The following is a 138449-nucleotide window of genomic DNA, read 5'->3' as shown; positions in this document are numbered from 1 at the left end:
TGTGTCTGAGTGTTGCATGTGTGTCTGTGCATGCCTGGACCTGTGGAAGCCAGAAGAGGGCATTGGATCTCTTGAAATAGCAATTGCTGATGGCTGTGAGCTGCCGTACGGGTTCTGGGAATCAAACCCTGGTCTACTGCAAGAGTATCGAGTGCTCGTAACTCCTGAGCTATCTTGGCAGCATGTATGTATGTATGTATGTATGTATGTATGTATGTATGTATGTATATGTATATGTATATGTATATGTATATATATGTTTTTATTTCTAATCTATCCTTCCTGTACTCCAGCTGGTCTCTTTTCTCCCTTTAATAGTCCCCACAACACATCTGCTTTTGTAACACAGATTCCATTGGAGAAACATCTTAAGTATTCTAGGTCAAACAATGCTCAACGGAGTTATTGTAACAAACATATTTGCCTCTGAGGCGAGTCCCACAGTTATTCCCATTTTACAAATAACCTCACACAAGTTCAATGCCAGAATTTGCATGAAGTTTAACTACAGCGAGCTCATTTAATATGACCAAACCACAACACTTCAGTACATCTATACTTACATGTAGATATCGCGTAGCCTTGTTAATATTAGTTCTTAACCTTTACCCTGACGTTTGCAAAGCTGTCAGACCATGGGTGCAAAATGAAAAGAATAAGGGGGTTTTTCTGAACACTTTTTAGAGGTCATGCACTTTACACATGCTAATGCATTTTATTAGAGTAAACTAGACACAAAGAGTCACAAGTGTTGCTTACAAAGAAACCCAGTTACTGCAGTTCAATGTTGGATTAAAATAAGAGCGGCGAGCTAGCATAGGACCTCGCCGGCGGTCGGCTTTGAGCAGGACTGGTCTCTGCTCTTGCTCGGTTGCTTTGGTTGGCTGAGTTCTTCCTGATCTTTAGGGAATCCAATGGTAGTGTCTTTTTGCTTGTTTGTTTTTTCTATTTATACAACTGTAAAACGAACTTGGATGGGAGAATTCCGTACCTCAAAAGTCAGAAGCCAGCCTCACCTGCAGAGTGTACACCTCACTCAGACCCACAGAGAGCTGTAGTGGGCCCCATGACTGACACTATGGTCCCAGCTGTGTCCGGAGAGGAGTAACCTTTCCGTGGATTTTTTTTTTCTTCCCAGGTTCAACTTCTGCAGTTCGGACACCGTGAGGGAGGACGTCCTGCTCACCCTGTCATCATGTTAATTAAGAACTCGTGACAAGGGACCGCGTGGCCGCATCTAGCTGCTAATAAAATCCAGCGTGAAGCAATCCTGTAGTTGGAAGTTTTTTCTAAGTCTCGCTTTTTCTGACTGAACTGGTTTTTCTCACACCCACAGCTCCCCACAGCGCTTATGGAATAATCACACCAAATTAAATTATTATTGTTGGTCAGTAGCTCTGGCTTTTTAATGGCTAGCTCTACCCATAAATTAACTCATTTCTAATATTCTGTATTTCACTAGGAGGCTCGTGGCTTGTTACCTTCTCACACCTTGCTTCCCGGGTGCCTACATGGCATCCCCCTGACTCCACCTTCCTTCTCTCTGAACCTCTGTTTGGATTTCCCACCTAGCTATATTCTGCCTGGCCATTGGCTGAATCAGCTTTATTTGTCAACCAATACAAGCAAGGCATATTCGCAGCATACAGAAGGGCATCCCTCACCATAATCCATTATGTCTCTTGTCAGTTCCCATACGTACAGGGAAACTTTTTAATGTGGTAGTTAAAAATCCCAAGTCCTCAGCCCGGGCGACTACAGGGTATGGTTACATTCTGGATACATATTGTGTGGTAGTCACACTTTGGAACATGACACACATGATCTATCACAGCATCCACTTGATATTATTGATATCATTCTGATCACTGGGGCAGACTTCCAGGATCAAGGGATCCGCTCTTGGTAGGCTCACAGGGAAGTACTAAATCTAGACTTTGTACCCATCATCTTCCTGGTCAGACACCCCATGCGTGATGGCAGGGTAGACAGTGTGGATGAGGCATAGGATGCCTCCTAACGGTCACCAGACACCTCCCGTGCCCAGAGAATTTCCCTAGTGCCCTGCCTCTCTTCTCTGTGGGCCACACGATCTTCCTAAAGGGTAGTGATTTGTACCGTCTGAAGAGAAGCATGGGTTACCTTCTTCATCTTCCTAAAACACAAACCACCCATCCATCCCTCAGTGTGAAAGTCCAGTCTGTACGCACCTGATCCTTCACGTGCAATTTTCAAAAGCGTTCTGTCTAAGTACTCTGTACGCTGGTTACTCATTTAACTCGGATACTATTATGTAAGCTAACTCCATTTATTCTGCCCACTTCCAGATGAAGCAAATGTTGATGGAGCTTTTCTTGTCCTGCCTAGGTCCTGCCCGCCCTCCTCAGCCCCAAATAAACACATAGATGCTATATTAGTTATGAAACTGTCGATCAGTGGCTAGGGCTTCTTATTGGCTAGCTCTGTCTTAATTATTAACCCATTTCTATTAATCTAAGTATTTCCATGTGGTCTTATTTTACCGGAGAAGGGTCTGGACCTGTTACTCCTTTCTCAACTACATGGTGTCTCTGTGATGGGCTCCATCTGCCTATCTTTCCCAGAATTCTCCTCGTCTCTAAGTCCCGCCTATACTCCTGCCTTATTGGCCAACAGTGTTTTATTAGTCAACCAATAAGAGAAACACATATACGGAAGGACTTCCCCCATCAAGCAAAAGAAGCAGAACCCAATTGTTTAACTCAGGTATGACCCCTGGACATTCAGTGGTGGATCTACTTTTCCCAAACTCAGTTTGGAGGCCTATTTGTTTTCATGAAGCAGAGTTGGGGTTTAATGAAGAGATTTTATAGGTTTAAACATGAGAGTTAAAAGAATGAGGTCAGAAGAAAAGATAAGACACATCCATGAAATAATCCAAGTGTGGTCAACCTCCTTAACTGAGAGTCACGGGCCATTGTTTCTTAGGGTGGCTATATAGGAGTGTGCTTCGCAGACTTGCTAAAGAATTGAAGGGCAATCATGGGTAGAGTGGCTGTCGGGGTGTGTCTCACAAGATCGTAGCTAACAAGGTAAGTTTGAATAACAGGGCTGCTAGAACGCAGGTTATCTTTACTGTGAACAGTGTTACATGTTTTTAAAATATTTATTACTTATATAATAAATATATCTATTATGTATAAATGTACAGATAGATGTATTATAAATATAATTATATAACATATAAATAAATGCATACATTAAGTTATGTACATATGGTAGGTGCTTAAGTGCATGGATGTGCACCACTGCACGCAGTTCCCATAGAAGCCAGAAGAGGGCATCGGATCCCTTGGAACTGGAGTTAACAGGTCATTATAAGAGGCCCAACTTGGGCACTGGGAACTGAAACCCAGTTCTCCTCCAGGAGAGTAGTTCTCCGGGAGAGCAGCAAGTGTGTTTTTAAAATCTTTAAAAGTATTAAGAATAAAAGTCCTGTGTGAGACACTCAGTTGAAGTCTGGGGAGAGGTCAAATGCTTCCAGGCCTGAATGCAAATGCACTGTTATTTTAACATAAATGTCTAAGTATGAGAGGAATGTGACCTCTTGGCAGGCAGCCTTTACAGTAAAGTTAACTGTGCTGGAATTCCTGCCTCCATGCAGGCCAGGACCTTCTGCCAGACTCCAGGTGAGGGGCTCCTTTCTTCCTGTGTGCTACAGTTTCCCAGTCTCTCTATGCTGTTTTAATGTCCGCACTTTAGGACTTGTTACAGAAGGCTTAACAGCTGCCTTTTGTAATTCCCTACTTATCAAAGGCAAACACATCAGAGTAACATCAAATCTTCCATCAGCAACTCTAGAGCAAGGGAGGTGTGGAATAATACACCTTAAACACTAAATAGGAAACAGAATATCTTTAAAAACCGATGGTAAAAGCCAAACCCCCAAAGCAGTGATGTAAAAACCAGCCCTTGGTCTTCCCAGAGCTGCCAGGCTTCTCACTGAGAGAGATAAACTAGACAGATTTCACTGGAGAAACCAACTCAGGCGACCTAAGATTGCTTTCTGCTATTCCTTTATTGAATAAGAACTTGCCTTTCGGTGAATGCTCAATAACCAAGCACCACTGCCTCACAGTAAATAATTAAGTATTTTCAGGAAAGAAAGGTAAAAGTTTACAGCTGATGTCATTTGTGAAGGTCTAAGAATATGATTTAAGGCATGTGAAAATGAGATTTGGAAATGATAAAACTTCCAAGTTCACTCACTGGAGTTCTGATGAGTTACTGTTTTACCTGGTCTTGGTAACAGAAACAGTGGGTACTAAAGCTCTTAAATAAATAAATAAAACTACTATCCACACAGGCTCAAAAATTTTAACCTTCCTTTGGTTGTTTGATAAACACAAACTTAAAAGTCCTTGTCATTGTACTGAAACATCTCTGTCCAAACTAGATCTATGCAGTCCTCTATCCAAGGGGAGGATGTTGGCTTCTTCTCCCCCAGAACGGCCTTCTGGGTCCTCAGGCTCCTCTTCCCATGTTCTCTCTCCTGCCAGGAAGTTTATTTCTTCTTACTGATGAATGTTCATGCTTCTTCCTGTTAGTAGCTTTTCAGGCTTTGTTTTTGTTACAACTCAAAGGTGTGAGTCTACTCAAAGTGCTTACAGACACTCATTAACTGCTTTTCCTACTGTGATTTCTGATGGGAGATGTCGTTCTGTAAATATGTTTCTCATACTGGTTAATGAATAAAGCCCTGTTGGCCAATAGGAAAGCAAGATAGGTGGGACTAGGAGACAAGGAGGAAAGAGGAAGTAGGAAGGAGGAGTCAGCATGTAGAGAGAGGAGGGAACAGAGGTCCTGCCCCAATCTCTGGTAAGATGAGACCACGTGGAAATACTTAGATTAATAGAAATGGGTTAGTAATTAAGACAGAGCTAGCCAATAAGAAACTGGCCAACAGCATTATATCAAATACAGAGTCTCTGTGTGTTAATTGGGGCTGGCGTGGCGGTGGGACCAGCGGCCGGAAAAACCTTACTCCTAACAGACTTCAGCGCAGATTACAGACAGTGCTCATGCTAACATGTCTAAAGCTTTTATCTCTTTTGTCAGCTTTGAAGGATTTGAGCCTTTGATCCATCTGTCACAGGTCAAAGACGCCTTCCTCCGCCCTATTGAGTGCGTTCTTTGTCTTCCCAACCTCCTAGACAGGCCTGAAAGTTGCAAGTGAAGACTCCCCACCCCAAAGCTTAACTGTTTTTTTTACCTTCTGTCCATAGTCTGTTTTGTCCCAACAGATTTTTTACTCAGTTGACAGACACCATCCACAAATCAACTTTAGCCCTGCAACTGCTCCAAAATGGGCTCATCTCACTAACTCCTGAAAAACCAGCCAGATCTGGATTTGCTGAAAGTCAGTGTGGGCCAGTCCAGCCAAGAGAAAGAGAACTGGCCCGCAAACTGCGGCCTCCGGGGGCCACCTCCGGGGTCCCTTGGTCTCCCTTGGACTCGGTGGCTCGTACCTCTCTCGGCCTACTGATCTCTATCCTCCCCATGATACATGCTTGTTCTGTCTCTTCAGGTACTTTCGGGAGAAACTACCTACGGCGAGTAAAACACCCACTTCTAAGAGAACTTTGTCAAGTCTACCATAGCCTGCCTGACTCTTCCCACCTTTGACTCACATTCTGGCCTTCCTGGGCTCTGTGGCCATGTCCCTTTCCATGAGGTAGCCAGAAGAGCATGCCTTCCCTATCAGCAATGAATGGCTGGACTGCTAGGTCCAAAGGGGAATCTACAATTGCTCCAGAGCAGACAAGGCCACGGACTTGGTCCAGACTCGTGGTCTTTGCTCGACTCAAGCAGAACTATGGGATTGCTGGTGGAGACACAAAAGCTCTCTCACCACTCCTGAGGAACCTACTCCTGCTCTTCTCACTGTTCTGGGAGAGATGGCCCCAGCCCTTGACAGTCTGCCCCCCCCCCTTCCACAGAGAGGCAGCCATGGTGGCTTTGGACTTCTCCAAAGGGTTCTGAGTATTCTGCCTCTCATGTCTATGATAAAACCCTTTCTTCCCATGCACAGATCTGTTAGGGGCTCTCTGAGCCCTTGCTGTGTGGAATAAAAAAAGAGCAAGGTGGTAATTATGAAACAAAGACTTATAGAACAACACTTTTAACTGAAGACAGGCTTTGAGTGACAGGAGTTTTCATGGCACAGCTGTTCTTGAGTGGAGGACATAGGATGTCAGACACTCACAGGACCTGGCCCTAGGACCAATGGAAATTAATTCTGTGGGCAATCGCAGAAGCAGGCTATATTAATATACATACATACATACATACATACATACATACATACATATATCAGAAAAGTGAAAATCTGAGGCAAGGTGAGAAACTGAAGAAATGTAAACCCCTCCTCCAGGGGGTGGTGGGTGGGGCTTTCAAGAGAGGAATGGAAATGTTGAACACTGTTTTCTAGGGGTTTGTTTCTACATGGCCATGGCAGAGACTAGATGAAAGCTGAGGTGATTATGTGATCGGTCTTTTTCTTAGACTATCATTGGCCAAGCCAATGGGGGTCCCACATGTCCTATGTATGTTCCTCTGGCCAACCTAGTCAGGGATGGTTGAAGACCCCTGCTCTGTCTACCTCTGACTTCTGTTTTGTTACTGGACTCTGGGTTAGCTGTTGTTGGTCATGTGCCAGATGGATGTTCTACCCTCCAACCTCACAGGTGCCCATGCTAAGACCTGTTCCTTCACACGTTTTTTTATTGTCAGTATCTTTAAGAAACAGGTGCATTTGTACATTCCCAGTTAATACCTTGTCTATGGCATGGTCTGGGTCTTCGTCCTAAAATGGGGAGGCTTTCTTAGAAGTCCCTGTTACAATGATCTGAATTAGAAGCAAGGCTATTCAAGAGCAAGAGAGCATGGCATGTGCTTGCTTTCCAGGAGGGGGCTCATAGAAACTTGCCAGCTCTCCTGCTGACCCTGGCCTTGCTTCTTGGAGTTTCTGTTTGTCTCTTATCAGGTCTGCCTGACTATCTCAGACCCACCTGCAAGCTCTTGCTCTCTCATCCTTAGTGTTCCCAGCCCCGCTGTTTCCCCTAACATTCCCTGCTACACTAACACCTGTTCTTGCTACAATATATGCAAACAGCTCCCAGTTTTCACCAAGGGCCCCTTCCCCTACCACCTGCAGAGAGATAGTGTCTGCCTTAGAATACACTTGACTTTTAGAAAATGTAAGTAAGGCTGACGAATTCCTGGCCAAACTAATAAAAAGGAAAGGAAGACCCAAATTATTAAGATTATAGTTGAAAAATGGGAAGTTGCTACAAAGTCAAATGAAATCTTGAGCATCATTAAGGAATTATGTACAAAATTACATTCCCCCAAACCTGAAATTTTAGAAGAAATAGAAATTCCTAGATACATATTATCTACTAAAATTAAGTGGAAGAGATTTAAATAGCTTAGGCAGACTAGGAATGAGCAACAACAGAGAAGGAGTAATATTGTCTCCCCACGAAGAAAATTAAGACAGACTCACTGCTGAATTGGACAAACCAACCACACACCACACCACACACACACACACACACACACCACACACACACACACACACACACACACACACACACACACACACACACACACACACACACACACACACACACACACTAAACCACTACCATTTATTTGAGAATTTCACACACTGTAATTTGATCATACCCACGCTCCTCCTCCGACTCCTCCCAGATCCACCCCCACTTCCGAACCCACCTAGGTTTTTGTACTCATCTAATCCAACTAAACCTGTCTATAAACTCTTGGGTGTGTTGCCATCTGCTGAAGTATGTTTGACCTACCAAGAGCCACACCCTTACAGAAAACCAACTCTTCCTCTTCCCTCAGCTATCAGTTACCAATAGCTCCTTGGCCAGGAGTGGGACTTCATGACCACTAACACCAATACTCCTCAAACTGTTCCATAAAATAGAAGGAGACAGAAAAATATGAAGCTTGCTTATGAAGCCACTATGACCCTGACACCAAACCCAGATAGACACAACAGAAATAGAAAACTATAGGTTAATATCCCCAATGAATACATATGCAAAGATCCTCAATAAACTCTTGAAAATCCTATGCAAGAGTTTATTAGTGCCTGGCATGTGGCACAGGCCTATAATTCTAGCATGCTAAGGTAGGAGGATCACCATGAGTTCAAGGCCAGTCTGAACACTAATGAAATCCTGTCCCGTAAATATAAATAAATCAATAACATATTAAAAGATATACTTCATAACCAAGTTGGCTTTGTCTTTAGGTAAGCAATGTTGTTTCAATATATTCATATAAATAAATGTTATACAACACATAGAGTTAAGGACATAAATCACATGATCATCTCAATAGATACAGGAATTTGACAAAGTTCAATATCTGATAAAAGCCCACAAGAAACTAGAAGCAGAAAGACCATGCTTTGCCTCATAAAGGCTGCATGTAACACTGTAGTCAACTTTCTGCTAGTGGGGAAAACTTGTATTACCTTTCACCGTCTCTGCCTACTTACATCACTGTTATTCATATAGTGCTCACAATCTCGGCTAGAGCAATATGACAAGGGACAAATGAACAATGTACAAGAGAAAGAAGACATCAAAGAACCACTGTTTGTGGACAACATAGTCCTGTGATCAAGAGACCCTGGAAATTCCACCGAAAGTTCTTAAACCTGACATGTATTTCATCAAAGTAACAGGACGAAAATCCAGCATATGGAAAATCAGCAGCTTTTTAACACAGCAATAATGAACGTGCCAAGGAAGAAATCAGGGGGCAAATCCCACTCACAACCATTTCAAGAGAGCTGAAATACTTCAGAATAAGCCAAAGTGAGAAGATGAAAGCAATGAAGGCCTTTAGATCTTGAAAAGGACAGGCACGGTGGCTCAGTGGGTAGAGGAGCTGCCAAGCCTGACCATTTGAGTTTGAGCTCAGCAGCCTGCATGGTAGGAGAGCACAAATTTGTGCAAGTTATCCTCTGAACTCCATGAGCATGCTGTGGCGGGGGCACGCTTAGGCACGCGCACGCACACACACACACACACCACACACACCACACACACACCACATACACCACACACACCACACACACACACCACACATACACAATTTTTAAAAGAGTACCCTGAAGGAAGATATTGAGAGGGACACTAGAAGATAGAAAGACCTCCCCTGCTCATGGATTTATAGAATCAATCAAAAAAAAAAAAAAAAAAAAAAAAAGGCAAAAAGGCTATCTTGTTGAAAGCAATCCCAAGTCAACACAATTCCCAAGTCAAAATTCCAATGACATTAGTCACAAAACAGAAAATCAATCCTAACATTCACATGGAAGCAAAAGCATTTCCAAAGCAATCCTGAACAGAAAGCAATGCTCAAAGAATCATAGTTGATGGTCTTGAACTATACTCCAGAACCATAGTAACAAAAACAGCATGGTACTGGCACAAAAATAAACATAAGCATGTAATCCAATGATGTGGAATGCAGGGGTAGAGGGCCCTCGCAGAGATAGACATGTGGTGAGCATACATGCATACAGGCAAATACCCATACATAAAAAGATCGTTTCAACATAGTTTAATTGTTAAAAAAAAAAAATAGATTCTAACTTGCCTCAATCAGAATGATCATCACCAAGAAAGCAAAAGACAAAATTCTGGGAAGCATGTGAGGAAGAGAAACCCTTGCTCACTCCTGGCAGGACTGTAAACTGTGCAGCCACTATGTAAATGCTAAATGAGAGTAGAGTTTGCTCAAAAATCTGAAGGTAGAAATGCATATGGTCCAGCTATACTCCTCCTGCTAAGTACACGATGGACTCTTAGTGCACACACCACAGAGATAACCTGCATATTCATGTTCATTGTGACACATTTTACAAGAGCTAAGAGAAGGGGACAAGCTGTTGTCCATCAACCATGAATAAAGAAAACATGGTACCTATATACAATCAGACATGAAGGAAAATTTCCTACAACCAAAGATGATTGTGTTACATGAAATATTGGAGTCAGAAAGACAAATCTCTCATATGCAGACTCTAAATTTGGGGAGACCAGCAGAGCGGAGTAAGAACTATTAGGGAGGGTATGTACGTGAGGCAGAGGCAGCCATGATAGATGCATGGGTGTATATCGTGAGTTGACGCCAGTAAGAATTCAGATGCAATATTTCAATGCAAATTTCAATTCAATAATAGATTCCAACCTGATGAGTTTGCATCAGATGATGCAGGTTGGCTTGGTCATTTCAGGGTTATTCCCTTTGTGCTATTAAAAGGGAGGGAACTTCCCTATTGTGGTTATTTGGGTCGTGTGGAATTTCCTATTTCACTGAAAAGATAACTGACCCATTTCACTGTTCAGTTTATGTGACATGTAGCAGCACACATAACTCCATTCTGTTTGGTTCTAACAGTGGGTGTTTATAACTACTGCTAAATAAATTTTGCAGGAGGGCACGGTTCTGTAACAGCCTCCTGTTCTAGACCCCCACAGTCTGTAACCAAACCCATTACTTCAATGTAATGTTCCTGCCAGCACCGTGTGAGGGTTCGCTTAAACAGCAACAAGCTATGACAATGTTGAACCTCACAGGTCCATGGTCTGGCACCTCTGGGCTGGCTTAACCATCCCTCTGAAGCTCACATTAGCCTTTGTGGAAATATTTGCTCCCCCCCCCCTCCCCGTTTCTAGGACTCATCTTCACTCGGGTGGTGGTAGATTTCAGATTTAAAGAGAAGGGGAACAGTTAGTTGAAGCAGCATTAAGTACCATAGAACCACCACACTGCTGGCCTAAGTCAGGCACCTGAACCAGTGTAGCAGAATAGAGGATTCATGAGAATTTCTTGGATCTGCAGCCTGCTAGTTTTTGGCAAAGAAACCAAAAGCATGTACTGGGAAGAGGAAATTCTCTTTAATAAATTGTCCTGGATAGTTTCGGGGGGGGGGGGGTGGGAAATATGTCCACACAGGAGAATGTAATTCAAAGATTACATTCTAGAATACATAACAACGAACACAAAATGATACTGACTCCAATTTAAGAGCTAAAAACCCATAAAAATTCTAGTAGAAAATGTATGGGAAGTACTTCATGGCATTTGTCTAGACAAGGATTTCTTATATTTGATCCCAAAATTACAGGAAAACACAATATGAGAAATGGATGATAAATGGGTTTGCATCTTTACAAATTTAGCTCAGTGGTTTGTGTGTGTGTGTCTGTGTGTGTGTGTGTGTGTGTCTGTGTGTGTGTGTGTGTCTGTGTGTGTATGTGTGTGTGTATGTGTGTGTGTATGTGTGTGTATGTGTGTGTGTATGTGTGTGTGTGTGTATGTGTGTGTATGTGTGTGTATGTGTGTGTATGTGTGTGTGAGTGTGTGTGTGAGTGTGTGTGTCTCTGTGTGTGTGTGTCTGTGTGTGTGAGTGTGTGTGAGTGTGTGTGTCTGTGTGTGTGAGTGTGTGAGTGTGTGTGTGTTTGAGTGTGTGTGTGAGTGTGTGTGTGTGAGTGTGTGTGTGTGTTTTTGTGTGTGTGTGTGTCTGTGTCTGTGTGTGTGTGTGAGTGTGTGTGTGTGAGTGTGTCTGTGTGTGTGTGTGTGTGTGTGTGTGTGTGTGTGTGTGTGTCTCGGTTTCCGTACCTGTTAAGGGAAGCCTGGAATGGCTGCTGTCAGGCTTAAATGAAAGCATTTGGCCCACTAGCTATATTTGAACCCGGATGACTAGAGACTGCTGGTTCTGTTTTGTTTTTTTGGCAAGGTCTTGTGCAGCCCAGGCTGACCTTGGTTTTCTGGGTAGTTAAGGAGGGCTTTGAACCCTCAGCCTCCACTCTCTAGTGCTGGGGTTGAGTATGCACTATCTTCATATGTGGTAGGCAATTACTTTACCAAGTAGGCTTCATCCCTAACATGGCTGCTACTCTTTATTACTCCGGGAGGAGGGGTGGGTGTTCTTTCTGTTTTCTTAACTGGAGGGCTCTCTGACCTTTACCCTGGTTCTTAGGCTATTTTGGTGTATGAACGTGACATGGGAACATGTTTAACTTAGGAGCACGTCTGGGACCTCCACACGCTTGCTCTGTGGAAGCTTATCTGGCTCATGGGAACTGGCCAGCTGCTTATGGGTGCACAGACCTAAGGTAAATCAGGGACGGGTCTGTCTTGCAGCTGTACAGGGGACAAACCTGTCATGCTATGGACTGCTGGTGTGGGTTTGGGGGCTCCCAAATCCTGTCTGTTCATCTGTCCACATTACAATGAGATAGTACAACTGTTTGTAGCTGTTTGGAGCACTGGATTTCAGATTGTCTCACTGCTCCACAGGTTAATGGGGCTGGAGACCTGTGGTGGGGTATCAGGAGGAGGCAGTGTGTCTTCCAGGCTCTCGTGCCTGGGTGTCTCTAACCTGCAAGGGGAGGGGAAGTTTAGATGGGGAGATCTCTTTAGTTCCTATCCTTCCAGGGCATTCACATCTGTTGTACATGAGGGACTACCCCTCATCAGTAAGATTTGCCTTCCTTTTGGGGGGAGGTGGTCGTGCTAGACATGCAAACCAAGGTCTTACACAAGCTAAGAAAGCATTCTGTCTTTGAGCTACAACTGGTCCTTTATTTGTGTAATTGTTTCTATTTTGAGTCAGAGCCTCACTAAGTCACCCAGACTGGACTTGGTCCACCAGCCAGGAAGCCCTTGAACTCATACCCTTTCCATCTTGGTGCAGCTGCCTGGGCCTGAACACTCCTTAGTGACTGACGAAACAGAACAGCACACCCTGCTTGGCTCCCGAAGATTCTCACAGACACTAGTGCAAAGCTACAGGCTCTTCTTCCATCGAGTGTGCCTTCCTCCATCTTCCCAGGCCTGTGGGAGTACCTGCCTGCTATCCCAACCCCGTGTGTAAATACACGCAGCACACCGAAGGACAGACTCGGGGTACAGATTAACAGATAGCATTCACGTGGCTCCTGTCCTCATCGCTCAGTGTTTGCTTGCACTAGATGATAAGGCTGGAGTACAAAAAGGTCCTGGTGGGTCCCGGGGAAGCCAGCACCTGCCTCCTTTGACCACACAAGCCACCTTTGGATGTGTCTCTCCAGCAGCTAAAAAGCAGAGGTAAGGCACAGCCTTGTGTTCCCCAGAGACATTGCTTGTGGGTCCAGGCTGGGTATGTTGAGGCCGTTGACCTTGTATGACCTTGTTGTAGATGCTGATGCTCTGGACGATCCCACTTTTCCTCCTGGGAGCAGCCCGAGGTCAGTGACACCATAACCCTGTGTGGATGGTGTGTTCATGTGCTCTCAGCAGAGTTAGAGAAAGCTTTAGCCCAGACAAAGGTTGCTGGAGCCCCAGCCTGTCCTAGGCTTTTCGGAAGTGTGGGGAAACTCAAAGCTTGGGCAAATAAGCTGGGTGGTTGGGGGAGGGGGTGGTAGCTCCCTATACCTGGAGGAACTTATGGCCTGGATTTTTGAGGAAAAGTTCTAGAACATCTATAAGTGACTGGTGGACGTTTGCTCAACTAATGTGGTCTTCTCAGGGGGTCCCCTTATCTACAAATACGTTAAGAGAGTTTGAATGTTTCAGGTTTTTTTTTTCTTTTACTGAAAATTGATTTCTTTTCATACGATATATTCTGATTACAGTTCCCCTCCCCTGTTTCCACACCCTTTACATCTCTTGTTAGAAACCAGGAGCCTAAGGAACAACAGTAAAATAGAATAAGTCAAAATCGAACAAGTAAGAATATTGCAAAACAAGAAGACCCAGATGAAAACCCACATATATGTGCAGAGACACACATGTATGTTCACACACACAGGAAACCCATGAAAACCCAAAACTAGACACCACAATGCATATGCAAAGGATTTGTGCAGCTAAAACAAATTCATTAGGAGACAAAGAACTTCCAAAGAGGCTGCCTAGTTCATTCTGTGTTGGCTACCTGCTGCTGGGCCTGGGGCCTGCCCTAAACAGGGGTTTGTTTCCCAGGGAGACTCCTTTTCCCAGCTTTTCATTTCCAAGTGGCTGTCAGTTTGAAATAGCTCCTGGGTTAGCGTGCCTTGCATGGCCACCATCATAGAAGCTTCCTCCTGCAGCAGATGGGAACCAATACAGAGGCACACAGCTGGACAATATGTGGAGAGTGAGAGACCTTGGAACACTCAGCCCTAAAAGGGATGCCTCCATTAGACCCCTCGCCTCGGGGAACTCTGATGAGAGAGGGTGAATGCTCTGGAGCTTAGACACAAACCCTTCTCCTCGACCCTATCATTCTCTCCCCTCAGGAAAAGAGGTTTGCTATAACAACCTTGGATGCTTTTCTGATACTGAACCCTGGGCTGGGACAGCCACCAGGCCTCTAAAAGTTCTCCCTTGGAGCCCTGAGAAAATAAACACCCGCTTCCTGCTCTACACCAATGAGAATCCAAATGCTTTCCAGGTGAGACTATTCATGAACTCTGTGGGGCATCTCCGTCTCCTGGTACCCTCCTCCCCAAGCCCAGCCCCACCTTCTAGGTGAGTGAATGCTTCACAGCTGCAGGGTCCTCCTGCCAGCTCTGTAGCTCTGTAGCTCTGGTCTGGGCACAGGGCTTATTGTCCAACAAACCCATAGGAACAATAACCCTATGAGTCCCATCCCGGATCCAGAGGAGGCAGGGAATCGGGGGTGGGGGTGGGGGGGGTGGAAAGGTCAGGATGGGCATCCCGAGGAGCTGACTTGGTGCTCAGCCTTGAGAGGCCAACACACTGGGCCAGGCAAGGACAGGAAAGAGGAGGCACAGGCTTAAGGGGCAGTTTGCAAAAAGCTTAACTGCTTTCTGTCTGTCACAGCTTCTCCAGCCTTCTGATCCATCGACCATTGAGGCCTCCAACTTTCAAGTGGCCAGGAAGACCCGGTTCATTATCCACGGCTTCATAGACAAGGGAGAAGAGAACTGGGTGTTAGACATGTGCAAGGTAGGGACACCCCTGATCCATGCAGCCGGGTCCCACTGAGCTATCTCACATTACACAAACACAACACACAAGCTTGGAACCAGAAATCTTCGCAGCAACTCAAAAGCTTCTCTTCAGCAAGTCCCAATTCTCCTCCCTGTTTCTAACCCACGCCTGCAGCCCAAAGCAGGCACTGGCTATGGGAACTCACCTCTCCTCCCCCTCATCATGCTTCCTGTTCAGCCCTGGCCCAGGGACACCTGCTCTTATTTTCAGCAGCAGGGCTTGTATTCTGCAAATGAGGGGCTGTGGAGTTTTGTATATCCAAACCCTCCCTCACATTCTTAAGAGCCAGAGGCGACCATTTATTTAAGACACAAGAAACTAAGATTGACAGGATGACCATTTTATCTTTATTTTATTTTATTTGCTTTTTTGAGGCAGGGTTTCTCTGTGTGGCTTTGGAGCCTGTCCTGGAACTCACTCTGGCATGTCACCTGAAGGGCCACAAGGTCACATAGACAGTAGTCACCACATACTATGCTAAGGTCCTTTAATTATATAATTGATTTGCCTTATCAGATTTGGTTGAAGAAATCAGAAGGGCTGGCTTGTCCTTCACCTTTAGGGTGCACATTTTCCCCGCTCCTGGTATTTGCCCTGGTAGACTGCAGGATTCCCTGGACAGAGTCCAGTCCATCTCAGCACCCCAGCTACAAGAGCAGATGAGTTCTGATCACTGGCTGGATGGGTTTCCCCATTCCCTACGGTAACACTGCGTCTCCCCACCCCCACCCCCGCCCCCAGAACATGTTCAAAGTGGAGGAGGTGAACTGCATCTGTGTGGACTGGAAGCGAGGCTCCCAGACCACCTACACGCAGGCCGCCAACAACGTGCGAGTCGTGGGTGCCCAGCTGGCTCACATGCTTGATGTCCTTGTGGTGAGTGGGCCAGGGGGGCTGGGACACAAAGGTGAATGTAGGAGACGCAAAGAAGCAGACACCACCCCACCGTAGGGACGCGGGAGTAAAAAAAAAAAAAAACCAGCTCACACTTAGTGATAGGATTTCACTATCCTCTCGGGTTTGCAGGTAAAGAAACTGAGTCACAGAGGGGCTAACTAGCTTGCCAAAACATAAGTCAGGCGAGGAGAGGAGTTGGTCTGGGGGCTCGGATCATCTGGCTCCAGGAGCTGCCCACCACACAAGCCGGATGTGTACAAAGCCAAGCCTTGAATCAAAGCCAAACACAGCCGGGGGTCGGGCATGCAAGTGGCAAGCAGGGGTCCCTGTGACTGTCGGTCCCCGGATGCGGGGGGATTTTTCCTGCCCAGATCCTTTCAGTTGTTTCTTCCTGTCCTGGTCTCCGCTCTTAGCTAATCCTTTAGTCTCATTTCCATGTGTTAATTCAGGATTTCTTTATAGCTACTTTCTGTAGCAGGCCCAAGCGCCACTTATGGACAATCGGTCTACAGGGAAATGACTGCTTCTGCACCCCGGCGGACGTCAGAACCCTTGGGATTGCGCACAGAGCAGTGTAGGCGCACACGTTAGTGAGAGGGCCGTTGGGGATATCGCAGAACCTTGCGCGTGTGCGCCTCGGTGATCCCGTGTTTCTAGAGCAGATGCTCCACAGCATGCAAGGAGAAAGAAGGCCAGTGGCGTCTGAGGCCTTCGGGGGCCACAAAGGGAAGAGACCTGCGGTGACCACAGAGTATGGTCTACTAGACCAGCAGTTCTCAACCCGTGGGTCACGACCCCTTTGGAAGTCAAATGACGCTTCCACAGGGGTCACCTGAGACCATCAGAAAACACAGGCTATTTATATTATGATTCATAACAGTAGCAAGATTGTAGTTATGAAGCAGCAATGAAAATGACTTTGGGATCCATCTCTAGATGGTAGCTAGGCAAGAAGACAGGAAGATGGACTACAGTGTAGTGTAAACCAGGCCCAGGGGTGAGGGAGTGTGACACTGTTTGAAGCCACAATGAGTTTTAGCTAGAGATGAGTCTGAGAAGGGCCACTTGGAGCCGGGAAGGTCCCCAGGCCCTTGTGGGCATTGGGGCTCGATTCCGAGGCCCCAGAAAGCAGGGAAGGTTCCCAGCAGGGGAGTCATGGTAACCAGAGCACAAGCCCACCCTGTCATCTCTCCTCTCTAGACAAACTACAGCTACTCACCTTCCAAAGTCCACCTCATTGGCCACAGCCTAGGAGCCCATGTGGCCGGGGAAGCAGGAAGTCGGACTCCAGGCCTAGGCAGGATTACTGGTAAGGCCCCACGTCACATTCCCACAACCCCAGGATGGCCATAAGCCCATAGCCCAGCTTATAGCTGTCTGAACCCCTTGGCTTGGAACAACATGGATGGAGATTGCCTTGCTATTGGCAAGAGAGATGGTGGCTGTGTTTCTCTGTGATGCTTCTGCTGTGGCCCTAGTTGCTCCTCTCCAGGTGCGACATTTCCCTTGATATGGGTCTGGCAGCAGCTTTTGAACACCCAGGAAAATGCAGAGTGTAGCTAGTACAGACAGGAGCAAGTATTCTTGACCAGGGAGGGACTACACTACCCATCGCTTCCTTCTTCTCTTTAGAAATCAGGCCAAGAGTGGAACCTGGAAATAGCTTCCCACTTTTTCTGCTGGAAAAGGGATCCCAGCTGCAGTAACTACCCAAAACGCTCTTTAACTGGTACCGTCAAAGCAGCCTTCAAACACAGCAAAGCAACAGAACATACCTGCATGGGAATATTAATGCCATTACTAAAGGAAGCAAAGACTAAGTGCCTGGTTACCCTAAATACTGCAACAAGCACTTCGTGTGTGTTCCTCACCTAACCCTTAGAACCAAAGAAACTCCATCAGGGAAGCAAATAGCTGGCCATAGAACACACAGACTGTGGGAGTCCATGGTCCCTGCCTGTGCCACACATTGTACATTGAATTATTTAGTCAGCAACAACTGTATCAATTGATGAAGTTGTTATCTTCAATTTATAAAATAGGGAAAGCGAGACACAAAAGTCTTGAACAGCTTTCTCAAAGTCATGCACAACTTGCCCAAAAAGTAGCAACCGGAACAGGCCCAGGACTCTGTTTTCTTTACTAAGATATGAGAAAGAATATTAAATGTGGAAGATACATGGAAGAATCTGATGTAGAAAGAAAGAAATCCTTTATTATTATTATTATTTGGCTACAACAAAATCCGAGTTATTTTCTCGTTTGCTCTCTTCTCCTGCCCCCAAACCCCCTTGAAACCCGTAGCCCCGAGACACCACGCCCCGTGTTCTGTAGACAGACAATGACAGTATGTTACGAGAGTGTGGTACCTGTGCAATTGCATGTTGGCAGCCTTTGCAACCACACACCTTGGTCCTTCACGTTTGGCCCTTCGCTGTTTGACCTGTTGGCCATCTCCTTTAGGACTGGACCCAGTAGAAGCGAGTTTTGAAGGCACTCCCAAAGAGGTCCGACTCGACCCCTCAGACGCTGACTTCGTTGATGTGATTCACACAGATGCAGCCCCCTTGATCCCATTCTTGGGTGAGCCCCGTGGTGTTTTGGTCTCTAGCTGCGGACAGGACTGATGGTGTTTTAATTCCGAGAGTACTATACAACCCAAAGCATCTCATTGTCGTTACAAATATTTTAGGTTTTGGAACAAATCAAATGATGGGCCACGTTGATTTCTTCCCCAACGGGGGACAGAACATGCCTGGGTGCAAGAAGAATGCCCTGTCACAGATTGTGGACCTAGATGGCATCTGGTCAGGTAAAGCCATGGGGTCCAGTCCGGGAGGACAGGGCATCTTCGGGGTACTCAGAACTTGCCATGGCAGATTTCCCCCACTGTGTGTGTGTGTGTGTGTGTGTGTGTGTGTGTGTGTGTGTGTGTGTGTGGGCTAATGGAAAACTTTGTGTGTCACTCTTCAGACACTGTGCAATTTTTTAAATGATGCAAGGTCCCTCATTGGTCTAGAGAAATGTCTCTACCATGCCATCACGAGTAAAAGCATGCATTGCCACAGTTTTTTCCACTTGGGTTTCAGGCATCAAACTCAAGTCCCCATACTTTCAAGGCAAGCATCTTACTGACAGAGTCATCTTACCAGCCCCATAGCAAATCTTAATAATAAGAAATGTACTTCCTTTTTAAAATATATGACTTTCTTTTCTGCATATTGTTTCTGAAAAAATAAAAATAACCACAGTGCTCAGTGTTTCCTTAAAACATTGTCATGGATACACTGGGCCACATAACAAGGAATCACGAAGCTCTGTCTTACAGCTATAATCCCAGCTGTCAGCTAGCAGTCACACATACAGAAGGGAAGGTAATAAAGAGTGGCATGATGGATATCCCAAGAGAATGTCCCTGCAAACGCTCCCCGTGCATCAACATTATGGTTCGGTTCAGTAACTAGAATAAGGGTATGCCAGAGGTATGCATGGCAAAGCCATCTCCACAAGGCAAGTCATTGCTCACTTATGTTGAGAAGGAATGAGGAGCAATCACGAGGGAGGCTAGAATGGTAATCATACCTGGAGATAAAGGGCATCCTTTAGTTAACAGTTCCAATTCTTCCTAGTGAGAACAAGAATTCAACGGTCACTTTTCAGCTGGCAGCATTCGAGTTAAAGCCCATAGTGGTATGGCAGAATCTTACGAGTGTCATTTTTGCTCAGTCCAATCAAAACGGCTTGGGATGTCCTTGATGCACACGTTAATAACACATGTTTGGGCTTAGACGGCTCCATCAGCGGTGGGCGATAAAGTTCAGGGCAGGTCTAGGTGGAACGCTGGGAGATTTGTCAAGTTGCTTGGGCAAGGACATGAAAGAACATGGTAGGAGTGAGCAGATAAGATTGACACTAGGCTGAAGGCACGGGAATCTATGTTCCCTCCGTTTGTGTAAGTGTCTCAGTACTTACTGTGTCACTTACCGAGGGACGGGGCACATCTGGTTCCAACCTCATTCCTGGACAGAGGCTGGAGGGAGAGTATTGAGTACCAGGTGGGCAGTGTTTCGTTTCAGCTCTCCGCTTTAGTATCTGCCATCCGAGAATCGTCTGTGGGGACTCTTACAAACGTGACTCCATGAAACCTGCCTCCTGGGAGAGGGGAGCATCGCCCCTAACACCCAAAGCCTCATTTGTTTATTATCATTGTGTGGATAAATTATGGGCAGGTTCTGTAGATACAGTCCCACTCTGGACCTATCTCACTGGAGACCTATCACACTGCCTCCAATTGCCCGAACTGACCTCCCGCCTTGCGTCCCCAGGAACCCGGGACTTTGTGGCTTGTAACCACCTGAGAAGCTACAAGTACTACTTGGAGAGCATCCTTAACCCTGATGGGTTTGCTGCATACCCCTGTACTTCCTACAAAGACTTTGAGTCTGTAAGTTATTACTCCGTTATGAATGATGGGCACACTCACTGCAGTCCCAACATGTGGGCACCCACAGTTCATCTCCATGCATGTCTGCCATGTCCCTCAGAATGCGCACTCCCGTGGAGTGGGGGCGGGGGGAAGCCGTTTTTGTTTGTGCATCTATACATACATATGTATATGTGTACAGAGAGAGAGAGCTAAAATGGGCCATGTAGGAGAGGAAATACACATCCTGGAAGATCAGAGAACAGATCCACATGAGTTTGGGGAGCATCCTGCAGAAGGGTACACTGGAGTTTGATTTGGAAAAAAAAAATGAGAGAGATTAGGAGTAAAATGAGCACGACTTTCTGTAGAGCATACGAGAATTGTGAGGACAGTGTCACCCTCAGTCAGGAATGGGGGAAAGGCAAGTCCTGGGATTCCATGTGCCAGGCTGGCCACGGGGAGGAGACAAACTTCACGGCACACTGCTGCCTGCCTCATTGACTCGTGGGAGCCAACAGAGCATCCCTCATCAGCTAGGGATGAGGTCGCCACACTAGTGACATCATGCTGGCAGCCTGAAGGTGGCCAGGGCTGGAGCTCAGTTTATAGAACACAAGCCCTGGGTTCAATCCACAGCACCTTAGAAACCAGTATCTAGCCCAAGTCTTCGGCCCCAGCATTCAGGGGGCCATAGTAGGGGATTCAGAAAGAAAGAAAAAGAGCTCTACCGTCGGTGTGGAGAGCTGACACATTCTGGGAAATAGAACTGGTGGAGGCTGCACCCAAGATGGCAGAGCCGTTGGTCGTCCTGACAAGCTGAACATCACGGCCAGGAGCTCTGCTGAGATGGAGGGGGTTTGGAGATAAGGGGCTCCAACTCTCTTCCCATCGCAAATGAGGGGACAGGGCTACAGGAAATGGAGTGACAGCTTTCTCCAGCCACCCTGGCCGCAAGAAGATGGATCTGCTTCTTAGCCTCCTGCTCCCTTTCCTAGGACAAATGCTTCCCCTGTCCAGTTCAAGGCTGCCCACAGATGGGTCACTATGCCGATCAGTTTGCGGGCAGGATAAGCGAGCAACCACAAAAGTTCTTCTTGAACACAGGAGATGCCAAGAACTTTGCACGTAAGTTGACCACTTGCCCAGGTCAAGAATGCACCATGCCTGTTACGAGGGGAAGCTTGCCTCTCGCCCGAAAGAGTTTTGAACACATTTGACGGAGTGCAGGTTTGATTTTATTATTTATCATGGCTTTAACTGTAAGTGGGTCCAGAGGGGCCACCTGGGAGCTCATTTAAGATGCGGATTAGCAAGTGTGATTTGTCATACTCTGCTTCGATGCACAGGCACAGCTGATAATCTGGGCTAACCTCTCCCTCGCTTTTCCCAGGTTGGAGGTACAGGGTTTCCTTGACACTGTCTGGAAGAAGAGTCACTGGGCAGGTCAAAGTGGCTCTGTTTGGAAGTAAAGGCAACACTCAACAGTATGATGTCTTCAGGTAATCCCCCGCACGGTGTGCACAGCACTGAATAATTACATCTTTAGACGTGAGGGGGTTTGAAACTACTCTATGTGCAGAGAATAATTTTATACTTCCAATAACTTCTAATTTAAACATAACCATCTCTTTCCCTCTTGATATATTATACCTTAAAAAATCTATTGTTGTTCCAGATAACATGTTAAGCTAAGACAATTTCTCACAATATAGGTCATTCTTAAAAAAAAAAAAAAAAAAAAAAAACTAAAATAGTTTGAGAGAGTTTTATCATTTTCTGAGAGAGAGAGAGAGAGAGAGAGAGAGAGAGAGAGAGAGAGAGATTAATTTGAGTTTGAAAAGCAAGCCTAAATAATAGATTGGGGTTGGCTGCTTATTGCCAACTTTCCATTACAAGTCAGATAAGAGTGGATGGGCATGGTCCTGTGTCATCGTTATAGTGTGCTTCCGTGAACATGAATGTTTCTCCTTCTTTACTTCAAGGGGCATTATGAAGCCAGGTGCTACACATTCCAATGAGTTTGATGCCAAACTTGATGTGGGAACAATTGAGAAAGTCAAGTTTCTTTGGAATAATCACGTGGTAAACCCGAGCTTCCCCAAAGTGGGTGCAGCCAAGATCACCGTGGAAAAGGGAGAGGGGCAGACGGTGTACGTATCTTCCTTTGCTTTGTTATCCAGGGGTGTTTGCGGAGGATTACAAGGGGGAGTCCCCTCCGTGGGGACGGATAAGAGAAACGAAATAATTTGAAAGAGGACAGAGAAAGCACAGAGGGGCAGGGCTTGAGGGATCCCAGCCCCACCCACAGCTCCCTCCTTCCAACTTCTATAGAAAAGAGGACAGCTGGTGTGGGGAAGAAGGGAGGACCTGGTGATTTGGAGCTCCACTCCAAGTCAGACCACAGGACTTTTGAAGCTTTGTGTGGAGTCTCACCTACTGGCATCCTTGGGGATTGGTATTAAAAAAGGGGGGGGTGGCAAACTCAGCCCCTTGGAAATATCACTTCCTAGGGTGGGGAGGAAAGGTTGACTTGTGGTTGACTCACGGGTCACCAACTTGGGTGGACTTCTGAAGCCGCCCGTTTCCATAAGGTGGGAAAGCAGAGCCGTCAGACTGGCCAGGTGACCAGCAGGACTCAGGTCCTCTCGGTGGGACTACAGCACAGGCCCAGGCTGGCCAGTGGAGAGCCTCCCCTCCAGCCTCCGCTGCAAGCTGCTGCCCCTAGAGTCAGACCCTAAGTTCTGTTAAGTATTCCAAGGCCTGGGTCCTGCCACTGTGTAGCTAAAGGCACATTAGACTGTCACTGGAATCCTGAAGGTTTCTGCAGAGAGATGTGCACGCTCTGGAAATCAAACAGATCTAGCTGAATAGAACTCCCGAGGCCCTGTGGCCCTGAGCCCCGCTATTCCCATGGGCCCTCCAGTGGCTGAGTAGGGCTACTTTGTCTACTGACTCTCTGTGGGGAGAGTCTTTCTTGAAGGTTTTATGCATCTTTTTGGCATGTGCCATGGCCCACACAAACTCAGAAAACAACTTGCTAGAGCCAGTTCTTTACGCTGAGGCTGCGAGAGTTAGGGGGGGTCAAACTCACGTCAGCAGGCTTGGCTGCCAGGGTCTAAGAATCTCTCAAGTGATCTGACACCAAGTGGTTAAATATAAGAAAGTCAAAAACCCACTCCAAATGCCACAAACTAGCTTGGGGGAGTAAGAAATTCAACTAATAAAGTATTCAGACATTCTACTGTTAGGAGAATTTGCCGGGAACACTTGTTACTAAATAGCACTAATAATAATTATAAAGTTAAACAGAAACCAGTAGTGTGACTCAACCTCTCCTGGGCTCCCTCTCCCAAGTAACTAGTCATCTCAAGGGGATTCTAAGCACTACCTAGGACATGCTGGATGAACTTTCTTCCAGTGACATGAGACCAAAAGAAAAACAGAGACCCCATCCCATTCGGTCCCTACTGTAAACGTGACATTGAAAAGGATTCCACGAGCACTTGTCCCAGAAAATAGCACAGCCTGCATGAAGGAAGGTATACATTAGTTGTTGAGGTGCACATGGCAGATCACATGACCCAGGGGCCGGGCGGAAGACCTCCTCATCCATGGATAGAGTGGTTTACACAGGTGAACCCTTCGACGTACTTGCTGGCAACTGAGAATTCAGTCTATCGCAGATACCACAGCATTCAGCTGAGCCTTAAGAGTGTGGAGGGAAGCTCTTGGGCTGCCTCCAAGCCCGCCTGCTGTGACCGCCAGCATCTGTTAAAATGAGAGAAGGAAGGTGCTGCCTTGGGAGGCCGTCGTCCACGTGTGACAGGATCACTTCACAGCAACAGCAGGCCCTGCCCTGGGCTGGTTGGTTTTTTAGCGGAAACTCGGATGGTGGCAGCCATAGCCCTCATGTTCCTCTCCCAGGCTCTGAACTGTAACCCGTTGCTCAACACTCAGATAGCGGTAGCTTTCCTAGGGATGATGGACCACGCCAGTACCAAACACTGTGTCTCCCTGCAGGTACAGCTTCTGTAGCGAAGACACAGTGAAAGAAGACACTCTGCTCACTCTCATGCCTTGTGATAGCCCAGACACGCTGTGACCTCATCGATGCCAATAAAATCCTCTGCCGCACGTGCCCTCGCACGCAGTGTCTATCTCGGGTGTCAGCCACCACCCATGGGGGCATTCAGCAACTGGATATTGAAAACGCTGACTAGCTTTTCTCTGTATGTGGGTCTCTCGCCTGGGCGTCTAACAAAGTTCCACCTTACCTCCTCACTTTTCCCTTTCTCGGAGAGGGTGTAGATTCCAGCATAAGTAAATGAGGAGCGGCCAATGACTCAGCCGAATCTGTGTCCTCTCTCACTGTGAGGAACCGAGGCAGTGAGCAGGGAGGGTCTACACTTACACGTGAATTCCGGCGCCCATCAGGCGCGATAGCTGAGTTCAACTCCACTGTCTCCCGCAACCAGGTACTGACTTTGGAGTCACGGAAATACTTTACGGTGCTCATTTCCTGGCAGATTAGAGGAGGCTCTTGCTGAGAAACTCAGAGACTAGTGTGAGCTCATGTGCACGGTCAGCCCCTCTAGACTACAAGACTACTGCTCAAGGCCCTCCCTGCTTGCCTACCTGCAAGCTCTGAAGGGTCTAGGATGGATTCTAGGAGATCGGAGATGCATGATGCAGACTTCCTGCTAGAATCACAATGCAGACTTACTTCCCACTACAATTGCTAGTGATCCCTCAGTCATCAAGGTAACTCTGACATGATCGCCTTCACACAGACTCAGGTATGGGTGGGCACTTCCAAGGTGACCCAGGGCCATGAGCACTCTCTATCTGAACCAGCAAGATGCACCTGTGACTTTCCAAAGTCACAATTTGTTGAATAACAATAAACTGACAAGTCATACCGGCATTCTTGGGTGAAATTCACCCAGGGCCCCGGCTTCGCTTGTTAGTCACAGCCATGGCCATGGACAATCACGAGTCCTTTCGTCCTGGTCTTAATTACTAGGATCAACTCCCAAATCTTACTGTACACTTTGCATCAGATAAGGGGCCGGGTCAGAGGTTTTATGAACTGCAGTACAGAGCTGTTCAAAGTGCAGACTCGTCAAACGCAGGTCCGGGTGTACCCAGGCTGTTCTGAGTATCACTGTGAAATAGGCTGAGACATGGGCAGGAGATGCCTACACCAGGGCTGGAGCCTGGGCTCACAGGGAGCGGCCCCCATGTGGTCATTTCCCCCAACAAAGGGCCAGACAATGAGCCAGCCCACCTGCCACATCTGCATCTAGGAATGACCCTTGCGTAGTCCTGGGTCTGGAGTGACTGATGGGCTCCTATGTCTAGAGTTTCTGGTGCGACTTGGTATGTTCACAGGTACCATCATTCATTGGCAGAATAATCAGTTTGTGCCTCATGGGGTAAAACAGATGGAGGCTTGTAACGAGAAGAGGCTTTTCCTCCCGCCGCCAGGTCTAGTCCTGCTGCTGCGCCGCCAGCCCGCCATTTGTAATGAGTACGGTTTATCCGCCTGCCGCCGCTGGTCTTGTCCCGCCACCACGCCGCCAGCCCCAAATAATACACAGAGACTCTGTATTTGATACAATACTGTTGGCCCAGTTACTTGTTTCTTATCGGCTAGCCCTGCCTTTAATTATTAACTATGTTTTTCTCTTACCGGGGAGCCGGCGCATACTGCTTTCTCCAGACTCTCCATCTTGGCTCCTCCTTACTACTTCCTATTTCCTCCTTGTCTCCTAGTCCCTCCTATCTTCCTTTCCTATTGGCCAACAGTGCTTTATTATTAACCAGTATGAGAAACATACAGAATGACCTCTCCCATCATCTCCTCTTTTCTGTCTAAATGAAAAGAAGGGTTTTAACCTTAACATAGCAAAATATATCACATAACAGTTATCAAATAAGAATCACAGTTAACACTATTTAGTCCATTAACATTTAGCAAGATTTGAAGAAAATATTCCATCATCTATCATATCTTTGTGTGTCTAAAGTCTAAGTAACTTATCTTTAATACTAAGGAAAACTGTAACCATAACTCTCTGTCTTCAAGTCCCTCAAAGACCACAGAAGGATAGTATAAACTCTAGAAATGACAGAGACAACTCACTGCCTGGTCACCCAAAGTTCTTTTGTAATCTTCCATCTTCAGCCCATAGGCCATAGTGTGTCTAGCAGACTCTTCAGCAACACGGGAAACTTTAAACTGTCTTCTTGTATTGGCAGTTTATCAGTCACTTTACTCTGTGCCCTGCATACTGTCTCGCAGACTCTTCCATGAAGCAGGAACTCTGTTGCAATGTCCATCTTGAATCAGCAGTCACTTTTCTGTGGGTCCTGCATGTCCAGTTTATACAGCATAAAGTCAAACAGTCCAGACAAGAGCAGTATCTTGTCCACATGGCTAGTCTTGCCATTTTGAAAGCAAACTCCATAACGAGTTTCTTCAATGTCCATCTTCCTTTCTGTTTCAGGTGGTATTGCCAAGAGCAATTATGTCTCACTGTCACGAAAACCCTAAACCATTTTAAATGCCATATTCTGTAGGTTTTTGAAATGTTTGAAGAATGCCTATTCATCTCAAATACATCTCTGTATATCTAGAAAACTTAACTAACTTAACTATATCTGACTATCATAGATACTATCTATAATCTGTATTGAATTATACATTACATTTCTAAACAATACTTAAACAAGAGGAGAAATATATATCACAAAATTGACCTTAAATTGTATCAATAAATGAAAATCCATTCCAAAACTATCTATACCATAATTCCCTTTTTACCTTTAAAAAGACATTGGTTGTGATCATTAACCATTTATAACCAAGTCCATTTAAATGAAAACAAACATTTATAAACAATATTTGGGAATTGGGGCGTCGTTCTTTCCAAACTACTTCCTGCTGACAGGGGGCACTGTCATGGGGGATCGTGAGAAGACACAGAAATCCTGGTTGTAGTCTGCGAGGCTGCTTTGTTCAGCTATTTTGAATGTAGGATCACCTGGTCCTCTGTTTCAGGGGGTCTGGCTTGATCAAACCACACAAGTCTGGAAGGAATCCACAGCTTTTTATTTTCTGTGGAAACAAAAATAGAAATCCTTTTCCCCAGTAACTTGTCCTTAAACTTAAATGTTGGAGTCAAAGCATTTTTAAAATATATAAATTTAATTAATCCAGCAGCATTTCCTTTATCAGTTGTTGTTATTTTCTCAGCAGTCAAACAATGTAGAGACAACACAATAGCATACAGTAACCAGATTCTCTCTGAGCTTTTCATCTTTACGTGGCTTTATTATTACTCCATTTCTTTTACTTTTTATTCTTTTATTTTTTGACATAGGGTTTCACTGTGTAACTCTTATCTGTCCTGGAATTTACTCTGCATTCCAGGTTTACTTTGCAAATCACAAGAGATCTGCTTGCCTCTCTCTCCCAATTGCTGGGATTAAAGGTGTGTGCCACCACACCCAGTTCCTCTTTGTCTATTTAAAACCATTTTTTTTTCATGTCTACGTATATTTTAAAACACACTGTAAACCTTTAGAGGATTTTCTTAATATGAATCTGTCTTTACTGTAAATTTTTATCTTTATCTGGCCACAAGTCTTTATCTGTTAAACAACAACATTGTTAAAATGAAAGTCTTTGTTGTTTCTGCAGAGGTTTATAAAAGTTGGCGGCTGCTATTTTACCGCCAGCACTGAAAGCTGCGCTCACTGCCTTGGTCTGCATGCTGCCGGCTTGAAGATGTGGTCACTGCCATTGCCATCTCTCATACACACCAATAAATTGTTAGCAGAGTTTCTTAAAAGATGTGTGGTTTTTTGTTCCTTATGATGAGTCAGGAACCTTCCCTTAAAGGAGTCCTGCGAATATCTGCTTGTCTCTCGCAAAACAGAGTCCAACCGAGAAAAATGCTGTTACCAAGAAACCTTGCTTATCTCTGTTCTTTTGTTTCTAAAACCCTTTTTTAAGCTTTTGTTAAATTTTAAGTGAAAGTTCTTATTAACCACGTGGGCGCCATTTGTAACGTGTACGGGTTTTTCCGCCTGCTGCCCGGTATTGTCCTGCTACCACGCCAATGCTGTTGGCCCTGTTACTTGTTTCTTATCGGCTAGCTCTGTCTTAATTATTAACCCATTTCTGCTGATCTATGTTTTTCTCTTACCGGGGAGCCGGCGCATACTGCTTTCTCCAGACTCTCCATCTTGGCTCCTCCTTACTACTTCCTATTTCCTCCTTGTCTCCTAGTCCCTCCTATCTTCCTTTCCTATTGGCCAACAGTGCTTTATTATTAACCAGTATGAGAAACATACAGAATGACCTCTCCCATCAGAGGCTGTTTATGTGTGTAAATAAGATGTGGATTTCATCTCTCCTGATACCTATACTCAGATGGAATGACTCAAGTCCATACCGTTGTTTTAGAAGACGGAGTAACTCACGACTAAGGCTGTGATTTTATAGAATATAGAGTAGCCCAGAGCAGGCCTACTCTCTTCTCACCCAACCTAGCCATAGGCGATTCAGGCAAGCCACGCCCTTCCCAGAGTGTGGCCCCTTTAGTCACCAGGCCTCAGTACCTGGCTCCTTCTGCCCAACCGAGTCACAACCCAAGACTTCTCAGAGCCTCGGACTTGAATGTGAGCACCTGGGAGTGGTGATGTGGAGGGAGAGGGCTTCCTAGTGCAACCGAGCAAACCTAAGTAAACCTCCACCGTTGACGGCCACGTGCCTTTAAAAGCTATTCATTCTGAGGACCAGAGAGGTGGCTTAGTGGCAGAGTACTTGCTGCTCTCAGAGAGAACACGGGTTCAGTTCCCAGCACCCGCACAGTGGTTCAACGTCCATCTGTCACTTCTGTCTCAGAGGTTCCAGTGCTCTGCTCACCCCCCACGGCCCACACACAGGCATGCATGTGGTACATGGACTCGATGCAGGCAAAGCAGCCACACACATTAAATAAGTAAATAAACAATTAGTACTGACTGGTCGTCACCCAGCTGACAGAATGCAGCATGCCTCTCTCCCTGCTGGCTTGCTTGGATGATGTCTCTGCTGTGCATGTGTGTTCTGATGCACGCCTCTCTCTTCTTGGCTTGCTTGGATGATGTCTCTGCTGTGCATGTGTGTTCTGATGCACGCCTCTCTCCCTGCTGGCTTGCTTGGATGATGTCTCTGCTGTGCATGTGTGTTCTGATGCACGCCTCTCTCCCTGCTGGCTTGCTTGGATGACGTCTCTGCTGTGCATGTGCTCTGATGCACGCCTCTCTCCCTGCTGGCTTGCTTGGATGATGTCTCTGCTGTGCATGTGTTCTGATGCACGCCTCTCTCCCTGCTGGCTTGCTTGGATGATGTCTCTGCTGTGCATGTGTTCTGATGCACGCCTCTCTCCCTGCTGGCTTGCTTGGATGACGTCTCTGCTGTGCATGTGTGTTCTGATGCACGCCTCTCTCTTCTTGGCTTGCTTGGATGACGTCTCTGCTGTGCATGTGCTCTGATGAGCATTTCTTTTCAGGGCCTTGACTGCCACTAGTGTCACAAGCACTCTGTTCTCCCTCGGGCCCATGTGGGTACCCTGCAAGTGACTAAAACTGTAGAGGGGCTTGGCACCCCTGCCTTCATCTTAGAATATCTGTCCCCTCGGTTACCTTACCCTTCGGAGACGAATATTTCTGCTCGGTTGTTTATATAGACAAACTGTCACTTAGGGAACGTTTGTCTGGAGCCAAGAGTTCAAGGCTAACCTGTCTGGAAAGTTCCCAATCTCTACCACTGAAGGTGAAATGGGCGGATCTAAGACTCTGCCAGGATGATGGAGCCATCGCCATCTTCGAATCTCTGGTTCCAGGACACTGGAGAGGCACCGAGAGACCCGCTGAAGGGGGTCTCTGCCCCTTGCTTGAGGGGGAGGGACTTGAAACTGGCACGGAGAGAGACCACCCTTGCTCCACGTTTGCCCTCCTCCTGTTTCTCGTCGTCTCGTGCCGCAGCTGAGTCCTTTCTTCCTTTCTCCAACAGCTTGTTCTCCGTCCACGGTGCCTCTTTTGAAATGTCAGATAAGCAGGCTCAGGTTTGGTAGCAACAGTGCAGGACACCGGCGAAGGCTCAATAACAGGTAGTTTGATGGAAGACATCCCCAGAAATGCCAGGCTGGCAGGCTAGCCGGGAGGAAGCAGTCACCATGGACATGCCAGCTACAGAGGATGAGAACTCTCTGCAGTTGGAACCCAGTGTGACTGAGGACAGATATAGTCCTGCAGATGCAGGTGTGGCCATGTGGTGGGGGGGGCAGTCATGGTCAATGGGCCTCAAGCTGGTGTAGCACCAAGACCCCAGCCCACTTCCTTTCCTACACACCTGGTCAAAGTGTCCCCAGTACTCACAGAAGGCAAAGGGCAGGTCCCAAGGTTAAACTGACTGGTGTGTGGGGGGCTAAGTACCCTGATACTTAGTGCTGCGCTGTGCACCTTCACGTGCTGAATCTAGAGATGGACGGACTCTGCTGGGGTGTGCACCCTCAGGTGCTGACCCCAGAGATGGACTCTCAAGTGGTGGTCCAGGGAGATGAACAGTCTCTGGTTCTGATGGTTATTCCACAGAGGACCTGCCAGTAGATATGCTCTGGACAAGTGGGATCAGGTTTCCAGACTCCAAGGGGAACCAGAAGCTGATTTCATTGGGTTTTGTGTGTGTGTGTGTGTGTGTGTGTGTGTGTGTGTGTGTGTAACTGAAGGCTAAGAAAGGTTCACAATGCACAGGAGGAGAATCTTTGGGGTAATAAAAATATACTCTGCTTTCATGAAGCTTTTAAATAATTCCAGACACTTGCACGGTTTGCTATGTGACATTTGTTCTTAGGGTGCATTCCCCCTCCCTTCAAAGATCAGACGCTGTGTGAGAACTTGGTACAGCTCCCTTCCTCCTTGGGATGTGGCGTCGTATCTGGATGACTTCCACAGGGAGGTAACTGACCTCCAGTGTTAGACTGGAGGATCCATACAAGCCCAGGAGTTTGATGACACTTTGGAAGGAACAGCAGACAACACCATGTTCTCTTCTACGACTTGCAAGCTTGCTCCCCAACTGCCTCGTGGCATTGCAGGACGTGTCCTCCAGGACACGTGTGGAAGTCAACTACCTTCCTTCCCCAACCTCTCACTCACATGTGGCAGTGTCCACCGGGGCTAGACCAGGCTTCCCACCAGGGCCTGCTTCTACTCAGGTAGGACAAGTAGACTGTAACGGTTGTGGAAGTCACTCTCTGTGTGGCTAATGCTCATCCTGTGTCATCTCTGTGAACTCGGTGTGCATTATCCTCGTCCTCAACCATTGCGAACCTCAGAAACATTGTACGAGTTCACAGATTGATGTGCACTTTATTATCATAATGCTCAGATGGCCACTGAGACTGTCTGGGGACAATGTAGCGGGGCTGTAAGTCAGGAGTAGGCTTAAGCCAGGGCACTTGTACAAAGGCTATCGCCTCTCTGGTTTATAGCTCCCTCATATATCCAATGGCAGCAATAAGTGAACCCCAAATTCCTAGCAATGGAGTCTGTAGGCTCTAACAAGGAAACCAACAGCATGGTAAACTGTCACGCTCTACCCTTGGCTGATACAAGCTAAAGTGGGTTAACTTCAGGGTGTGGTCATGGTCTGGTTACAGACCTACAGGTGAGGAGAGTTGTTATGGTCCCAATGTGGTGAATGCAGGCTTTGCGTCCAAACCATTTATACCCTGTACACAATCTCCCAAGGTGCGCAGGGCTGGCCCTGGCCCAGGGACATCAGAGTCCAAGGACCGATGAAGACACCATCAAGAAGTTTTCGGTGTCTCCCATCCAGGTGGCAGACCACAAAATCACACAGAAACACATGTAAAAGGAAAACCCCACACGAGCAATTAAAACACAGTCACAAGATCTGGCCCCTGGAAAACCTGCGATTAATTCCCATACTCATGCAGGTGAGGGCCCGTCCATCCCCAGGGCTGAATCAATTTCTCATTTCTTTGCCAGGTTGCCTACTTAGTTTTTAGTTTTCACGATTACCTTAACCAGTTTTACAAATAAGGGGTTTTTTTTTTTTTTCTTTTGCCTTGTGAGAACTTGCATTAAAACTTTTGTCTCCTGAACTAATGCTTAAAGAATATTTCAGGTCATCATGAGAACATTTTAGAAGAATGGCCTCTGCATATCTACTGGAACCTGACAAAGTTTGAGGAATCTGGCTGAGGACCAAATCTGTGGAAGAGCTAGACACAGGCTTTGAGAACAGACACTTGCCCTGTGGCCCTGGGAGAAAGAGCAAGCAAGCATGTGAGTGGGTGTGGGGTGTGACAATGTCCCTGGCAGAAGGAACTGCAGGTGTGAACACTCGCGTAGCTATAATAAATGCCTGGTGCAGAGTAAGGTATAAAGGAAATGATTTCATAGTTGTAGACACAGGGAAGCTCTGTGCAGAGTCTGTCCTCTGGAAAAAGCAGGTGCACTCTGCAACGGGTTCCTCTGTCTGTAAAACTGTCAGACAGCAAGACATCAAGGATGGCAGGGCTAAGCCTGGAGCAGGCCACATGCAGGCTGTGTTAATTTGCTAGGACTGCTAGCAAAGTAGCATAGCTAGGTGGCTTCAACAGAAGACGCCCTTGTCTTCTGGAGACCAAGAAGCCAAGGACCAAAGTATAGACGAGCTTGACTCCTTCCATGGGGCACTAGGGCACATCCACCCAGTGCCACCCATCCAGCTTCTGGTAGATTGCCTGCAGTGTTTGGCATGCCTGTATGATCTCTGCTTCATATTCACATGACCACACTGTATGTCTCACTCTCTAAGCCCAGATCCTCTCCCCTTTATCAGGACAAGCATCTCAGTGGACCAGGGCTTACCCTAATGACATCATCTTAATTTGATTACTTCTACAAAGATGAAACTCTGGTTAGATCCTGTTTTAAGGCACTTGGGGGAGGAGTCAGTATTACAACCATTTGGAGGGTAGGAAAGACATGAGTCAATATATATTAGCAGCCATAATTTGAATGACCCCTAAGTTCATGTCAGAAGTAATCCCCATTTTCGATGGCATTGAGAGATGGGTCATTATGAGAAACTATTGAGTCCTACAGAAAGTTAGTGTCCTAGAAAGAGGCTTGGGGTTGTTAATACACCCATGTCTCCTGCCAGGCAAAGATGGAGTTGTCCCTTTCCATCAACTCTGCCATGGCAGAACCCAGCAAAAAAGCTCCATCTTGGAAGCAAAGAACAGACTTTACCAGATGCCAGATGTTTCATTTTGAGCTCCTCTGTTTCCACAACTATGACAAAAAAAAAAAAATTCTTATAAATTATCTGGTATCAGGCATTTATTCTAGCTACACAAATAAACACAGACAATGCTTCATATACCTAGCGTAGGAGCTTGAACTCTAAATTCTGGCCACTTTCCACAGCAATTCTTGGTGTGAAATAGACCGGATTACATGTAGTATAATCCCGATGGGAGCCCCGCTAGTGCGATTTCTCTTGTTGGCATTCTTAATTATCGGTAATTGTATATTTGCTTATCATCATGTGTCCTGTGGGACTCTGGGTCCCCTAAGAGGTAGGAGGCTGGGTGCTTCATAAGTTCGCTGTTGTACCAGTCTCCTGTCTATGTGAAAGATACCCGAGACACACAGCTCACATGCGTGGCGTGGCTGTTTTTCTCTGGGCTGGACCCTTGAAACAGAGCAGCTGTGGTTATCTGCATAAGACCCCCACAAGAGCCAGCCTATTGACACTCCCTCGTGGAGGGATACGGGAGATAAGTAAGACTCACGAGGTCCCTCCTCTCCCAGAGATCCCAATTACCACTCCAGAAGAGATAAATGATTGACTTGGGTGACGCTGGCCGAGTCACCCAGGCTCCTGATAGAAAACCAATAAACGCTCTGCTCTACCAAGATGGACTTCCTCAGGTCCAGCAGCTCCCGAGGTCTGCAGTCCATGGTCACTTGGCCTGTGGTAACAAAGTGCGTCACAGCAGGAGCATGACGCAGAGGACACTTGATAAAGTCATGACGGTATGGAACAGCGAGAAACCGGAGGAGGTCAGAGTCCCAGCACCCTCTCTGTGGGCACACCCTCAGTGACCTTACTTCCTTGCACTAGGTCCCACCTCCTAAAGACCCTGACACCTCCCAAAGCCTGGGCACTGAGACTTTCACACAGGGACCTCTGGCAGGAACATTCAAGATCCAGACTATAGCAGTGCAAGAGAATCGAGCACATTGTAGTCCCATGGAAATGAACGCAAATGGGATACTGTAGGGCTCGGGCATCTAAGACACGGGGCCGCCTACAGGACTAGAGCTGGGAGGTCTGCAGGAAGTAAGTGCCAGGGGGGGGATAAATAAAACACTGATTGGCCAGCAGCCAAGCCGGGAGCATAGGCCGGGCTACCAGACCAGGAGAAGGCTAGGGAGAGGGAGGCGTAGAGGAGCCACCAAGAGACGCCATGCAGAGGCAGAAGGAGTAACATGCTGGGTAAGCCAAGAGCACGTGGAAATACTTAGATTAAGAGGAATGGGTTAATGATTAAGAGAGAGCCAGCCAGTAAGAAGCTTCGGCCATCGGCCAGACAGTTTACAAATTAATGTCTTTGTGTGTTTATTTGGGACTAATCGGCTGCAGGGCCAGACAGAACAGAAACTTCCATCTACAAGTTCAAGGGCAAAGGGAGTGGAGGGGTTTGTAAGACAGATGGGCCAAAGGTGTAAACACAACATGGCCCAAGCCAGCCCCGGCCTCAGGCAGCTGCAGAGCCAATTAGCAGGGATCATGAGGCCCCAATCCAGCTTGATCTCCACAAGTGGTTGGCAAAGGGGCTTTCCCACAGGTACTGGCCTTCATTTCCTATTCACAGCAGACGATGGGAAGAACTCCAGGTCTTCTGTGCACCCCCAAGAAGGGCTTGAGACTGAGAGGAAGCAGACTTGGGCAAGCAGGTGGAAACTAATGCGTGTGCCTGGATACAGCTCCATTGTCTTGCAGGAAGAGGCTGCACAGGCTCTGAATTTCTCAAGGGTGCATTTGCCAGTTTTCCTCCAGATGCCACTCCAAGTTGCCTCGCGGTGTGTGTAGGACACCCTGCCCCCTCTGGAGGCAGCTGAGTGCCAGCTGAGTGTTTCCAAGTCCCGCCCACTGCTGTGTCTGGGAAGAGAGAGGAGTACTATTGTGTAAGATGGGGCCCCGTTGTCTCAGCTGTGAGGTGAGACTCAACACATCTCTGTTTCACGAGCCTCATGCTGCTCTCAGAACAGAGGTCCAGCCACTGACATTTTCTCTGCAGACACCCGAATAACCACTGTCCTCTGCTCTGTGCGTCCAGATGTTCAACTTCTTTCTCATCACCTCTTAGGCGGTTTCTTATCCACTGTACAGCGGGGGTTGAAATTGTGACAGGCCTGGGAGGCTTGGGGGGAGTTCTGAAGAAACACTCACGCCCCTCTTCGGCTGCAGGACTACTGAAACGATGGGCTCCCGGGAATGAGACTCCCCCAGGAATCTGATGCTGGAAGAGAGAGGCTAACCCTGGGCCACTCGGAAGGGGAATTTTCTTCTCCTGAAAAGAGATTTGGAACTTGTCAGCGAACCTTTCAGGAGAGTGAAGCCAAAGCAAGGATGGGTCAGCTATGGGAGGGACCATGCCTTGACTGGGCTGTTTAGATATGCACGATTCGGGCCCTCTGCTTACACCTAAACCTCATGGCACGGTCTGGAGGACAGACTTGAGGTGGGGGCATTTCAGTGGGATAAAACACCTCCCTACCCCTCTTCCCAGTGTGGCCGTGTTGCATAAATTACATTTTGCTTCTTAACTATTAGTTTAGCTTTTTTAATTGGCTTATTAAAAATGGGTGTGATGAGGAGGGTTCCCTTCTGTATATGTTTCTCTTATTGGTTGATTGATAAAACACTGATTGGCCAGGCAGGAAGATAGGCAGGGTTACCAGATGAGGAGAATTCTGGAAAGCGTAGGCAGACAGGAGTCGTGATGTGAGCCCGGAAAGAGAGGACAGACACATCAGGCATTCTCTGGTAAGCCAAGACCACATGGAAGTACATAGGTGGAGGTAGGCAGGCCTCCATTACCCACCACCCCGCAGGCCTCCCTGGGGTTTGCTGCTTACAAGATTTAATTGAGGTTCACGGCTGACATTTCAAAACTGCTCTGGAACTGCATTTTTTATTTATGACAGTAGGTTTAACTTTTGTAATTTTTTTCTTTTTCTTTTTTTTTTTTTGAAAGTTTTTGTGGCTTCATTTTTATTATTTTAGCATCCACATAGTCATATGTGTTTAGATTCAAAAGGGCACCGTATTCCCTCCTGTTTAATTTAATTTTCCCCCTCTCCCCCCAGGTTTTCTTCTCAATGCCGCGTCCCTTCCCACTCTTGTGACCTGCATGAACACTCGCCAGACACGATAGCATAGTTACACGCATGCGCTCAGAATGTCTGGGAGTGTGCGCACAAAATCAAGCCAGACAAAAATCCCATCAAGGAGGGAGGAGGGCTGATGAAGTCCCTCCTCTGTATTGAGGAGATATTGCCGGCTGGTGGCTGTTGGGAAAGGGAGAATAACTTCTGCATTTTTAAAATCATAACTTTGACACAGGGCATTTTTTTTTCAAGGCAGGATTTTTCTGTGTAGCTTTGTAGACCTGGCTGGCCTCAAATCCACAGAGATCTGCCCGCCTCTGCCTCCCATGTGCTGGGATTAAAGGCGTTTTTTCTAACTATTTTGAAATGTTGCTTCTCCGTTAGGATGTACTAATTCACATCTGGGAGCTGCTCTTACTTGTGATCAAGTCTTGTATCAATTACCATGGAAATGGGCCAATATAATGGTACTCTGCATCCAGCATCTTCTGTCCAATAAGGAGCACTGAATTCACAAGTGGTTTCTACCAAGGTGCGCGCGAGAGAGAGACTGGAACAGGTTGTGTGGTGCTGAGACAGAGACAAACACTTAGGGTTTAAACGTGGCTGACCTGCCTGCCTACTGCTCTGGGACAAAGCCCAGCTCTTCCCAGATCCACCACCAGAGTGTGTGCAGCTGGTGGTACCTTAGAACCATCTTTGGAAACACACTATGCTTAGCAAGGACCACATCTGTGGGAGCGTTTGGGAATACCTTCATGGAAACTGGGGTAGGGAGATTGGGGCGTGCTAGCTCTTGGGCATCTCTATAAAACTACATAACATCCCTGATTTCCCTTGTGTAACTTAGCTCTGATACCCACTCAAAAGGGGATCCATGAGCACTCAGGTGTCCCCTGTCCCACCATGCCTGACCTGTGCAGCAACTGTAAAAGGCAGCGGGAGCTACAATGACGGTTCAGTGGTTAAGAGCTCTTGCTACTTTTGCAATGGACCAGAGTTCAATTCCCAGAACCCCTGCTGGGTTGCTCAGAATGGCCACAACTCCAGTTCTCGGAGATCTGATGCCCTCTCTGGCCTCAATAGTCACCGTGACACTTGGACACACACACACATACACACCACACACACACCACACACACACCACACACACACACTCATGCACACACGTGCACACACACACACCACACACACATACCACACACACCACACACACACACCACACACACACACACATACCACACACACACATACCACACACACACCACACACACCACACACACACACCACACACACACATACCACACCATACACACACACACACCACACACACACCACACACAGACACCACACACATACCACACACACACACACCGCACACACCACACCACACATGCACACACCACACACACACACCACACACACACACACCACACACACACACAATTACTGGTGCATGTGAGAACATGGGCGCATCTCAAAGCTCTCAAAGATGCCCTCCGTGAGGAGCAAAACACATTCAAGTATCAGCTCCTTTTCCAAAAGTTCTAGAACAAAGTAGAAATAGAGATCGTCACGTATGCCATAACATTGATGGTGAACGAACCACCATGGACCCTTCTAGCCAAGGGGATCTTGACCCCGACATATCCACAGGGCGTGCATTCTCCAGAACTCACTGCCAAGTTTTTAACTACAGATCCTGTCCTTCAGTTCGCCCATGCATCGTGCCAACCTAACACACAGCAGGGTGGCCACCTGGCTGTTCCCACGGCGGCTTCTTAGCCGTGAAGGAAAGAAAACACCTTTACTTCTTATCTCCAGGCCAAAGTACAGCGAGCAGCTCACAGGTGCTTTGCAAACAGTGTGGATAATTTCTGAACAAGCCTGGCTGGGAACAAAGTCATCAGTGTGGCCGTGTCCCTCCGCACCTCCTGCGCCCTTCCTATCTCTTTCCGGGTTCCCTGGGGCGGAGGACTGCCAGAGGACTGCCGGTGCTCCCCACCCTACCCCAAGTGACCAAGGCATGTGTCTTCACAAGTACTTCCTTTCATTGAACAGCAAGTCCTAGGACACCCACCCGCGGGGTCTGCTGGAAGCAACAGAGTGGCTTGTGTCTGGAGGGACTGTGATGAGGATGGCACAGCAAGGACTCCCTTCTTCCCCGGTCTTATTTAGACACAGTGTCTACAGTGTCTAACCCTGTGGACTCAGGAGGAACCACAGAGCCCTTCCTTTCTCATCCCCCGTGGCTCTTTCTTTCCCTTGAATTTCTCTTTTTAGTAGATCCGCTCCTGGGGTTCAGGGCACTCATTCAGCCCTCTCTCTCCTGACCTGTCCTGGCCTGGCAATTCTTCAACAGAGTCCAAAAGATAAAACGTGTTTGTAGGAGGTCACGGCCAAGCCTTTGATCACTATACATCCCGCTTACCACCTGAACAGGATTGGAGCCAAAGGGGGACGTGGTCCAGGAGGAGGCTCTGAGCCCAGGATCCCAGGGTGGTGCTCTCTGACTCACGGCACCCTGGGAGGCCTCCGCCTCTGGCCCCGCCCTCCAGGGATACCCTCATCTATGCAGTCCAGGCTGCTGGGCTTCTAGTCTGCTCACCTTCCCAGGTACACTTGGGAAGGGCCACCTTTTTGAGACCTGCCCCTGCTGGCCTCATCCCTGTGGTGCATACGCGTGTCGTACATACCTGCTGCCAACTGTGCAGATGCTGCTCTGCTGGATCTTCGGCCTTCTGCTGGCCACCGTCAGAGGTGAGCTCGCTGTCACCGTCCCTCTAGAGAAAAGGTGATGGCAGGAGCTTGATGTCGTGGAGATCTGTAGGCACGTCATAGGTGCGTAATGTTAAGAACAGTGTGACTCGATCTCACGAGCAGCTCCCCGGCTGCTTTACTGCAGGCGAACGTGTCTTGAATTTGTCTGATAAGGGCGCTTATTAAATATGCTGTTGCAGGGTTGCCGTAGGACCCTCAAAGTCAGGGAGAAGCCTGTGGAAGTGTATGTTGCCAGATGCATCCACACCCCAGACATCTCTTATAGGCACAGAAGTTTGGGTATCTAACCAGATGACCAGTCTGGCTGGCCACAATCCACCCTGAGAAACCCTCCTGTGACAAATGACACTATGCCTGTCCTGTTTGGGGCTCTTTCTGTACCAGGTAAAGAGGTTTGCTATGAACGTCTTGGCTGCTTTTCCAATGAGAAGCCATGGGCAGGGATGATTCAGCGGCCTTTGAAGATATTGCCTTGGTCCCCAGAGGACATTGATACCCGCTTTCTTCTGTTCACGAATGAAAATCCAAACAACTACCAAGTAAGTGTGGGCATGGAATATCTGGGTTGGATGACAGAGTCAGTTTGGACCACATACCGGGGCCCTTGGGTATCTGGCTAGGGCATAATTAACACTTTGGAACTGTCCTCCTTATGTGGGAGCTCTTGGCTCTAAGGATCATAATCCCTGAGTATGTGAGAAAAAATCTAGAAGTACAAACTCTTACACATTAGTGCATAAAGTCTCCAGGTTCACCCTAGAAACCTATCCCAAGAAGAAACCCAACAGTGACATTTATGGAGAAGGTATAACCCAACAACATCCTCCATCGCCTTCTCAAAGGCAATGGAGCAGTAATGTATACAAAGCAAAAAGCCACAGGCAGGAAAGGAGAGAGTTCAATTAATCACAAAGGATTTGAGGTCCCTGGAGCAACTTTCAGGACAGGCCTGTCCCAGGTAATCAGGTGACCAGAGAGCTTTTCAGTGATGACTTGGTATGAGTTCAAGTAGCTCAAACACTGGTCCCTGGTATTTGGGTCTGCCTCTGGGTGCCTGGGGTCACCTGCTCTGGGACTTAGTTCCTCCAGCCTGGAAGCTGTGTAGACACGGTGGCCATTACTGCCTTACTGTCCTACCCTCCTGGCATTTGCTTGCAGAAGGGTCCTAGGCAAGGCTTTTGGGCACGTGGAAGTCGACTCTAAAGAATCTGTCTCCCCAGAGCCAGAGCTCAGGCTTATGGCTTCTGAGTGTTTTCTACCTTCCCCGTGCCGGGAATCTATTTAGCTACCAGAGGAAGAAGCCTAAAGGCCCTTCTCGGGATAATATTTCCAAATTGATAAAAATAAAATTAAATGGACTGCAAAGGAAATCAATTAGATTGAAAACAGTCATCAGAATATGAAAAAATTGAAAATATGAAGCATTGATTTAATTTACTATTTTATCATCCCAATAAAGATTGATTTAAAAACAATTTTAACTAAGCAGTAATGAGTATAAACGACACTCAGAGGCATTTACAACAGCTGCCTACCACGTGGCATGAAAACATCTGTGACTTTGACAACTGAGTCATGACTATTGCTAACTCCACTATAGTTTCCTGCCTGAATCACGCTTAACAGATACTAGATTTGGGCTCAAGGTTCAGGAAACAGGAAGTCAGTGAGCTTGTTCCTTCTAGATTCACAGGACTCGGTTTCATGGTTCTGGTCCTGGGGTCTCAACTCACTGTCCTGTCTGTCACCAGCCTGCAGGGCAGGGCCAGCATCCAAACTCATCTTGTCTAATTAAAAACCAGGTGATCTCTGCCACTGACCCGGACACCATCACGGCTTCCAACTTCCAACTGGACCGCAGGACGCGATTCATCATCCACGGCTTCATAGACAAGGGGGAGGACAGCTGGCTGCTGGACATGTGCAAGGTGGCAACCGGTCCCCCTCACCCAAACCCACCAGGGCAGGAAATGTTCCTGGAGGAGAAGGATTCTTCCTCAAAACCCATTAAGAAATGCCCGCTTCCCAGGCCTCCTTTTCCATGTTATCCCAAGGTTGCTAGCCAGCAAGACTCAGACGTGGGGACGCCATACACTGCCTGATATTTTGTCTCCGACTCGTGTGTAGCATTAAATGGAACAAACGCCATTGCCCTCTTAAGCTCCAGCAGCTCGCAGAGTGCCCTATGGCGACGGAGTTTGTTCTGTATGTGTGCTGGGGGCCACCGGGGTTTGGAGCCTGTGAAATATGCGAGTGTGCAAGGGGAACAACATGCATTGTGAGGGTGACAGCCTTTTTTCTCTGACCAGGTAGTTTCTTTGGGCCCGGCTGTGAGCCCTGTGAGACTAAGAAGTCTTCCGCTCAGGCCTCAGTTTCCATATCTGTTAAGTAAGATGAGCAAACCCAGGTCCCAGTGCTACCCTCGCAGTCAGCTGTGACAGGCAGGGAGGAAGCCGAGTTCTTTGCGGAGGTGGATTCCTGTCTCTGGGTTACCACCTGGCTTGTTTATGAACCTGGCTCTCTCTATTCTTTCCCCTAGAGAATGTTCCAGGTGGAGAGAGTGAACTGCATTTGCGTGGATTGGAGGCGTGGGGCCAAGACAGAATACACCCAAGCCGCCTACAACACCCGGGTTGTGGGTGCTGAGATTGCTTACTTAGTACAAGCACTGTCGGTAAGGGCCCCTGGGGCCAGGTCTGGGGCAGAGTTAGAGAGGGGCGGGGCTAAATCAAGGTGGGGCTAAGGGGGCGGGGCTAGAGAGGGGCCGGAGAAGGGCCACCTTGTACACAGAGGTTGCTGAGGATCTAGGGCAGGGCTGGGGTTGCAGGTCAAGCAAACCCAGTTCTCAAGCCCCTCCTGAGGTGAAGCAACGACCTTCCTCCCGCTGACTGTCCACAATGCCCTAGCTGTCGGCCTGGGAACCTCAGTTTCCCCATTTGACATAAGGCTGTCCTTGCAGGCTGCTCTGGGAACTGAGACGCCCCCAGCTCTCTCTGTGGAAAGCTTTGGGGCTTCATCCTCTACATGGGAAAGCCGAGGGGTGGGGACTTAGGCTTGGCTCCCTTTCTTCCCTACTGTAAGTTCCAGAAGGTCCAAGCTCCCCTCTCACTGCACCCAGGGAAGAGGCCTCCATGGCGACACCAGGTGGCGGCACCAGCCAGAGAGGTGGCCTGCAGTTAGTGCGGTGGCCACTGGCCAGCACTGTTGCTGCATGCAAGAGCATGGAGCCTTCCCCAAGGGCACCGCAACCTGCAGTATGGCCTGGCCAAGCAGTCCAGGGCCAGCGGAGGGCTCATTCCCCTCAAGAGCCCAGTCCTTTGGCAAAGGCCAGCCTCTGCTCCCCCTCGTTCCCACGTGGATCTCAGGGACCTAAGGCTTCTTCTTTCCACAGACAGAGCTAGCGTACAGCCCAGAGAACGTGCACCTCATCGGCCACAGTCTGGGAGCACACGTGGCCGGGGAAGCAGGCCGGAGGCTGGAGGGCCACCTGGGCAGGATCACAGGTAGGAGTCCTGAGAGCCAGTCTTGGGTCCAGGGAAGTGAGCAGGGCGAGCCTCCGCCAGCGCATGTCCCACATCCTTCTACTTTCCTGATTTTAGGTGATACCCTAACTCAAAAAGAATTGTCCTTCTTCTTAATGCCTAGTAGAAAAATCTACAGTCATAGATTAAAAACATATGTTTGTAAAACAACAAAAATATAACCAGGTTCAGGTTCATGAAACCTAACTTCGGGGACATTACTGCTGCAGCATGGCCAAGTGATCTTTGTGTGTGTGTGTGTGTGTGTGTGTGTGTGTGTGTGTGTGTGTGTGTGTGTGTTTGTGTGTGTGTGCCATGTGATATGATTTTTTTTAATGTTATCAGTTCCACTTACTCCTTGAAGGTTTTGTTCTCAGTCAGGTGCAGCCAGTAAGAGACTTGTCACTTAGGAAATGCTGGTTGACTGAAGGAAATATTAGTCAGATTCCTTCTGTGCTGTGAAACTTGCCCGGCTCAGGGCACTGGATTGACGGATAGGGAGAGTATTTTACAATCCCGTAGACATCTTCAGTTTGCAGGGCCCTGCCTGTTACATCTTTCCATGGGATTTTCATAATAAACCTGAAAGAGGGGTGGCCTATTCTCACTCTCTGGATGGGTGCAGACACTTGAATAGACATTGTACCTTTTAATCTCGACCTCTCTCTCTGAAAATGGTGGGCACAGCCCGTGCTTCAGGAAACCCACAGACCCATCGAGAATGTAGGGAACTAAGTAGACAATAAAGTAAATAAATTCACCTCAGCCTGGGGTTTGACACTTGGAGCTTGTCTTCCGTGGGGTAAGATCATTCTACCTCCTTCAGGGCTGGACCCCGCAGAGCCCTGTTTCCAAGGCCTGCCCGAGGAAGTTCGACTGGACCCGTCAGACGCCATGTTTGTAGACGCTATTCACACAGACAGTGCCGCCATTGTTCCCTACCTAGGTGAGTCCTCCCCCTCCCCCAACTCCTCGTGACCAGTGGTGACTGACGGATGGCATGTGTCCTGGTGATACCCTCCTCCCTCCTGACACACAACAGCTGCAGAGGGAACATTCAACATGGTTAACTGAGGTCCCAATCAGTAGCAAGGATACCAGACCGGCCACAATGATTACCCAGGACAATGCTGTTGCCATGGGGCCTGTGACCCCAGGCTGAACCAAAAACTCTTCTAGAGCCCAGGGAGGCGATGGCTCATCCATCCTGGAATCTCTATCTAAATCCAAAGGAATACATGTTTTCACTTGACCTGACTGAAAAGTATCGTGGTAAATAAGGATCAGGATAAACAAATAGGCCGAATAGATGTTTATTCAGGGAGAAATAACTTACAACCTAGACAGATGAACACCAGGAAATTCAACCCGATCCTCTCCTGTCCAAGTCACGTCAGAAAGAGAGCGCCTTTCCTGGCCCCCTCCGACCTCCTTCCACAGGTCACTCCGCCCATGGCTCCACCCCCCAATGGGCGTGGTCAGTGCCACAGAACTATCTCACTACAGAAAAGTTTTTAGATTATTTTTTTTATTTAGAAAAAGTAAGTTGCCAAAACTTCAGCTACAGTTTGTGCTGTTGCAACTACAATCCTTTTGTTCAGTTGTTCTAAAATCAGCGTTCTGTTTTTTTTTTTTCAGTACTTTGCATCAGGTAACCACTCAAGGAGCCTGCCCATGCAGGGTGTGTTTTAACAATAATGACAACGGTGATGACAGACATAGCATTTAGTCAATGCTTGAGGTGTGCCGCATGGCACGTAATAGTTTATTACGTATGAAACACCCTAACAGGTAAATTGCCACCACCTCGCAGCTGGGAAGATTTACTGAGGCTGAATTAATTCAGCAAGACCATGAGGCGAGGCTGGTCAGAGGAACCAGAGTTTGATCGCAGGTCTGTGCACCTCAAAATCAAAAGCTGCTGCCCAAAGAACCTCTGTGGCGGCCTCCCTACAGTAACACAGTCTGGAGGACTGGAGAGGTAGTTCAGTTCTAGAGACTCTCTGTCACATGCTCAGCGTATCACAGATTTTGGAAACTACAGTGGGGGGTGGGCTTGCTTGGTAGCCAAAAGCAAACACTGCACGGGCAGAAGACCTGATTCTGATTCCGGTGCCCGTGCTGGATAGCTCCCAATGGTCTACAACTCTACCTTTAGGAAGTAGCTGCCCCTGGCTTCTGAGGGCACCTGCATTGGGAGATATGCTCACACTCAAGACACTCAACACACACATAATTAGCAAAGATTTAAATGAGTAATGTAATACACATGCTACCAGATTCACGCCAACTGGTTCCTTGTGGCCTTGGGCTTACCAAAACTGTCCAGGGCCTCTCCAAGGGAGGCAGATAGAGGCACATATACCAATAGATTCATGCACACTCACCATGGCTCTTCCTCTCTTCACCTGGCCTCCCGTGTTGGTCCTGCCCCCTTTCCCTTCCAAACGCCCACCTGAGCTCTCTCTCACAAAGAGAGTTGATGTGGCAAAGGAGAACCCTGCCAAGGCGCGCGCTCCGGTTTGAGTGCGCTGAGCACCTCACTGAGGCCTCTTGTGACTTTGGGATCCTTCTTGATTCTGCTTCCAATGTTGCAGGTTTTGGGATGAGCCAAAAGGTCGGCCATCTGGATTTCTTCCCAAACGGGGGAAAGCAAATGCCCGGATGCCAGAAAAACATCCTCTCCACCATCGTGGACATAAACGGAATATGGGAAGGTAGGCTTCCTGGGAGAAGTGAGCCATAAAGCAGAATGTATGCGTGTGACCACCACAGCAGTCATTCTTGATGCCAGTCTTCATGGTTTTGCTCTGAGCCAGGCGCTGGCCACACTGCGAGATATTTGACCTTACTTCATACATGCAGGCACAGGATGCCAGGACAGCTACATATCTTGTTCAAGGGTACCCTACATTTAATCCGGGCTTCTTGCTGGAAGCCTCTGAGCCCATTTCTCAGTTGTCAGAAACCAGGGTAAGACAGTCAAGGTAGCAAACACCCAGCTCTGGCTCTGCCCCGACCCTCATCACGTTCTTAGCTCCTGCTCCTTGAAGAACTGAAGATCCATCACAGTACGTGGAGGTTCTACCCTTCTTGTTATTGGCTGCGTCAGGCAGGAGACTGAGGTAGCTGGCTAGAAGAAGATGCGCTCTGAGGGTTTGCGGCACTCATGGGCAGGGAGGCCTATACTGTGAGTAACAGCACAGCTTCCTGAAGCCTGCGTGTCATTGTGCTCATCTAGAGGGCAGGGCTTACACCCTTGACATTAGGTGACTGACGTGACTGCCACTTGCTCTCTGTCTCCCACATGACACCAGGCTTCCCTGTCCTCTCCTCCAAAAGCTGGAGGTTAGAATCAGTAATCCCTTCATTTGTCATTGTATTTTTTGAACTGGAAGCTCCGTGTGGCTGGGTCTTAGCCAACCCCTGCCCTGTCACCTAAGTACCTGAAGCACATGTTATTGAGTGGTTTCTTGTGGCCTTTATATCTCCCGTGTGCTAAATGTCTGCCAAGTAGTATGGATAAAGGGATACCCAGCACCCAGAGACAAGTAAACAGCTCTGACCTCTTGGCCCCTTACCTAGTAACGCATTGGGGGACTCAATACCCCCCCTAAAAAAGCCTGAATCGTGATAACAGCTGCCCCCTCCTAAAAGTGACGAGCAGGGCACGCACAATAGCAGAGAGCCCAGGTTTAATTAAAGAGGCAATTTAGAGTGAACCAGCCCATGAGCACTGGAGTGTGTTTCTATTGTACGCCACACAAGTCATGCAGGCCCTGGGCACAGGGAACAATTGAGCACACTCTCTCCTCTATTATGGGATCCCTGAGCAGCAATTTTGGATGAAAGAAACAATTAAGCTTAAAGCAGGTTCTGCTGTCTGCAGAGGGGCGTGAGAGTGAGCACTCGGAGCTAGATGGTGGGTGGTGAGCTCAGCAGGGGACTAGGAGCTGAGCCAGCAAAGCTACCCCACCCACAAAGGGGACAGGTCCTTTCTTGATGAGTGACTCCCATGAATGGTCCTATTCGATTCCTCCATGGGATCACCTAAGCTTGGCCCGGCATTAGAGCTACTCAGCGTTAATGCAGCCTTAACAATAACACCAGAGAACAACTGGCCCCCAGGAAAGGCTGTTTCTGGGAATACTGACAAGAAATCAGCCCATGTGTGGTACAAACAAACACAACTGCCGCAGACCTAACAACACCGTCCAGTCATGGTTGGCTGAACCCAAGGCTGTAGAATCCCCAGATAATGAGGACCACCTGTTGACTATCTCTGCCCGTCTTCTCTCTACCTGCATGCCTATATGTGTGCTCTGGTTTTAAAAGTCTTCAAAAGCTTCTTAAAATCAGCTGTCCTATTCTCTCTTCCCATGTATATGCAGTCTTTCTGCCTGTCTGCCTGTCTGTCTGTCTCTCTCCTCTCTCTCTCTCCCCTCTTCCCCCCTCTCTCTCTGCCCCTTGGCTCTGCCCTCCTTCGGTCCTTTCGAATATTCAACAGGCATACTTCTAGAGCTTGCCACTCCTCAGCAGTTGCCTGGCCCCAAGTCCTGAGGAACAGAGGCTGCTCCTTGCTCACTCAGAATGGTTGCCCTTCTGAAGGCGAAGCTCCTTCTCTCACACTCCTGTGGCCTTGGTTTTCTCAGGGACTCAAAACTTTGCAGCTTGCAACCACCTCCGGAGCTACAAGTACTATGCCAGCAGCATCCTCAACCCCGACGGCTTCCTGGGGTATCCCTGCACCTCCTATGAGGAGTTCCAGCAGGTAGGTCCATCCAGGGCCCCAGAGAGAACAGCCTGGTGGCTCTGCTAGTTTTGTTTGTCTCTGTGACACTTAGCATAATAAAAAGATGCCATCGACTCTATGGACATGACCCCGGGGTGGGGGAAATGAAGAGATTTCCAGAGCCCCTTCCTCCAGCATTGGACTAGAGGGGAGACCACATTGCTGGCCACACTGGACATCCCCAGGGTCCCCAGCTTTTAATTATTTTTTATTGTTCAGTGTGTTTATTTGCCTGTATTTACTGTACAAAGAAGCACCAAAAATGAAACATCAAGCAAATGCATCACTATCCATTAATAAGAATAGTTAGTTAGAAGAAAAATGGGAAATTCATTATATGTGAAGACTTACCTTAGAGGCACAATTATTTTATTTATTCATTTATTATTTTATTTTTTTAGCAGAAACAGAGTAAAAAGGAGGTATTTTTGTCGACAAAGTAAATAGGAGGTTTTGCTATGTCTCTCTGTGATCAATAATTTGAGGTTGTCCTCACTGAAAAGATGGAGCTTGCCCTTAGAACTCCCAGCTTTTAATTTAGGGCAACTCCCGGTCTACAAGCAGGTTGAAAGAGGCGCACGAACGTGTCTATTACACCTGTCACTTACACACACCAATCGCTAATGTTCCACACACAAGCAGAGCGTGCATGTTGCTTTGTAGCTCAAGTATGTGAAAGTGAATCAGAGGTCCTTCTGTATTCATCTCCAAGAATAAGACACACCCTCCTATAAAGGGCACTTCAGAAAGTCATCTCCCACACACTAACATCCTAAATGCATGGGCCGCGGTCAAGACTCCATTTACTGCGCTGACTTGACGCTGTCCTTCCTTTGTTCTTTGTCCTTCCTCCCCTTCTTCCCTCCCTCCCCGTCTCCCCTCCCCATCTCCCCTCCCCATCTCCCCTCTCCAGCTCCCCTCCCTCCCCATCTCTCCTCCCTCCCTCCCTCTCCATCTCCCCTCCCCATCTCCCCTCCCCACCTCCCCTCTCCATTTCCCCTCCCCACCTCCCCTCCCTATCTCTCCTCCCTCCCTCTCTCCATCTTCCCCCCCCCACCCCTTTTTTTCTGCATTGCGTTTATCGTCAAGCCTCTTCCCTCCCAGATCATGAGCAGTTCAACACTTTCTTAGCCTTCCAGGACACAGATCATCGTCCTGAGGGTCCCAGACAGTTTGGTAGAATGCCCCACGCTCTGAAACGTTTTGTTTATTTCTGATTTTGTGGTCAACGTAGGGCTCTTCTCAGTGGGTCACAGCCCAGGAACATTCATTTGCTAGCGCTTTCTCTAGTATTTGATAGCTGAATCTGATTACTCAGTAAGGTCATGTGTGCTAGACCTCTGTTATAAAAAATGCTAGCTAGTTCCAAATAACCTTTAAGGGGACTCTGTTTTCAGCAATAAACTCAGCCAAAAACAAAACAAGCAAACAAACAAAACAAAGTTTTTGTTGATGCTCTCCACCTAAATCACTTCTCATATCAAAAGTTGCAAAACTCTCAGGTTTCTAAAATATCTTCATCAAGTAAAAATATATTTAAATTATATTTTGTCAAAACTAACTTCGCCCCTGACATCGTGAGATGTATCAGGGTTAAAAGAACCTCATATGGGATCATCATGGCCCGTGATTATCCTTGCCTGCACTGGAGACTGCAGGGGAATGGGCAGTCACACGGCCTCCAGCATCTGTCTGGCTCTTTGCAAATCTCAAACCACATATTTGGGATAAGGAATAAGGTCAGAGAACAAAGAAAGCGTGTGTCCGATTAGAAAGCCCAGTGAATGAGAGCACCGTCTAAGGAGTACTGGCAGGATCAACCAAGTTAGTCAAATCCTTCGTAGTCAAGGGCAAGTGATTAAGGATGCTTGTTTTTCTCTCATTCTTGTTTTGTTTTGTGTTTTTGAGACAGGGTCTCTCTATTTGCTCTGGCTGTCCTGGAACTCAATATATAGACCAGGCTGGCCTCAAGCTCAGAGATCTTCCTGCCTCTTGCCTCTATAGTGCTGGGATTAAAGGCATGCACCACCATGCCTGACCCAGATCCTCATTTATTGTCTTCCTAATTGACTTTTCCCTAGAGTCATTATCTCACAGTCCTCCTTCCGATTTATTTTACTTTTTCCTATAGGAGTTGTCTCCCAACTGTAAGTTTTTGAGGTACATCTTTGGGAGTTCTGCATGGTCAAGAATGATCATATGTACAATTCTGAGAATGAATGAATGGATCCATGAACGAATGAATGAATGAATGGTCCAGGGATGTATAAGTAAACAAGTGCATGTATGTTTGAGATAGTAGGATGAGTGAGTAACCAAGAAGATGAATGAAAGGTGGGTAAGTAAAAGGATGGGTAGAAATAAAAACGAAAATAGACAGTAGATAAAAGGTAAATCAATAAATCAGTAGATAAATGGTAGGAGGGAAGGAAAGAAGGAACAAAGGAAGTGGTCTGGGGCAAGATCTCCTACTAACAAATGACCTCTCCCCCTAGAATGGCTGCTTCCCTTGTCCAGAAGAAGGGTGTCCCAAGATGGGACACTACGCTGATCAGTTTGCGGGGAGAACCATTGCTGTGGAACAAACCTTTTTCCTGAACACAGGAGATAGTGGTAACTTTACTCGTAAGTTCCTGCTTCCCTTAAAAATCTTTTAAAATTAATTTTAAAAGCACATGAGCTCTGTTAGTGAAGTCCCTTGACATTAAATGACTACAACTTCAACTGCCACCAGCCCATTAGTAAGGGTGGCAGAACAACACACGCCTTGGGGCTCATGTTCACCCCCATTAACCAGTAACTCCTAGGAAAACCAGAGATCAGTGAGCGGCTGAGTCCCATGTCCATCTACTCATGACAGAGAAGATACATGTATTGAGAGCAGCTGAGGCCGTGTGACTGTGATCCACAGAGATGACTACCCTCTGACATCTATCACACACTCTCACACGCAATGCACACAAACACCACGCATGCGCAAGCACACTCTGCTCCATTGTCACAGGTTCCATTGTGCTCAAGTTCTCATCAGAAAACACGGGACGGTAAACATTAATTTGTCATAAATATAATCAAACTAATTGAAAAGCCTTTTTCTGCGGCAGCTTTAAATTTCAATGATATGTACTTTACACTTACATTGTTCTGTGCAATCCTACCTTTATCATAAAAAAGAATAACTCATTAATCATATAGTATACAATTACATTATTTCATGCAATCCTACCTTTATCATAAAAAAGAATAACTCATTAGTATCTATAAAGCATGCATATCCCCTCAACACAGTCACTCACTCTGCTTCTCAGAACATTCCACAGAATCACAGATGTGCCCAAAGATTCTCGCTCATAAGGTTGCTTGGAAGCAAAAGATTGAGTAGAAAATCTGCCATCCAATTGGGTAAGAAGGAAATGATCATATACCGTGAGTAACAAAGCCACCTGCAGCCAAGCCTGAGTCAGTGCCGGCAGTTACAGCAGCACTCTGTAGACGAAGAAGCGCTAAAAACACATCTGTCCCCCAAGGTCCTGGAGGCTGGACCTGACTTCAGCACAGCCGCAGGGCCAGGTTCTACACACAAGCTCCTGCTGTGTCCTGCCTCTTAGTGCAGAAAGGGCTGCAGAGCCCCGTGGGGACCCTTCAGTAATTTCATCCATAAGGGTTCTGCCCTCAGGACTTACCTTTCAAAGGTTCCCCTCCCCTACCCCTAACACTCAGCAGTCCCAGTTAGGGTTACTGTTGCTTTGATGAAACACATTTGGGTTGAAAAGGGATTACTTGGCTTATACTTCCAGGTAACACTCTGTCACTGAGGGAGGTCAGGAGGGAAACTCAAACAGGGCAGGATCCTGGAGGCAGGAGCTGATGCAGACAGAGGCCATGGAGGGATGCTGCTTACTAGCTTGCTCCCTGAGGCTTGCTTTCTTATAGAACCCAGGACCGGCAGCCCAAGGATGACACCACCCTCAATGAGATGGCCCTCCCTCATCGACACTAATTAAGAAAATGCTTTACAGGAGGGTCTTATGGAGGCATCTTCTCAGTTGAGGTTTCCTATTTTTCCCCCTTCAGGTAACTCTAGTTTGTGTCAAGCTGACATAAAAACCAGTCAGCTCTATTGACCTCTTGTCAGCTTGACACACGAATATCATACTGCAACCTTTCCTTTCTTGTTCTTTGCCAAGATCACGCATTAGTATCAACGTCACCTCGTAAACATTCCAAACTGTAAAAGTCCCACGATCTTTACAAAGTAAAACACTTAAAAAACATTCAGTCTCTTTAAAACAGTCTTTTAAGAGTGTAAAGTCTTTTTAAATTAAATTAAAAGTCTCTCGACCGTGGGCCCCTCTGTAAAATCAAAACCAAATACTTTCTTACTTAGCGAGGGAAGACCCAGGCCACAATCACAATCTAAACAGAGCAAAACCAAACCCCAACAGTGTAAAACCTCAGTGTGTTCAATTACCTGTGATTCACTCACCATTTTCTGGGCTCTTCCAAGGGACTTGGGTCCCTCCTCTGCTGCACGCATAGCTCGCTTGTCTTCTCCGCTCCGTCTGATTTCATATCACAGTTGCTGCTGCTCTTAACAGTCATTCCGTGGGCCTGGCATCTCCGAAATGCCGGGGTCTCCTGCTGCAACTGGGCCGCATTTTCACCAGAAGCCTCTCATACACTCTCTCCTCGGTGCCAAGCTTCAATCTTCCTCTGCTATTCCAGCTGCACCCCACCAGTGGCTTCTCCTGGCCTCTCACGGTGCCACGCCTCTGCGGCTCTCCATACCTTCAAAACCAGCATCACCTGGAAGACTCTCCCACTACCAAGTTCCTCTGCCAGCCCAAGGTACAACCCCGGCCACCTCTGAGCACAGCTCAGGACTCCCAGGAGGTTTCACATTGATGATGCTGCTCTCTTCTGTCATCACCGAATGCCTGAGCTCCAGCGAGGCAGCATCGGCTCTCCTGGTTAAAAAAAAAAAAACAAAACAAAACAAAGGTTTTGCTACAGTGATTCTAGACTCTTGATAATCACAGCTGCTTCTTCAACCCAGCTGACCAGAACCACATGGCCCCGATAGAGTCATTAAGGGACTCTCAAACTTCCCTCTGGAACTTCACAAGCCTGGCCCCTATCCTCTGCAGGGCTCTCAATGTTCTCATCTTCAAAGCTGCCACAGAACCGCCCCCTGCGCTCTCAATATTCAATGGCTCTTCTAGCCCAAAGTTCCAAAGTCCTCCCACAATCATCCCAGACACACGGTCGGACCCGGGTACCAATTTCTGTCCTAGTTAGGGTTTCCGTTGCAGTGACGAAACCATAACCAAAAGCAAGTTGGGGAGGGACAGGTTGGTTTACCTCACACTTCCATATTGTAGCCCATCACTGAAGGGAGCCAGGACAAGAACTCAAACAGAGCAGGAACCTGGAGGCAGGAGCCGATGTGGAAGCCGTAGAGGGGAGCTGCTTACTGTCTTGTTCATCATGGCTTGCTGAGCCTGCTTTCTTACAGAACCGAGGACCATCATCCCAGGGATCCCAGGGATGACCTCACCCACCATGGGCTGGGCCCTCCCCCATCACTAGTTAAGAAAATGCTCTACCGGCTTGCCTCCAGCCCAATCTTAATGGCTGCATTTTCTCAATTGAGGTTTCCTCCTTTAAGATAACATTCAGCTGTGTTATGTTGGCACAGAACTATTCATCACCAACGGGACTTTAACATACAAATTGAGATGGAGGAGGGAGACACTCCTGTATCCACCAGGGGCATGTGTAGCAACGGAAAGTAAGATCCTGGGACACAATATAGGCTGATTGATGTTTATTTGGGGAGAAATCACTTACACCAGAGACAGATGACCGCCTCGGGTTCCCGTTCCAAGGATGCCCCTGGATGATCTCTGTGTCCAACCAGGAAGTAAGAGAGCGAGTTGGGGTCCAGGACCCCAGACCTAGACCCCACAGGTCATGCCCACACTTGTCCCCACACCCACAATGGGCGTGGTTAGTGCAACAGGTGCGGGCAGAGTAGATATCACACCACAGGACTGTCCTTCATCTGTCAGGGCAGACCCTGTGTTACGCTCAGCTGTTGTGCTTTCCAACCCCTTGGTCTCCTCACCTTGCCCAGGATGTGAAGTCATGTGTCAGCTCCATGGAAGAACACGGTCACATCCACGTCACCTCTCACCCGAGGAGAAGTCGATCTTACAAACATAACACTTCCAGTTGGGTCATTTTTTTTTTTTCCAACAAGATAAGTTTGTTAAGATGATATTCTACTTCTTGGCACAGGTTGGAGATACAAGGTGTCAGTCACACTGTCTGGAGCAAAGAAACTGAAGGGGTACATCTTGGTTGCTCTGTATGGAAGTAACGGGAACTCTAAACAGTATGAAATTTTCAAGTAAGTTCTGCAGCAAACCCAACGGCTAAGGTTTCCGTGAGAGGTGACTCATACAGGCTTGGCTGCCCATCTTTTTACAGATTCAGGTCTTTACACAGCAGAACCTGAGTCCCAGACCATCCCAGCTGGGAGGAAATTGCCATGTCTAATTCAATCACCCCATTTTATATATGAGAAGAGGAGGCCCTGAGAGAGAGAGCCTATTTAACACGGATTGCATGCTGGCTGCTCTTGTTAATCACAGGACTATTGTGTGTGTGTGTGTGTGCTGATTGCTTTTGTTAATCACAGGACTATAGTGTGTGTGTGTGTGTGTGTGTGTGTGTGTGTGTGTGTGTGTGTAACCTAATACCCAGAGTTGAACCCTAGGGCCTCCTGCAGGGTGGTCAAATACTTCACTACTGAGCTGTGTCTCCAGCCTCTTTGTAGTGTTTCTGTTTAACTTCATTTGTTTGTCTTGAGACAGGGTCTCACTAAGTTGCACAGGTTGGCCTTGAACTTGGAATACTCCTACCTCAGCCTTATACATAGCTAGATTAACAGGCCTGCAGCACCAGGCCTGGCGTGGTCTTCATTTTTCCTTTGAGCAAAGGTTCATCTATATGACAATGCCCCTGCCTCACTCCCCCCCACCACACCACACCGCAATACACACACCTGGAGCCCATGGCTTATCCCTACCATGGTCTCACCCCATAGCTTATGCTATGTAGGAAGAAGAGTTTGGTAGTTATGTGTTGAGCGAATATATAACTTAGATGGTAAGAATTAGATCCTGGTTTGCACTAACTTTAATGGTTCCGCCTGTGAGTTTAATTTATTTGACAACTTCTGGAGTTACTTATGTGACATTCACAAATTGTGTTTAGTAAACTGCATGCGTCTTTCAACCAAAGACTCTGCATCAATTTTTCCTGCAGCAAATTGTAGAGTTCCCAGCTACCCCAAATATTTCACTCCTCTTTGGGACAAACAAAGACAATGGACATCTGAAGACTGACTTTTTTTAAAAGATGTGTTCTTCAGAAATGCATTTGCTTGTGAAGACCCTGGGTATATTGGCAGAATCTTCTGGGTTGTTTGCAGAAACCCACTCTATTTAGAAACAATAGGTGAATACCATCCTGTGGAGTCATGTACATAGCTGACATGATATTTCTGTGTAACCAGAGGATCCCTCAAGCCAGAAGCGATGCACATTCGAGACATTGATGTGGACATCGATGTCGGAGAAATCCAGAAGGTTAAGTTCCTGTGGAACAACAAAGTGATAAATCTCTTCCAGCCAGAGATGGGGGCATCACAAATCACAGTTCAAAGCGGTAAAGATGGGAAAGAGTACGTATCCGATACTCCTGTCTGGTTGTGTTTGTGCACCTACCTTATGCATCCACCCATCCTTCCAACCACTCACCTACCCATCCATCCAAGCCTCTTTCCTTTTCACATACTCGTCCATAACCAAGTCAAGTTTCCTATCTTCCACACCATCCAGACATGTTTTCATCTTTCCATTCACTTATTACCCTGCTTTTTACCCCACCTGGCCACTTGGCCATCTGACTTACTGTGTACACCTGACTATCATTTCCCTTACATAACAACATGAAAAGGGCAACGCATCAGTTGTGAGATACAAGAAATAAGCAAATAGGGGATACATCTACTTTCCAATGGCAAATTTATCTAGGAAAAACATGGTGGAATTGGTTTCAGTTAGTATGCAGTTTTTTAGTATAAACTGGTTTTTTGAGACAATTCTTAGGGAAGAGAATCTTTAGTAGGTGTTTGTGATAGAACCTATTGCTGTAGCTTCCATTCTGTTGCTATGATAAAACACTCTACCCAAAAGCAGCTAAGTGGTGTGGGGAGTACTGTAGCTTATATCTCCAGGCCACAGCCTATCACTGAAGGGAATGCAGGCTGAACTCAAGGCCGGACTTGAAGGCAGGCCCTCTTGCTAGCCCAGACAGCATTCTCTGGCTAAGGAAATCACTCCATAGCCAGATGGAGACTCTTGCTTGCCAGGGGGCTCAAAGGTCAGCTTACACTCGGCTAGCTTTCTTCAACAGCTCAGCACCTCCTGCCTAGGGATGCCTACATGGGGTGGGACCTCCTAAACCAATTAAAAGTCAAGGCAGTGCTCCACAGTTGCCCACAAGCCAACCTGGTCTAAATGATTCCTCTATTGGCATTCTCTGAGAGGACTCTAGGGTGTGTCAAGTTGACAATTGAAGACTAACAGGACACCAAATAACTTCAGTATACAGAAAGAGAAAAGGACAGCTCGAAAGACAGTAATCAGAAGAATAATGAGATATTATAGCCCGAAGAAAACATAGACCTCAAAGGGTCAGCCATGAGGCCACCGATGGCTTCCGATGGAAGCAACAGGGCAACCTGAGTTGCACACTTCGGTTTGACGAAGCTGATGCACTTTTGTTATTTGATCAACCCTCAAGGAGAAGAACAGGTTGATTCTAGTTAAAGTCAGTTGGGTCCCTGCCTAGAGTCTTTCAGTTTGAGGAAACAGACCTGGGAGCTGGATCGCTATTGTCTGATAGTGTCACTGAAGCCACGAACCCGCTGACAAACCAGCCTGCTGCTTTCCCCACAGGTACAACTTCTGTAGCAGCAACACTGTGCGTGAAGACGTCTTACAGTCCCTTTATCCGTGCTAAAGGTGTGCCTGGGTGCCTGTCTCTTTCCATAATAAATGATTTTAATGCACTTGGTCTGAGCTTGAGCTGTAGCATGACATTCTCTGTGTACTGGGAGGTGACGAATGGGACAAAGACAAGGTCATCACAGATAATAATACCCGGGAATTCACACACTCACACTCACACACACACGCACTATACACACACACATTACACACATGCACGCATACTCACACACAGTACACACACAACTACACACACGCACATGCACACTCACACACACACTACACACATGCACATTCACACACACTACACATGCACACTCACACACACAGGCACACTCACACACACACACACTCACACACACACTACACACACACGCACACACTCTCTCCTGTCACATCTCTTGCTTTCAGGCCATTTTGTGTATCTTGTGCTCCTATAACGCCAAACTTTTGTTTTGGGCATAAAATCAACCTGTGGCATGAAAGAGAAAGAACTCTAAAACGGCAAGTTAATACCTGTACTTGGTACAAACTGCAAGTGACACAGATCACTCCTACATCTTCAGGTGTCTCCGATTTTCTTCCCAGGGACAACATGAGTGTATCCCCTAGCAATAGTCTACATATGTGTATGTTCGTGTCCACCTCAAGCCCTACCCTTCTGTCCAAGCACAAACAGAAGAATACGGTGTGTGCTGCTATCGACTTGTGTTTTTAATTCCCCATAAATTGGGAATTATTATCTCATGGTACAGAAAAGGGCTCTTGTTCATTAAGAAGCTTTGTGAACTAACTCCAAAGGTAGGCATGCAAGCGTGAATGGTTGGCTGGTCCTACCGCCGGAGAAGATGGGCTCTTTCCCATCACAGGTACTCACACAATTAATTTCCTTTTGTGACATTGGTCTGCCGGGTGAACTTGATGGGCCATAGTGTGGTGTCACGGCAGCAGAGACCGATGCTTGACATGAGGAGCTCACTGTGGGACTGAAGTGCTTCAGATCCGTACCTCTGGGTTCTCAGCCCATTCTCCTCTTCCTCCTTTTTATTAGTTTCCTCCCGTTCCTTTTCCTTGAAACCCCATGTTTCCTTTAAAAACCTTAGTTTGGTACAATGAAATGGGCCATTACCTGAGCCCTACTATGTGTTCTGGATAAAGCCACAGAACACAGAGCTTCTGCTCTTGGTCTTGACTGTGTTACAGTACTATGGAGCATTTCATGTCCTGGCTGTTCCCGACCTAGCCCAGCCACCACCTCCATGGGGGACACCTGTACTTTTTAAGCTCCTAGGAAATGTACAGCCAAGGTGAAAAGCACTGAGTACCCTTCCTTATGGGTTTCAAACACACACACACACACACCCTATATTATTTCTTTAGGTTATACGTGCATCTGTGTGTGTGTGTGTGTGTGTGTGTGTGTGTGTGTGTGTGTGTGTGCATATGCATGTTCTAGACTTACAGGTGGTTATGAGCTGCCCCGTATGGCTGATGGGAACCAGATCCAGGTCCTCTCCGATTGCAGTGCATGCTCTCAACCATGGAGCCATCTCTCTAACCCCTACAGATGTCAACAGTAGGAATACAGCTGTGCTGAGCTGGCTCTGTGTCACAACTATGTGACTTCTCCATGCTCAACAACAACCTTGCACACAGGGCAGCGATTAGGATTAAATCAATACCACATGCATGAAAACCAAGTACCACAGAGCCTGACACATACCTAGCAGCTGCTCCACGAGGCAAAGCGTACTGGCTAAGATGAGTTTGATGTGGAACTTCCCTCTATATGCTGCGAATATGTTTTATTACCATTGGTTAATAAAGAAGCTGATTTGGCCAATAGCCAGGCAGAATAGAGCCAGGTGAAAAATCCAAGCAGAGATACAGGGAGAAGATGGCCAATGGGGGATGCCCTTCTGTATATGTGTTTCTCTTATTGGTTGATGAATAAAACACTGATTGTCCAGTGGAGGCAGAAAGATAGGCGGGACTAGGAGACGAGGAGACTTCTGGGGAGAGGCAGAGAGGCGCCTCAAGGAGGCGCCATGTAGAGACTTGGAAGACAGGACTTGCCAGGCTTTCTCTGGTAAGATAAGGTCATATAGATATAGATTAGTCATTATGGGTTAATACTTAAGAGAGTGATAGCCAATAAGAGGCCCTAGCCATTGGCTGAGAGCTTAATAATTAATAGAGCATCACTGTGTGTTTATTTGGGGCAAAGTGCTATAGGACCAGGCTGGAAATAAAACTCAAGCTACAGAAGGGTGGAGTCAGGGAGGCACCAGCGGCCCCATGGGAAGCAAGAGGTGAGGTAACAAGCCATGAGCTAAGGGCTAAGAGAAATGGGTTAGTTTGGCTGTAAGAGCTAGTTAATAAGCCTGAGCTAATAGCCAAACAGACTGTACTTAATGTTAAGCCTCTGAGTGATTATTTTATAAGCAGCTATGGGGCTGGGAGGAACCCCTAAGACCTCTCCCTCCTACACGAGTTTTATTACGTAGTGAAAAGCAGACAACAAAGACCTAGGCTCAGAGAAGGCGTCTCAGGCAGGCAGAGCCAAGGCCAAGTATTTAGATACCATAAACAGGCGGACCGTACCATGGGGAGATGGACAGAGGACATGAGCAGGTAGCCCACAGAGAGGCTGCTGTGGTGTCCCCATCAAAACAAACAGTAACAATAGCCCGAAGCTGAACAGTAACAAAGAAGGTCCTGTCTATGTCATCTGTCTCAAAATTCTGGTGGCTGCAAGGTCTAAATGGCAAGGTCTATGTCACAACATGGCGGACAAGCGGGCATGTGCAGAAACGAAAGGGAGTCGCAAAGTCAAACCGACTTTACAGCAACCCATCCTCCTGAGAAATAACCCGTCCCTGAGTCCTGACTCACACCCTTGCGAGGACACCGGTCCCTTCCAACAGAGCTGCCCTCCGTGATCCTGAAACGCCTCACCTTGTGAAGACCCACAACATCTCAAGGCGACCATTGTGTGACCCTTGTGGGGACAACCACACCCAAGGCACATCGAGAACGAAAGTACTGATGCTGGCGGCCCGCCTCACTGGAGGAACTGGGAATGCCAGAGACGAAAATGACAATTCACTCGCCAGACTGAAATACAGACTGCGGTTCCCTCGGTACCAAAGTAGAGGCCCCCACATCCTGGGGAGAAGGCAAGCAGCGCCGAGAAACCACCAACTTGGATTTTTGTATATTTCACTCTTCACAAAATATCACTACCCACCACCCCATGCCATCTGAAATACCACGACGGCCAAGGAAGCCGCTTAGAACCCTGCCCAGAGACCAGCAATATCGTATCTATTTCCGTGGCAAAAGTTAGTTGAGATAAATGTGATGTCAAGGTTCATTTTCTGATCACTGCATGGGGTTGTCACTAAGGTTCCTGTGTAGTCTGACTTTTTAAAAGTCCAAATCTAAGGGGGAAAGATGGGGACTGACTGATGGAGTTGCAGGAGCCCAGTAGACTAAGTTTGATACTATTATTTGTAGTTCAGCAACTATGGAAGGTAAGAAGCAACCAAATGGCCTTCAATGCCCACCTCCCCCAGGAGGAACCTGTCTCTGTTTGAATTAGGTTCTGACTTCTCAGCCGCTGTTTTGAAAGCACAAGACAAGAGCCTCTCCTCTCCCGTTCGTGGACCCATGACAGCCACAGAAAACTTTATCCTCACCTCGGACACTAACACCCCTTTGCCCTGTGGCACTGCCAGACCGGCCAAGGCCACATCTGTGCAGACAACTTCATTCCATAGTACTTCCCCTCCCAGGCCCGAGACACAAAATCCCGTAAAGATTTTGCTGAGTGAAGATGTTAGCAGCAACAAAGGGGCAATGTAGAGTCACCCACAGGGAATCTGGCATCTTCATCATGTCTTCTCAGCCTCCATAGGGTGGGGGGGCTAGGGTGGGAGGGGGGAATGAATTCTTTACAAAGCTATTTCGTAAAATGTTACGTTAAATGAGTATCTTTTACTAGCTTTTAATGCTAATAGTGCCATTTATTCCTGACCTTGGGAAATATGAGATACTTTAAATGACAACATAAAAAGAATTCTTGTTTGAAAACCCGAGCTACTTTAGACTGCATATTATTACTTATAAGTATAGAGTGCTCCAGTGTCACTCATTTCAACATCCCATTTCTATCTGGCCGGGATATATTTCGGCGGACACTTATTATTCTCCTGCATACGTGTCAAATTCCTTAATGACGGCTGACAAAACCACGGCGCTCGGTACACATAAACTGCATTTGCTACCGTATAATCAGTGTTATCTATTAGAATGCTATTTGTGACAAATCACGTTCAGAATAGGAACGGAATTGATTTTTCTGTTATTTTAATATTGTGTGGCGCGCAGCAAGCCTCTGATTGAGCCTTAAACACTTTAATGCTCTGTTTTTGTTTGCTGCACATCAGAAATGGAGTTTGCACTATTCACAAAGCTAAAGCAATTTGCAAAAACAACAACATCAAATTGCACAGAAAAAAAGAAGATGTATCATCTTTGTTTTCAAGCCGGGGGAATATGTTTTGTGAGGCTGCCGTTAGAGGGCATGCGGCGGCTGAACAGCTAAAACCACACACACACACACACACACACACACACACACACACACACACGTTTCGTTTCTGAACCCCCATTTTCATCTAAATTAGATTTTAACTTTAATGCATGGTATAAAAAAGCCTCTCCTGGGCCTTTGTTTCTGGCTTCTCTCAAGCCACTATAGGCTTTCTCCTGGCTAATACAAAGCTCCACGTTGGAAGCTCCACGTTGGTCTGGTCTTTGTACTCCCATCTTTTGGCCACGGTTTTAGGCTGCATTGTCCAGGGCTCTGACTGCAGGTGGCTGTGTTTCTGGAATCTTCCAGCGGGTTCTCTCTCAGAGGGGTGCTTGGTTGGCCCATACTGCAACGAATACATCACTTACAACTAGAGCCTGGCTAGCCCCATGCTTCTGGCTTAATTTGTGGCTTAAGGCCCTTCTCGTTGTCTGTCATCTTCCTTTGCTAAGAATGGTACTCACAGCTTTAATCCCCTTCTTAGAAATTCAAGCTGCAAATGGCATTTTACGATACATGCAGATTTTTATGAACTTAAAATTTCTGTCTGTCAACGTTTTATTGAAACGTGGTTGCCAACCATCTAGTTATACACTGATGGCAGGAGTAGTTACTTTCAAAGCCCCTATGGCCCATGAAGCCTATCCTATGAAATCGTCTAGACCTATTCTGGTTTGCTTCCCGTTGCTTGGTAAACACTCTGATTAAAACCAACTTGGGGAGGAAGGGGTTTATTCCAGCTTGCACCAGAAATAGGACTTGAGCAGGAACCTGGAGGCAGGAACCGTGGAGTAAGGCGTCTTACTGGCTTGCTCACTAGAAATGCCTAGCCAGTCAGTTGATAATTACTTTAAAACCTCTAAGCAGGTGGAGAATTTCAGGCCAGCTCACACCAGCTGAGGGGGGGGGTGTCTGTCTTCCTTCAGCTTCTGTGTTGTCCGCCCTGGCGCTTTTAAACTTTTAGCAATCGTCTTACGTTAGCAATCGTCATACATGAAGGCCTACATCTCTGAACTTCACACCTGCAAACTGTGAAGTTTGCTAAGCCTGTCGTTACACTGAATCTTACAAAACCACCTCACCAAGAAGGCAGGCTGATCAATTTTATAAGGGAAGGCAGGAGCTTGAGGTGGTTGTTTTCTCATGGAAATCATTTGGTAACAATATGACAACACAAGCCTGAGGTCTCCGGAAACCAGCAGAGGCCAACCAGACCCCATCCCCTTCATCACTCTTTCATCCCCTCCTCAACGTCTCTCCTGTTTGCTCCTCGAGGCGATGCAGGGTGAGCCCATAACGCTTTAGAAGTTGTTCGCTGTAACAGTGGCGGAGCAGAAGATCCACCGACCACAGCGTGAGTGGGATCAGGGCTTAGCACGCAGACCTCCCTTCCTGAGGTACTGTGTGGCTTTCTACGCTGTTAATTTTGATTGGCTTTTGCCTTGTTCTGTTTTACAGGTGCAATCGTTTTTAATAGGGTCAACTCGGCAGCGCCTAGAATAATCTAGGAGACACACCTCTAGGCATCCCTGTGAGGGATCTTCCGGATTGGGTTAAGTGATACAGGAAGATCCGATGTAAGCCACCGTTCCACAGGCTTACGTCCTGGATGGAATAAAAGGGAGCTGGCTCAACACTACAATTGCTCACCGTGGGCATGAGTCGCCGGCTGCCCTCTGATCCCGCAGCCAGTGTCTTCCTGACCGTGACATAGTGTACGCTCTTGAGCAGGAAGAGAAAATAAACTCTTCTTTAAGTTTCTTCTTCTTGGGTATTGGACACGGGCAACAAGAAAAGTACAGCTGATACTAACACAGCAGGATCAAACCCCGGAGTCTGCCCACGTTACGCACACACGCACTCTGCCGCTAAGCCACAGCCCCACCCCCCCCCACCCCCGTCTGTCCTCTTAATATCACAAGGTGTAGTGGCATCTTGCTCCGCCAGTGAACTTGTGCATCCTAAGCGCTGGGGGCACAGCCCCTCCTCTTCCGTATGAGGGGTCACACCTGGGCCCCTGAAGCCACGCCCATAGGGTGTGGCCACCATCGCAAGTTCACCAGCAGAGCAAGGTGCCACTACACTATGAGGCTCTTACATAATCCTCACATCACCAATCAGGGATGTGGTGTTCAGAGAGTTTAGGGACCATGTCCACAGTGGACACTTACAGAAATAAAAAGCTGGGATGTGAATCCCAGGGCTCCATACCACAAGCAGTTGTGCCTGGGCAAAGTCAGCGCTGTGGCTGAGAGCTTTGTAAGGATGTTTACAGGCAGCTGATCACCACTGTGGGACCTGTGGCAGGGACGGGGGCCGCTGGTGTCCCCCCACCCCGTCTCCACCAAGCTGGAGGAAGGCTACCAATTTTTGTGCATGAAGCAAAGGTGAGCCCCCTAAAAAGAGAGCCTTCGATGCCACAAAGATGAAGCCATCCTGATAAGAGGCCGGGTTGGCCCAGGGATTCTTTTTTTCTTCTCAGGTAATGGGATTGTTTTTAGCGGCAAGAATGAGCTCATTATGGATGCAGCCTGTGCTAATAATGATAATTTGCTGCAAGGCAAAAATCACCTCTATATACCCCTCCCGGGCGACAGAAGCTCGTGGAAATTATAGGCTACGGGAGTTACAGAAAGGATGAAGACTAAGGAAAAGAATCGCAAAGCAGAACCGAGGAGACAAAGGGAATCGCAGCCCTGTATCCTGAAGTTGGTGGCCTGGACTAGGAAAAGAACAGCTCGTCGGTGGAACTGCCTCCAACCTCATTACCTCTCCACTGGGTTGTTTTGGGGGGAGGGGGTTGTTGGAGGTTTTGATTTTCGGCTATTTTTTTTAAGTGAATGTAAAATGAATTGGTCAAGAAATTAAATATTGTCACAGGCTTTACCTCCTGGGGGGAGGGGCATGGTGAGAAACAAGCCAGTTTGTCATTCCCCTTCCTTCTTTTCACTGTGAAGACCCCAGTAGCCCAGCACAGTTACCTGCAAACTGTGGGTGCCAAGAAGGGCCAAGCAGACACACTTCCATGCCTGTTCTTCTCGCTCGGCCCATCTCCGAGAGGCTGACAGAGAAGGTCTGTCCTGACACCTCCAGGAAGCTAGAGGACTGGCTTCCTGGTTCCTTTGTGGGGTTGTGCAGTCACTCCTTTAGGGGTAAAGAACGTGGAAGACTCCTGACTGATCCTGGAGCATTGCTTCGGCCCTCTGAAGAGAACACGTTACCTTCTGCTGAGACATGGATTTCTTTTTCCTTTAAACAAAAGCTCCAATATGATTTTAATTTTTCAAAACGTATTTAGGCACACGTGTACCGTGGCACACTTGTGGAAGTTAGAGGTGACAACTTACGGGGGTTGTTTCTCCCCATCACAATCCCAGGGATTGAACTTAAGTCATCAGGCTTGAGGGCAAGGGTCTTTGCCTACGGAGCCGTCTCTCTGGCCCTGAAATATCTAAACTATTTAAGACGTGCTCCCCTCCTCCCTGCATTTTCTTTTTTCCCCAGAGAACTCAACTGTGCACCATACCGCAAGGATGATGACCTTGCTGTGTGAGGAACTCCCAGAAAAAGCTGTCTCTGTGGGCTCTGAGTCTCCAAGTGCTTTTATGTCCATGGACAGACTCTGATTTCTTCTGCATACTGACAGTTACAACGTGAAATCAGACAGGAAAGAGACAGGAAGCCAGTCTTATTGACTGAATTAGAAACAAGGACCTCAGAATGTGACTGACTTGGAAATGGGGTCCAGCAGCAGGCTTGCCTAGCTAGGACGACATCGGAATGGAGCACAGGGAACCCTTAATGCCAGTGTGGCCAGTGTTGTCCTCAAGAGACTGTGAGTATACAGACGCACAGGAAGAAGACAGACACTGAGGATCCGTGACATGGTCTGAATGTGAAACATCCCTCACAGGCTCCTGTGTTTGAGCATGGCCCCTCACTGGTGCTGCTGTTTTAGAGTGCTGCGGAACACTTAGGTGAAGCCTCACTGGGGGAAGTGTGTCACTTAGGGGAGGGCCTTGAGGTTTGATATGGCCTGGCTCTGTTTCCTGTCTACTCTGTTCCTGCCTGCAAATGCAATGTGTCCGGCCATCTCACGCTCCTCCCTCCATGCTTTCCCCAGCACGATGGACTCTGAAGCCCCAAACTGTGGCCACAATAAACCCTTCCACCCTTGAGTTGCTTCTTAGGTATTTGGTCCCAGAAACTGGAACCTACAGATTGGGACTTTGTGTGTGTGTGTGTGGTGAAGCCACCTAGCTGGGTACTATGTTTAAACAGAACTGGTGATCTCCCATAGCTGGTTGCCAGCTGGAGTCTCCCTTGTGACTTGGATTCTAGAAAACCTGGATTGAGCTGGGATATCTGTACCAGGGCTGCAGGCAGGCTATACCGGGACCCATTGGCTAGGCTTCCGAAGAAGAGCCTGAGCCAGCTACACAAGGTTAACTTAGGGTTAGAAAGAGACAGCCATGGACGAGCCTTCTCTAGGTCAACATATTGAGAAATCCCATCAGCCCCCAGCTCAAAAAAAGAAAACAAAAAAAGAAAAAAACGTAACAGGCTGAGAGGCAACCTCTCTATTCAAAGATTGTCATGGGTGACATGGCCGATCGCTGAGGGCACAGGTATCGGTTAAAGAATTCTTATTAAACCTCCTCATTGCCCAAGAGTGGGGGTAGGGAACAAGGGCAGCTGGCTCCTGAAGTCCCTTAAGGCTCACATCTCTTTGGGAGGGTGCATGAGGCTAGCCCTCTGCAAATTTCTTTGCTGCAGATGGTGGCTCTCCATACACGTTCCTGTTGCATGACAGACTAGACCACTGAGCACAGCCACAGGTTCCAGGAGCTTGGGAGTCCTCACTTGGGGATGTTTGACCTGGAAGAGAAAGCCTCCATAGGAGCTGCACACAGGTGACCCCGCTGAGCAGGGCGGTCAGAAGGAAGCAGTGCTTGCCCTTACTTACCTGGCACAGAGGATTCTGGGTATTCGGGTGGGAGACCTTGGAGCTTCGAGACTTTTGGAGAAGGGTCAGGAGGATGTGCAGAGCTCACACCATATATCCTAAAGTAAGCAGAAAGCGTGACATCACTCCTCACAGTTAGAGGTATAGCAGGCCGGCCCTGAGCAAGTGCAGAGCGTTTGTTCTAATCCTTGCAGCCCACCCTAACCTTCAGTTCCCTGCCCCTGCCCCAGGGATGGTAAACTGAGGCAGGAGAGCTGCACTGCTCCGTGCTCCAGTGCCCCTGACAGCTCCTCCGTGAAAGCCTGTGGCAGGTTGTAGCAGGGAGCACATCAGATCAGTCCTCCTCTATCAGGGAAGGGCTGTCCTCTCCAACAAGAGGGTTATGTGTGGAGCACGGAGGGGAGGGAGGGAGGGGACAGCTGCCTAGCCAGCCAGATGCCGAATCAGCCCTGGGGCACTGGGTGCTAGAACCAATCATCCTCATTTTTTGTTGTTTGGAGGACTGCTGGGATTAGAAGTGTGTTGCACCATGCCTGGCACTTACAGGCGCAATGCAAGCTACACTCACTGCTCATACGGCTTCCGCTGTGCCCGCTTGGCCTGCTCCATCAGATCCAGGAAGTCCTCGTAGCACTTTTTGGCCATGATGGTATACCTCGTGGCACAGCCAAATTCAGTGACCCTGGCTCTGGGCAGGTAGCCTGCCCAGCCAGGGATGGGGGGCTCCTGCAGAGGTTTCTTCACATTCTTACATTCTGTAAGGAGACAGCAGGGGTCCTGAGGGTTTCAGAGAAGCAGAATGGGAAGCCCCAGCTCTTAAGCTCCCTGGCATATTAACAGTTAAGACACCCACAGGCCACACCTAGATCCCCTACTGCACTCCAGGGACCTGAGGGTGGCTGCTCCCCAGGAGATCCCTCATATCATTCAACAGCCACGGAGGCAGGAGCCACTGTTAGCTCCATGTGTTACTTCTGTGGCAAGTCATGCGGCAAGTCCAGTACACACTTCGCTCTTGGGTCCTAAATCCAGCAAGTAACCATAGAGATAGGCTAAATCTTAAAACTTTGGGCAAGGATTCGTTGTCATATTAACAAGAAAGGCTACCAGCCCAGTGTGTGTATATCATGTGCTTGCACGCATGTGCACTATGCATGTACACACACACACACACACACACATACACACGTGCACCATAGTGCATCCATGTACCCTTATGTGAGTGAATCACAGTGCAGCCATGTACTTGTGGATGTCTGATGTCTACACTCAATGTCTTCCTTTGCTACTGGTACCTTGTGCTTTGGAGGCTGGTTAACTCAATGATTCTGGAGACCGATTTGGCCATGCTAGTTGACCAGCAAGCCCCTGAGGTCTACCATTAGATTACAGCCATTTGCCACCACACCTGCCTTGTTTACATGGGCTTTGGGGGAATCAAACGGGTCCACACACACATGCAGTGATCACCCTACAGACTGGACCATTCCGGGGCCCTCCATTACTTCCCTATAGCCCTTTAGATATACAAATAACCCAGGTCAAAAATCTAAATTATCGATCCATCATTTGTCATTCTGTGTGACACCTCCTCCTGCAGAATTAGTGTCTACAGCAGCTGATGTTTGGAATCTTCAGCTCTGCCCATCCCAAACCCCGCCCTCAGGGTGCCAAGCAGCAGCCCCTCCCCTGGAGTTGACTTTGCCCCTCCCCAGGGCTGCTCAAGACTACATTTATGGGCTATATAAGAGCTGGCCTCCTTGGTTCGGTGTGCCTCCTCCCCTGAGTTGCTTTGCTCTGTTCATTAAACCTGGATTTATTAGTTCAGTTTGATTGACTTATTGCATTAGCGGCAGCTGTGGCGGATTTCCAATAACCGGGTATGTGGGTGCCAGGGGCTGGGGTGAAGCTTCCATTAGAACATCTGGATTCTGATCTAGGAAGGTGTCAGCATCGTTGCTGTGATTCCCCTGGAGCATCACTAGGAATCTCTAATGGGGAATGACCAGCTCATGCTCACAAAGGCTTCTGTGTCTCCAGCTCAGAGACAACTCCCAAAGTGGCATCCACAGAGACATAAGCTGATGCTCAAAGTCCACGGGGGCTTGCCTAGGGCTCCGAGGGTGCTGCCAGCCTCCCCCAGCTGCCCGGGATGGGTCCCTTCTCAACATCAACTGTGCTTGGTTAGGTGCTCTTTCTGGCCGTACAACGGCCTGCTGGGGTCTCCCTTGGGACCAGAGTTGAGAGAAGCTGATGTAGGGGAGGCCATACCCAGAGTCAGGGGGTGGTACTTCTTGGCATACTCATGCAGCGTCCACAGGACTGTGTCTTCGGAGCAGATGGGCTTCAGGGCCGGGGTGCTAGCCACAGAGCAGTTCAATTCCTGCATCTGCTCCTTGTATGTCTGCGTTCTCTCCTGGAAGGCTTTCACACAGTGATTCATGTTGTCCTCGCTGGAGGTTCCCTGGCAACTGAGCCATGGTATGAAGCCTGGGGGAGCACAGAAAGTCACAGCCCAAGTGCGGTGGCTGGCTGCGGCCTGGGAGCCCGCCTCTGTACCCACTGCTGCAGCCCTCCACTTGGCTCCCTTCCATTGCCACCAAGGCTTCGTTTTTGCAAAGGCCATTAATACAGTCTGCACCATGGCTGGTGCAGACAATGACCTTGGAGCTGGGGAGGGAAGGTCCACTTCAACAAAGGAGATGACAGTCATACACTCTGATGGCAAAGCCCCCATGCCAGGCTGAGCAGCAAATGGTGAAAGCATTTAATGGGCCTAAATGATAGTCTGAGGAGTAATTGAAATTATTCATCTTTTATTTTGAGAGAGAGAGAGAAAGCTTATTTTCCTTGACACTTCCCAAATGCAATCTGGGATCTTTCTTGCCAGACCATAGAGAAATTGCAGGCCCATTAAAGCAGAGTCCTATGACATAAAAAGATAAATTCATTATCTACAAGACCCACCCCAGGACAATTTTTCACCATTTCCCACAAAATAACATGTAATCATTACAATTAGTAAGGGTAAAACACAACTATGTATTTAAACGGGATGCTGAATCCTAAGTACTATAATATTGTCACAATAAAACCATTTTTTAAAAGAACAAACAAGGAAAAACTGGTTAAGAACTTAGCCTCAAGCTGCAAAGTAAGTGTCTCTCAGTATTGTAGCTCATTGTTTGTGGGGGTTTTTGCTTTGTTTTGTTTGTTTTGCTTTGTTGCTTAAGAAAGGAAGGAAGGAAGGAAGGAAGAAAGAAAGAAAGAAAGAAAGAAACCTGGCTTTGGGGCTGGATGGAGCAGCTCCAAGTCTTCTACCCCCAAAAAAAACTTTCTAGAAAAATCTAATAGACTGACCTTGACAGGGCTGAAGTCACAGATCCATCTGCTATGGTTTGAATGTAAAATGTGTCCCACAGGCTCATGTGTTTGAAACTTGGTCCCTTGGTGCTGTTCTGGAAGATTGTGTAACCATTAGGAGGTGGGGCCTGGCTGGAGGAAGTGAGAGGCTAGGGGGAGTGGGAGGCTGGAGGAAGTGAGCGGGAGGCTGGAGGAAGTAGGAGGCTGGGGGAAGTGAGTGGGAGGCTGGGGGGAAGTGAGTGGGAGGCTGGGGGGAAGTGAGTGGGAGGCTGGAGGAAGTGAGTGGGAGGCTGGAGGAAGTAGGAGGCTGGGGGAAGTGAGTGGGAGGCTGGGGGAAGTGAGTGGGAGGCTGGGGGAAGTGAGTGGGAGGCTGGGGGAAGTGAGTGGGAGGTGGGGGAAGTGAGTGGGAGGCTGGAGGAAGTGAGTGGGAGGCTGGGGGAAGTGAGTGGGAGGCTGGGGGAAGTGAGCGGGAGGCTGGGGGAAGTGAGTGGGAGGCTGAAGGAAGTAGGAGGCTGGGGGAAGTAAGTGGGAGGCTGGAGGAAGTGAGTGGGAGGCTGGAGGAAGTGAGTGGGAGGCTGGAGGAAGTGAGTGGGAGGCTGGGGGAAGTGAGCGGGAGGCTGGGGGAAGTGAGCAGGAGGCTGGGGGAAGTGAGTGGGAGGCTGGGGGAAGTGAGTGGGAGGCTGGGGGAAGTGAGTGGGAGGCTGGGGGAAGTGAGTGGGAGGCTGGGGGAAGTAGGAGGCTGGGGGAAGTGAGTGGGAGGCTGGGGGAAGTAGGAGGCTGGGGGAAGTGAGTGGGAGGCTGGGGGAAGTAGGAGGCTGGGGGAAGTGAGTGGGAGGCTGGGGGAAGTAGGAGGCTGGGGGAAGTGAGTGGGAGGCTGGAGGAAGTGAGCGGGAGGCTGGGGAAGTGAGTGGGAGGCTGGAGGAAGTGAGTGGGAGGCTGGGGAAGTGAGTGGGAGGCTGGGGGAAGTGAGTGGGAGGCTGGGGGAAGTGAGTGGGAGGCTGGGGGAAGTAGGAGGCTGGAGTGGGGGCTTTAGGTTAACAGTCCAGCACCACGTCCTGCCCTCTCTCCGCATCTTAGCCTTGTGGAATATTGATGTAAAGATGTGCCACTGTTTCACCTTGCCTGCCTAAGGCACCTGAGTGGTCTAGTAAAGAACTGGCCAACAGCTGGAAGCGGCTGGCGGCAGAAAGAATAAGTAGGAGGAGGAAGGAGACTGAGAAGAAGAGACTGGGGAGAGAGGAGTAGAAAGAGAGGACTCTCCCAGGGCCAGAAGCGCAGCCATGACAGACAGTCATGGAGACAGCAGGGAAGATGTACACAAAGAAAGGTTAAAGGCCCTAAGGCAAAAACATAGATAAACATAAACAGATTAAAACAAAAGTTAAGACAAGGCTGATCATTCGCAACTAATAGGAAGTCTCCATGTCCTGACTTGGGAGCTGGTTGGTGGCCCAAGAGAAAAGGGCTGCTGCCTGCGTCTTGGTCCATGAGAATGTGAGGAGTCCCATCCATGAGCCCCACTGCCAAGCCTTCCCCACCATGATGGGTTGTATCTCAAACTGCAGCCAAAACAAGTCCCTTCTCCCTCACGTTGTCCCTCATCAGATGCTTGGTCACCGCAGTGAGAAATTATAGACTATTTTTCCAACCCCTGGGCGATCAAAACATGTCCTGAGATGTCATGGAGAAAGCCACAGAAACTTAGGGTCCCTTTTGAAATGTTATCTCTACCACCAAGGCCTTGTAGCTATGCATTTATGTACATGTATGCATATACATGACACTCACATACCTAGTTGTACAAGACATCTTACCGAGTGAGGTGTGCGTATACTGGCTTCGTTAGTTATCACAACGACCATGGAGAGTACCCAATATGATAAGATGCATGGATGGTTTCCCCCCCCCCCAATAGACACATCCAAGTCCCTAATCCCTGATACCTATGGGCATGGTTTTAGAAAACATAATTGATGAGCTAGAAGCAAGATCATTGCATGTTTAAGCTGTCCCTAGAGCCACTTAGACATACAAACATTCATTTGAAGAATCAATGATGGGCAGGTCGCCATTTTTAGAATTTATTCCTTGTGTAAAAGCGGTTATTTGCGGTCTTGTGGACAGTGGACAAAGAGAAGTGTGAAATAAATCTGAACTGTCGGAATCTGAAATATATTCTCTCACCTAGCTAGTAGGACCAGGGGGAGCCTGGGAAACCTTGGAATGTTTTCAAGCATAGTCCCTTCTGAAAACAGCGTATGTATGCAAACTGCGGGTCCACTGAGCGGGTCAATTACAGGGATGGTCACAGTTCTTGGAAGTCTGCGGAGGAAGAGCCTTAAGGAATGGAAACCAATGCCTATGTGGAACTGACCTAGGCCTCTACATATGTGACAGTCGTGTAGCTTGGTCTACTTGTGGGACTCCTAACAGTGGGAGCAGCTAACACTTTAGCTGGCTCTTGGGAACCCATTCCTCATACTGGGTCGCCTTGTCCAGCCTTAACACAAGGGGAGGTGCTTAGTCTTACTGCAACTTGATACGCCATGCCCGGCTGATACTCATGGGAGGCCTGCCCCTTTCTGAACAGAAACAAAGGAGGAGAAGGGAATAGGAGGAGGGGAAACTTCAGTCTGGATGTAGAATAAATAAAAAGAAGAGAAAGCAACGGAGACCATTTCTAAAAGGTGAAAGCATTTCTCAGACTTTCAGGGCCCCAGCATCAACAGGGCAGGAAGTCTGTCTCCCTTTATGAGACATTGGAACCACCCCTGTGGGAGACTTGGGAAGTGCAGAGCCCCAACTTATCCACCTTTGTCCAGCAGGTGTCAGTTTCTGGTACCCAGCCACTCCTGAAGGATTCAGCCTGGGTGCTCTCAAGCGTGTCTTAGAGTGCTTGTGTGGGCCCAGTTAGACACGGTCAATAACCAAGACAAGCAGAGACCAGAGCCGCTGCTATGAACGCCACCTACCACTGTATCCTGGCGTGATGGGTAGTTTTCTCATGAAGGTCTCAGGAGACTCCATTTTACTCTGCCAGGGAAGGGAAACAGGCATGAAATGGTCAGAGTCTGCCTCTGGGACTTGATGCACATGGGCAAGAGTCCCTGGGTGTAAAAGGAATGACTTTTGTCAGATGCTGAGAAGTAATGCCACCATCACACCCAAAGCCAGCTGACCCAGTTTAGTTATAAACCGGAGACCAGGTACCAAGGGCTCCTTACTTGTTATGCTTATAGAAGATCTCCACCTACGAATGTGTCACTTTCCAGAGACACCTCTCCTTCCTTCCTTCCTTCCTTCCTTCCTTCTACCATCCATCCATCCATCCACCCATCCATCCATAATCCATCTAATAAAACTATGTCCATATATGGTCATAAAACCATATATGGATATGTGGATATACAGATGAGCAAGACCCAGGAGACACCAAGCAAGGCTCAGGAAACTTGCACAAGGGAAACCCATTTCTCCACGGCCCACTCTTAATTCAGGCAGAGTCTGGTTTGGTAGACTCGTGTTGCTACGTCCCTTTACTCTCAGAGTGTCTGACAATGTCTGCAGACATTCTGAGCGTCATAACTAGAGGGACGGGATGTACTGGTATCTTGTGAGCAGGTCCCTTGTCCATTTTATTCAATGCATGTGAGACCGCCGCAACAAAGGGGGTTAGAACAATTATAGTCTGGGGGGGGGGTCTGAAAGACACACACACAAACAAAAAACAAAACAACGAAAAATCTGGAGTCCAAGGAGGGGATGAGAAGAGGTGATGGGTGCTCATTCCAGTACCAGGTGTAAGGATAAGGATACCATGTCTGGAGCAAAGCCCTCCCCTCACCAGGGATCATCAATGCTCCCCCACAACGGGCCAAGGTTTGTTTAGGGATTCTGTGACTCTTCTATGCCTTGTCCTGCCGAGCCGGTGCATCTCGGTAAAGTGATATCTTGTGGGCAGGAGCTTGTTTCAATGCTCACGAGTGAAGCCTGCTAAAGCCCCAGGGGCACGACAAGCCGTCTATAGTGCGACCCCTGGTGGTTAGAGCCAGGCCATCCTGCAGGGAGATGGGGCGGGGGGCGCTGAAGAAAGGCAGGGCAGAGCCCGGGAGAGAACGGGACCTGCTCCACCCACTTCCACCGGCCCCTGCTCTCACCTGTGCGGGCCGAGCACCCCCCAAGGGAACTGGGCGACTCTGCCTGCCGCCTGCCCACCTGCTCTTCGGGGCCTTTGTGCGCTCACTCCAACCGGGCGGGGCAGATTCTAGATCCATCCGGGATATTTGGGGCAGGTCCCGCCCCCTACATGAGGATCAGGGGTCGGGGTGGGGGATGACACGGGAGGAACCAGAACCCAAAAGTTCGTAAACCCAGTGAACTGGGCCGCTAGTCCCTCCCTGGGCGGCTATTCCCCTCCCCCCACCCCCACACCCTCTACCCAACCGCACACCCCCTACCCCACCCCGCACACACTTTGCACGGACTTTGCGAGCAGATGCCTGTAGCTTGAGCGCCTCATCTCCACCAGGGGGAGCGAAACCGATGGAGGATGAAGACCACAGAGCGGGGATGCACGCGGAAAGCCACCCCCATTTCTCCCGAGAGGTTGCCAGTGGTCTCCATCCCCGCCACGTGAGGGCCAGCAAGGGGCAGGGGGCAGTCAGGGAAAGGAAGGCCGTCTGTGTCCGGGTTGGCTTCCAAACACAGGAACCTTCCCCAGCCTAGTACACCCATGCACACAACTTTCTCCATTAAGAGAGCTGGGGTTTGTTCTATCTCTCCGCTCCAACCCCTACCCCCCCCCCCCACACACACACACATAAAGTCCCAGGACACAATGCTTGGGAAAGCTGTGTTACTCCTTTCTAGCAGTGGTTTTATGGGAGGGAAGATGGCTCGAGCCAGTGTTTGGTTTGGCTGAATGCCAGTGTAGCGCCCTGTGAACCAAATGGGCTATGGGTGGCTCCACCTGTTCAGAGCCCGCCCGCAGCTTGTTTAGGGCGTGCGCTTCCCTGGAGTGGGCGGGACCTGGCTGGCTATCCTGGAGACCGAACTTTTCAACCCCATGGACTCCTGGGACCACGCCATCCAGACACTAATAGAGTGAATTTAGAATATGCCCCAGGGGTAGAGTTTGGGAGGAAGCCAAGACTCTAGACCACTAGCCTACGCCTGCAGGGATGTCCCCAGGGGCGGGCACCAGGAGGCCTCCCATGCTTTTAATGATTTTCATCTGGATGTTGTGAATCGTCCCTCACTCTGCCCACCTGCCTTCTCTCTAGCTAAACCACTTCCCGTCTGCAGGAGACAGGGCTCCGGGCATCCATGGAGCTTGGGTTCCCAGCAAAGGAAGGGCTGTCAGTAACCCTTGCCCCACCTGAAAGGGGACTTGAGACAGGAGGAAGTCGGCAACGACTACCCCAACAATTCCAGCTGTACACCCCAAACGAGACACAACATTCTAGGCCACATGGAATTCAGAATTTCACTTTATTAGAATCTCTGAAGACAAGAGAGTCTGCAGACACAATCCTGTCTCGTCGTGGACAGCTGCAAAATTCTGTGAAGTTTGGCTCTGTCTTGTAGTGAACAAGACTCCCGGTGGCTGAGATCTTGGGATGCTGTCCCACATTTCCAGCAGATGAGAGGTGTTAAGTTATTATGGCCAACAACGGCTTTCATACTTAAGCCACTCCCCCACCACACATTCGTTCTATGCAGCCTAAACAGCTATCCCATCTCTACAGTGTGAAATTCCATCTTCGATTAATAACGCATTTTGATCCCTGTTTATATTGGCGCATGCAATTCTTTGCTACCCTGGCAGTTAACCAGACCTGGACTCTAAAAGCTAAACGTGGTCTAAATAACACTCTAAGGGTGGGGGGCGGGCAGGCCCTGTAACCTGGACTCAGCCGTCGCTCCCAGGACTTCTGAAAGAACACCTCCTCATTCTGCAATCACGAAGGCCGGCTGTTTACTGAAAGGGTAGTTCAGTAGCCAGACTCTTATACGCAAAGGTCAACCGGTCAGACCACCTCTAGAACTTTCTAAGTTGGGTGAATGTTCTAATGAGATTGTTTCACCTGGGTTGGAAGGCTTTATTTATTTAAAGAGTTTGGGCTACTTGAGCTGCAACTCTGGGCCGGAAGGAATCACCACCCTTCTCCCATTGTTAGTTTGCTAACACTTTGCAGATTTCTATCAGCTCGGTGAAGAGAGGACAGGAGCAGGGAGACAGACCTGTACTGTGAGGAGTGCTTTAGCCGGGAGAAGGAGGGCTGGACTATCACCAAGCCCTATCACTCGGCCCTACAGAAACCTCAGCTTATGGTCCCACTCGGTCCCTTTGGTCACCGAGTGTGCCAAGCTTTGCCTTTCCAGAGAGGAGAGGTCAACAACCCTTTGGGACTCACAAAGCGTTTGGGTGGGCATCGATTACAGAACCAGGGCCGTTCAGCTGTCGAAGTTTGGACGGGAGAATTGATGCATTACTCTTCATGCGGGAGCCGTTCAGCTTTGGGCAGGGTGTGCAGGTGTGGAAGGGTCTGATGAAGCTGTCCGTCTGGGTAGACTGTGTGGTCAGAGTACTCTGACCCAAGGCACCTCCGTCGATTGCTCGCTGGGTCTTGCGTACATAATCCACTGCATGGCATCAGCACAGAGTGATCAGTGAGAGCAATTTAAAAAAAAAAAAAAAAATGAACCCCTGGAGCTTACAGGCAGCAGCGTTAGTAACCAAAATTAAGCGCGCTTTCCTCTTCGAACAAGCACACGGTAGAAATGAAGATTCTGTACAGGATTCTAGTGTTATATGTACACAAAATTATATCCATTATAACAAAATCGAAAGTCTATTTGAGGACTGTGGCGGCCGGACGCAACAAAGAGAGACCCACCCCGAGCCCCTGAGGCAGAGTTTGCAGGGGAGACCTAGCAAGAGTCCCACCATTCACTTTAGGGCTCCCATCTCTTGTTCTATGGTTTGATAGCGTTTTCACATTCTAGCAGGGAATTCTGCAGCAAGCGGCGTGAAAAACAAGACAGCAGGTTGGAATTCACAATGCTACTTAAAACCGACATATTGGCTATGATGATGGGTTCACGAGTCCCTTCCCTCATTCTGTATTCATCCATCCATCCACCCACCCACCCACCCACCCACCCACCCATCCACCCATCCATCCATCCATCCATCATGCATGCCTCCAGTGATTTGAAATCAGGACGAATTCCAGCAGGTGGTAAAGGCAGCTTGGAACAGATCAGAAGGTCTATGAGTTAGATTCTGCATCCCTTATCCTGAACATTGTCCAGACTGGCTTTACCCTGAGGGAGGGCGGGAACCCAGAACCCAGCAGTCTCCTGGGGCAGCTCTATTCTCAGAGTTCCTTTTGTGACATTTTTTTCCTTCCCTTCTCCTTCCTGTGGCGGTTAAAAGGACGCCCCCCCACACCCCACCCCCAGGCCAGGTGGGCAGGGGATGTGGGTACACACCCTTCCCTAAGGGAACTCTGATAGGAAGGTTTGAAGTCACTTCAGCTTCACAAAACCTCAGGTTCAAAATTCTCACATCCCAACACTGAGAACACAGATCCTGTCTCTCCGGATTCAGCTCTCGCTAAAAGGGATTCGACTCGGGACCTGCTCTTGACAAGCACCCAGGCGATTCTGAGGCAGGAGGGCCCTCATTTACCAGGTCTAGGTTTACATACTATTGCTAGGTACGTTTGCAAAGCTGAAGGCGTGCGTGAGACATTTCATGGAGCGGAGCCCCCTTTCTTGTTTCCTCACTGGAGAATGAAGAGCAGCAGGAAGGAGGGTTAACTGAAAATGTGCACGGTTTGCAAAGCAGGGGGGGCGGGGGGGGGGCTCTCTGTTGGATTTCTGGGCTTTGATGACACATAAAACCAGGGCAAATTAAAAACTTCACTTTCTCAAAACGAAACTCCTACTAAGATCACCTGGGATTATGCAGGACCTCTGAACCCAAGGTTTGTTGTTCTAAGAATTACCTTCTGGCCTGTGTTTGCACCTACTGGGCTTTCAATGGGCCCCAGTCAACTGTGGTCCAAAAGCCACGTAACGGTGGTATAGTGTGGTAAGATATGCTTCGATATACCAAATTTTATCAAAGTGTGTTTTTATAACTGTCCTATTTCATCATTAGTTATTGTTGCTAACCTCTTACTACGTTATTATATTGAACTTTAGCACAGATGTGTGAGTATAGAAAAAAAGATAGTATAGATAAGGTGTGGTACTATCCACAGCTTTGGACATCCACTGATGTATCCTCTACAGACAGAAGGGGACTGCTCTAATTTGGGTAAAGTTACCGACTCTTCAGTGTGCATTTGCACCAGAGGAAGTTTTATCTGCTCTGGAAAACAGAGGTATCAACCCTCTTAGTCCCAACCCCCAATCCTGGTTGAGTTAGCCAAGGCTGTCCTGTCCGTCATTGAGCCTCCTTGGAATTTAATTTATATGAGAACCTAAAATAGTGCCCAGGGTAGGCAGCCTTCTCCCACAAGCTTAAAAAAAAAAAAAAAAAAAATACTGTAAGTTGCCACTGAGTCACCAATTTGAGTCCCGTGATAAAGAGAAGAAACTAACTGCAAGAAGCTGGTATTTCCTAGTCACTGTCATCCTAGATAACTTACAAAGACCTCCAAAGAAGATCCCTTCAAACCCAGAGAGATGGCAGTGGATGTCCTAACTCCTCCCTTACCAGGACATCTTCACGGGAAGTGGCACCAATTTCCTCACAAAGGGCTCTCGGATCCTTGAACTTCCTATTCCCAGACCTTGACACTAATCTCTGAGTCTTTCTGACTCCAATGTCCTTTCAGAGAGAGAGAGAGAGAGAGAGAGAGAGAGAGAGAGAGAGAAGGAGAGGGAGAGGGAGAGAGAGGGGGAGAGAGAGGACAAGGAAAGGAAGGAAGGAAGGAAGGAAGGAAGGAAGGAAGGAAAGGAAGGGTATCCTTAATTAGTTCTCTCCCTGATCCTCCAGTTTCCTACTGAAATTCAGGTGGGCAATGGCAAGGGTCAAGGTCGGGGACAGAACAGTCAAGGTCGAGGTCAGCAGAGGCAGACGAGAGTCCTGGGGGGGGGAGGGGAGGCTGGCAGCAGGGAGGGACGATTACATTAGTAATTTAGAAAGTCGATCCCCACTTTGACACTCTTTGAGGTGGCGACATCAACGGCCGTGGCCTTGATCTCAGTGTCCCCAAACTGCATGAGGGTCTGGATTTCCCTGCGGGCGGGCACTGTGCCGCCGGTCCCCGTTAGATCCAGGCGGAGCGTTCCACACTTTCTCACGCCTGGGTCAGTGATGAAGCTGACTTCCTCGTGCTCGGAGCTGTAGATGTTGATGACGATGACCAGCTGGGAGGGCTTGGCGGGAGTGTAGCTGCGCTTCACCAGCTCCCCCAGGGCCACGGACTGGTCGGCCGAGATGAACTTGTCAAAGACATCGGTGCACCAGCGCGTGCCGTCCTTCACCAGCAGCTTCTCGGGAGGGTGCTTCCCCTCCACGTAGCGGTTCAGCACGCCCACTCCATAGGTGAGAGGGGACCGGCGCACCTTGATGACGGCAGGGTCCAGGCCAAAGAGGACCGCACCCTTGAGGATGGTGAGGCCCACGTCCTGGGGGATGATGATCCTGCACTTGTCACCAAAGGCAGCCTGCACGGCCTGCTGCAGAAGAGGAGCCTCTGCAAAACCACCCACCAGGAAGAGGAACTTGACGGTGGAAACCTCGGGCTTCTGAAACAGGTCCCCTGAAAGGGAGGGAGAAGGCAAGACAAGGTTTACCCAAAGCAAGCCCTCTGAGCCCATGGGAGTCAGCTAACTGTGAGCACCGGCCACGAGCGGGACACTGACTTTGCCCGAGCTCATTCAGCTGAGTTTGTGGCGAGCTGGTCTTAGGAAGAAAGGTTTACACAGGATGTGCCTAGCCTAACTCGTCAGAGGTGGTGGTGGTGGTGCCTTTAGTTAGAATTCGTTCTTCACACAACAGTTCCCTCTTTCCCAGCGAGGCAAGGATTGTTCCTAAGTTTTCCTGATACATCCCCACAGCTTGTCCCTCTCAAGAGTAGAATGGCTTCAGAATTCCTTGACCTCTGTCTGACCTTCGAGGCCACAGTGAAGCCTGGGTAAGGGCAGGCCCTCGGCTTTCCCAGCCCTGAAGAATTAGAGGAACGATGCGCATGCACAGAGCCACGCCCGGCTGCCTCCTCGTGGTGTGCCCAATCCCTGCCGGCTCCAGCCTTGTAGCTTGCAGGCCCACGGTACCCTAGCTCCCGGGCTGCCTCGGTGCTGTCCCTGTTCCCAACTCTGTCCCACAAGTGGCCAAGACCCAGCTGATACTCACGGAGGTGCTCGATGATGCTGTCGATGGTGGGCTTAAAGAGGGCGTTCATGGCATCGGGACTCATCCTCAGCATCCCCTGGGAGGACCACTTCACGAAATCCACGCTGGGGATAGCATCAGGGGGAGCAAGCAGTGAGAGAGGGCATGGTACCCGGGTGTGTGAGACTGCACACACGTGTGAGACTGCACACACGTGTGGCCTGAAGGAATGCCTGAAGCGCCCCCCCACTCCCTCACCCCACCCCCGTCACGGGGATAAAGTGTTTTAAAGTCAAAAGCATTCTTGGGAATACACTCAACTACCTGGACCTGGTCCCTCGGAAGCCCGAGCTAGGACACATCACCTCATCTGTTTCTCGTCGCCTGATTAATCAGCACCAAACCTCCCCCAGCACAATGAAGGCGGAAGTCTGGCACAAGAGACAAGGAGGTAAGCAGAGGCCCTCTGTCGTTCATTTGTTACCTAGTGGTGGCCGGATACGAGCATGTTTGAGGGCAGGATGTGTGTGCTATACTGACTGAGTCTTCTTAGGATCCCCATGACAGCGCCCCCTACCAACAGGAAGCAGTTTGGAAAGAACGATGCCCAAATTCCCAAATATTATCTACAAATGTTGTTTACATTTAAATGGGGTTGGTTATAAATGGTTAATGACCACAACCAACCTCTTTTTAAAGGTAAAAAGGGGATTATGGTATAGATATGAATACTTTGTTTTGGAATGGATTTTCATTTATTGATACAAATTTAAGGTCAATTTTGTGACATGTATATTTCTCCTCTTGTTTAGGTATTGTGTTTATATAGCTCATTTAAAAATGTAATGTATAATTTAAGTACAGATTATTGGTACTTATAGTAGTCAAAACTTATAGCTATGTTAGTTAGGATTTCTAGATATACACAGATATATTTGAGATAAATAACTATTCTTCAAACCTTTCAAAGACATATAAAATATGGCATTTGAAATGGTTTAGGGTTTTTCTTGACAGTGAGGCACAACTGCTCCTGGCAATACCACCTGCATCAGAAAGGAAGATGGACATGGAAAAAACTCATGGAGTTTGGACAAGACACTGCTCTTGTCTGGACTGTTTGACTTCATGATGTATAAACTGGACATGCAGGACCCACAGAAAAGTGACTGCTGATTCAAGATGGACATTGCTACAGAGTTCCTGCTTCATGGAAGAGTCTGCCAGACAGTCTGCAGGACACAGAGAAAAGTGACTGACAAACTGCCAATACAAGAAGACAGTTTAAAGTTTCCTGCTTTACTGAAGAGTCTGCTAGACACACTATGGCCTATAGGCTGAAGATGGAAGATTACAGAAGAACTTCAGGTGACTGACAAGGCAAGATGTATCTGTCATTTCTAGAGTTTATATACTATCCTTATGTGGTCTTTGAAGGAGTTGAAGACAGATAGTTATGGTTATAGTGTTCCTTAGTTAGGATTAAAGAGAAGTTACATAGACTTTAGACTCACAAAGATAGGATAGATAATAGAATATTTTCTTTAAGTCTTACTAAAGTTAACAAACTAAATACTGTTTACTATGGTTCTTGCTTAGTAACTGTTTTGTTATATATTTTACTATGTTAAAGTTAAAACCCTTCTTTTTAGACAGAAAAAGGGAGTTGATGGGAGATGTCACTCTGTAAATATGTTTCTCTTATTGGCTAACGAATAAAGTATTGTTGGCAAATAGAAAAGCAAGATAGGCGGGACTAGGAGATAAAAGGAGGATTCTTGGAGATGTAGTAGGAGAGTTCAGAATGTAAGATCAAGAAGAGAACAGGTTCAGCCCCTCTCTTTGGTAAGATAAGACAACGTGGAAATACTTAGATTAATAGAAATGGGTTAATATTTAAGACAGAGCTAGCCAATAAGAAATGCTAGTAACAGGCCAACAGTTTATATCTAATACAGCATCTCTGTGTGTTATTTGGGGCTGATGATGCTCTGGGACCAGGCTGGTGGGAAAACTGCCCATAACACACCATGTCTACCTGCATGCTGCCATGATAATGGAGCAAACCTCTGAAAACTGTAAGCCAGTCCCCAGTTAAATGCTTTCCTTTATAAGAGTTCCCTTGACCACAACGTCGCTTTATAGCAATATAACGGTGACTAAGACACCACCCAAACAAAATGTCCTGTTTTCATACATCTATTGTTCTCTCGGAGTACATGCCAGCTAACTCACAGACCATGCTTTCTGTGACGTGGGTATTATTGTAAGTTCCTAATGGATAGGAATTCATGCTACTCCCACAACAATGCTTTGAGGTGAGTAGAATTACCCCCATTTCCCATAGTAAAAGTTCGTTAAATCGAGTCAGAGCTCACAGGTCCACGCCTGATTTCTCTGTCCCATCAACGCTCTCCAGCCCCAGACTCTCTGGAGCCCAGGGTGAGCTAGCTTACTTGCTCTTCCTCAAGGCATGCTCCACACTGTGACCCCGGAACTTCTTGTAGTAGTCAATGAAGGAGAAGGGCAGGGTGATGTTCAGGGGATTCGTCCTGTCCGGCGCGGCGGCTCTCTTCCGAGACTCGAAGGCAATCGTTAGGTCCACCCAGGCCGCCGGACGCTTGATCTTGAACTGCTCGATAAAGTCCTCTCCAAATATTTTACAAAGCAGCTTTTCAAATTCATAATCTACTCCCAGAGACCCATAGGGCCCACCTGAGAACAAAGAGGGAGCCCACGGAGTTAGAAAAGCCACCAGAGACTGAAAATGCTAAAATCCCAGGCCTTCCCCTGGTGGGCTCTCTGAAGCACACCGGGACCCACAGGTAACAGCTAACCATCCCCACTCACATCCCTAAACCTTGGATGCTTATTCTGTGGGGTTTTCCCCCTGCAGCGATCTAACAGTCTGTTTATATCTGTTTCATTATAAATAAAATCAATACAGATAACTAGCTTTAAAAAAAAGTCACAATTTCCCCTCTTGGGAAAAAAAAAACACAGGGGAGGTCTGGAAAACCTCAGTTAGGCCTGGGTAGTCTGTCAATGACATCGCTTCATCCGTCGATGACATCGTATCCGCAGACCTCCCCTCCCAAACGGAAAGGTGTATATTCCTTATTTTGGTGATCCTGATCTACCTGTAGAAATCTGGTCTTGGATTTCAATCGGAGGTGACAGCCAGCCACAGGCAAATCGTGGCGAAACTCTAGAAACAGTGTCAGTATCCAGTGTGATGCCCAAACTGAAGCTGCAGTTTGTCTTTGAGAGAACCCTTAAATATATGCTGCTTTCCTATTGTGAGCAGATGTACGGGCCGTCCACCGCCTGCGGTTCACGTGCTTGTGATGCTGAGAGAGATCTGAAATGAGTGGCCTAGGAAGGGCTAGAGGCTGGGAGTGCTAACCAGCCAGGCAGTGACTCACCTGTTGCTTTGTACAGCTCCTTAAGGTGCCCTTCCGGTAACCGTATCTGGTGGACTGTCAGGTCTACGGTGCCTCCGCCACTGTCCACAACCACGTACTTGTCACCTGGCACGACAGACAGTGATTTTTAAGATGCACGGCGTATCTGTTCCCCACAGCTTGGACCCGGCCACTCACAACAACACCGCCCGTGAACACCGTGTTTTTTGTTAATTGGCAGCGCAGCAGCTTATTCGGTAACTAAAGAGAATGCAGCTGTGCCCGTCCGAGAGGCCGGGCTAGACATGGGTGGAGAAGAAGTAGGTGACAGAATCTAGAAGACCAGGGCATTCACGTCACACAGGGCTGTGTCCCCTCCGCGCCTCATGACTCCCCTCCAGAACCGGAGAGCCTTATCGTCCTTTGGGAAGGGAGTGTCTGTCTGCATGGTTTTGCTGACATGCAGAACTCTAGCCCCCACAAGGGTGACCCCTGGGCTCCTGCTGTCAGGATAAAGCTCATGGTGAACCTAGGAGGATTTCATGTCCAGCAAGGGTGACCAAGGCAGGGGACAAACACGCCAGGCAGACAGAGCTTAGTGAGAAGTTTTATTAGAAAGGAGAAGGAAAGGAAAGAGAAAATAGGTAAAGAGAGACAGAGACAGAGAGAGGACAGCAGGGAAGAGGAAGACAGGAACAGTCCTGTCTGTGCCCCAGGGGACCAGCCAGAAAGCCAGAGGGAAAGAGAGCATAAGTGGGCGGGGTCTGTCTTTCAATGGATCCTTCGCACCTCGTTCAGACTATGCAACCATAGACCCCTGGGCTGACCAGGGCGCTGCCTGAGTGCATCCTGCCAGGTGACAGGGGCGGGCCAGCGTGATGCCTGAGTCCTTACACCTGCTGTCTACCGAACGTCTCCCCCAAGAGCAAATGTAATGAATACGAATGCATTGCTGCAGGCATGGGGAATAAATCATTAAATAAACAGGGCCAAAGACATCCCAACACACTACCTTCCTCCAGCTCGGACCAGATCTCTCCTATGACATTCTCCACCAAGAAGGTCCGACTCTGCCGGTTCCGCCGAACATGTTCCTTAGCTGGCGGCCAAAGAAAGAAAAGGACCAAGCGTAAGAGAGCAGCAGCGAGAGGCAACACTAGTCTGCAGCTGCTGGAGGCAACACGGTGCGGGCAGGGACGGACCGAGCCTTTACTCACACTTGGCCAGTAGGATTAATAAACACGACCTCAAGGACACCAGAAAGCCAGTCCCTCGTCTTTGGCCCAAGCCCAGCTGAAAAGCCTGCCCTGAGGCGGTTCTTGGCCGTGGTGACTTTCTTCTGGGCAGTGGGTTAATGAAATGGGCCCGGTTTCCCAGCAGCCCACGGTGCACTAGGTTAAACCGTTCAGCACCACGGAGCTTTGGAATGCTGCTGGGTCTATTCTCACGGGAATCTCCGATAAAAGGATTTAGAGCCCTTTCCTGCAGCTGCTGGAGACAGCGTGCACTTCAGCCACGTGGGGGCGCTGCAGCCACGGGGCAGCATCTGAACCTAGGGAATCCCAGCGCTGCATCACCCGGTGGACCCTGGGGATGCCTTGGCCTGTGTGCTGAGAGGCTGCAACACCTTGGGACAGGCAGGGCACTCATAACGGGCCTGTGCTCAGCTGCGAAGGGTGAGGTCACCGGGCTCGGAAGCTCCAGGTTTCTTGTCTTGGCAATATGAATCCTCGGACCAGAGACCGCCCACGACTTTTGAGACCTAACAATTCCTAAGTTTGCAAAAAGCAGAACAATGGACCCAGAAAGGTACTGTGAACTGGTACGTTGGAAGCAGCAGGCCACAGCCGAGTGAGCCTAGGGTCCGGTCACTTTAGCCCCTTAGGCCTCTGTTTCCTCATCTATAAAATGGAGACGTCACTGGTTGGTCTAGGTTTCTCGTGGGCAGAAGGGGACTGCTTCCCTAATGCAGCCTGTTTGTCCACTGTGTGCCTGGAGTGACAGCCTGCACATAGTGGGTGATAGCAAAGGCAGGGCACCTACTATGAGACCTGGCGGTCTCTGGATGACAACTGCAACCAATTATTTATTAGAGCAACTCTGGGGTGGCAGAGAAGGGCTCTGCTGCCTCCCGACTCCCTCGCTTCCCGTCTTTCCAGTCTTTAAATCCCTAAGCTACCCTACGCCTGAAACGCCACTGAAGCCCTCCGTGATGCTTACCTAACAGCATCCTTGACCTCCTAGCTTCTTTCTACAAGAAACAGTGTTTGCAAAAAAAAAAAAAACCTACTTCTCTCAAGATTAGAACAGCAGATGCCCAGCCGGCTCCGAGTTCTTCAGAGCCTGGGGTTAGAAGTGGCCAAAGGGGCACCCCAGGAGGGCACCCCAAACTTGGACTTCTCTCCAATCCCCACACTGGCTCTGGGTGAGCTATAGTAGACTATCGGTATGGTATGGCTCAGTGGTAGAGCACGAGCCTAGCATGCAAGATTAGAGTCCAAACTCAGGCTCTGCAAGGGTCAAAGAAAAACTAACTGTCTCTGACTTGGTAGCAGGGATCTGGTTTGCTAAAAACAATTTAGATGGCCACAGATGGAATTCATAAGAAATACCTGAGTGAAGGCCACAAAACATCTTCCCAGTTCACAAAGAATTATCCCAGTTTTTCAGGCAGATTAAGCCCCAAGATTGGACAAATGCGAGTTTTATGGGTCCCATTAAAACCCATCAGGAGTAACATAATGTTCCCTGCAAAACCTGAGTGGTGGAGGCTGCATGTCTGCCAGCTCCCTCCTTCTGCACTAGTCTGTGCCCACTGCCTCTGATCAGGAAGGCCCCAACGAGCATGTCAGGTGACCCTTGGGGGTCCCCACAGCACACCCACCCTCGGGAGAGCCAGCCCAACAGCAATGCGAGGCTGACACTACCTTGTTGTCCCTCCAAGGCATGTTGGTCGCCAATGAGGACTCCAAAAACCAAAAGGAAAGGCTCCCCGCCCCCCTGTGAGTGCACATAGACGGCCACAAAAGCCACAAGCCACAGGACAGACAGTGGCAGTGTGGGGCTGGGGAGACAGATTAAAGGCAAGGAAGCCCGAATCCAAACCCTGAGGAAGGATCTCATTTGCAATCAGCAGGCACCTCCTGGAGACTGAAGGTCAGTCTTAGGCCATACATAAAAGCTGTACCAGACTCAGTAGACCCTGATATGGATCTGTGTTTATGAACTGAGAATGGGCATGTAGCTTCATCTTCTTCCCGGTGAGACGCTGAAGGATGATGTGCCTTTGTGAGTTTGAAATGATAAGGCACCGGGTCCCATAGAGGGAAGGCTGGCCTTGGCATCCCTTGGTAAGGCCAGGGTAGCCATTAATGAGGATGAGGACCAATGCAGCCCTTGGGCTGAAAGGCAAGTCTCTGAATCCATTCTGGTAAACCGGATCTAAGGGGACAGCAGCTCAGGGACAGGCATGGCTCTTGCCACCCACCCCCTGGTAGCCACTCACAACTAATGCAAGGGATTAAAAGGAAAAGGGTGTCTATCCCCTGGGCAGAGATGCCCCCCCCCCCCGTGAAGGTGACTGAGGGAAGCTGCTGCCGAACACAGGGTGGGAAGTGCATTTTCTCAGCATTAGCCTGGACCTGGGATCTTGGCCGGGGCAACCTCAGACTTCTGGTTTGGGGACTTTGAAAAACATAGATCCTGTTAGGTTTCAAACCTAGGACGAACGGCTGAGGTGCCTACTTAACATTTCAAGGACGACCCGGCTTCCAGGTTCTCCCAGCATCCCTCAGTCCCTACCTGTTACAGGGCATCCCTAAAGAGCTCCACACACCCGGAGAAGCCCAGTGAGTAAGAAGCCACAACTCAACAGTCTCCATGGAGGGATTCACAGCAGGCAAAGTGGATTAGACTAACAAGCCAGCCTCTGATCCTAGTAAAATGTAAGGCTGAGAATGGGTCTCGGGTCACCCTTGGGTTCTCGGGGACACCCCCCCAGGAGGTGACAAGCCAGGGTAACAGATGCTTAGCTTATGGGGGAGTCCTCTTAGGGGCCAGGTGGGAACACCGAGCAGAGAGGGGCTTAAGACCCTCACAGCCTGAGAGGTGCCTGGAGCCTCATCCTCGTCCAGTAGCACCCAGGGGTTTGGAGGGGCGGCGGGGGAGGGAGAGAGAGAGAGAGGTACCCTGTGTGAACCCCGCTCCTACTGTGTCACTGCTGCTGTACCCATTGACCACCGCCTTGCTGCTGAGCTCAATCATCTGGTGCAGACGCAGCTTCCGGCAGTAGATGGAGGCGGCCTCGGGCTCCAAGGCAATGATGAGCTGCTCCGAGTTCTCGGGGGAGGCCAGGCCCGCCTGGAAGACAGAGAGGCAGAAGCTTGGACCTGGGGTTCCCTGGACAGGCCCACTCAGAGGACACCACGCCCAAAGAAGGACCTGAGCAATGAGCATAGCCTGCTCAAGGGGACGTTGCCCCCACCACACACACACACACACACACACACACACACACACACACACACACAATCCCCTGCAGAATATAAAACTGGTGGTGTCCAGACACCGAGCTCTCCAATGTCTCTGAATGAAGCACACCTCCTGGCAGGCTGCACAGGTCCTGATCTTGGTGGCCCACAGCTAGGCCAGCACTCAGGAGAGATCCTGCCAGTTGCCTACTGGGTGTGACGTATGAGCAGGGCTCCTGGAGGAAGCCTCCATGGAGTCCTATATTTCCCAGAGTGAGGGTGTTTAACTAATGTCTTTATTCTCTCGACAATGTTTCTGAGACGCGGGGTTTCACGGATCCCAGGCTGACCTCAACCTTCTATGTAATCAAGAATGACCATAACTGTCTCAGCTTCCTGTACCCATCTCACAAGTGCTCCTCTGGTGTTACCACGAGTGTGTCTCACCGTGTCTGTTGTACGTGGTGCTAGTGACTGAAGCCAGGACTTTGGGTGTGTGAGAGAAACACTCTTCCAACTGAGCACACCCCCAGCTTCTACACAGTCTTAACACTGTAATTTTTAAGACCCCCCCAGGTCCCCATCTGCAGCTCCATCTGCTGGTGTCTGGGATCTTCCTTGGCTGGCAAGAGGCAGAAATGTTTCCCTTCCATGATGTGTGAGCTGTCCCAGTCCCCTCCCCTCCAGGCCCTGCAGGTCCCAAGGCCACCCTTCTGTGGACACTAAGAGAAACGAGCCTTGTCCTGTGACGGGTACCTCCCAGGGCCTTGGGCCAGAGCAGGAGCTCTTCCTACAGAGGAGGTGCATGGTGCATAGGGCTTTCTTGGCCACAAGCAGCACAAATCATTCCTGTCTCCATGGTGCCGCTTTTCCACTGTTTCCAAGGAAATCTGGGGGTCTGTCTCCATGCCACGCCCATCTGGAGAAAGCCCCCCCCACCTCCGCTCTACACCAGAATTTAGCAGGCAGGAATTCTTCTTATGCCACATATTCACAAGAAGAGCCCCTAGGAGCCAGGGGCAGAGGGGATAAGGGTCCCATCAGTAAGCGAGGAGGAGGCTCGGATTAGAATGCTGGGAACCCAAGGGACCCTCAGCCCCTTATGTAACTCATCCTTCACTGAAGGTAATATCTCCGCTACTTTTCTATTGCCGTGATAGAACACCGTGACTGTCCTACTCACGGGTTTGCTATTCCTAGGATGAAACACCATCACCGAAGCCACTTGGGGGGGGGGGGAAGGTTTAATTGGTTTACACTTCCACATCACTGTTCATCACTGAGGAAAGTCAGGGCAGGAGCCTGGAGGCAGGAGCTGATGCAGAGGCCGTGGAGGATGCTGAGCTGATGCAGAGGCCGTGGAGGATGCTGAGCTGATGCAGAGGCCGTGGAGGATGCTGAGCTGATGCAGAGGCCCTGGAGGATGCTGAGCTGATGCAGAGGCCGTGGAGGATACTGCTAGTGCCTGGATCTCCATGACTTGCCTGCTTTCTTATGGGACCCAGGGCCACCAGCCCAGGGGTGGCACCATCCACAATGGGCTGCCCCCCCTCCATCGGTTACTAGTTAAGAAAATGGCCCTCAGGTTTGCCTGGCCCACTCTAACCGAGGCATTTTCTCAATTGGGACTCCCTCTTCCCCCAGTGACTCTAGCTTGTGGCAAGTTGACATGAGACTAACCATCACGGTCACCAGGAAGAGTTTATGTCGGCCCATGGGTCCAGAGAGTCGGAGTCCGTGATGGGACAGCAAGGACATGGCAGTAGGTAGAAGAGGGCTTACACCTTGAGCCACACGCATAAAACAGAGAGGGCACACTGGGAATGAGTCCAGGCTTTTTACCCCCCAAAGGCCACCCACAGTAACATACCCCTTCCGTCGAGGTCACACCTCCTAGACCTCCCAAACAGTGGCGCGACGTCCAAGCCACCACAGACAGAAAGACAGCAAGGCCCCAAGAGAGGGTGACCAACTACTCTAGTTTGCCTAGGACAGGGGAGTATCCCATGGAGCATGGGGCTTGCAGAGCTGAACACAGTTGAGTCTAATCCATCCGCAGGTTTCCAGTGTCAGCACAGGTGAGGGTTTGAGTCCTCTGAACCAGGTTCCTTAAGTCACACCAAACTGGAGTGCCCCAGCTTTACAGGGGAGAGGCCTGCTCCCGACCCTCTTGACAAAACTCCTTCCTCCACTGCTTTTAGGCACCATCTCTTCGCCCACTGATAATGCATTGCCCACAGTTCTCAGTAACATCAGAAAGGGCTGCTACCAACCAGGCCGGAGAAGGGCAGGCTTCACTCAGTCCCTGCCACGTGCCTCTCCACCGCTTCGGGAGGACTGGCTTCCAGTTCCACACCCATGCTCTGCACCAGCCACGGGCTACCTCCTCCCTAATGCCTCCTCTGCGGCCAGCCACACAGGCAACAGCGGTTCTCATTGTCCTGGTCCATGGGGCAAACAGGCTGGGCTGCCCCTGGATGACATCCATCAAAGGCCACTGACTCAGGGCGTGAAGGATGTCCCACTCCTCCCTGACGGAGCAGTTACAGACACCCTGCCCCAGCTACTCCTCCCCAGGCCAGACCATACATCCTCAGCACATGGGCAGCTGAAAGTTAGAGGTATCCCGTCAGACACATGAAGTGCCAGAGGGATAGGGTTGGTGGATCTGCTAACCCCGAGCCCTGGGGTCCCCAGAATCAGAAACTCAAAGCAAGGCAGAGCAGAGCTTACCCTGCTGAAGGACAGCATGTGTGCTAAACAATCCTTTCCTGAGTCTATAGCACCAAGGAGCTCCTTGGAGGACAGATGCCCAAAGGTAAGGTAACACTCAGTGTGTGAAATTCCTGGGACTCTGGAATTCACAGCTTCTGGAATTCACACTAGAAATGGAGCCAAGGTGATAGGACCGATCCCTAGGGTGGATCCCAGGGACCAAGGATAGATCCAGGCAAAGACCTTTCAGGCTTTCCAGCCACAAAACTACTCCCGCGTCCCACTGGGATGTCAACCTGCCGGTTGGAATTTGCATCAGACGGAATCCCGATGGGCCTGGACCATGGCCAGGAGGTGCAGGGATGGGAAGGGAGAAATATCTACTCACATGGCCTCGCTGGTCACTGACTATGACCCTGAAGTCCTAAGCAGGACCTCTGACTCAGATAAAAAACTTTTTGTGTATATGTGTGGTATATGTGGGTGTGTATGTGTATGTATGTGTATGTATGTGTGTGTATGTGTGTGTATGTGTGTGTATGTGTGTGTATGTGTGTGTGTGTGTGTATGTGTGTATGTGTATGTATGTGTATGTATGTGTATGTATGTGTGTGTATGTGTGTGTATGTGTATGTATGTGTGTGTGTGCGCGCACGCATGTGTGTGTGTGCATGCATGTGCCCTGTATGCAATACACAGAGGCTTTCCACCTCTTTTTTTGTTTTGTTAGTTAGTTTGTTTGTTTTTTTGAGACAGGCTCTCTCAGTAAACCTGGAGCTCACCATTGCAGCTAGGCAGGCTGGCTAGGGAGCTCTGGGCAGCTACCTGCCTCCATTCCCTCCCTAGTCCTGGGGCATAGATAAGCATATGCTGCCATGCCTGGCTTTAACACGGGTCCTGGGCATCCACACGTATGACCTCATGCTTACACAACATGCACCTCACCTACTAAGCCAAATCCACTTCCCCAGGAAAACCCAGTCCTGCCTGAGATGATGCAGTTGTGGGGGTGTACTTGGGTTAGTGTGTGGCTGAGAATTAGTAAGATGGTCCTGTCCTCTGGTGCATTCTCAAAGCCCCACATAGAAAAGACATGCCTGGGGGTTTGAGCAGATGGCTGCACAGTTAAGAGCACTTGCAAAGGACCAGCATTTGGTTGCCAGCACCCCACAGCAGCTCTCAACCACCTGTAACCGAAGCCCCTGGGGATCATGTGTCCTGTCCTGGTACTGATGGGCACAGACCCACACATATATATGCATAATTAAAGATAAAGTCTTTCTAAAAATCAGATATAGAGCAGGTGCACCAGGGAGGCGGAGACAGGAGGACCTCTGTGAATTTGAGGCCAGCCTGGTCTACACAGCAACTCCCAGGACAGCCAGGGTTGCACAATAGAAAGACTGTCTACAACAACAAGACATTCCCAGGATGATGGATTCTGCCCCAAACAGCAGAGGCCATGTCTACATTGAGGCACTAGCTTTGGCCCCACAGCAGTTCCTGTGACCCATCTCCATAGGGACCCCTAATGTATTTTGAGAGGATGCAGAGCCTGGGCTGTGCCTGGGTGTGGGTGGTGTCCGGCAAGAAACTGGTGGTTGAATGAGGAATGTCCCTGTAGGCTCACATGCTCCAACACTTAGCCCCTGCTTGCTGACACTGTTTGGGAAAGTTGCAGAGCCTTTAGGAGGTGGAATCTTGCTGGAAGAAGGGTGCCACTAGGGATGGGGTCTGGGTGTCCAGAGCTTCATACTTCTTCTATCTGCTCTCGCTGTGTTTGCGGCTGAGGATGTGCTGCTGTCTCAGCTTCCTGGCCCTGAGTCAGTGCCTGATGGCACGCTTCCCCACCGTGATGGCTCTTAACCCTCTAGACCAGCAAACTAAAGTGAACTTTCTACTATAGGTTGCTTTTTGGCTGTGGCGTTTAGTCAAAGCAACAGGAAAGTAACTGGTACCGGTAACCGTACCCCACTTGTTCCAGACCAAGGAGCCTTGTTTCCACCAATAAACTCTCGTGCAGCCATGATGAAGGGCTACGAGAAGAGACTGGTCAAAGGGGTGGAAGAGAAGTCCGCTGACTCTGCACAAATATGTCTATGTTCCCAGGAGGATCTCCAAGAACAGGAGGAAATAGAAAAGAACTGCCCAGACCTTCAAAATCCCAGACAGCCCTAGACAGCTTCATCTCTGGCAGGAGACCCTGTGCTCACACAGTTAGAGCCACTCTGGTACCAGCCGTTGGCCTCGATGCCTTCGGGAGATTAGTGAATCCTCTGCCTGGGATGGGACCAGAGTTTCCCGGCTTTGTTATGTCTATGGAACTGGTACTTCGGAGTCACCATTCTTGTGTGAGCTCTTCTCTACCGGCGAGGGCGAGGCAGGCAAACATAAGGGACACTTTGGCAACCTGGGACTCTACTCATTTTGGCCTGTGAGCACACACACACCCCTTCTAATAATGCACTTGGCAGCCTAGATCCCCCATCTTGCACTCAACACACACACACACACACACACACACACACACACACACACACGCACACACACCTGTCTCTGCTAGTGCACCTAGCAACTCATTAGCAAGCAAGGATCTCAGGCTGCACTGAGTCTGCACACACACTGCTCTCTTAGCAACGGGATGAGTTTTCCCTCCTCCTAAAGGCCACCAAACTTAGATTCAACACAATTGTTTATGTTTGGGTATAGACTGCAGGAAGGCCAGGACAGCCTGAAATGGTGTGAGGTACATCTATGCACAGTAAGGCCAACTATGTCCTCGGAGTGAACTTTTAGAGACAATCCTCTATTTTCAAACCTTACCTCTATTCACCTATGCATAACTGGGTGCGTACATGGTTTAAAAAAAAAACCAAAGGCATTATGGGAAGGGACATGCACTATTGAGAAACAGTTGTAGAACTTAACCTGACAACATAATAGAGATCCACACAAACCACCTCCCTAGTACTCAGATGTGTCTTACGCTTCGACCCCACAGAAGGGGGGCCCATCTTCATCCATGCATGCCACTGTCAATCCCGACAGCGTACTCCTTTCTAGATGCTTTGAGTAGAGCATGCTTCCTCCCTTTGCAACCCCATGTGCGCCTTTCCTTCTTGAACGGGGTGCCGAGAACTTGGGAACCAGCCCGGGCCCGTAACCGCCAGTAACACTGGCTCCTCTGCCTGTCTCCATCTCTGTTGAGTTGGCACAGACACGTCCAGCCTCTGCGGCAAGGCACTGCGCCCCCTAAGGGCAACAGTGAGGTCCTCTTGATCTGCAGCATTGGTTGCTGGGTTAGTTGCTCAGAATATGAGTGATTCAACTACTCCTCCAAGGGCCTTCTTCTGCCCTGGGCTCTGCTGAGCCCAGCGTTCTGTAGGAGGGGCCTGGGTGTCCTGCAGATAGGAACTTGTGAAGACCTGCAGTACACTACCCTGTTTACTCCTCTGGCAACTAAAGCTGTGGGGTTAGAGCCTTCCTGGGATCTCGAGATCCGTGCAGGAGATACAGGCCGCAAAACCGCCCTCCAAGGAGCCCACAGAAGTGACTCTTTTTCCCTGACCACTCAGCTCCTTGGTCCTTGCAATCTGCCAGGAAAACCTACTAAGAAACTGTGTCCACGGATGAGAAAAATGGCCAGGCCAGCGACGCGTTCTACCCGCCTGTTGGCAATTTCCAGCTGCCCCAACTGGGTGTCCCTGCACTCTGGTTTCTCCTGATAGGATTATTTTTCACTGCAGCCTGTTCAGGCAGCTACAAGCTGTGTCACTGTGTTAAATGAGGCCACCATGCATGGTAGTGTCATTTATTTAACAGGTTTCACTCAACAGAGTCTTACACGCTTTATGCAAAATGCCTCTAAAAACTGGACGACTTCCTGTCCCTGATCCCCTGAGATTAAGCAGTGTGCTCCCTCCCTCCCTCCCTCCCTCCCTCTCTCTCTCTCTCTCTCTCTCTCTCTCTCTCTCTCTCTCTCTCTCTCTCTCCCTCCCTCCCTCTCCCCCTCCCTCCTCCCTCTTTCTGTGTTCTAGACCTCGGCTGATCTTTCTTACCATCTTACCACTGTCTCCCATCAAGGATCTGTAGCTGTCCTGAGTGTGTGAATCCTAAGAGACTGAGATTTGTTGAGCTTTAGCACATTCTTACTCCCAGGACTGAGGCCAGAGAGGCCTGGGGAAGGTCTCCAGATGAACTAGATCTGTGCGCACAGCTCTGCAACCCTTATGGGCACTGACTCAGCAGAGGCTCTGGACCTGGTCCTGCCTGGAGGATGCTATGCTGGGACAGCAGCTCTGCTCTGCTCTGCTCTCTCTGGCGGGTGAATGTACCATATCCTTGTTACTCAGAAAGCCTCCTAAATGTCTAAAGGAGGGCCCCCCAAGCAGAATGGCGTGCCCAGTTTTCCGGCCATCCTGGTGGCACACGAGTTCTGCTTCATTCTGAATTCACTCTTGGGGGAGGGGTTGGCAGGCAGCTACCACCATGTGGGAGGAAGCAAATATCCGCCAGGGGAAAGGCCTTTCGTGGAGAAGGATATGCTGAGAGCATCCTCAGAGGACACTGGGCTCAGAACTCGGGATTCGATCCTGTACTATACTAGCCAGGGATCTCCAGGGAAACAATACAAGCTGGGCACTCAGATGCACAGCAGGAGATTTCTTATAATGATTGGATCATGACTACAATGACTGAAGAGTCCTGGGATTGCCAGCTACAGACCCAGGAGATGTAGCTGAGCAGCTCCTGGGCAAAGGACACAGGCTCAGGATCCAAGAAGAGCTGAAGCTTCCATCTGACTCCAAAGGGGAGAGAAGAAAAAAGTCGCAGCCCAGAGGCAAGCAGGAGGGATTTCTTCTCTCTCAGGGTCGCTCTCTGGCCTGCTCGGCCTTGGGTCCACTAGAGGAGGCCCATCCATGTTATATAGGTATCTGTTTCACTCTGGAAGGCTAAATGATGACATTCAAGACACCCTCACAGAAACACCAACAACATTATTTAGCCAAACATCTGGGCAAACTCTGGCCCAGTCAAGCTGACCCACAGAAATGTACCTTCATAGGACCAGACCTTTCGCACGCTGTATAAAAAGGTGGGGTGTGGTGTGGGGAGGGGAGGGGACGTCAGGTGCTGCTCTCTACCATTCCTCCTGGAACCTCTCCTGAAGATACTACAGAGCAACCATGCCCCCCCAACCCCCATGCATCCTCTAACTTCCAAACTATGAGCCACTGGGCCCCATGAGCAACCTGAGAACAGGGACTCTGACTCAGCTGGGCTGTTGCATCCAATGCCTTCCAGAGCCTGACACACCTGTTTCCCCCGGCCCCCGCATGAAAGCCTCATGAAGAAATGGGTGAAGAAACGAAGTGTCCCAGAATGAGGTGGCCATCTTTAAGCCCACTTGGTCATGTGAACTGAATGTCAAGTATTAAAGCAGAACCACACAACAGTCAAAGCATAAGCTGCAAACAAAAAAAAAAAAAAAAAAAAAAAAAAAAAAAAAACCGCTACCAAAGAGAGGTCGCCCTGCCCTGGAAGACAGTCCCTACGTCCTGCATTGCAGGCGGGGTGTAATTAATTAACCAGATGAAGTAGAATGATAGATATTTATTCTGGGAAAGAACTCACACGGAAAACACACGTGACTGCCTGTGGCGGTGTTCCTGCTCCAAGGATGCAGACACTGCCTCCCAGATGCTCTCTGCCTCCCAAAGGGGCTTCCCCAGTCCTTTTCAGCAGGGCAGGTGTGCATCACTACACTGCATGCCTCTGACCAAACAAAACCACGCAACATCTGTCCCAATCCTCCTGACTCGGTCTTCCAGGGATTGCAGGGACGAGCCAGCACGCTCGGCTCGTGGGGCCATTTTTATGACACCGAAGCCTGTACCTAAGCCTCCTTCCTCTGATTTTCTCCTCTGACCCCGCGGGGTGAAGCCCCACCCCTTTGTCCCACCCACTCGGAGTCTCTGTCCTAGGAGGAGCCAGTTCGGGGCTACACTTCCTTCTTTTTCCAGTCTAAAAATAAGCTCTGACCCCTTTATGGGTCACGCATTGGCTGCTGAAGTCTTCCCGTGGGCTGGGGGATGTGAGCCAAGGCCGTGAACGTCCTTCCTGGGAACAGCTCAGGTCACAGAGCATCGTGCGCAAATGGCCACGCCCCGACGGCCCACCTCTGGGCACTCCCCGAAGGCTCAGGCTGTGATCCCCGAGCTTCTCCCAGGAGCTAAGATGCTTCTACCCCGCTTCCCTTCTTAAGGAAATCGCCTCTTTCTGCAACTTCCACCCTCTTCCTTCATCCCTAAGAACGCACATCTATTTTTGGCAGCTCCACACACAGAATCAGATTCTCACGCCGAGAGAAGGAAGCGGAGAGCAGAGGAAACGGGCCCGAGGGGGGGGGGCAGTGGGAGGGGGGGAGGGATAATCCGCTCCTGACCTTGGACAAGCCAAGCTCTGCAAACCCTGAGCTCTGAGCTGAGCCCGTGCGTGCGTGCGTGCGTGGTGCTGGAGTTCGCGGGGCCACTTTACCATCTGCTGTGGCTCTGGCTGACTCGGTGACTCCTTCTTTTGGAAGGAAGGGGTTCGTATACACGGCTACCACCTTGATGCCAGAAGTGTGCCTCCTGGGAAAGGTGAGCACCATCGATGCCTCCCCCAAGAGGACAAGGGGAGACACTTATTGCCTCCATGTGCCTGCCCGGCTGGGACTGAGACCGAAGAACAAAAACTGACCTGGGTTCAGCAATACGCAGCTCTGTGCTGGGGACACGCACGAGCTGCAGTTCGGCGTGCCTAGCTGTCCCTATCATGGAAGACCGTTCGTTGGGCACAAGTTGTCTGGCAGTGACAGTAGGAAGCTGTGTGGGTTACGGTTTTCAGTGCTAACACAGGACACCCGGCAGGGGCAACCCCAGGGATGGCAGGGTCTATTTTGGCTCGCAATCTGAGAGGACTGACGGCCACGGCCGTGGCCGGGAAGGGTTAGGGCAGAAGCGTGAGGCGCCACCATTGGGAAGCAGGGAGGCTAACGCTGGTACTGAGCTCCCTTCCCCCAATTTATTCAACCCAGCACATCTGCCCCTGAGGTGAGGCGGCACCACCTGCACAAACAAGCTCCCTCACAGACAAGCCTGAAGTCTGGTCCCCTGGATGACTCCAGGTCCGGTTAACTCGTCCACTACCATCCACCATTACACAGACCACAAGTGTTTATGGTGATGGTGGGCCCGTAATGGCTGGTCACCAAAGACAGCAGGGCCTTACCTCCGCGCCTGCCAGCACTCCGTGTGTTAGCTCTCACCCTTCCTGACAGCCAGGACAGGCAAGTGCGTGGAAGACAGTTCAACTCCCCAGGCGCAGGTGGCCATTTTCAGCCTCCTGGCCAAGCTGAAATGCCCGGGCCCTGGCCAAAATCCCTGCCTCTCTTCCTCTCTTATACAAACATTCCTGTTTCCAAGGCTTTTCCTGAAGTTGGTTTTCTTGTCGTTTTGTTTTGTTTTTTTGTTTTGTTTTTCACTTTCCTTCATCTACAGAAAATGTCTATGAACCTCACCGTGAAATCCAACCCCAGAAACTTTACAGTGGAAACATGACCCAGACACGTAGATCCAAGGAGAGAGAGAGACTAACTCTGGAAGCTGAGGTATAAGAAGGCTCTCCGCCCCATGTCCTTCCCCACCCTCCTTAGGAAGCTGGAGAATATGCTGGAAGACACCTAAACACAGTCGCCACCATGGGCACCCCTAGCCCACCCCCACACCCCACGTGGCTCACCTGATAGGCAGCTTCTCTCATGAACTGCTTGGCTGGCTGCTTCCAGATGGCAGGTACTGTGATGACCCATCTGACATCAGAGTTCTCAAAGTCGGACCCCGCCTGGTCGCTCAGCTCCTAAGCCAAGAAGAGTAAATGTGGCAGGTGGGGAGACACTGCTGGCCCCCGGGGACACACCTCCTGTGGTTTTGCTGCTGAGCAGCAGGCTTTTAACGGTACTCCAGAGGAATCTGTGCTTGGCACTCCACACACAGCGGTGTGGAGGTGGGATGCTCCCGGCCGCCTGCCTCGTCATCCCGTCATCCACATCCTTCAGGAGACGGTCTCCTCCCCACATCCCTAGCTCCCTGAAGACTGCTGTCCCTGTGGGTTTGCCTGTTAGGAACGTTTCATACAATTATATGGAATTATATGGTGTGTCCTTCCTTTTACTTTCCAAGACAGTTCTCAAAGTTTATCCGTACTGTATGTAACGTATCCGGATTTCATTCCTTTCTATGGCTGAATAACATTCCAGTGAACGGACTTACCGCATTTGGTTGTCCATCCGCCGATGGACATCTTATCATGAATAATGAGCTCTCATTAAAAGGTCCTACATACGCGTGTTTTCATGTCCCTAAGGTGTGTGCCTAGGAGTAGAGTTGCTGGGTGATACCTGTGTTTATCTTTTTTTTTTTTTTTTTTTTTTTTCAGGAGCTTCCAAAACACCCGAACCATTACACCTTCCAGCCAACACGGCCGGCCGAAGAGCTCGCTCACACCCTCCCCCTGCAGGCTGAACCTCTGCCTAGCTGCTGGGCCTAACAGGAGGCTGCCTGCCCTGCCACCACCCCTGGGCCACCCCTCAGCAGCCATGCCTCAGCCTCATCCTCACCTTCAGGGCCTGCTCTTTAAAGTGCTGCAGGGCGTGTGCAAAGATTTCGAGGGCTTTCACTTTCTTGCCGTTTGCCGCTGTCAGGTCTGTGTCCATAGTGAGGTCCTGGAGGGAGAAAGACGCCGCCCTGTGATACAGGAAAGGGTGAAGGAGAGCCACGCCTCTGGTTGGGGGAACTACTGTTTGGAGGCCATGTTCAGAGAGGCAGATGCCACAGTTCACCCCCAAAGGCACTGGCAGCAATGCCCCCCTCCCGTTGTATAAGAGCCCTGGCGGTTCTCTCCGGGTACCACGTTCCCTTCCTCCCTCCCTCCCTTTGTGGGGTCCTCGGGAGCAGGCATCCCTGGCCAATAGCAGGTCCCAGGAAGAACGGATGGGTAGCAGGTGCCAAGCCCAGTGACTTCCAGACACCAGTCACCCCCTGGGAGCCCAGCGACAGAAGGTTAAATCACGCCACTCGGCTGCCAAGTAGGATGCGAACACACAAGAGTCTCTCCTTCCCCCGTGAGATGCCTGCCAAGCCACCAAAATAGAAGAGCTCCTATTTTAAGGTCAGTTCTGTCTAATCTGCTGGAAGTTGGGCATGGCTGCCTCTCCGGCTCTGTCAGGAGCCAAAGCAGCTACTGCACATGGTCCTCTGGTAGAGTGTGGGTGGAGAGTAGAAGGAAGCCCCTGGACTAGCCTGCTTATTAGTGTCAGGGACAAGTTAATCAGTGGACATCGGACCGACGACGCAGGCCGGATAACCAGGCTACGCCTTTGCTTTAGGCAGGGTCCCTGTGGAACCTTCAGGTGTACCCCAAACCGTCTTCAGGTACAAGGCAGTCAGACAGGCATTACTTTCTGTTTGGGAGAACCCCGGGGGACTCCATTTGAACAGCCCTCACTCTAAGGGCCCTTGCTCTCCCAGAAGGACCAGCTCACCCCTGTGGTGTGCAGTTTCATCTTGAACTTTTCCAAGTATAGCCACTGCTTGGCCTCGTTGGGGTCCAGGTCATGGTAGAAGTCCCTGGCGGCGTACCCAAAGCTGTGGAACTTCCTGTCTGGTGTCAGCAAGATGGTGGTCGGGGTCTTCTGGTTGGAGACGCCGGGGTCACCTCCCTCCCATCTCCTGTCAGGAGGGAAAGCAGAAGTTACAGGTCTTTGAAAACCCCAGTCCAGTCAGCATAGTAGGACAGGGAGTACCTACTGTGTGTACGTCTGTCGTGAGTGCCCGGACTCACTCCGTATCAGCTAACATCTGGTTAGACGTGCCTCAGTTAGAACGAGGAGAAGAGGCAAAAACCAGGTTCTCGCTCGAAATAAGTTCTGTGTATATCTTTCACTTGGCGTTTACTGAGCAGTTACTAAGTGCCGCACGCCTGTGGCACAGGGGCACGATGCCAAATGTGTTTCGGTCTTCTAATAACTCACGTTCTGGAAGGACATATGTTTTGTTTCTCGATTCCAGGCTTCCAGCAGCATCTGCTGATACAGAGCTCTTCTAAATAAGATGAGTGTGAACAAACACACCTGACCTTTCTGTCCAGATGGAGCGAGGGAGCTCAGGGAAACGGCCCGAGGGACCAGATACGCTAGACGCAGTGGTGGGTGGGCCCAGGGGACTGGACCCAGGAGAGAACCGAAGGAGAGGACTCCCCTGAGAATCAGACCACAGAGACAAGGTCGCCCCCAGGCTGCTCTAAGGTGGGCTGGGCCAGGCAGCTAAGTGTCAGTCAGATGAAGAGGGAGGGATGAGCTGGAGAAGCAGCAGAGGAACCTTCAGGCTCCGGTTTTATCTGTGAACAATGAGGGATGCCGAATGGACGAGATACGCTGATGTTGGGAGCAAACTGAACCCTAAGGACTGGAAGTCAGAAGGCAGCTGTAGGGTCAGGCCCAGGCTGGGGCAGATGTAAGAGAGAGGTGGAGCAGCCGATGGCTGTTGGGAGCACAGACAATGGCCTGGAGTGCTGGGCAGGAGCACTCGAGGGGAAGGTGGGAAGCACCCAGAACGGCACATGCACTTAACGGGCGGAGATGACCCCAGACACAGCGTCCTCGGCTCAGCGGCAGCGCAGTAACCGGATGGGACAGCACCAAGGGGTCATCCGGGACTGGTCCATGATAAACCCCGAGGGGGAGGGCACAGGGAGCCAGACTCCGGTGCCGTGGGGCAGGGCTGGGGCCAGCTCAACCCGAGAGACGTTTCCTTCTTCTCCTGGGCAGACAGAGAAACTAAAGCCGGGGAAACGGTGTGGGGAGTACATGTCACCCCGCCCTCCACAAGCCAGGGCTGCCAAGAGCACACACTGACCCCTTCCCCACCAAGCCCAGACCTGGGAACAGGCTCAGCTGGAGACTCAGCGCCAGACCCTGGCCCAGTCCAACAGGGGAGGGGACAGCCGTGGCCCAGGCTGAGTTCCAGCATGAAGAGGCCATCGCAGGGCAGATGAGCGCCTCCCTCCTGAGGGACTTGCACTGGGGCAGTTCTGGCATTGTCCCTGGCCAGCTTCCCAGGCAGGATGCATGTTCCCCCACAGGCGGAGTGCCCCAGGTGACTGAATGGGGACATGGGGTCTCTTTCAGGGTAGGAAGCTCTGTTCTCTGTTTTCTGCCAAGTGGACACCCCAGAGCTTCTCCCACTCAATCTTTTATTCGTTCAGTCCTATAAATTTTATATATTTATACCCCTACTGTGTATGTGCGTGTGTGCATATGTGCATGTGTGTGTGCATGTGAGTGTGTGCCTGTGTGGGTACATACATGCATATGTGCGCATGTGTCTGTGCATGTGTGTCTGTGCTTGCGTGTGTATATACATGTGTGCATGCATATGTGCATGTGTATCTGTGCATGTGTGTGTGCGCGACTGTGTATATATGCGTGTGTGTGCATGTATGCGCACACACATGTGTGTGCACTGTGTGCATGTGTATTTGTGCATGTGCATGTGTGAGTGTTTGTGCAGGCACCCATGCACTGGCCAGAGGTAAACAGTGACATTTTCTTTAATTGTTCCCCCGCCTTATTTTTTGGGACAGGGTGTCTTACTGAACCCGGCACTGACCAATCACAATATGCTAGCTGAGCTCTAAACCTCACCACTGTGCCCAGCTTTTACATGGGGGCTAGGGGTCTTGAACTCAGGTCTGAACTCACACTTGCACAGCAAGCACTCTACCCACTGGAACTGCTTGATGGCAGCAGCCTCTGGGCCAAACACTCCTCTCTCTGTTTTCTCCACCTCGGGCTTAATGAGGCGTGTTGACATATGACATTGCAGACTGATATTTTACTTTACAAACCTCACAACAGAGTTCTGGAAAACATAACTAAAACAGGAAAGCAAAAATACGAAACAAACAAAACCCAAAACAACCATTAATGTTTGTTTGTTTTTCGAGACAGGGCTTCTCTGTGTGGCTTTGGAGCCTGTCCTGGAACTCGCTCTGTAGACCAGGCTGGCCTCGAACTCACAGAGATCTGCCTGCCTCTGCCTCCCTAGTGCTGGGATTAAAGGCGTGCGCCACCACTGCCCTGATGAGGTGACCGGGCCACATGACACCCCTCCCCCTGGGCACCTCACCTCATCACGTGGATACACTCTGGCTCCTTGGTAAAGCTGTAGGCATAGCCACTGGATGTGGTCCCGAAGTCGATGGCCACCACCACAAGGAATGGCTGCTCCTCTGAGACCGGGTCAGCGTCGTTCTGCAAGTGCACACACAGCAAGGCACCGGAGGGTAAGGGCGTGGCCTCTACCCCGCCCGCTGCCCAGCCGCAGCTCAAGCAAGCAGACCAGCCTCAGCTCCCACCTGACTGGCTCAAAGACCCAGACACCCAGATTGGGGTGCAGGTCAGACACGCTGCTTCCCCGTCGTGCGCACGTGGCCAGCGGTGGATCGAGTGGCTCCTGTGTGGACACAATCTCCCCTCGGTGGCTGTCCCCAGCGCCCTGCCACCACTCGCCAGAGCCTACCCCATCTTTGCTGTGTTTCCTTTACATGGGCAGGCGCACGCATGGTGGCCGGCTCTGTCCAATGCTACACGCCCATCACGTGACCTCGGTCCCCTGGCCTCAAGTCCTCAGCTGCTGCGCGGCATCTGTGAGGCCTCCTCAGGTGCCCCAGCTCTTTGTTTTGTTTTCCTAGAGCAACACAGCCTTTCCTTTCCTTTCCTTTCCTTTCCTTTCCTTTCCTTTCCTTTCCTTTCCTTTCCTTTCCTTTCCTTCTGTTTTAATTCCTAAAGATTACGAACCCGGCAAACGTTGGACTGGGCGGCTGCTCTGCTCTGGTTAGACGGGGTGTGGGGGTGGGGTGGGACACACTGCCACTAGCCTCCCTTCCCACTGTCCCCGACTGCTCTGCCAAGGAGCATGGGGTGCAAAGTCTGAATGCCCTGTGACCAGGCCTACAGGTTACTACTCCCTCCACTGGACTCACTCAGGATGTGGCCAGGACTAACGGAGTTCCTGGAATGCAAGAAGACTGAGACTCTGGGGTGTAAGCCATTCACAGGGGCAGGACAAAACAACGCAGCACCCCCCCCCCCCGTGAATGGTGGCTCCCACGTGCTCCTCATAAGAGCACCCGCGGGTCTAAACAGCGTGCGTGAAGGAAGCTACCCTGTGGGCTTCCCCTGCCATCCATCTGTCCTTGTACCTGAGGACTGGGGAGGGCAAGAGCCCATCCCCCCCCCCACTCTGAGCAGTGGCCGCTCAGAGATCCCCAAGGAAAACTAACAAAGGAACGGCTTCCTAGCCACTGACTCTTGGACACGGAGAGAACCTCCGTGGACAAAGCCACGGCGTTTTGCTGATTCATCCCCAAGGCGGGGTGCTTCCATTACAAGAAGCTGCCTTGACATCTCTAGGCTCCAGTCTCTCTCTCGGGAGCCGATTCCCTCGGTCTGCTCACGTTATCCTCCAGGCTGGTGCCCCTAGAAACATCAGCCACACCTCGGAAAGCCTTTACAGGCCCAGGGGTGTGGAACAGGCCTGGCAGAGTGCACATGTGTCAATGTGCGCTCAACAAGGGGATGTAAAGGACTGCCTAGCAGCCTGCGGCGGGAGAAAGCAAAGGCAGTTAGGGCATGGGCAGGCGCAGGCGCACATATTGCTTACCAAGATATGGGAAGGGGACAGAGGTGTTATTCCTGTGTCCCCGAGACTCCGGGCTGGAGAGGAATATGCAGATGTGGGGGCTGTTTCTAAAAAGAAAGACAAAAAATTAGATTCGTAAAAGTGACATGGGCCAGCAGCCTGGGGAGCGGAAAAGAGTCCTCTGCATCTCTGCTCCCCACACGGGGGTTCGTGGAAGTCTGCTACCACACTGAGCAGGGCTAGTTCCCAAACAGGAAGGCAGGGTGTCCCTACCCAGGCCAGTACCACATGCTTGGCCTTTAGAACTTGGACAAGTGGATAGCCCTGCCCCTTTTCTCCAAGTGACCACCAGGCCTGACACACACACACACACACACACACACACACACACACACACACACACAGCAGAGTTGCTGCTCTGTCCCCAGAAAGGCTCAGCTCTTGTCCAGGTGCTCTGTATTGCAGACTCCACAGGGGACCAGTGCAATCTGAATCTTCTGCAATGCCGCCCTTGTCTTCATCACATCAGCTGTCTGCAAGAGCCCATGTCAATTCCCTCAGAGAACAAGGGATGGGGGGGGGTCACAGGGCCCTCACCTGAGATCCCATTCCTCCCAGCATGAGTATGCCATGCAAGTGCTGGAGTACACAGGCTGGGGAACTTCAAGGTAAGAGGCTCTCCCAGTGTGGCTATGGGTGAAGATTTTCTAGCGTGGCTGCTTTGTGGTCACCTGTGTTCCTGTGAGTGACTCCTCACCCACACGGTCTGTAAGCCCAACAGACTCATTTCCTCACTCTGGTCTTTGGTGGAATCATACATGGTCATTGGGACGTGTGACTGTGTGTGTGTGTGTGTGCACCACCCTCTTCTAGCACAAGGACCTCCAGAGCACAGAGAACTGGCGTCTTTGGGGGTGCTGAAGTTGTCCAACATTCAGGGGAGAGGAGTGGCAGCCAGAAGGTAGCTGGGTTAGCTTCCCTGGCCCTGGGACACAAAGGACACCCAAGTCAAACAGACGAAGGACCAATGGCAAAGTAGCAGAAATATCACGTTATCCTGGCTCTGTTGCAAGGATTTAAGTACAAACATTTGTTTTAGAGCAGACTCAGAGGCCCCCAAGGACAAGAGACCTGTCCTTGGTCAATGCCTGAAGGCTCCACAGTGGCCTCATGTCCACTGCCCAGGGCTGGCATGGCCACAAAGCAACCAAGCAAGGACCAGCAGCTGCCAACCAACCAGGGAAACAATAACCAGATGCTGCACGCCCACCGGTACAAGGGGCCAGGCATTACTCTGAATACACTGCTAGTTTAGTGCACAGCTTAATTCCATGTAGGCGGTGGGTGGGTTGGCTTTATCTGGGAAAGGCTCTCCCCTCCGGGGGAGCGTGAGGAATAGCTCCATCTGCTAAATCACTTTGTGTTAATCCCAGGCTCTTGCAGAATTATTTTCTTTTCTACTCGGTGGGAATTCAAAGAGCATCATCTCAGTGACCCCCCGAACGGACTGAGAACTGAAATGGACCGTGAAAAGGCCAATGGGAAGCTTTGAATCTGCAAGTCACCTCCTCTATCTGTGAGCTCATGGCTCTTCTCTTCGCCAGGAGGCTCAGCAAGTGTAGGAGAAGGTGGCCAGCCAGCTTCAGCAGCCACTGGAGAAATGCAGACCAAAGCTACACACACCTTGGATCCAAGCGCCTGGAGAGCACAGGCAGGTGGATTTCTGTGAGTCTAAAGCCAACTGGTCTACCAAAAACTACAGTGATACGCTGCTTCGCCCACAAGGTTGAGCGTAATTTTTAAAAGGGAAAGAAAGCAAGTACAGAAATTGGAACTCTGGTGCGTTGCTGGCGAGGATGTAAATGGTACAGCTGCTGTGGAAGCAGTTTGGCGGCTCCTCGAAATGTCACATACAGAATTTAACTTCCATGATCCAGCAATGTAACTACTAGGGACTCGAAAGCAGACTCCCAGAGAGACTTGTATGTGAATGTTCACAGCGACGGTATTCACAATAACCGAAAGGGCGCAAACAAACTCGTGTGACCGTCAACCAAGGAGTGGGTGTTCACTCAGCAGTACTCGGCACAGCACAACTGTGTGCAAAGGGAAAAGCCTTCCTAAACATACTCTCACGCCAGCGGACCCGGGAAATGATTGAAATAAGCTGGACACGAAAGAGTAAATAGTATGTAACTTCACGTATGTGAGCTATCCAGATTGGGCAAGTCCAAAGAGACAGGAAGCAGATGAAAGGTCACTGGGGGTTATTGCTTAATGAGCCCAGAGTTCTTGACTGGGCCCATGAAAAGCTTTGCAAATGATTAGTGATGCTGTGGTGCAGTGTGGCGAATATAAGTTATGATGCTCAACTAATGGCACATTTTAAAACTGTTCCAATGGAAAGTTCAGTGTTGCGTATACTCTAAAGTACGTAGTTCAGCTGGTAGAGCGCTTGCCTAGCAGGCACAGAGCTTAGAACAGAGTTAGAACCCCCCACCACTGTATAGTGACCCACACCAGTAATCCCAGCACCATGAAGGCAGAGGGGCTGGAGGATCAGATGTTCAAGGTGATCCCCAGGCTACATAGGGAGTTTAAGGGCAGCCTGAATTACTTACATCCTTGTCTAAAAACAAACCCTGTAACTGACCTTGCTCGTCAGAGGGCACGATATTTCCTGTACCTATTAGTACCCATGTCCCAGGGTGCTTGAAAAGAGAGTGGAGTATACTTGGCTCCTCTGCTAGCCCACTGAACACCTCCAGCCTTGTTTGTCTACAATCCCAAAGCACCCCTTCCCATAAAAGCTAGGGGATTCCTCTGTCTCTGCACAGGGGCCTTGCCAGGTAATCATTCCACTGATTGATGATGGTCCCATTTTATGTGCCACCCCTGGGGTAACCTCGGGAGAGTTGCCATCCACCCGGGGGATGCCATCTCTCCACCTGCTACCTAGAAGGCCGGAGGCAGTGTGTCCACGTTTGCACAGAAGGCCTTGGAAGACACCAAATATCTAATTGCCCAGAAAACCTGGCGCTGGCAATTAGCGAGCAAGCTATCGTGCACAGATGACGCCTCCACCCTCCTGTTGCCTGGATCTAATTATCCAATCACTCAACCTTTCTCAAGCACGTCTTTGTCTGTGCCACTGGCATGCAGAGCAGAGCGGCACGTGCCCAGCCATACATTGAGCACACACATGCCTTGGGACCTCGGGGAACAACAGGACATTCTGAGGGCAAAAAATCAAGGAGATGCTTCCCATCCTCCCGTCCCCGCTGCATATGGTATAGTATTAAAAAAAAAAGAAGAAGAAGAATCATTTGACTTGCTGATCACTTCCCGGGCCTAGAGGCAGTCGAACTTCATGGATTTATTCCATCAGGAATTAAAAGTCAGCTGCACTGTGCAGATTTCAAACTAATCTGCATAGATGGGGTGGAGTGGTAACATTTTCACAGATATGTGCAAAAACACTTTTTAAAACCCCATGGGGGATTGGAATAGCCTGCTGTAATCCTTGAGACGGGGGAGGGGGGAAGAAGCTTAATTCCTGTGCTCTGATAGTCTCAGCTGGAACTGACCTCCTCCATCTCCTCCACGCTGTATACAAATAAGGATAACTAAACACAAACAGCAAAGGAACAACAGGACTTTAACCATTTCCTGAGAGGCGACTGAACAGACACCAGAGTGGTCTCTGAGTCTACAAAAATAGGGGACAAGAGTGTTTCTCTGGCTATCACTTAGACAAAGGCCAGCTACAAAGGGAAATGACACGTGTCATTAGTTCATGCCCAAGTGCAGTGACATCTCCACAGGACACAAACAAGCATGACACCAAAAGCTCAGCCAGCGGAAAGTTTCTTACTGGTGGGCTTGAGGGGGAGGGGGATGAAGCCGGAAAAAAAAGTCTCAGCTGTAGACATAGGGAAGGCAGACCCAGACCGTAGGAATGTGGAGAAATAAATGTGTATATGTATATATGCACACACATATATGTATACACACACACACACACACACACACGATGTATGTATGTATGTATGTATGCATGCATGCATGCATGTATGTATGTATGTATGTATATCCTAGTGTTCCCACTGGGTCACACAGAGGCTACCCAAAGTCTTTCTACAGAGCCATGTGTGCATTAGCTGTCTGTGGCTACGGACAGATTGCCTGAGGTTATCAACTGGAAAGAGGGGAAGGTTTATCTTGATTGGCATCTCAGGGATCAGGGCTGGCGGCCTGGCCCTGTTGCTCTAGGCCTGTGGTGGGAACATGTGATGGAGGACATCTGCCCACCTCATTTGGGCCAGGAGGTACAGACAGATAGACAGACACACACACACACTCACACACACACGGGGGGGGGGGGTGGGGTGGGATCTCAACATCCGATTCACAGACACACCCCCATTGACCTTACTTCTTCCCAGGCGTCTCAAGTCACAGAAGTTAGAAAGACAGGGACCATTTCAAAGGTGCAAACCATCAACAGCAAAACCCTGGCGGTGCTCACAGGACATGTGACCCTGGTGCTTTCCGTGAATGGAAATTTGACCATCGAGTCTCCTTCATCACCGGCTTTAGGTAATTTTTTTTTTTCAGTATTAAGAATTGAACTCAGAGCCTCACAAATGCCAGAAGTGCTACACCGCTGAGCCATATCCGCAGTCCATGGTTAGATAATTTATTATCACTCTGGTCTTGCACAACTGGGGTATGCAAGGTCTTTTTCTCAATAGTTTAGTGAATGTAAAAGCAAGTTGATAGGGTGTTTGTTCATTCACTTTTTACCTTGGAAGCCTCAAACACATTCTTCAAATAAGTCACTTTTAAAAATAATGTCTGCAGCACAGAGGGCTGTAGAACATGAAATATTCACACAGCAAAGTAAAAGGCAAACTAATAAAAGTACCCTGGACCAATAAGCCTCCTGCTATGGAACTCCTTGGAATCCAGCCTGGCAGCGAGGAACAGCTAGTTAGCTTAACACTCATGGCTTGCCTTTAATGGCCTACAAATTAAAATGTGGGCTACAAAATTCGAGGCATGTAAAAATTCGACACAGTTTTATTTGCTCTGGGCTCTAATGGCTTTAATCAGAGCAGACATTCTTTAAAAAAAAATAGACAAATAAAATCTTTGGGAAGGGAGTCGTAATTCATAAACTTGCTTGTTGCCCTTGCCTCCATGGGGGACATCAGTCAGCAAATGGCCGTGAGCAGACTCCCCGGCTCTCTGAGACAGATGAAAATCGATCTCCCACCCTAAACACGAGACTTTTAAAGATGATGGAGCCACTGGGCTGACCTCAAGCCCCAGCGCTCCAGGCTCACGTAAAATGTGACAGGTGGTCTTAACCCAGGCTTGTCTGTCTGTCTGAAGAGTTCTCCTTGCTGGCCTTCAGATTTATGTATCCATTAAACAAACAGTCCTTCCCAAAGACAGTTTTTTTTTTTTTTAAGGTCTTACAACTGTAAAGAAAAAAAAAAAAAAAAGCAACATATACGATTTCCGTTTCTTCTTTCCTGGGGTTGCAGTTGTTTGCCTAAGTACCAGCCTCTGCGGAGAAGCCTGCTCTTTTTCTCCCTTCTTGTAGTGTTATCTTGGAAAACCTATCTGCTCGAGGTCATGTGTAGGTCACTGGAAAATGTCTTTTGGGAAGGAGGATAAAAACTCTTTTATTGCCCTAGTGCGGGCTTCATGGCTAGCTGAACTAACACATTACACCAAGCTTAAGTTCCATCTCAGTAAATAATTGATGATGGGATCCTTTTTTTTTTTTTTTTTTTTTTTTTTTTAAATTAATGTGGTTGATGTCCAGGGTAAATGGAAATTTTATTAGCCGGAGCAGGGAGACCCTCTCACGACAGAGATCGCTGAGTACAAAGTAACTGCTCCGCAAATGCTAAATCCTAATTATGGAAATGAACACTCGGTGGCTGAGACCATTGCTGAATGGGGGCTGTCACCTTCTAGTAAGCCTTCCTGCTTCCTGAACAGTGCAAGAGGATAGTCAGCTTTCCCCGGACTCAGTGGGTTCCCAGAGATGCTCAGTTGGGTACAACACTTTCTCCTAGCATAGGTGGCCAGATCTTCAAATAGTGCCTCTAAGGTGTCCAGGCAACGGCTAGAAGAGGGTAAGATAGACTGAAGGGTGTGTGTGTGTGTGTGTGTGTGTGTGTGTGTGTGAGCGAGCTTGACAGCATCTAGAATCAGCGGGCCTCTGGACACGCCTGAAGGCAGTGGTCCTGACTGCCCAAACTGAGGTGGAAAGCCCTGCTCCTCTGCTCCTCCGCGGATAGCACCGTCTATCTCCTGGCTGAGATCCTGGAATGTGTGGTGGAATGTACTGGAGAAACGGAACTGAGGAGCAAGCATCATCCGCCCACCCGTCACTCTCTGCCTCTGCCTCCTGACCGGGGGATAAAGGAACTGGACGCTGCTGCAGCCTGGGCGCTGCCGCAGCCATGATGGACCACACCACTGAACTCCTCGCCAGAATAAAGGCTTCCTCCCATAAACTGCTTGTGTCGTACTATTTCATCACATTAGGAAAGGGACCTAAAGCAGACGGTTAGGTGGGTGTTTACATGTGTCCAAGAGAGAAGCCTGGTGATTATTGTCCTCAGATCTGGGGGCGGGGGGGGGGGGGACGAGGAGGTCTTTCCCAACTGAGGCTCTAACCTCTCAGTCAGCACTTCTGCTAAAATGTGGAGTCAGCCCTCAGGTCATCCAGGTATGCGTCTGTCCTCAGATGGCTATGGTTCCCAGACGAGGAAGATCCTATACTCCTTTCCACCCCCAAGCCCCATCATTCCTGTTTCTAACGCCTCTCACTTCTTAGCTGGCATTCTGCGAAGTTACTGCCACAGCTTTGTTCCGGACCCTCTTGGCCTTGATCGTGGGTCCTGCTTGCACATGCTCAGTGCAAGCCATACTCGCGACCTGGTCAAAGCTGAGGTTCTCCCACATTCTCAGTCTTGCGGCGAGGACAAGCTCAGCCCACCGCATCCGTCTACGGCCTCTTTTCACCCTGTGCCTGGCCATGGCACGTCTGCCCAGGGACCCCAGAACACCTCACTTACTCTGCACGGGAGAGCGCCCCAGCTTCTGCGGCAAACCAGCCCTGCCTGGTCCTCAGGCCGCATCTCCCCAGAGTCAGCCCCGTCTGTTTGGGTGCCTGGAGGAAGGACCCTGTCCGTCTGTGCTTGGCAATGAAGGACCCTGTCCGTCTGTGCTTGGCAATGGACTGCAATATTCCGGCGTCTGCCACTCTAAACTGGGTGTCTCCTTCAAGCAACCACAAGGAAGGGGTGCAGGGCTGGGCACATGGATCCGAGGGTTACGGGCTGATGTGCGTTAGCGCCCCCTGGAGGCTTGGGGCACTAAAACTGCTCCTCCCGAGGGGGCTTCCAGTGCCTGGCTGCCCCAGACGCCCAAAACAAACACATCAGCCGCGGGAGTCTGGACCTGTGAACTTTTACAGGATTGGGATTTTTTTTTTAATTTATGAGATGATGGGAAATGTAAACACTGACCTGATATTATTAATGACTTATTATTCACATCACAGTTATGGAATTATTAAGAAAAAAATAAAGGATTTCCTTTGGGGAAACATCCTCAAATACTCACAATACAGTGACCAGGAATCATGTCAAAATAACACAGGAGGGGTTGTGGCTGGGGTAGGGTGGGTGGGGGTGTGGCCAGGCTGGAGGGTGGGTGGGGGGGTAAGGAGTATGGTTTCTCCAACCGCCACCTGCTCTTGTCCCGCCTCCGCGCCAGCCCCAATTAACACACAGAGACTCTGTATTTGATATAATGCTGTTGGCCCGGTACTAGTTTCTTATCTGCTAGCTCTGTCTTAAGTATTAACCCATTTCTGCTGATCTATGTATTTTCACATGGTCTCCTTACCAGGGAGTGGGGCATGCATCTGGTCTCCCCGGGCTCTCCATGTTGACTCCTCCTTCCTACTTCCTCTCTCCTCCTTCTCTCCTAGTCCCTCCTATCTTCCTTTCCTATTGGCCAACAGTGCTTTATTCACTAACCAGTATGAGAATGACATCTCCCACCACTCATAGAAAAGGTGTCCCGAGGCAGATGTGTAAATGGTTCACTGACCATGGAGGGCATCTCCCAAGCATAGATGTGTCATTTCCTTACACACTTACACACACACACACACACACACACACACACACACACACACACACGTGCTATCCCATGCCTGGCGCTTAAGGGCTACAGTCTGTCTTAGACACCAAGCGTAAGGGTGTGGTCCCAGAGTGGGCAGCAAGCACCATTACAGGCGTACTTCACCAGCATCCTCTCCTTAGACACGGAAGCCCAGAATGCTGACGCGGCTGAGGACTGGCCACCCTCCTCCCTGTCCCTGCCTGGCAGATGAGCAGAGTGCAAAGTGTGTGGAGTAAATGCTAATATTCCTGATAGCCCCTGGGAGCATATCAGCACGGACGGCACCAGGGCTGACACGGGCTTTGCAGCTGGCCATGGTGGCACATACTTACAATCCCAGCACTTGGGAGGTCGGGGGTGGAGGGTGGGGGGGAGGGGTCATCACTCAAAGCTAGCCTGGACTACACAGTGAGTTCAGGGATAGCCTGAGCTATGGAGTAAGACCCTGTCTCAAGAAATAAATAAATAAACAAACCCAAACAAATTCTGTGTGGCTATTTTCATGGAGTGCTGCTGCTTCCAGAAGGTAAAAGAGAAGACAGACAAATGCCCAGAAGCTCAGGGGAGCCTTGGGACCACTCACTGCCCGGCTCTCCGAACTTCAGGGACACCTCCGGGATCCAATGCCCACTCAGCCGTGGGTAACACTCTCCCACACCGGGGAGGGAGGGGCTTGGAGGCTTACAGGGAGAAAGGAGAAAAAGTCCTTCCAAAGACGCCTTAAGATCCTTTTAGCTCGAAACCCATAATTATTTCTCGGTGCTTTTAATTAAAAGAACACTTAGTGGCGAACTTGCATGGACAGAATTGGCCGGCTGGGTCCCGTTACTGATTAATAGTGGGCTTTGCTAAGGTGAGTGTGCGTGGGCAAAGTTTCAAGAGGAGCTTCCCTCTGGGGGGAGTTGGTAAAGATCACGTAACTCAGAGAGGCAGGAGAGAGAACACTGGTGGGCAGTGTTGAGCGGGCCTCACATCCCTCATCCCCAGGCTGGCTCTCTTCAAAGTCTGTTGTCAAGAAAGGTAAGGGGTTCTTAAAGTTGCTTTCTAGGGTGGGGCTTTAGCTCTGGGGCATCTCCAAGGATCAAGGGGTGTGTATCAAAGCACTAGAGACCAAGGGTCAGCAGCGAACCCACAGGACAGCAAGGAGCCCAGGGGTCAGCAGCTAGCCCAGGGGTCAGCAGTGAGCCCACAGGACAGCAGCGAGCCCAGAGGACAGCAGCGAGCCCAGGGGTCAACAGAGAGCCCAGGGGTCAGCAGAGACCTCAGGGGTCAGCAGCGAGCCCAGGGATCAGCAGCGAGCCTGCAGGTGACCTCGACATCTACAGTGAGGTCAGCAGAGGTGTTCTCAGGAATGGGACCTAGCGTGTGCCCGCACAGAGAAAGCAAAGGCTGACTACCAAATAAAGATAAGCTTTTGAATTTCAACTTACAGTAAGTCAAGACTGCTCAGACTAGGAATGGAACAAGCAAACCCAAAACTCTTTACCCCACCCATCCCATCCCATCCTCCACCAAGTCACTCACCTGGGCTAAAATGCAAATTGAATCCCTCTGAATTCTTTACAGACCTGTAAAGGTGGAGGGAACAGGTCTGGGACAGAGCAAAGCCAGGAAATAGTGTGTGTGCTAATTGTCAGGGGTCTGGAGAGACAGCCTGGGCGGTCGCACACCTGCACACCGCCCCCCCCCCCCCCGTGTGTGTTGTATGTACAAGAGAGGGCTTCAGATCATGTGGCCTTCCGGGACACTTTGTTCCAGCCCCACACCCACTCAGCAATGCTTGGGCCCAGGGAAGGAGCCTGTACTGTGATCGAGATGCACGGATGGCCGATGGCCCCATCTGGGCTTAGGAGGAGATCTTGGGTGCCCACGGGGGTCCATTTGTCCCCTTCATTCCTTTCCTGTCCCACAGGCCTATTCCTCCAAAGACACAGCACTCTGGCTTTACTCGGTCATTGGTGGCCTGCAAGGGCTGCCTCTCTGACCTCAGTGTTATCTTTAGCAGCCTGTCTGGGTCTCAATTAATGGGCACCATCTCCTCTGCAGAATGGAATGCTCTGTACCCTCCCAGAATGACCAGCCTGCAGGCACACCCCACTGAGCCTGGAATGTCTGAGTCCCTTCTTGACCCTAAGATGAGGAAATGGGCTGGACCCAGGGACACTCACACAAGCCTTTACTTTCCCTGTAGTCAGTCCTGAGAGGGTCCTGAAATGGCCATGGCCGTAATGCTGACAACATTCTGGGTTAGTGAACAAGAAGGTTCCAGAAGCCACACACATGCTGCTGGGGAGCTAAGCAACTGGCCACTCTGCAATTGCTTCCGGCACTGGCTGCAAAGGAAATCAGCAGAGCAAACCAGGGCCTTAACAAGGGTGTTCTTCCCCGGCCCCTCCTCTGCCCACCCTGCCAGGCTGCTGTCAGCCAAGAGGAGCTGACTGTGTGCCTCCCAACCGAGCGAGTGACTTCAGATCAACGCCGCAGCGAGAAACGCCAAGGACTTCCGATCAATGCCAGAAAGTCACAGACTTCTGAGCTCTTCATGAGAGGCTGGGTAAAGGGATGCTGCAGGGGTGAGGACAGACTGCAGGGGGCGGTGGGAAGGCAGCCCTAGAAACGGGATGGATCCCGGCTGGAAGAGGAACTGTGATGAGCAAGCGAGCCGCAGAGGGGGCCACGGCAGAGGGGACATCGTGAGAGAGGCAAAGTGTGAAGGGCTTCCCAGAGCGCCCCTCACCCACCTGGCTGGTGTCTGCCTCCAGGCTGCTCCCCTTGGACTCCATCTTAACCGTGAATGTCATCATACCTCCTGAAGGACGCTCTGTAGCCCCCTCTATTGCCCTTTGCATATGATTCCACTATTTGACCCATCGGTTGCCTTAATTAGGCCCTCACTACTTCCCCTGGTCATCACTGCCCCTCAAACAACCCTCTCCATCAGCTGGGCTATGTTCTCTGCCATGGGGGAAGCCATCTGCTGTCCCCCAGTCTGTCTCCTGCGCTGTCTGCAGGAGAAGGGCCAGCTTCCCTTCCTGTGGGAGGAGCTGATCCCTGGGACGCTCATCTCCAAAACAGAACCAGCCAGAGCCGCTACTCCCCACTCCCCCCCCCCGGGTGGGGGATGGGCCTGAGAACTCAGAGCTAGCTCAACTCCAGGGATATCTACTTCGTCCTTCAACAGTCCTGCCACAGGCAGGGCTTTGCCCCAGGCCTCAGATTCTATGCCACAAACAGAGCTAGCAACAGTCCCTAGACCCATAAGAAAGAGCCAGTGCCACATGGGATGGAGTTCAGCTCCCAAACATGGAAGCCAGCCACCTGCCACCGGGCCACAATGTGGGGGGGGGGGCTTCCAAACCGGTTTTGAAACCTTCTGTTCTGGTCCACACAAGGCACCCATCCCATGCCAGGTGTGCTCCCAGAAGTTGCCACAGGCAAGCGGGGAGCCGACACTGATACCCAGTGCCCCCAGCCAGCCACGAGTCTCCTGCTCAAGTGCTGAAATCCCTGCATAGCTGAACATATGCCAACCCTCCATGCTCAGGCCTTTACCTGTGAGACAGACGTGAAGGTTTGCGTCTGACACGAGAGCCATTCCAGAGTGACCACAGTAGGATTTGTCCGTCCTTGGAATGGGTAAGCGAAGCACGGTTTTACTCATGCAGACAGAGCTACACGCGACAGTAAGGGTAAGGAAAGACACCCCCCCCCCTGCAACAGGGAAGCAAGCCTCCAGGTCACTGCAGAGGAAGAGGCCCTGGACAGGGAGCACACAGGCTCTGAGAAGGGGCATGGGGGACTTTGTGAGCTGGTGGCCTAGCCCAGTTACAGAATGCTGGTCTAGCATGCCTGTGTATGCAGCCCGGGGTTCCATGAGCGGCACTGAAGAAACTGGGCATGTTGGCACATGCTCTTAGTAACAACATTTAAGAGGCAGAGACAGGGGGATGAGGAATTCAAGGTCATCCCTGGGTATATAGCAAGTCCAAGGCCAGCCTGGACTGTTTAAAAAAAAAACAAACAAACAATCATCCTCTATTTTGCCTGATATGGTGCTTAAAACATGCTTCTTCTTGTTGCTATGGAAACCAGTTATTAGCATTTAGTGTCTTAACACAAAATGCCTTCATTCTGTTACAGTTCTGGAGGTCAGGCATCTGAAATGGGGCTGATGGCCACATTCAAGGTGTAAGAGGGCAGGGCCGGTTCCTTCGGGAGAGCCAGGGAAGGATCCATCCCGTGCCCTTTTCCAGACTCCCAAGGACATCATCCGCTCAGTCCTGCCCCCCACTCCGCGGGCAGTGCAGCTTCAAATGCTTGTCTCCCCTCACTTACGAGGACCCTCGGGACCACACTCCCAAGAAGTCCAGGAAGCTGCCTCCCCTTCTCCTAAGCACAACTTCAAGGCCCCTCCTGCCACGCCGCCAGGTAAGAGTCAAAATATGTTCCTGGGTGATGCTGGCTTAGTCCGTTTGGACAGGAAGGCGGTAGCAAGGTGGGTGTCGTTTACAAACAACGGAAATCGTTGCTCAGCATGGAGGCTGAGCAGCCAGAGGTGAACCCCAGGCAATTCCAATGGCTGCAGAGGCAGAGTCTGCTTTCCGGGGATGTGTCTGGGACCATCTGGCTGTGACGGGTTCAGGTGGAAGTCCCAGAGCAGCTCTTGGGGCATCCTTTAGGAGGACACAGACCCCGTTGATGAAGTTAATCACCTCCCAAAGACCTTACTTCTAATGCCATCAAGCTGATGACTGGGGGGGGGGAGGATACAAAGAGACCAGAGCAGACATGTTCAGGGGTCCAGTACTCTGCATATACGCATACCAAAGGCCCATGAGGTATGTACTTGCCACCTCTATGTCTATCGGTGCGTAAGTCATGTCAGTGATAATAAAGAGCAAACATTAAGGGCTCCTAGGTTGGCTGCAGAGGCCCCATCCCCTTTGCCCACATCCTTTTACTGAACCTTCACACTCACTCTAGCTCATGGCTAATGGAAACTCAGACACAACAAAGTTGATAAGACCTCCCTTGCAGCTGGAAGAGGAAAAGCCCCCTTGAATCCAGGTCCCTGCTGCAAAATCCAGGTAGGTGACCCAAAGTGAGATATTCACTTTGTCTGTACCTGTGGCACTGACCACGCCCATTGGGGGTGGGGACAGGGGCAGTTGTGACCTGGGGGAGCTAGGTCTGGGGAAGGGGGTCCCAGGAGCGCTCTCTTGCTTGCAGCATGGGAACAGGAAAGCATCCCGAGGCATCCTTGGGATCAGGAACCTGCTAGTGTTCATCTGTCTCCATTGTAAGTTATTTCTCTCTGAATAAATATCTATTCGGCCTATTTGTTTCTCCTGGTCCTTATTAAACCATGATACAAAGGAGAGAGGAGGTGCTTATGATGTGCTCACTACCTTTGCTGGGACGTAGGTACCACAACTTCATCCTTGCTCTGCCTTAAGCAGATTGGCGAGATGAAAGAAGATGATGAGAGCAGACTGGACACACAGTAGGAGTGACGGAAACCGCAGACTGGAGAGCTCTGACCACTGAGGCCACGCAGCCCTGGCTCCTCCCAGCAGAAGACTGGGAAATCCAGATTCCCCATGAACACTCTCATAGGCAGTGGATTTAAACTTCCTTGAGAGAATGGAGGAGCCAGCCTTCCCCAACCCGCCAGGCAATGAATCTAAAACTCTATCAAGAGAACGGAGAAGCCATCCTTGCCCCCCACACTCCCAGATTTTCACCCTGTGTGGCTTCACGGCCTCACCCTGGGAGAGCACTCTGGGGTACCCATGGGGAACCGGTCAGTCAGTAGGAAACGATACTGTCCCCAGGATAAGGGACCCCAGATCTTCAGAAGAAGTTGGGTCCTGCCTGCCGCACGCCCATACTCCTCTCCTCACTTGGCACCACCAACACAATGCCAAGGAGACACCGTCTTCCCAGGTGTCGGATATCCTGAGCCATGGTCATACACCCAGGGACAAATAGTCTAGCATGAGCCATACACATTGAGGTTCAAATGGCCAACCCCAAACCCTAGCTAGAGAAACCAAGGGCTGCCATTTGTCAAATATTCCTTGTTTGGCTGGTAGAGAGAGAGTCTAGCCCTTCCCACTCCCCACATATTTGGGCTGAGGGATCCATTGGGTCTTAAGAGCGGTTCCTCATGGTTTATGTCAGTGTTACCAGGGAATGTCACAGAAAGTGTCCAGGACAGAGATGCAGGCCCTCACCATCCCACAGTGGTCCACAGACCTCACCATCCCACATGGTTCACAGACCTCACCATCCCACATGGTCCACAGACCTCACCATCCCACAGTGGTCCACAGACCTCACCATCACACAGAGGTCCACAGACTTCACCATCCCACAGTGGTCCACAGACCTCACCATCCCACAGTGGTCCACAGACCTCACCATCCCACAGAGGTCCACAGACTTCACCATCCCACAGAGGTCCACAGAATTCACCATCCCACAGTGGTCCACAGACTTCACCATCCCACAGTGGTCCACAGACTTCACCATCCCACAAAGGTCCACAGAATTCACCATCCCACAGTGACTCACAGACTTTACCATCCCACAGAGGTCCACAGAATTCACCATCCCACAATGGTCCACAGACCTCGCCATCCCACAGAGTCCACAGAATTCACCATCCCACAGAGGTCCACAGACCTCACCATCCCACAGTGACTCACAGACCTCACCATCCCACAGTGGCTCACAGAATTCACCAGCCCACAAACAGTTACCCTCCAAGTCTCAGTGTCCTGGTCCGTGGAGGAGGACACGCCCCCACCTTGTGACATTGGACTCTGGATGCTAACCTGCAGCTTCAGGGGCAGCTGAGGGTGGGTCTGGGTGGGGCTCCCAGCTGTTTCCTCTTTCCTTCCTTTGATCACTCTTTGTACAGAGGACAGGGACGCTGCGTCCATAGGAACCGACACTGCCTGCTTCGTTCCCAGACCCTGTCCTGGAGACGTCAGTTGGGGGTTGTGGACAGAGTGCTGCCTCCTGCCTGGCTGGATGCCCTGCTGCCCAGAGCCTGAAGATCCCAACTGCTAGTCTTGCCCGTGTTTTACATGTCCACGTTCCTGCCCCAGGATCCTCGGCTCTGCCAGCTCCCAGTAAAACTGTCTGACTTCCAAGCCCCAGGACCAATTCTCCCAGCAAATCTCCCCAGTGACACTTGGGGACAGGCCACCTTTCTCAGCTCCATCCTCCAAGTGTGGAAACAGAAACTCAGGGAGGTTTAGGGGCTGCTGAGTCCTTGCAGCAAGTTGGAGCAGAGGCTTGAGCCCTGGGCTCCCAAGCATTACCCCCTGGACCACGGTCCTCAGCTTGAGAACTGAGTCCACAGATCAGGTGCCCAGTGTGGGGATATCTGGAACTGGAAAGGTGGGGCGACCTTGGGATGAACTGAGTGAGCCCCCCCACAGGCTATGAGCCCTCCCCCACCCCGTAAGGATGGGGGAGGGGCAGGCTGGTAAAGGAAGGGCAGGTATGTAGGACACAAAGTCCTGACACTGCCCTGAGTGGTCACTGTAGCGCATAGCGGCTGGGTTTCAGGGGTGCGGTGCGTTTGTACTCCCTCCCTCCGCAGTTTATTCCAAGCTCACGCTCAGAACTGAGAGTTTCTTACAAAGTGGCGTGGTTTTTGTTCTCCATCCTCCTCTGCCCTCACCTCAGGATTCTGGAGAGAAGAATCTTTTTTTTTTTTTTTTTTTTTTTTTTTTTAAGATGCACTTATTGCATTTCGTGCATTTGAATGCTTTATCTGCATGCCTGCACATACACCTCATGCATACAGAATGGAGGACGCCCACGGGTCGGTCGTGGGGGAAGTCCTGAGTAAAGGTGTGTTGCTGCCCGAGGCCCGTGGGAATCCAAGGTCCTCACAACTCTGTGTCCAGGGCAGGGGGAGGCTCAGAGGGAAGTGGCGAGGCCTTCTTCCGGTCTGTGTGTGAGTGCTGACAGTGTGTGCAGAAAATTCCACCACGGCTTTCTCCCTCCACCCCAATATTTACACCCTGGAGACTGCTCCCCTCTGGAACCCGGTTCTATGGAGATTAGCTAGACAGACCTGACTCCTCGATCCATCTTAGTACCACAAACCTGCCTCCTTGTCTGTCTGCCTGTGATATAACCCCACCTCATCCAGCAACACGCAATAGCCCTGTCTCCCTATTCAACTGTATGCAAGAAACATGTTGAGCTTCCGGGGTGCTGTGGTTTCGCCATCAGAGAGTTAGTCCACCCAAACCCAGCTTTCCCGTGTGTCCCTGTGTTTGCCTCTTCTTCCTCCTGCCACCACCTGGGTCAGATCCGTCCCTGGAGCCATGCTAACCACAGCAGGTCCCCTGGGACTGGAGTTACAGAGTGCTGTAAGCACCTATAGGTGCAGGGAATCGAACCTGGGTCCAAAGCAACAACACCAAGCCTCTAAACTGCTGAGCCACCTCTCTAGCCCACCCCTATCCCTCCCTGCATGCCCTCAGGGGCCTCACTCCTAGAAATTCACATCCCTCTTCCTTGGACCACTCAGCAAGACCTTCAGTTTTCTGACTGAACCTCATTCAATGCACAGCTTTGCTATTAAAAACCAGCCTCACAGGACCACGTGACTTCTGACACCTCTACCCCCACCCCCTCCCCGGCACTGCGGGGCTGCTGTCCTGGCTAAGTGCTGCATGCTCTGCTCCGGGCACCCAGCACTTTGAGGTTCAGCTCACTGAAGGCCCAAGGAAGGCAGTGTTGAGAACCTGTGCACACAACCAGCCAAGCTGGATCCTGCTAGAAGTTTCTACCGTCCCTCAGTCTCATTACATCAGTTTCAGTCTTTCTCTCTCCTTAGCATCTTCCAATTCTGTGGCTCACCCCCCCGCTGCCCCCCGCCGCCGCCTGCATGCTCCCCCACGCCCCCACACGACCCCAACAGGCCTGGCAGTACACACAGCAGCATTAAAGCCCTCAGACTTACTGGTCCCTGGCATTGAAAATGGTTTGGGAGGCAAATAGGATTAGATGATGTGGTGAGGACATTCGGGGCTTCCCTGACCACAACGGGGAGGAGGACACACGCATTCTCCTGTGCCGCCCTCTGTCACGCCATGATGCTCCAGGGAGAACGCAGCACTGGACTCAAAGCAGAGGAGCGCATTGTGTTGTTGAAACTTCCAGCCCTCGGAACCATGACCAAACCACCCAGCTTCAGCAGTCCTGTTATCACAGCAGGACAGCTTCTACATTTCTTTCCGCTGGGGGCGCCCCTCAAACCACCACCCCTCATCACGCCAGGTGCTTCACTGACACCTGGCCTCCCTCCCTCCCTCCCTGCAGGCCCACTGTGTGCAGCCCGTATGATCCGCAGGGCCAGTGTGGCTACCACAGTGCCCATGTCAAAGTGACAATATTGGTTACTCCAAGGACCGCCGTGTGCTGTTTTGTCGTCCGGCTGTCTGTAGTCCCGAGTCCAGGTTTCCGGAGGCAATGCTTACATTCAGGGACCCTGTAAAGTCATATGTGACCGAGGATAAAGTCACCTGCTTGGGAGCAGAGAGTCAGTGGATGAATGGTTTGACGGCTAGAGCTCAGGGACACGGTTCCTATTCCGACAGCTGGGTCATCTAGCACAGGACACAGTACCGAGTCATGGGCCGCGCACGCCCACACACACACACACACACACAGAGGATGATTCTGTCTTCAGTCTTTTGTAGATACTGCCTTTCATTCTTCCTTGGAGAGAATTGTTTCTACGTGTTTGATGCCACACGGGTAAGAGCCAAGGGCGTATTTTCCTGATGCGTGCCGGCCCCTGGCCTGTGAACATGCCACCAACCAGTGGTCGGTCAGGTCAGGTCAGGTCAGGTCAAGGTGCCGTCTCCCTGGCTAGCCGTAAGAGTACCACAGCGGAAGGGACAGGATGCTCATCGAATGAGGCCAGGTAAATCAGCTGCGTCTGCAAACAAGGCTGTGCTGAGGAGCCGGGCCACACCCGGGCCACACCCTGTGCACACTGTTTCCTTAACCTCCCATTCCCGCACTTTAACCTCGGGAAAAGCTGGGAGAAGCCAGCAGCTGCAGGAGAGCCACGCTTACCCTGGCCAGGGAAGCCAGGTGCGTTCCCAGCACTGAACGGATGCCCTGGAAAGGCCCTTGCCTGTGGAGCTTCCTGTCTCGTACTTAGCAAGATCTTTGGGGGTGCCAGGACACGAGACTGGTTTCTTCCCTGGGCTTTGCCCCTGGTGGTCTTGGCCAGGGGAGCTGGGTGGGAAGGATTAAAGCAGAGTCACCCAGAGTCAGGCAGTAGAGTAGGAGAGCTCCGAGCCAGACAGACAGGGAGCTACTTCTTACTGGCTCAGGCACGTCAGTTGGTCACTCTGGGCCTCGTGTACCTAACACAGCCTTCAGCAGCTACTGTGGGCGTAGGAGGGAGGCAGGCATGGCATTAAGGAGTCCTGCTTGAGTCCCGGCCTCCACACTTGTGAGGGACTTGCTCAACCTCTCTGAACCCTGTTGTGTCATCTGAAAACTAGCTCTGTCGCTTTCCAGGACAATCCCCCCCCCCACTCGCCACGTCCAGCCCAGCTGTCTGCACCTATTAGGTTTCCTCCTCTTTACTCTTTGAAGCACACTGGGAACTTGCTAGAAGGTGGCATAGCGCTGGGTGATCAGGTGGGGTTCTCTGCTGGGGTGGGCAGGCGTGGTTCCTGTGAGCTTCTGTTTGTCGAGGTGTAAAGTCACCTGAGGTGAAGAAGGATCTCCAGGTATTCAGCTCCATGGGTTCTGACAAAGATGACAGAGTTATGTAACCATGGTTACACCACAGCGTAGAATATTTCCAGCCTGGGAGAATGCTGTCAGATAGGATCCATCTGGTTTGTAGAAGATCCCGCCTCAGATGGTTGGGGATCCCAAGGCCTTGTCAGGCAGAAAGCCTCGGGGGTCCATTGAATGACAGGCGGGTCCCCTGCTTGGGCCCTCGGGCTCTTTGTGCAAGGGATTTGTGGGGCCTTTAGTTGTGTTTCCTACCCTGCTCCTCACTGGCTGTGGAGGAGGGAGACTCAGAGCCTTCAGGATATCCGTGGCCAGGCCTAGCCTGAGCGGCGTTGCCAGGAAGAGCCTGAGAATCCAAGGGACATAGGGGAGAACCCTGAAGTATTCAGGGAGCCAGGGCAGGTTAGATGTAGACGGATTTTCTGTCCGGTCCATTCGCACAGCCGCTTAGTCCCACGTAAACACACCGAAGCTTATATTAATTATAAACTGGCTGGCTGATGACTCAGTCTTCTCATAGGCTAGCTCTCTCTTAAACTATTAACCCATTTCTATTAAACTATGTATTGTCAAGAGGCCGTGGCTGACCCATAATGCTCCGGCACGTTACTCCTTCGGCGGCTACGTGGCTTCTCTCCCTTGACTGTGTTCCTCTTCTCTGCCTTCCTAGTTGGTCGGCTGGACGGCCACGTGGCAGAAGGCCTTGAGGCCCGGTGCCTCCAGCTGAACGTCTGGAGAGGTGGCCAGAGCAGAATGGGCTCTTAGCCCCAGCACTGCGAGCATTCCTATGTGTTCTGTCCCCATCTGAGCTCAGTCTGCCCAGCTGGAGAACGGGAGGAAAGAGGCAGCCAGGCCTTTGATGACCCGGGTCTCTGGCATTCATCACAAGCTCTGTTTTTTCTGACGGTGACTTCTGTCTTCACTTGGGGAACCAGGACTCCTCACATCTGTGACATTTCCCCGTCCCCACCGTGGACAATGAGGGAAGGAGGAGAAAGGAAGTGGCCAGTGGAATTTATCCTTCAGAGTAACGAGACGCACCAGCAGGAGGCCACAGGGTCAGCCTGGAGCTCAGCTGCCCACGTCTGGTGTCCTAGACGGTACCAAGTGTCATCTGAGCACAAGAACCACTGTTCTTCACTACAGACAAGCCGGGGAGACCCCAGGGGACAGAGCTACTAAAACCAGAAGGCCACAGAGATGGAATTTTATTCCTGGTTCCTTGGCAGCAAAGGGAGCTGGCAAAACCCATCTCCTTCTAGGATGCTAGCTTGTTCATCAGGAGCAGCAGCTGATGAACCAGGGTTCGCCCCTCCCCCGTGTCCACAGAGCTTACGACCCATCAGATGAAGGGTGCTATGCGGCCAGCACCGTGGAAAGGCGGGACCCTGATCTAACACCACCCTCCTTGAACATCTGCTTCAGAACTACCCAACCCATCCTGCCTGGGAACGCCCAGGAGTCGAAGAAACAGTCCCCAAAGTTTGGTGTGTACGCCCAGAAATGAAGCATGGATGAGAGCAGGCAGGAGGCTGCAGCCCGGTTAGAGAAGATATTTTTAAATGGACATTCATTCCCGGCACCCCCCACCCATGTGAACATGAACGCTTCTAATATGGTATTATATATTTCCCTAGAAATCCTCACCGCATTCTGCAAAACCACGCTCTAAAACTCACGGGGTTCACAGAGGAAGCCAAGCCTGTACGCTTTGCTCAACACCTTTGCAACCCGGCTACCAGCATCTTCCCCCAACAGCCCACGCTTGTGTGAGGACCGGGGACTGTTACTCTAAAACTGTTCCAGCTGCTGTTCCGAGATGGAGCGGCCTGGGGGGGGGGGGCTCGATACTCAGGTGAGCATTTTCATTCTTGTTCATGCTAAACACCTACCCAGCTTAACTGTTGGCTAACGATAGATTCTGGGGGAGGGGGGAATCACTGTCTCAAGCTGTTTGCCAAGTGGTGGGTCCTCCAGCCTCCAAGGGACAGTTTCAAGCATGCTGCCACAAGGACCATCAGTAGCAAAACAAACAGGAGGACGTGAATGCAGAAAGGGACCTGTTGGGAGAAGACTGGGCATAAGACAGTCAAGAGGGAGAAGAGAGAAGGTAGGGCTGAGGGCCTGCGTGTATGAAACTGTCAGAGAACAAGTCTAATCAACAGAAAACCATCACTACTTTCTCACAGGGAAGAAACATCTTTGCAAGCACCGTTGGTTGGTGTCTTCTAAGGCTTCTGCTTCAAGGACATGGAAACTGCTAACGACAGACAGAACTTGCACACAAGTTAGGCACATCCATGACAAATTCAGCTTCCTCTTACTAGCTCCTCATCCATTTCTCTGTACTCATAAGGAAGTTTATCCCAAACACAAGCACGAGGTGTAAACCACAAAACGAGCCAGCACGATGTTCCCGGACACCAACAGCATCCCCTCCCTGTCCCTCACGGACACTCGGGCAGTGGCCAGCTCCTCCACCAAGGGTGGGCCAAGCTCAGGCCTGCAGGCTGCTGTGACAAACAAGCGTTTTAAAGGCTGGGCTTTCAGCATTTCAGCCCAGCTGAGGGTGTTACAGGAAGCACTCACACATTATTTGCAGCAACTCCCCTTGAGGTAGCTTTTGTTCTCCATTGCAAACCCCTTCTAACTCGCTCTAGACTTTGGAGAAACAGCGGAGGTGATTTTCTGCTTCTAACCAACCAAGGCTCGGGGAGGCTTGCGGGGGAGGGGGGGGCTCTTGTCCTCTCAATGCATTGAGACCATCCCATTACCAGCCTAAGCTGGCCTCCTGGGACAGAAGAGCCTGGCTCGGGGCCAGCACTGGTCCCCATATCTCTCGCTGTCCCAACACCTGCCCACAAAAAATGGCCAGCAAAAGAAAAGCCGTTGCTTTAACCTCTCAAAGATTGCCTGAGCTAATACGATGAGACGTCTTTGTGGATGTTTCATTAGTTCTCTGATACTTTGATAGTTTTTCCCTGTCGGGGAGTCAATAGGCCTTTACTGAGATCTTTATTTAGCATGGGCCTCTGAAAGGAGACTCACCCACCCTGAAAATGCCAGTGTCTCTAAGGAACCTACCAAGACTGAGTCCAGCCGAAGGTAAGACACCAAGGAGGAACTTTCTCCAACATCCTAACAGCTCTCCAGAGAGACAAGGCCTTTGACTACCCAGAGACTACGAGCGTGTGACTTCCTATAGCCAAAGGGACTCTTCGGGTGACTACAGTAAGGACAGTAAGACAAGGAAATGATCCCTGGTGGTCCTTATGCTGGCGCCCTTAGGGAGACCTCCCTCACGGTGGAGGCAGAGTTGGGGATGATGCACTCGGGAGATGGAAGAAGAAGTCTTGTGTCAAGGGATGCAGGTGACTTCCAGAGGATTGAGAATGTAGGAGACAGATGGGCGCTCCAGACGGGACCCAGCCAGGCCAGTACCTTACAGTGAGACCCACCGTAGGGCTCATGTCCGACTTCCGGGAATCTAAGGTAATGCATTTGGGCTGTTGGACTATACTATAACTCACCTGGTAGAGTTTTGGCTAGCATGCCTGAGGCCTTGGGTCCGATCTCTAGCACCATATAAGCCAGGTATCCTGACACATACTGGTGATCTCGGCATTTGAAGGGTGAATGCCACAGGGTCAAGAGTTTAGGACCAACCTAGACTGTGTAGTGAGTTTGGGGCCAGCCTGGGCTTTGGGAGACTCAACAGCAACAACAACAACAACAAGTACTACTACTACTACTAATAATAATGATAAATACTTTGGGGCTGTTTGTTTTTTATCATTACACCTGTAGTCCTCTCTATGATGCTTTGGTTGTCCCCCTGCCTATAAGAACACATCTTTGGAGGTTGATTCATAATAACACTAGCAGTCAGCCTGATGGGAGATGCCATTATGTATATATGTTTCTCATACTGGTTAATGAATAAAGCTCTGTTGGCCAATAGGAAAGGAAGATAGGAGGGACTAGGAGACAAGGAGGAAATAGGAAGGAGGAAGCAGGAGTCAAGATGGAGAGTCAGGAGAGAGCTGGACGCCAGTCGCCTCCCCAGTAAGAGAAGGCCATGTGAAAATACATAGATCAGCAGAAATGGGTTAATAATTAAAGGCAGAGCTAGCCGATAAGAAACAAGTAACCGGGCCAACAGTATTGTATCAAATACAGAGTCTCTGTGCATTATTTGGGGCTGGCGTGGCGGCGGAACAAGAGCAGGACAAGACCAGCGGTGGCGGGCGGAAAAACCGTACTCATTACATCAGCCACCAACGCAACTGTCTGCACTTAAACATGCGCCTCTGTCATGACCAGACGTGTTCTATGTGCTTTCCTTGAATAAATCCAGTGTCCACAAAACCCTACAAAGAGGCACTATTATAGTCCATATTTTAAAAAGCTTTGTATCATTACTGATGAATGTGCTTGTGTGTCCCTGTGTGGGTTTGTGCACGCACACACTTGCAGTCAGCTGCCTGCAAGCAATGCCCCGCAGCTGGAGTTACAGGCAGTTGTGAGCTGCCCCGTGCGGGTCCCAGGAATCAAACTCGGGTCTTCTGGAAGGGCAGTACGCACACTCTGGACCTCTCCAAACCCCATGACCAGCATTCGGCAGATGGAGGCTTTGAGAGCACAGGCGCCTTTCCAGGATCACAGGGCACGGAATGGTATGATGCGAATGGATTCGAACCAGGGTGTCCTGTTCCCAGAACCCGCGTCCCTCACCAAGTGCCCCCGTGACACCAGCAATAGAGCCACTGTCACTTATTGCGTGGCCTCTTACAGCTGGCTCATGCCAAGCCCTTTACACATAGCCTCTCACATCACCCAGAAGTGGCAACATCAAATCCAGAGGTCAAACCCATCTGAGCAGCCAGGGGTGATGAGGGGTACAAACCCATGATTCCTCTTCTCAACCCCAACACTTAGGAAGCGAAAGGACCTGCTGTTAGTAATCAGAGAGTCGTGTTTGGAACATCCCGGCAAAGCTGGACACTCGGACATGCTAAAGAACAAGATCCAGTCTGGGAGCAGCCAACTGTGCCAGGGGACTTCCTCTGCTGGCTTAGGAAAGGCCAGCCTGCAAAGCCCCAGGTCTGAAGCTCAGGACTGTGGGTGGAGCCTGCCTAGGGTGGAGAGGTTCTTCTGAGGTCAGAGACTAGGCGTGCTGGGTAGAGTCCAGGGATGGATGTGGGGACCTTGAACCCCACTGGCTGTCTGTTCAGAATAGCCAGTGAGGAGCTGGGAGCCTGAGACCTCCTAGGTGCTGGGCCTGCTGCACAAGACTGCACAGCCCTTTCCTACCTCTGCCTAGTTGTGCAGGTCTCAGGCCGGCCCTTCTCCAGTCTCAGCGACCTGGACAAAATACACTGATGGCTTACTCTCCTGCTTCCAGTGTCCAGGACAACAAACAACGGTAGCAGATAACTATGGGCATGTACCCCTTACTTACAAGGGCTATGGGAGAGAGTAAAACCAGTGTGTAGTGTGAACATTTCCATTTCACAGATGAGTAAACTAAGGCGGGGATAAGGGACATTCCCAAAGCTGGTCAGAGGGAGTCCAGGCGTGGCCTCTCTGAGCTCACTGCCCTTTATAATCTTGCTGGAATACTTCCGTTCCCTGCTCTGCCTCCTCAGAGCTGGCCACCTTCACAGAGGGTCACCATTAGGGGCCCCTGGGGTGAGCAGAGGACTAGCAGTGCACAGCCGCATCTCACACTGGTTCCAGCTGGCTTTAAGTTTCAGTGATGGGCTTTGCACATGCATGCTCCCAGGCCTGGTTTCCTGGAGGGACCGTTGGTTGGAACAGAAGTTACAACACCAGTGTCATGAGCAAGAAACCCATCCATCAAAGAGAACGCCTCCATCTGGTGCTTTGACCTACTTTACTCTGGAACTCTCCCGGCTCTTTGCACGGCTTAGACACAAAGCCTCCCGTGGGCAGCAGTATCGTCCATGGGAAGTACAGTAGCCTGATTTTAGACATGCATGCTTCATGCTGCGAGAGCCTGCTGCCTGTGGCAGGGAACACAGACTTTTCTGTTTGTGAAATTGACGCAGTCTTCCCAAAATAAAGGCACATTTTAAACAGTGGGTTGACTTTTAAAAGGAGCTAGAAGTCGTAGTTGTCGTCGTGTGGAGGTGTCCAAACAACCACTGTAGTCAGAAGGGAAGGCCTGGAGAGGCCGCAGTTTTCAGGGATAAGGCATGCTGTCTTCTGTCTTAATATCACCCCTAGGGGTGCTGCCACCCTAGGACCTGAACTTAACTCTCTGAGCCTCGGGGACCTCCCAGTGCAGAATAAAGAGATTTAAGAGCCAATAAGATGATGCCTGTGGCCCCAGCTACTCGGGAGGCTTGAGCCCAGGAACCCAGGGCTGGTGGGGACATCTCAAAACGGAAGAAGTGAATGGCACAGGGGAAGCATTGGCCTGGGGCTGCCGCTCCAGAGAGGCGTGCTGACTCAGACGGAGCACGCACGGCCAGGAGTGGCCACCCTGCTGCCGCAGCCCCCCCCCCATGCTACATGAACACATCCCTTATAGTCTGAACACAAAATGTCCTCCATCCACGGGCTCCCGTAGTGAGGGGAGGGAGGTGGCTGCTTTCACCAGCTTTGGGGAGGGGACTGGATCCTGAGGGTTCCGATAGATAAGCAACGGGTTCATCCCTTTATGGACTAATGATTTGGAAAGACCATCCCCTTCCTCGTCTTCCTCTTGGAGCGGCTTCGCTCTCTTCTCTTCTCTGCTCCCTGCTATACGGTTCTCCCTCACCACAAGCTGAGAGCCAAAGACATGGAGTGAGACCTCTGAAGCATGAGGGCTAAAAGAACAGCCCCTCCCTTTAGGCCATTTGTCAGGTACTTGTCACAGCAGTGGAAAGTGTAACTAACACAGGTCTCCAGTCTCTCTCTCTCTCTCTCTCTCTCTCTCTCACACACACACACACACACACACACACACACACACACACACACACACACACACACGGTTGTGTGGGACTTCGTGGTTGGTGGCAAAAGTGGCTCGCCGTCCATCGGCAGGCGTCTGGGTGCCCCAGCTCTGAGGGGACTCAGTCTTGGCATAATCTCTAGGTGACTACTCCAACAGGAAAATCAGCCTGATGGGCAACTGGGGACCACAGAATGAGTCCTGCCTTCAGCCCCCAGGGCCACCCTGTAGCAGCCACGGTCCTTGACCCCACAGGGATGCAGGGATAGAGAAGGAAGGAGCCTTGAGGGAATGAATATCCATGCTACTCCCAAGGGGCTGGCTTCAAAGGGGGCAGAACCTTGGCTCTAAAGGATCAGAAGGGGTGTGGACCAAACAACAGAACAGCTTGCCCTACACCATGGCGCAGAAGGAAACTGAAATCCTGATGAGCACAGGCAGCAAAGAATTCGCTCCGTAAGTGACGATGCCATTTCCTGCCCATCCCTTATCTCAGACCCAGGCTATCACCATGTCTTGCTATCACAAACCCAGGAAGCAAAGTCTAGCTGGTCTCTGCATTCCAAGGCCCTTTAGTTCTTCCAAACCACCACCAGTATAGCTGAACATCTGGGGGAGTGGGGTGGGGAACAGGCATCAAGCACGAGCCGGAAAGAAGGGATGGTCTGCAGGGCCCTCCTCTGAGGGCCAGAGACCCCGTTGGGCCTGGTGGCTCCTCCCTGGGGGCCTCCTCTATCCCCTACTCTCTAGATGGAATGCCAATTGTGCCTGTGGGGGGTGAGGGGGGGCAGGTGCTGTCCCTGCCACAAGCTGCTTGTTCATTGAAAGGCCCTGATTTCTCCTTGCCATCTAATTATGCACAGCGGTCATAGAGAACGCTTTCTCCCTAACCAAAGAGGCCTATTTATATGATGAGAGAGCACTTCGCCCCCGCAGGACTCAAGATTGAGTCCTCACTCAATGCCTAGTTGGAATCAAAGCCCCATCTCTTCAGAGACGCCCCCGAGCCCCCGCCTGCCTCTCCCCTCCAGCTTAACCCACTTCTGAGCATGTGTTCCCAGAAGTAAGTGCCGCCCTGGAGTGGGCAGGCTATGGACACCATTCCCCACTGTTGTGGTTCTGCGCATCTTGCTGACAGAGTCCCTCAACACACAGGCGGGTGCTTACAGGGGACCTGCTCAATGTCCTTACTGAGAACGAAGGAAACTGAAGATAAGGTGCCTGCCTTTGTTGAGAGAAAGGCGGTAAGAGAAAGGTCACAAGCTGCTACTGGGCTCCAGGACTGATCCAGAGCTGACCCCAGCGTCCACTGTCTGGGCAAGCGACCAACCTCCCGAAGCCCTCAATTGCCTCACTGGCAAAATGAGGTAATAATAACACCAACTTCAGGGGGTTGTTGGAGGGCAAACAGGATGGAGGCGTCTACAACTGACACACGGTGCATGCCCCAAAGATGCGCCAACCAGAATCATCAACACTGAAGCGCACGCGGTTTGACGGGTGGATTTCGCCAGCACGTGGGACATCCGCGGTTTCCTGAGGAGGAGGTTTTGAAGGATGAGTAAGAGTTTTATGGGTCAAGAGAGGTGTGTCACAAGGGAGAACTTTGCATGTTAGGAGATAAAGGGATCACGGGGCTTTAGTAAACACAAGACATTGAGAGATGAGGGGCGGTGGCCACCGCGCAGGGGACAGCTCCAGACACGGTGTTGACACTTAAGTGGGCCCAGAACACCCCGCTGATTTTTGCTTGGTTCCTTATAAGAGGCAGGGGAAGGCCTCTATTAATTCTATGTCCAATCACTCAGCCACACTCTGAGGACCAATGGCACACTGGGCGGGCGTGGCCTCGGAGAGGCTGTGTTATCTCTCTCTGAGTCCCTGCTGGCCCTGAGAGGCTCTGGGCCTCACCCATCCCCTTCCCCTTTCCCACAGTAACCCTGACACCTGCAGTAGAATGGCGAAATATGGGTCACGTGGGCCCCCCTCCTTGAGTTAGCTGTCCATTTAGCGCCTACATGAGATGACTCTGTCCTCACCGGGCCCTCGACAAATGTCTATGCTTATTTCTGTTAAGATTACCCCCTGGGGCGGTGGAAATCCCGTCTCCAAATCCCAGGGTTCGGCTCCCTCCACCCGCTCCTGTAGAAAAGACCTAGGGTTCCACTGTCCTGCGCCAGCCCTGACTTGGACACCAAAGGACCCGCACACCACCACCCCCACTTGAACCGCCCACCCACACATCTCCTCCGAGGGCCTCCGACACAGTCACTCGGGTCACCACCGGGAGGGACAGAACTGAAGGCCATCTCAGCGCATGCTGCCTAAGTGGCCAAAGGCGACCCTTCAGACCTGCGGATTAACTGATTGATAGTCTACTTTGCAAACACAGTCAGGCTGACTTTTAGGGGTCACCTACTCTACTGACACCCACCCTCTACGACGTTCTGGTCCTCTTATTTCATCCCGACCCCACCCACCCCCTCCCCCACATGAGGGACAAATGGTTCACAGTCCCAGTGGGCCAGGGCCTGTGGGGTCCACCAATCTTTTCATCCCTTTGCATTCAGAGCACCCTTGAAACAGCCCCTCCAAACACAACTATTTCGCCATCCCTGACAGAGCAGTGACCACTGGTAACACCAAGGAGGCCCGGGCGGGTAGAATCGGATGGCCTGAGTCCTAAGCAAAGGCTTCCTAGATCTGTGACCTTGGGCAGGTTGTTTAACTGATGCTTAAATTTCTCACCTGGGTGACACATTTATCATGGGACTTGAAAAATAAAAGCATATTCATCACCCAGCAGAGAACACGCAATGACCAAAGCCTTACAAGCAGATGGGACTCTGCCTCTATCTTCAGCCGCAGATAAAGGGGTGGTAGCTCAGAAAAGCACAGTGAGTTGCCAGGAACACTAGCCCTTCAGGTGGCTGGGCCCCACGTGTCCCTGAACTAGGGTGCCTTGAACTTAACAGACTCTAAAACTCACCCCCCCACACAATAAACCCAGGTAAGCAGTGACATGTCATGAGTGTGGACCTGTCCCAGGCACGCGTGTGTGGTATGTGTGTGTGTGTGTGTGTGGTATGTGTGGTATGTATGGTGTATGTGTGTGGTGTGTGTGTGTATGGTGTGTGTGTGTTTGTGTGTGTCTGTGTGTGTGGTGTATGTGGTGTGTGTGTGTATGGTGTGTGTGTTTTTGTGTGTGTCTGTGTGTATGGTGTGTGTATGGTGTGTATGTATGGTGTGTGGTGTGTGTGGTGTGTGTGTGTCTGTTTGTATGGTGTGTGGTGTGTGTGTGTCTGTTTGTATGGTGTGTGGTGTGTGTGTGTGTGTGTGTGTGTGTGTGTGTGTGTGTGTGTGGTGTGTGGTGTGTGGGCGCACATCCCGGCCTCCAATTCTGATGACAGATCTTATACCCAGGCTTGTGGTTGATATAACCTCCCACTCATTCGTTATCTCAGTGTGAGAGACACGGAACTGGATCACTTACTCTCTAGCTTAAAGCAATTGTGTCGCCTCTCATCAGCATCCTAAGTGTGAGATTCCCACCCCACCCCGCAATTTGAAGTTAAAAAAAAAAAAAGGTGGGGAAGGAAAATGAGTCAATCCAATTGCTGAGTGATGCTCAGACAAAGACAACTGCCGGGCCATGGTCTGTGTGTGCAGACTTAGGGAAGGTCAGGACACGGACGCACATTCATTCAGTGCCACTGCCTGGGCTTGGGTTGTGCTTCCCTCCGTGGGCTCCCAACCCCCAGCCTGCACTCCTCAACCACTGCAGTGGCTGCTGGCTGGGGAGGCACCTCCCAGATCCGCAGGAACAATGGGCTGGGGAGGGGGGCAGGTGTGGCTAGGAGAGCAGCACAAGAGGGGGCTATAGCCAACCCACACCAGGACAGAGAACGCGATTGCCAACGCCAGCTGCGCCGCGACTGGCCTCAGTTTCCCCCGCTTTGGGTCTCCGCAGAGCGCATAGCTCTTCCCTCCCCCCCGCCCCCCTCCCGGTTGGATTTCGCCTTAAGTCCGGGCATTTTAATGTCATCCTTGCAGCTTGCTTGGAGCTCGTGGGAAACCGGCTTCATCCAAGGCTCTGCAGGCCAGGGACACGGGCAGCACCTTCCCGCGACCAACTTTCCCCACTCGAGACACACAGGAAGGAGACTGGGATCCTGGCCGGCCCGTCCGTCCCCTGTGCTGGAGAAGACTTGATTTACACAGCCCTGGCTCGGAAAGCATTTCATCCTCTTCCCGGATTCTCCCTCCCTCGCCATCCGAGCTGCAACCGTGCTCCAAATGAGCCACTGAGCCGTAAATGTAGGAAGCAAGGCTACATTACCCCGCATGGGCCACCCCCAACACACACACACACACACACACACACACACACACACACACACACACACACACACCACACATACACACACACCTCTGACAAGGACCGCACATGCAGCGTAGCCTCTGCAGCTTCTACACCCAGACCCCGAGAATCCCAGGGAGGGGAGAGCGGAGGGGCACCCTTTGGCCTGCAGCCGCGGCTGCCACTCCTGACTCCTGGGTCCGGTGGGGTGGGGTAGGGTGGGGTGGGGTGGAGAGAGGGGATAGATAAGAATCAGACTTCGCCAGGGCTCGCACTGCTGCCTCACTGAGTCACAGAAATGAACCCAGGCAGGGCCACCTGGCGGCCAGCCATCTCATCTACCCAGGTCAGCACGCATCGGCATCCCCAACGCAGCGCGCAGGCGATGGACAGGAGGGGCGGTTCTCTTGGGACTGGTACCCGGCCCTGGCCAAGGAGCTGGCCGAGGTGATAACAACCAGGGTGCCCCGGCCGGGGATTTAGCCCTGGGTGCAGCGTCCCGCACCCTGGCCCACGAGCACGTGACTGGAGCGCGGCCTCCCACCCGGTGGTGGGCCGGGTGTCGCGCCCAGGCGCTCTCTGATCCGGCTGGGGACGGCAAGATGGAACCGGGGCGCTCACTTTTCTAACCGCCCTCGGCTGGGCTTCGGAGTGCGGTACGGAGCGTGCATCCTCCTTCCCAGCCCCACCGCAGCCCCAGCGGCAGCCACGGGTCCCTGGCCCCCGCGCTCACCTCGCGGCCCGGTGTCGCCGCCGCCCGCTTCCTTGTCCGCCATGGTCCTGCAGCCCCAGCCCAGGAGAGGAGCCTGCGGTGTGAGTCTTCGGCTCTCGAGCAGGGTCTGAGCCTGTGGACGGACAGCGGGAGCACCGCTCTGACGCCGCCGCCGCAGCCCGGGCTCCTCCCCCGCGCTCCTCCCTGGCCCGCCCCGCGGAGCCGAGGACCCCGGGGAAGGCTGCAGAAGGCTCCTCCCCCAGCTCTCAGCCCGCTGGGCACCGCCCAGCACAGGACACGCCCCGTCCTGTCAGTAGCGCACGCACGGGGACTCAGCGTGGGCGGTGGAGGGTTAGAGGCGAACCGGGTCCCCGCAGCTGGTCCAGCAGGGTGGACACAGGAGCGCGCACCTGGGGTTTCAAGCCCCGGAATTCCCGCTCTTTGGAGGGTGCGGCGTGGCAGGGCCACACACCCAAGCGCTCCCCTGGCAAGGATGCCTGCTCCAGTCCGCATCTGTGCCCTCTGTCCCTAGGTCCCACGGGTGCAGGCCAAGGCAAGCCAGCCGTGGAGACCGTGGAGAGGCCAGAAACCAGGCCACACTTCCGGGACCTGTGCAGGGCCGAGCCCCAGCACAGCCACCCGGCTGGCTTTCGACTCCAGGCTGTTGCCTCCAGGCTGTCTGCAGGACTCCAAAGCAACTGCCGACCCCGGAGAGGTACTCTAGGGAGACTGCTGACCTCCCATATATGGGATGCATCCCTGGCCCCATTAGAAGTCTGAGAACACGACATTAATAATTCAAGACTTCCATGGTTGAGTGATTCACCGGTCTCTGCCCTCTGGGCGCTCGCTCTCTCTCTGTCTCTGTCTCTCTGTCTCTGTCTCTCTCTCCCCACCTTCTCTCTCTCTCTCTCACACACACACACACACACTCACACACACTCACACACACACACACACACACACAGAGCCTTTGGCACCTGGTAAGGTCTGGCCAGGGAGATCCTGGGTCCTCAGTACCCCGGACTAAGAGAGCACTGGTAAGGATCTAATTACCATAGTCATTCGTTCTGCCCCCAGGGGTGGGGGGAGAGGGGTTTGACATTAAGTGCTGACACACCCACGTCGGTAACTCATAGCTGTCAGTTTCTACGTGTGAGAAACCCTGGCATGGCAGGTTTAAATTATGATTTCAGTATCACACGCAGCAAGTGAATGTCTGGCTGGGGTGCTTGGTGGTGAGCACTACCTATGTAGCCCTCACTTACTGAGACCGGGACCAGCAACATCTCCCCCCCCCCCAGGTACCGGGGGGGGGGGGATGCCTCTGCAGGCAGCCTCCCTGTGGACGGTACCCAGGAAGTGAGGGATGCGAGAATGATAAATGAGAAAGAAGAACCAGGGCTGAGGACGCAACTCACCCTCGTGTTCACAAACTGCCTTCTGCCTGCATCAGAACATCTCAAAAGCAGAATCCAATCCCGGGCTGTGTGTGAACCCATGCTCAGACCGTGTAGCCTCCCTGAGCCTCACTGCCCTCTGAGACATAGATTCTCAAGACTAAAAAGGATTAGATGAGGCCGTGCCTCCACTGGAACCCAGGGTAGAACCGTTTAAGGAGCATGAACTACAAGATGCCAGGCCGGTTGTGCAGGGTATCGGTGGTGCCTGGAAGCCACTCCCAGAAGTCACATGTTTCTACGGAGAGAAAATTTTCCCAATCAAGTGACAGAAGCCCACTATCCCAGAGGCCGATCCAACCAGGAGATGTGTCCCCAGCAAGGAGCTGGAGGCTCCCGAAAGCAGAGGTTGGTGGCAGTTGCTCAGGGCAACAGCCAGAGGCATGCTCTTGATCTTAGGATAGAGATGGGAAGGGTTGGCCTTTGCCCTTCATCCACCCGTAGGTACAGGAGGTGTGGGTTCGAATCCCACTCCTGACACCACATGGTCATGGGTTCAGGCTGGGGTGGCTCACCAGATAGACTGACTGGGACAGACAGGCAGGCCGGAAACATGCAAAAGTCACTTCCCTGTGGGCCCCCAGAACAACTCGCTGTCCTACCTTCTGGTTCTGTTCACAGCTCTCAACTGAGCGGAAGTAGCTAGGATGGGCCGTGATGTGAAGCGTCAGGACTAAACACCGACACTGTGGTCCGTGTCTGTCCGTGTCCTGGAGACATGTGCCTGGACCTGGGTACGGAAGGCATGATGGGAGCTAGTGGGCATGCTGCACTTCCTCGTTCCCTAAGAAAAAGCGCCGAATGTGTGTGTGGCTCTATTGAGACAGAGGCTGGCCTTAGATTTTCTATCCTCGCACTTAGGCTACAAGTGCTGGTATTTCAGGACAGGTGTATGTCACTGCTCCCAGCCAAACTCTAATTCCTTAGTGCAACATTCAGTGCTTTAATTACGTGCATGCCTGTGTATCTGTGTGTGAACGTAAGTGCAGGCGTCTGTAAAGGCCAGGGATGCCAGATTCCCCTGGAGCTGGGGTTATAGGCAGTTGTGGGCTGCCCGACATGGGTGCTGGAGATTGAACCTGGGTCCTTTGGGGGGGGTAGGGCATGTTCTTAGTCACTGAACCATCTCTCCAGCCCACTAGCAAGCACCAGCCATTTCCATCTGAGCTCTCTCCCAAGAAAGGCCCATTACAGACGGCTTCAGTTTTCCGCAGTATTTTATTCTTTTCTTGATCAGCCACACACGGGCATCTGCCAGGTCCACAATCCCCTGCTGCCACCCACAGCTTGCCGTGATGG

The 138449-nt window shown here is 50.2% G+C and overlaps 4 protein-coding genes across 4 annotated transcripts; 2 read left to right on the top strand and 2 right to left on the bottom strand.

Moving 5' to 3' along the window:
• The first annotated feature begins 14133 nt into the window (after window positions 1–14133).
• On the top strand, window positions 14134–24615 carry LOC127233513 (inactive pancreatic lipase-related protein 1). Its single transcript, XM_051200019.1, has 13 exons — window positions 14134–14212; window positions 14355–14509; window positions 14902–15027; window positions 15814–15948; window positions 17170–17278; window positions 18433–18552; window positions 18662–18781; window positions 20295–20413; window positions 21391–21520; window positions 21786–21894; window positions 22378–22549; window positions 24320–24415; window positions 24487–24615. The coding sequence occupies exons 1-13, from the start codon at window positions 14134–14136 to the stop codon at window positions 24613–24615; spliced, it is 1599 nt and encodes a 532-aa protein (XP_051055976.1).
• Window positions 24616–30624: 6009 nt separating this feature from the next.
• Window positions 30625–65186, top strand: LOC127233512 (pancreatic lipase-related protein 2). Its single transcript, XM_051200017.1, has 16 exons — window positions 30625–30709; window positions 39479–39622; window positions 40028–40182; window positions 41446–41571; window positions 42183–42317; window positions 43035–43146; window positions 43991–44110; window positions 45762–45881; window positions 47817–47935; window positions 50452–50581; window positions 54257–54368; window positions 55539–55706; window positions 59964–60179; window positions 60615–60852; window positions 63941–64020; window positions 65138–65186. The coding sequence occupies exons 1-16, from the start codon at window positions 30625–30627 to the stop codon at window positions 65184–65186; spliced, it is 2109 nt and encodes a 702-aa protein (XP_051055974.1).
• Window positions 65187–67163: 1977 nt separating this feature from the next.
• CUNH10orf82 (chromosome unknown C10orf82 homolog) lies at window positions 67164–74192 on the bottom strand. Its single transcript, XM_051199798.1, has 4 exons — window positions 74120–74192; window positions 72935–72995; window positions 68871–69089; window positions 67164–67354 (listed from the first exon to the last, which is right to left on the bottom strand). Exons 2-4 carry the CDS (start codon window positions 72987–72989, stop codon window positions 67164–67166), a joined length of 465 nt encoding a protein of 154 aa, XP_051055755.1. The 5' UTR covers window positions 72990–72995; window positions 74120–74192.
• Window positions 74193–79059: 4867 nt separating this feature from the next.
• On the bottom strand, window positions 79060–135860 carry Hspa12a (heat shock protein family A (Hsp70) member 12A). The gene is made up of 12 exons (XM_051199785.1): window positions 135712–135860; window positions 104668–104753; window positions 103132–103256; window positions 100488–100674; window positions 99564–99668; window positions 98687–98803; window positions 87908–88079; window positions 84733–84819; window positions 83742–83846; window positions 82773–83031; window positions 80338–80441; window positions 79060–79744 (listed from the first exon to the last, which is right to left on the bottom strand). The coding sequence occupies exons 1-12, from the start codon at window positions 135752–135754 to the stop codon at window positions 79110–79112; spliced, it is 2025 nt and encodes a 674-aa protein (XP_051055742.1). The 5' UTR covers window positions 135755–135860; the 3' UTR covers window positions 79060–79109.
• Between the last annotated feature and the right edge of the window lie 2589 nt (window positions 135861–138449).

Source organism: Phodopus roborovskii, unplaced genomic scaffold (genome assembly GCF_943737965.1).
Source record: "Phodopus roborovskii unplaced genomic scaffold, PHOROB, whole genome shotgun sequence".
In the NCBI taxonomy this organism is placed as follows: domain Eukaryota; kingdom Metazoa; phylum Chordata; class Mammalia; order Rodentia; family Cricetidae; genus Phodopus; species Phodopus roborovskii.
The sequence above is the reverse complement of the archived record's forward strand: the minus strand, read 5'-3'. Positions and strand labels throughout refer to the sequence as shown.

Coding starts and splice junctions, on each gene's coding strand:
- LOC127233513 (XM_051200019.1), top strand. CDS start 14,134: ATGGCCACCATCATAGAAGCTTCCTCCTGCAGCAGATGGGAACCAATA. Junction 15,028..15,813: donor GGGTGTTAGACATGTGCAAG/GTAGGGACACCC, acceptor CCCCGCCCCCAG/AACATGTTCAAAGTGGAGGA. Junction 15,949..17,169: donor ACATGCTTGATGTCCTTGTG/GTGAGTGGGCCA, acceptor TCTCCTCTCTAG/ACAAACTACAGCTACTCACC.
- LOC127233512 (XM_051200017.1), top strand. CDS start 30,625: ATGGACATGCCAGCTACAGAGGATGAGAACTCTCTGCAGTTGGAACCC. Junction 47,936..50,451: donor CCTATGAGGAGTTCCAGCAG/GTAGGTCCATCC, acceptor CTCTCCCCCTAG/AATGGCTGCTTCCCTTGTCC. Junction 60,180..60,614: donor TACAGACTGCGGTTCCCTCG/GTACCAAAGTAG, acceptor CACCTCCCCCAG/GAGGAACCTGTCTCTGTTTG.
- CUNH10orf82 (XM_051199798.1), bottom strand. CDS start 72,989: ATGGAGTCTCCTGAGACCTTCATGAGAAAACTACCCATCACGCCAGGA. Junction 69,090..72,934: donor CATCACGCCAGGATACAGTG/GTAGGTGGCGTT, acceptor GTGCTCCCCCAG/GCTTCATACCATGGCTCAGT. Junction 67,355..68,870: donor GTACCACCCCCTGACTCTGG/GTATGGCCTCCC, acceptor GTCTCCTTACAG/AATGTAAGAATGTGAAGAAA.
- Hspa12a (XM_051199785.1), bottom strand. CDS start 135,754: ATGGCGGACAAGGAAGCGGGCGGCGGCGACACCGGGCCGCGAG. Junction 104,754..135,711: donor CGGCGACACCGGGCCGCGAG/GTGAGCGCGGGG, acceptor CTTTCTTTTTAG/AAACAGCCCCCACATCTGCA. Junction 79,745..80,337: donor CAGCATCATCGAGCACCTCC/GTGAGTATCAGC, acceptor CCTCCCTTTCAG/GGGACCTGTTTCAGAAGCCC.